This window comes from Salvelinus alpinus, chromosome 1 (genome assembly GCF_045679555.1).
Source record: "Salvelinus alpinus chromosome 1, SLU_Salpinus.1, whole genome shotgun sequence".
In the NCBI taxonomy this organism is placed as follows: Eukaryota; Metazoa; Chordata; class Actinopteri; order Salmoniformes; family Salmonidae; genus Salvelinus; species Salvelinus alpinus.
The window spans coordinates 38,138,722-38,252,872 of NC_092086.1; the positions used below are offsets into that span (position 1 = coordinate 38,138,722).

Genomic DNA, 114,151 nt, shown 5'->3' on the forward strand with positions numbered 1-114,151 from the left:
AGTACATCACTGGGGCCAAGCCTCCTGCCATCCAGGACCTATATTCTAGGCGGTGTCAGAGGAAAGCCCAAAATATTGTCATAGACTCCAGTCAAGAGCACAGTTCTTTTTCAATGCCGTTGTGTGTTAATTTATCATTAAGATGTATCCAAGACAAATGGCTCTCTCAATACAACTGACAGAATGCTGAAGTGCTGGAGATGAAAGTCACACATGAAGTATAAATCAGAGACAAGTCGTTATTTGATTGTGGAGAGCAACAAAGTCCTTGCAATAGCCAATAAAAAAATTGTCATGGCCAAGCGGTGACAACAGATGCAATTTAGAAAGTGAAATTGATTGATTGGATCAACAATCAACCACATGAAATACTTGTTATTGTCACGTTCCTGACCTGTTTTCTGTTGTTTTGTATGTGTGTGATGGTCAGGGCGTGAGTTTTGGGTGGGCATTCTATGTTGTGTGTTTCTATGTTGGTTTAGGGTTGCCTGGTATGGCTCTTAATTAGAGGCAGGTGTTTTGCGTTCCTCTAATTAAGAGTCATATTTAGGTAGGTTGTTTCACTGTGTTCGTTGTGGGTGGTTGTTACCTGTCTCTGTGTTTGTGTTCTGCACCAGATAGGTCTGTATCGGTTTTGCACGTTTGTTATTTTGTAAGTTGTTTGTAGTGTTCACTTGTTCTTATAAATTAAACATGTTGAGCACTGGCTATGCTGCATTTTGGTCCTCTCCTTCACCCCAGGAAGAAAACCTTTACAGTTATATCTACCAGGTAGTTGATTCACAATGGTGCTGTTGATGCTAACAGGCTCAGTTCACTCTTTGCCATTCTACTTTCTGTGGGATCACCTGTGCACTACAGAAGCTCCTCACAGTGTGGGCCCCCGGAGCCTCCAGTCTAAGCAGTGCGACAGGGTGGGCTGTGAAGTATGAGTTCTAGGGGGTGATTCATGAGGTCATCACGGTGCGCATGTGGTGGTGGGGTAGAGGTGGTATTAAAAGCCTATCGGCAGGTGGTGCACCCCACTGATTAAGAGTCATTGAGGAGTCATTGAGGAGCCTGCAGTGGAGCAGTTGAGAAAAGATCACTTGATAACCAGTGACAGGAGCAATTACAAAGCTCCCCCTAACAAATCAAATACATTTATTTTTGTCACGTGCGCCGAATACAACAGGTGTAGACCTTACCGTGAAATGTTTACTTATGAGCTCTTAATCAACAACGCAGAGCTTTAAAGAAGTAAGTAAGACAAATTTGCTAAATTAAAGGAAAAATAACACAATTAAATAACAGTAACAAGGCTATATACAAGGGGTACCGGTACCGAGCCCATGTGTAGGGGTACGGGTTAGTTGAGGTAATTGAGGTAATATGTACAAGTAGGTAGGGGTAAAGTGACTATGCATAGATAATAACAGAGAGTACACAATCACATATGGAGAACAGAGGAGGATCAATTGATCAGCAAGCTTCAACTCTCACAGGTTTAGAGAAAAGGGCGCAAAGACCCATTCCTGCCATCGAGGAGCTAATCAAAGCAAATGATGATGAATGGGGGGAATAAAAGAGCAGTGGTTGATGGATAGAACAGAAGCAGTGTGAGAATGTTAACCTAGAACATTGATGAATGTGTGCATCAACTCTGAGAAGAGCTCAAGTTCTCTTGATGTCTTCTTGTTCCTACAGGTAATTACCTGGTTCGCTAATAGCAGGCAGCTCATCTATGATGATGACTAAAAGTACTTGTAGGCTATATCGTTCTCTACTACAGCTAGTATTGTTAATGTGAATACCAGTGGTAGAAGCACCATGTACTCAAGCCAAAGTGAGCAGTGGTTTTCAGGAGGAAGACAAAGGAGCAGCTTGCCCTTCAGAGTGGGTCTAAACTATTTTGCCCTATCATTATCTTTCTCTACCTCCTCCTTCTTCAACGTGGTCTCAGAGCTTTTCATATTATTCTGTATGTAAATTTGTGACACTCCATTTAGTCTGATATGTTATGTTTCATATGGCATGTATTCATTTGTGGATCGCCCTCATCCATTTCATTTACATTTTAGTCATTTAGTCATATGATATGCAATGAATTGCAATTCGTACAATATGTTACAAATTTGTAAAACGTACAATATGTTACGAATTTCCAAAATGTATTATATATATTCGCAAAGTAGCTCAAATCTAGTAAGCAGTTGCAAAGTTGCTAATTATCTAAAATGAGATTTGAACAGGCAATCTTTGGGTTACTAGATGTTTGCATTATACATCCACCCAACCAACCAACCAACTGACAATCATTTACATTTTTGCCTTAAGTAACCTTCTGTCTAATGTAACCATACCAAACATAACATATTGTACTAATTTACGTTTACTATGTTACGTCTGATCTATGAGACCAGTCTGCCTTCTCTCACTATCTCCCTTGATGCAGCTCCATCCACCCACTTACCTGTCTTTCTCTCCATCTAATAATCAGCACACTCACAAAACTTTCCTTTTAATCTCTTCTTCAGCCAGACTATTGGTATCTTAGCAACGTGACTCATTCCCTTAGAGACTAGCATTGCATGGAGTCTTTAGTTTGTATGTGTGGGACATGTCTGAATGCAGTGGCCACACATGTTTATGTGGTCCTGTATGGCTCAGTTGGTAGAGCATAGCACTTGCAATGCCACGATTGTGTGTTTGATTCCCGGGGCCACCTGTAAAATGCACGCATGACTGTAAGTTTCTTTCGATAAAAGCATCTGATAAATGGCATATATTATTCTGTATCTGCATGTTATACTGTCTCATAAGGCTTATGGGGTTTGTAAGGACATCAGCCTGATCTCATAAACTTAGTAAATGTAAATCCGGGACACTCAAATTAGTATATGTTACATTTGCTATGGTTATATAACAGTGTTGCTTCCGTCCCTCTCCTTGCCCCAACCTGGGCTTGAACCAAGGACCCTCTGAACACTTCGACAGTCACTTACGAAGCATTGTTACCTATCGTTTCACAAAGAAACAACTACTTCAAAGTCTCAGAGCAAGTGACGTCACCGATTGAAACGCTACTAGTGCGCACCGCTAACTAGCTAGCCATTTCACACAGGTTACACTTTTGTAAGACAGAAGGTTACTGAAGGCAAAAATGAAGGTAGGGTGGTTGGCATAGATAATAAACAGAGTAGCAGCAGTGTAAGTGAACAGTGTGAAGGGATGTGAATGTATATGTGTGTGGCGTCAATATGCATGTGTGTGTGTTTTGTGTGTGTCCGTGTGTATGTGCGTGTGTGTGGTTTGAGCCTGTGCAAGAGAGTCAGTGCAAAAAATAAGAATAGATAAGAAGAAAATAAGGGGGTCAATGTAAATAGTCCGGTAGCCATTTGATGAACTGTTCAGCAGTCTTATGGCTTGGGGGTAGAAGCTGTTAAGAAGCCTTTGGGTCCCAGACTTGGTGCTCCGGTACCGCTTGCCGTGTGATAGCAGAGAGAACAATAAATGACTTTGGTGGCTGGAATCTTTGACAATTTTTAGGGCTTTCCTCTGACACCGCCTAGTATAGTGGTCCTGGATGGCAGGAAGCTTGGTCCCAGTGATGTACTGGGCTGTATGCACTACCCTCTGTAGCGCTTTGCGGTCGGATGCCGAGCAGTTGCCATACCAAGTGGTGATGCAACCAGTCAGGATGCTCTCAATGGTTTAGCTGTAGAACTTTTTGAGGATCTGAGGTCCCATGCCAAATCTTTTCAGCCTCCTGAGGGGTATAGGTATTGTCGTGCCCTCTTCACAACTGTCTTGGTGTGTTTGAACCAGATAGGTCCTTAGTGATGTGGGCGCCAAGGAACTTGAAGCTCTCGACCCGCTACACTCCAGCCCTGTCGATGTGAATAGGGGCGTGCTCAGGCCTACTCCGTAAGATATGAATTGAAATTTGTAACATATCATACGAAATGGACGATGGATATCCACAAATTAATACATACCAAACAAAACGTAACATATCATATTAATTGGAGTTTCCCGGATTTACATTTACTATGTTACGTCTACCCCTGAGTCCAGGTTGTGGACATACCCTGACATTATGGCCGGTATGAGAGCCAAGAAGCTTTTATAGACCAACTTTAGATGTCTATAATTTATAATGTTAAAAGATATAGGAGAAATGTCCTCAGAATGTATAGTGATATATTAAGGCACTGTGAATATGCTGTTTTCACAGGTAGATGTTAATGTGGTGGTTGCTTGATCCTTCCAGTGTTAGGAGAGTTGAAATGGAAATACCAGGCCATTAGGTATCATGCGTAGGATGTGGGCCGATACACTCCCCCAAATGTCTGAGGGCCCTCCAAAAGGCATAAAGAGCCTTTGCCTCTGACGTTCCTTTTAAGCCTTCTGTGAGAAATGCCAGGATACAGAACAAGAGAAACCTGAAGGCCTACGCTCTCTGTTCAAAGGCTGTCCAGATCCTGGTGTGTTTTTGCTGTTGCATGTTGCTGAATTTATGATACAGTGTGAAGGATGTTTGCGGTTGTTTATTATGAGTTAGGGGTCCATTGTTTTTGTTAATGGAAGCTAAAGTAAACTTTTCCTGCACTAAACATTAGGACCAAACATGAAAACTTTGGATTTATTAAATCCCTCAGGAAAAGTGGTGCAAAATTCATTAATACATATTAATTTAACAATATTCATTGTTAAAATATTTGTTAAAACTCGCTGAGCTGCTGAAACTACTTCTATAATTTTTCTGGGGATTCTTGGCCAGTATTCAAATAACAACAATAGTGGAGATTTTAATGGATCTCTATTATTACCCCTTGAGTAATACTCCAAGTCAGATGCTATGTGTAGTACTGTGTGTGAGAAGGAAGGCAAAGGTTAATGGTTAGCAACATTGCAGTCAACACCAGACTGCGACACATTCAGAAAGCTGCACTTTACCCACCTGCTTCTTCTGTGCTGAACTTGCAGTTTGCACTTGAATGCTAATGGTAATCGAGGAATTGGATGTGCTCCAATATGTTGGAAGGAAATTACTGACAGCTGCTATGTATTAAGGCCTCCAATGTGTGCTCTGTGTCTCTGCCTACACCTTTGGATGTTGTATTGCAGAGTGCTCCTTCTTCCACTTACTTTTTAAACTTTCTTTGTGTGTGACTCGGATGTACATTATCTCTAGGTCTCAGTGGCGTGCCGTGGGCCTGGGGCCTAGGCCTTCAGTGAGGTACTACACAGTCCCACCCGAATTAATCCACCTCTTATTACCATCATTATGCCATGGCTCTAGACACTATACATTTAGACAGAAACGCAGTATAACCAGGCGTTGCGTCACCTTGAAATTGACAAATTGACATTTTTGGGTAAACAGTGTTTAACAGACAACTCAAGTTTGCAAAGCCAGTGTGGCTCCAAACACCAAATCGATCACTTGCAAATAATAGGCATTCCCAGCAGTACAGTTTGCAGTGCTTCTCGGAGCCTGTGAGCAATTGACAGCGCTCGTAGTTGAAACTTTGAAAGTGGCGAGCGAACGAACCTTTCCCGCCTGTGACAGGCTTTGTGGCGTCGGGCGACCTCTCCTTACAATGTCTAACTTTTCTTGAAAAGTTCGTCTTGAGAATGGCGTTATAATTATATCCTCGACCAAATTGATATCTTCTCCTCCTTCCGCCATTGTGGGTTGAAAAAACAGCTTAGTAGAACGCGAATTAATTTGTTTATCAAATTCAGTTTCCTAGATCTGCATAGACCTGCCCATAGGACCTGCCTCTCAATATTGGTAATCCAATCAAAAGACGTGGACGCACTACGCCTGCTAGCTGGCTCCTGTGTAACACTGGAGCCAGCCAGCAGGCGTATAATAGCCAACTCTAAAGCTGATTGGTTGACACAAAATTTTAATTTCCATTCACTTTAAGCTACAAGCGCCCGCACTGTTGATTCTGAAGGCCTGAGGGCAGATTTTAGACCCCTGGCAACACATGATGGCTGAATATGATTGGATAAAAGATCTAACATAAAGACCAGCCCTCCAAATCTCAACCTGGGGCTGGAAGCAGTGCAACCAAGAGGAAATCTATGAAATGAAGAGTATAACTCTTACTCTGGGGAATAATTTAATACATATTTGTGGGAAAATATATTTAAAAAAATATATATATTCTGATGATGTTTAGGCCAGCAGAGAAGGCCTTGCAGGCCCTGACGGCCCACCACTGCTAGGTCTCCAAACAACTTGAAGAACTCAGATCCTGTCAATATATTTTCTTTGTTCTTCAGTTTTTTTTTAGCTCTTTCCTTTCATCCTGGATCCTGTTCCCTGTGTCTCCGTGTAATGATTCGCTTTTGGAAGGATACAGTTCTGATCTTAAGAAAAGAAAATGTAAGGCCACTTATTCATACTATGACAAATAATGTACCCCGCAAGTAGTTAACTCGGCCCAGAATAAGTTCTGGACCCGGAGGAGTCCAAACTTAATTCTCATTCTGTAGAATGAAGGGATCATCAACCGTACAGACTGTGAGCTCCCACATTTTTTTAAATCTCCGCAATCAGCCATACATCACATTCACATCTCCCACTATTTTTACCATCCAATAGGAGTGATTGTCTGAAATTAGGATGCAACAGAGAGCTTTGATGGGAATCAGAGGAATCAAACTGTGGCCAGTCAAGATGCTCATAATACTCTTCCTTTGACAGTTTGTCGATAAGATAATATACACTGTATGGTAGATAGTGGACAAGCACTGACACTTTGCTTGTGTAAATCAGAGATGGGCATTTTCATTTAAAAAGCCCCATAAGCACTAATGTGAAGTTCATAGTAGCACATAAAATTAGGTGTCATATGAAAGCTAAGAGTCTATATTTTTGAGAAATTAAGGCTCACAGTGCCTTTACAAAGTATTCACACCCCTTGACTTTTTCCACATGTTGATGTGTTACAGCCTGAATTTAAAATGGATTAAATTGAGATTGTTTGTCACTGCCCTACATACAATACCACATAATGTCAAAGTGGAATTATGTTTTTAGAAATGTTTACAAATCAATTAAAAATGAAAAGCTGAAATGTCTTGAGTCAATAAGTATTCAACCCCTTTGTTATGGCAAGCCTAAATAAGTTCAGGAGTAAGAATTTGCTTCACAAGTCACGTAATAAGTTGAATGGAATCACTCTGTGTTCAATAATAGTGTTTAACATTCTTTTTGAATTTTTGATTTATTTATTTCACCTTTATTTAACCAGGTAGGCCAAGTTCTCATTTACAACTGCGACCTGGCCAAGATAAAGCAAAGCAGTGCGACACAAACAACAACACAGAGTTACACACGGAATAAACAAACATACAGTCAATAACACAATAGGGGAAAAAATCTATATACAGTGTGTGCAAATGAGGTAGGATAAGGGAGATAAGGCAATAAATAGGCCATGGTGGCGAAATAATTACAATTTAGCAATTAAACACTGGAGTGATAGATGTGCAGAGGATGAATGTGCAAGTAGAGATACTGGGGTGCAAAAGAGCAATAAATAAATAAATATATAACAATATGGGGATGAGGTAGTTGGATGGGCTATTTACAGATGGGCTATGTACAGAAGCAGTGATCTGTGAGCTGCTCTGACAGCTGATGCTTAAAGTTAGTGAAGGAGATATGAGTCTCCAGCTTCAGTGATTTTTGCAATTTGTTCCAGTCATTGGCAGCAGAGAACTGGAAGGAAAGGCGGCCAAAGGAGGAATTGGCTTTGGGGGTGACCAGAGAAATATACCTGCTGGAGCGCGTTCTACGGGTGGGTGCTGCTATGGTGACCAGTGAGCTGAGATAAGGCGGAGCTTTAACTAGCAAACACTTATAGATGACTGGAGCCAGTGGGTTTGGCAACGAATATGAAGCGAGGGCCAGCCAACGAGAGCATACAGGTCGCAGTGGTGGGTAGTATATGGGGCTTTGGTGACAAAACGGATGGCACTGTGATAGACTGCATCCAATTTGCTGAGTAGAGTGTTGGAGGCTATTTTATAAATGACATCGCCGAAGTCAAGGATCGGTATGATAGTCAGTTTTACGAGGGTATGTTTGGCAGCATGAGTGAAGGATGCTATGTTGCGAAATAGGAAGTTGATTCTAGATTTGATTTTGGATTGGAGATGCTTAATGTGAGTCTGGAAGGAGAGTTTACAGTCTAACCAGACACCTAGGTATGACTACCTCACGTGCATTTAATTTCAAACAGATTAAAATTCTCTCTCTCTCTCTCTCTCTCTCTCTCTCTCTCTCTCTCTCTCTCTCTCTCTCTCTCTCTCTCTCTCTCTCTCTCCAGTTAATGTCACCTTTCCCGGCTCTTCATGACACCTACCCATGAGCCCCCTCTCTTTCCATTTACTGTAACCATCCCTCTCACCACTGAGCAGCAACCGACACTGGAAGTCCATGGACATTGAAAAGTAGTTGAAATTTGGTCGGTCCAGATCTGAACCAATCACTATTTCACAAGTTTTGACAGCACAGTACACTACAGTACAGTAGAGCATAGTAGAGCACATTACACTCTTAGAAAAAAGTTGCTATATAGAACCTAAAAGGGTTCTTTGGCTGTCCCCATAGGAGAACCCTTTGAAGAACCCTTTTTGGTTCCAGGTAGAAGCATTTTGGGTTCCATGGAGAACCCTTTCCAAAGAGGGTTCTCCATGGACATGGACATGGACATGGAAAACCCTCTTTGGAACCCTTTTTTCTAAGAGTGTACAGTACAGTAAAGAAAAGTAGAGTCGAGTATAGTACAGTACAGTAGAGCACACTGAAGTAGAGTAGAGTATAATCTACTGTAATAAACTGTACTGTAATGTACCGTACTATAATGCACTGTACTAAAATGTACTGTACTGTACTAAACCGTATTGAACTACACTCTACTCTACTTTACTCTACTGCTGTGTACAGTACTGCGCTGTGCTGTACTCTACTGTGCGGGACAATTCTATTTGGGGGCAGAGTGCATTAGAATAATAGCCAGTATGTAGAATAATACCCAAACATTCAAAGGAGGATATTACATTTTTCTACCTTTGTGTACAAATTCAGGATACATCACCATGGAGAGAATGAAATCCATAATTATAATATAGTACAGATCAATGACCCATGATGTCAATCTGTTACCATCATTCTGTTATCGGGTGTTAAACCACTTCACTTACTGTAGTTCAATACCATGTACAAGTGACACATTCCGACATCATACTTCTGTGTTCATGTCCCTGGTCTTTTGAATGGGCTCGACGATTATATCATCAAATTCATGAAAACGTGGTCATATAAAATATAGAAAAAATTATATTTGTGTTTATGGATGAAATCTCACTTAATACCATTGTGCTACTTTCTTGCCCGTTGAAAACCATTCAAAAAGCCTACAAAATTCTAAAACTGTGAAGCTACTTGCCCCGTCACTTGCATAGCGTTGAACCAAAATAGATTTTTTCAAACTCAAGGTGTCATAGCTGACACTCCACTCTTTCTGCAGACATGTTTGAATCTTAATTTGGAGTCACAGATTTTATCGTCATTCTGCAACCAAATGACATCTGCACTGTTCTTTGAGTAAATGTGTTTTTGTTACATTTTCTGTGTAAGTTGTTAACAGTAGTCCTTGTGCATGGAGTTTTAACGTTGCAATCAATAGTTTTTGTTTGGCATACTTTAAAGTGAAAAATCTGAGTCTCAGTGTCATTCTGTTACAAGGGAATTGCCTGTATCAGAGTGTTTTGATTGTTATCCTTCACCCACTGAGGGTAGATCAATACCACTATAGTCCCATGCTGCATTGCTCACTGCTCTCACATGGTCGTTGAGGCTAACCCTGGGGTCCATGCCTTCCAATCGTTTCCTCATATAAAACAACTGAAGGTCTGTTGACGAATCAGCGGCATGTCTCTGCCAAATGTGATTTCCGCGTGTCAACCTACGTTTTTATTTGAGGAGAAATACAATGTGTAGTGAGTGTTATAACTATAGCTCTACATGCTGTTTCATTGTGAGACCTGCGGGACAGAGTTAGTCATTGCTGCTTGTAATCTTTGCAGAAATGGCCTTTTGGATAAGCGAGTTTGGAAATAAATGGGATTGAAAATATTTCATTGAAGTACTTCAGCAGTGGATTGAGTTAAGAGCTGGCCTATACTCCCAGGAGTATATAGTAAAGCACAGAAACTCCATCTATGTTATATGACGATTACTATTAGGCTACGTTAAGACATTTTGGTAAAGGTAAATATTATGACTTTGATTGAGATGGATTGTTATCACTTGTTTTGGATAACGAACACAGTCAATCAAACAGACAGCCGTTTCACAGACACAAAATCTTTATTTTTACATTTTACATTTATGTCACTTAGCAGATGGTCTTATCCAGAGCAACTTTTATTTTATTAATCCAATTACATTCAGGGATTGGCTCCTGCGGATGCACAAAACACAGCAACTTCAAGAATGACAATCAAGAAAAGAGCCACCAGGCAGAGTACAAAATCCACACCTCATCTGCCAGAACAGTCCCTTCTCCCACACCTCATCTGCCAGAACAGTCCCTTCTCCCACACCTCATCTGCCAGAACAGTCCCTTCTCCCACACCTCATCTGCCAGAACAGTCCCTTCTCCCACACCTCATCTGCCAGAACAGTCCCTTCTCCCACACCTCATCTGCTAGAACAGTCCCTTCTCCCACACCTCATCTGCCAGAACAGTCCCTTCTCCCACACCTCATCTGCTAGAACAGTCCCTTCTCCCACACCTCATCTGCCAGAACAGTCCCTTCTCCCACACCTCATCTGCCAGAACAGTCCCTTCTCCCACACCTTATCTGCCAGAACAGTCCCTTCTCCCACACCTCATCTGCCAGAACAGTCCCTTCTCCCACACCTCATCTGCCAGAACAGTCCCTTCTCCCACACCTCATCTGCTAGAACAGTCCCTTCTCCCACACCTCATCTGCCAGAACAGTCCCTTCTCCCACACCTCATCTGCCAGAACAGTCCCTTCTCCCACACCTCATCTGCCAGAACAGTCCCTTCTCCCACACCTCATCTGCTAGAACAGTCCCTTCTCCCACACCTCATCTGCCAGAACAGTCCCTTCTCCCACACCTCATCTGCTAGAACAGTCCCTTCTCCCACACCTCATCTGCTCGAACAGTCCCTTCTCCCTCACCTCATCTGCCAGAACAGTCCCTTCTCCCACACCTCATCTGCTAGAACAGTCCCTTCTCCCACACCTCATCTGCCAGAACAGTCCCTTCTCCCACACCTCATCTGCTAGAACAGTCCCTTCTCCCACACCTCATCTGCCAGAGCAGTCCCTTCTCCCACACCTCATCTGCCAGAACAGTCCCTTCTCCCACACCTCATCTGCCAGAACAGTCCCTTCTCCCACACCTCATCTGCCAGAACAGTCCCTTCTCCCACACCTCATCTGCTAGAACAGTCCCTTCTCCCTCACCTCATCTGCCAGAACAGTCCCTTCTCCCACACCTCATCTGCTAGAACAGTCCCTTCTCCCTCACCTCATCTGCCAGAACAGTCCCTTCTCCCTCACCTCATCTGCCAGAACAGTCCCTTCTCCCTCACCTCATCTGCCAGAACAGTCCCTTCTCCCACACCTCATCTACTAGAACAGTCCCTTCTACCTCACCTCATCTGCTAGAACAGTCCCTTCTCCCTCACCTCATCTGCCAGAGCAGTCCCTTCTCCCTCACCTCATCTGCTAGAACAGTCCATTCTCCCTCACCTCATCTGCTAGAACAGTCCCTTCTCCCTCACCTCATCTGCTAGAACAGTCCCTTCTCCCACACCTCATCTGCTAGAACAGTCCCTTCTCCCACAAACCATCACCAAACCATCTACTTGTTATCCCCCAGTTGTCTCTTTGAGCAATGCTTAAACTGTCAGATTGCATTGGCACAATGAGATGCTTGAGACATCATCAAAAAAAGAGGTACAATAACACTGATGGTGTTTTGGCATGGCCCATTGGAACGCAATGGCCACGCCACAGAATTATCCTCTACGGATAGTTAGCTGAGAACATGTCAATGCATGTGTGTTGGCCTTGGATTGAGAGATTTAATCCCAAACCAAATAGCACATCTGGATTAGATAAATACTATGCCTATTCTCTGACTTTCAGGTCTCTGTTGTGTTCTTACCCTTGCGCTACAGGCACTGTTTACATAGTGTTTCCATAGTAGCCACTGCCAAAAAGAGTGAATAATATCAGTGTTATCAGAGTCACCCGCGATTCTGTTTGCTTCTTTGTGTGCCCATATCATACTTAGGTGGGCGTCTGTGGGTGGAGAGAGCGGGCAATGAATCACACAGATTCATAAAGATACCACCCGTCGACCAATCAGGTGGTCAGCTGCTTGCCTCCCCTCCATCTACAATAAGCACTGCGCTGATTTTCACTGAGGAAAGATCACACAAAAAGTGGGAAACAAAAATCACATATGATAGAATAATCCCGTACACAACTCAAGCACGAGTAAACAAGTGTATATTTTACAGGAAAGTGGCAATTATACAACACTTCACACTATGCTGCTTGTCACAAGTCTGCACAGCAGAACTGCAAGCATGGCATTAGTGAAACAATTCACTTTTCATAAGCCTTTAATGATGTTTTCACACCTCTTAATGCAGCTGTGTGAGAGAGTGTGTGTGTGTGTGGGAGTGTGGCAGCGGCGGTGGCAGAGGAAATTGGTTTATCATGGATCAGGTAGCATTGTTCAAGTGAGTTAACTGCTTTCTACAATACACTGCTATTTGTATCATTGAATGCAGTGAAAGGGACACAAGAGTCAACAATGTTGGTGGAGTGTAACAATATACTGAGGCACTTTATGTGTTGGTCAGTGTGGTTTCACCTAATGACTTCCACTCCACTGGGCAAATTGGTTTATGAGGGTTTGTGGCTTTATGATAACTCTGGTGTAACGGTCTAATAATGCATATTCTGTGTGCACCTACAGTACCAGTTTCTTTTTCATGGCTTGGTCTGTGCATGATTTACAGTAGTCTTTTCCCCTGATGAACTAGACCTCTAAAGAGAACATCCACTATTTTTACATTCTGCGCTCCTTTTGTTATCCAAGTAAATATCTATGATAAAACAAATACATTTATTACACATTTAGTCATATGAATCACCTAGGTGTCAGATATTGTAGATACCATCTCCACAATGTCGTGATTTCAGCCATTCATGCTCATATCTTATCTGTCTATATTCTCATATCCTCTGTCTGTTCAACCTCAATGCCTCCAATGTGGCTCCCCTGTCATAGCTGCCAGATAGCATTCAAAAGAAAAGGAAAAAGTCATTCTTAAAAGAAACAATCAGTGTATAGGAACTCTGATGTTCCTTGACCTTTCAAATGGAATACTATATAGGCTGAGTTACAGAAACCAGAGGGTCAAGTGTTGAACAACAACACAACAACAATCAGATATGTGCAACCTTGGTATGCCCTCAAGCAAATTGAACACTCACCAGATATTCCACCTTGATATTCAGTAACATGAGACACTGTCACCAGATATTCCACCTTGATATTCAGTAATACAAGACACTGTCACCAGATATTCCACCTTGATATTCAGTAATACGAGACACTGTCACCAGATATTCCACCTTGATATTCAGTAATACGAGACACTGTCACCAGATATTTCACCTTGATATTCAGTAATACGAGACACTGTCACCAGATATTCTACCTTGATATTCAGTAATACAAGACACTGTCACCAGATATTCCAGCTTGATATTCAGTAATACAAGACATTGTCACCAGATATTCCACGTTGATATTCAGTAACATGAGACACTGTCACCAGATATTCCACCTTGATATTCAGTAACATGAGACACTGTCACCAGATATTCCACCTTGATATTCAGTAACATGAGACACTGTCACCAGATATTCCACATTGATATTCAGTAACATGAGACACTGTCACCAGATATTCCACCTTGATATTCAGTAACATGAGACACTGTCACCAGATATTCCACCTTGATATTCAGTAACATGAGACACTGTCACCAAATATTCCACCTTGATATTCAGTAACATGAGACACTGTCACCAGATATTCCACCTTGATATTCAGTAACATGAGACACTGTCACCAGATATTCCACCTTGATATTCAGTAACATGAGACACTGTCACCAGATATTCCACCTTGATATTCAGTAACATGAGACACTGTCACCAGATATTCCACCTTGATATTCAGTAACATGAGACACTGTCACCAGATATTCCACCTTGATATTCAGTAACATGAGACACTGTCACCGGATGCCAAGTTGCCAACTCTTTCCAGAGCCCTTTTCTTCCCCCATATAGCAGCAGTACAAACACAACCACGGCTCACAACACACAAGCAAAATAAACCCTCAAAATCTACAACCACCGTGTGATTTTATGCCAATCAGGGCACCTGTTTCCTCCTCTGATTGTGCACCCCCCAGTCCTCAACAATCTAAACAAACAAGTGGTACAGTCTTAGAAAAAGAGGTGCTATCTACAGCCAAAGAACCCTTTTTGAACCTTTTTGGAACCCTTGTTCTAAGAGTGTAGGACCATTCTGTTGGCATGGAATAGAAGGTGCCTTCTTTTCCTTCTGTCCTCTGTTCCTCCAGCTAAGGTGTAGCGAGGTGAATGACTAGGATATAAAAGTGACGCTACATTCATCTATATATAATTGATTGTCACATTGTGCAGTAAAAATGTAACACAATCAGATATGTCAGATAAGTTTGGAAAAAGGCACAGACATTATGTACATACAGGGATCATGTGGGAAAACATATAAACACAGATTGAAATTGTACAAATGTCTTCAGAAACAACCTAGTATGTACACCGTTTTACAGGCAGTATCAAGTCATTGTAACACAAATTCCATTGGCTTGATGCAGAGTTCAAACGCTCTCAGCCCATTGATCAGAAATGTAGCAATAAATTATGAAAGGTGCTATGGCCTTGCAGAGTGCTTCTCTTCTCTATATGTGTATAGCGCTGTACATTTAAATAGAGCCACACTTTAGCTCTTTCCATAGACATTACATGAATGCTACAAAATATTAATGCAAGTTCCATCAGGTAACTGACTTCAGAGACAGTTATTTTACATTATAGGTAGCTTATCTCCAGTGAGGTGTTCTTCTCCACTGGCTCCTCTGGCAGTGGTTTGACACTCCCATTTGTGTGTCCATTATGCAGGGATGCTGGAGGCCCCAAGCTTGGGCCTTTCCCACCAATGTCACCAGCTTTGGCTTTCCTTTCTGGGGATGCCACATGCTCAGATGCCCCTGGAGCTGGCGCCTTGGGTGTTAACAGGGCCTGGGAACTCTCAGGATGTTCGTTCCCATTCTGGGCGATCCTACAGATCTCCGTCATCTCTGTGACGTCCTCCCTGTCTTCATCATCATCCTCTTCCTCCTCCTCATCTCGTACGACCCTCCTCAAGCTCTCTCGGGGCTTCAGCACCCTACCTCTCTCCTCCTGCTGCTGCTGGCGCTCTGTCAGGTCGTGGCTCTCCACCTTGCGTGAGGAGCGACACAGGGCCTTGCGGAAGCCCCGCTTAAAGTTTTCTGACAGGAAGCCGTAGACGATGGGGTTGGCGCAGCTGTTGGCGTAACCCATTACCACAACAAAGTAGTAGAGGCCCGGGTACTCTGATGGCAGAGACACCAGCAGGTTGAGAATGTTGAGGGCGTAGAAGGGCAACCAGCAGAAGACAAACACGGCCACCACGATCACCACCATGCGCGTCACCTTGCGCTCGGACTTCCTGCGCTTGGTGGACGTGGCGTGGACCTTCTTGCCAGAGCTGCGGATCTTGAAGACGATGAGCAGGTAGCAGAGGCAGATGATGAGGAGTGGGCAGAAGAAACCCACTGTGGACGTGTAGATGATAAAAGCCGCCCGCCAAATGTCGGCCGGCCGAGGCCAGGAGATATTGCAGGTGCCGCCCGTCTTGTGGACGTTGGCGAAGATTACCACAGGCAGGACCACCAGGAAGGAGATGGCCCACACTGTGCCGTTGACCACCTTGGCGACCTGGGGCCGCCGCCACTTGGAGGAGCGTATGGGATGGACCACTGCCAGGTAGCGGTCAATGCTCATGACGGTCAGGCAAAAGATGGAGGTGAATTGGTTGATGGAGTCCACGGTCATGACCAGGCGGCACATAAAGGAGCCAAAGGGCCAAAACTGGAGGGTGTTCTGGACAGCCAGGAAGGGCAGGCCCAGCATGAAGAGCTCATCAGCAATGGCCAGGTTCAGGATGTAGATGTTAGTCACAGACTCCGTCTTGGAGTAGTGCAGCACAATGTGGATGACCAGGCTGTTCCCGCCAAGGCCGATGACACAGACGATGATGTAGATGAGTGGGATGAGGACCCCTGCTACACTGGGTCCTAATGGCATCTCTGGAATGTTGGTGGAGTTGATACAGTTGAAGAGGGTGTCGTTGAGGAGGGTGTCATTGAGGAGGGTGTCGTTGCATAGTAGCAAAGACAGGGGGAGGTCGGGGTAAGAGCTGGGGACTGTTCTGTTCTCCCACATGTCCTCCGACATCTCTGAGGGGGCGGTGAGCAGAAGTCCAGGCAGGAGAGATGGAGGAGCAGGGGGATGTCTGTCTGTCTCTCTCAACTCCCACCCATCTGTCCTGTGGAGAGACCAGAAAGACTTATTAAACTGAGGAGATCTTTCATATCTCATCTTTTATTGAGAAGCATCTGTAGCTCAATGGAGAGAAGGAGAGACACAAATTAAAAGGGACCTTAAAAGGGATGTGATCGACTTGACATCGGCTTTATGTCTGTTATGCCTCTTATGGGCTCTTTCAGGGCCAAGGCACAATAGTAGCCAGACAATACGTCATTGAGTTTTTTTTTTCAAACGGCTTTAATTGTGTTCTTGCACATCATTCAGGTGAAGCCTTGTTTGGTAAATTCCCAGAAGCATGAGGTACATGAGAGAAGAAGACGTCAGTGTCTGGCTGTGTGAAAAGCTGCTGTTAAAACAAGTCTCAAGACAAATGAAGAGCTGGGGAAAACAATGAGAGTGGAAGATGAAACAAAACAAAAAAGAGCAGGTAGTGGATGTTAAATTAAATGATAAGTATGAAATTATGAAAAAGGACACCCAAATGGGATGTCACTAGGTACGCAGCCCAGCATGAGTCAGACAGGAAATAATTAAGGCCAGACAAGGAGTGAGGGCATGGAGAGAAATCAACCAGATCGCAACACCTGTGTTTGGCTTCTCTTTATGGCTATTGACCCCTCAGACAAATTAAACAGAGTGTGTTCCCACAAACAGCCACTGCTGGGGCTAATCATTGACATTTTATTGGTAACTAGGTACTCTGGTGCACCACAGACCACTGTGTGTAGCTCTTCTGCCAACACATATGCTGTCATCGGTGTGTATGTACTTGTGTGAATGTAAATATGGAGTGTGTGTATATGTGTGCACAGTTAATGTGAGACGGGAGAAAGCTCAGGTAAGCTCAAAGGCTTTGGAGGGCCCTTTTCGTATCTAGCTGTGGAGTCGCAATGCCACGCTGGGTAAATATCCACTACTGATGACGTATAGGGGTTCTGGAACAAATTAACACCTGGCTTTTTCTCTCTCTATCTACCTCCTTCCATCATACTGTGTAGATCCCATGAAAACACAGATAGGAATGACCGTGGATTCATCTCTTTATGCTAAGAAGCTGTAACAGCAATGTATATAGTTTTAAATCACTTGCAAAAATGTGACTTGTTTTTTTAATTAAAAAGAAGATTATGTATTGATTTAACATAACGACCTGGGTCAAGCAGGTCATCCTTTGTCCCTTGGTACTTGGTCCTGTGTCATAGGTACCGTCATTACAAGAGAGGTATTTGGTCAGCAATGGATGTACTGAACTACAAAATGGACACATACACATGAATTCTAGGGACTTCCCACTGGGCAAAAACTGGTTGAATCAAGGTTGTTTCCACGTCATAAAAAATAAATACATGTGATGATGTTGAATCAACGTGGAAAACTGATTGGATTTGCAAAAAGCATCAACGTCAGGGAATTTTGTCTTTTTTTCACCAAACTTTTAATGTAAATCCAACGTCATGGTGCAATTTTTTTTTGATTTCACGTTGACTTCACATTAGTTGACAATTCAACCAAATATACATAAAAAATAGTAGTTGAACGGACATCTGTACCAAGTGGGTTAGAACATGTCATACAGTGGGGCAAAAAAGTATTTAGTCAGCCACCAATTGTGCAAGTTCTCCCACTTAAAAAGATGAGAGAGGCCTGTAACTTTCATCATAGGTACACTTCAACTATGACAGACAAAATGAGAAAAAAAAATCCAGAAAATCACATTGTAGGATTTTTAATGAATTTATTTGCAAATTATGGTGGAAAATAAGTATTTGGTCAATAACAAAAGTTTATCTCAATACTTTGTTATATACCCTTTGTTGGCAATGACAGAGGTCAAACGTTTTCTGTAAGTCTTCACAAGGTTTTCACACACTGTTGCTGGTATTTTGGCCCATTCCTCCATGCAGATCTCCTCTAGAGCAGTGATGTTTTGGGGCTGATGCTGGGCAACACAGACTTTCAACTCCCTCCAAAGATTTTCTATGGGGTTGAGATCTGGAGACTGGCTAGGCCACTCCAGGACCTTGAAATGCTTCTTACGAAGCCACTCCTTCGTTGCCCGGGCGGTGTGTTTGGGATCATTGTCATGCTGAAAGACCCAGCCACGTTTCATCTTCAATGCCCTTGCTGATGGAAGGAGGTTTTCACTCAAAATCTCACGATACATGGCCCCATTCATTCTTTCCTTTACACGGATCAGTCGTCCTGGTCCCTTTGCAGAAAAACAGCCCCAAAGCATGATGTTTCCACCCCCATGCTTCACAGTAGGTATGGTGTTCTTTGGATGCAACTCAGCATTCTTTGTCCTCCAAACACGACGAGTTGAGTTTTTACCAAAAAGTTATATTTTGGTTTCATCTGACCATATGACATTCTCCCAATCTTCTTCTGGATCATCCAAATGCTCTCTAGCAAACTTCAGACGGGCCTGGACATGTACTGGCTTAAGCAGGGGGACACGTCTGGCACTGTAGGATTTGAGTTCCTGGCGGCGTAGTGTGTTACTGATGGTAGGCTTTGTTACTTTGGTCCCAGCTCTCTGCAGGTCATTCACTAGTTCCCCCCGTGTGGTTCTGGGATTTTTGCTCACCGTTCTTGTGATCATTTTGACCCCACGGGGTGAGATCTTGCGTGGAGCCCCAGATCGAGGGAGATTATCAGTGGTCTTGTATGTCTTCCATTTCCTAATAATTGCTCCCACAGTTGATTTCTTCAAACCAAGCTGCTTACCTATTGCAGATTCAGTCTTCCCAGCCTGGTGCAGGTCTACAATTTTGTTTCTGGTGTCCTTTGACAGCTCTTTGGTCTTGGCCATAGTGGAGTTTGGAGTGTGACTGTTTGAGGTTGTGGACAGGTGTCCTTTATACTGATAACAAGTTCAAACAGGTGCCATTAATACAGGTAACGAGTGGAGGACAGAGGAGCCTCTTAAAGAAGAAGTTACAGGTCTGTGAGAACCAGAAATCTTGCTTGTTTGTAGGTGACCAAATACTTATTTTCCACCATAATTTGCAAATAAATTCATTAAAAATCCTACAATGTGATTTTCTGGATTGTTTTTTCTCATTTTGTCTGTCATAGTTGAAGTGTACCTATGATGAAAATTACAGGCCTTTCTCATCTTTTTAAGTGGGAGAACTTGCACAATTGGTGGCTGACTAAATACTTTTTTGCCCCACTGTATCTATCACCACAGTTAAATGTAATACCATTTTGCATATTATCATGGTTTTCAAATCTATTCGTTTCTGTCCCATGAAATATGCATAATAATATTTTCTCTGTTTTCGGAAATGTAATTTAATGAATTTTTTTCAGGAAAATCAAAACTATACTTATAATAGCACAGACGTGAGCTGAGCTCATTGATAGGGTTCATCAAACACTCCGACTGTTTCCTCAGTTCACTAAAAGGTTATCATCACTTCAAAATCTGGAAGCTGAGGTGAAGCAGATTCAAAGCAGGCTTTCCACCTCACTGACGCTCAGGTTCTGATCTGAGCTACATGAAGAAAGACCAACTGTGAAAATGTACTGGCAAAGGAACGTAAGAGATAAACAGATGTTTTAAGGGTTGAAGAGAAATATTATACAGTATATATACTGAGTGTACAAAACATTAGGACAGACTGATCAGGTGAATCCAGGTGAAAGCTGTGATCCCTTATTGTGTCACTTGTTAAATGCTCAACAGTTTCCCGTGTGTATCAAGAATGGTCCACCACATAAAGGACATCCATTCACTTTCGACACCTTGTAGAGTCCATGCCCCGATGAATTGAGGCTGTTCGGAGGGCAAAAGGGGGGATGCAACTCAATATTAGGAAGTTGTTCTTAATGTTTTGTACACTCAGTGTATATTTCTTAAATGTTTCATTTTGACTAAGAGCATTTTCCTCCATCGCACAATTTCTATATTCTAAATTGTTTGATTATTTTCATGCGAGGTGCATACATTTACCATCCTCCAACATTGGTGCTGGTTTCCCCGAGCTGCGGAGACACCAGGGAGAAGGAATGCGTTGGGATTGCTGCCATAAATCAAACAGAACCAAATAAAGGGCACACATGACAGGCTAACAAGATCACGCTCTGAAGTCTTCAGCTCCACATGGAGAAGAGAGGGAAGCCATTGCATTTATCTTTATTCTTGGGTTATGAACATAACATTGTCACTAATGCCTTGATTTCCTTCAGTTATTAACATATTGTTAGTGGAATGGTCTTTGCACGATGGGACGGTTTTTCTCTGAAGGCTCTCTCTTATCTCTAGCATTTCTCTTCTCTGCACAGAGAAGAGCAGCTCAGGACCTGTGGGCCAGCCTTAAAATACATTTTTAAAAGTATTACATTTACAAATTGGGGTTATGAGCTGGTCAGGGTACCATGGGGAAGGCAGGAATATAGTATGAATGCAGAACACACACGTCTTTTAATCAATGTCATTCTCTTTTACTGCCACTCGGGAGCCATTTGTCCAGCGAACAAATATTTCTGAATGAGTCTGGCCAGTCAGTGCAGCAGTGCGGAGCTGCGATGGGAAAAGAGACATAAAAGCTAAGTGAGTACTTCAGAGCTGCATCCACGTAATCAGCCCTCTTAGCCAGATCAATTGTGTTCCATAGCTGGGAAGAACAGAAGACACATGCCTCTTAAAGATGATCACTAATGCACATGATCATACATGGTTTATTGGGTACACCCATCTAGTACTGGGTCTAACCCCCCTTTGCCTCCAGAACAGCCTGAATTATTTGGGGCATGGAAACATTGCTCAATTGATATCGAGGGACCTAACGTGTGCCAGGAAAACATTCCCCATACCACACCACCGCCACCAGCATGTACCGTTGACAACAGGCAGGATGAGGCCATGGACTCATGCTGTTTACACTAAATTCTGGGATTTGTCGGAACAGGCAATGTTTTTCCACTCCTCAATGGTCCAGTGTTTGTGATAGCGTGCCCACTGGAGTCGCTTCGTTTTTACAGTGAGGGAAAAAAGTATTTGATCCCCTGCTGATTTTGTACGTTTGCCCACTGACAAAGAAATGATCAGTCTATAATTTTAATGGTAGGTTTATTTGAACAGTGAGAGACAGAATATCAACAAAAAAATCCAGAAAAACGCATGTCAAAAATGTTATGAATTGATTTGCATTTTAATGAGGGAAATAAGTATTTGACCCCTCTGCAAAACATGACTTAGTACTTGGTGGCAAAACCCTTGTTGGCAATCACAGAGGTCAGACGTTTCTTGTAGTTGGCCACCAGGTTTGCACACATCTCAGGAGGGATTTTGTCCCACTCCTCTTTGCAGATCTTCTTCAAGTCATTAAGGTTTAGGGGCTGACGTTTGGCAACTCGAACCTTCAGCTCCCTCCACAGATTTTCTATGGGATTAAGGTCTGGAGACTGGCTAGGCCACTCCAGGACCTTAATGTGCTTCTTCTTGAGCCACTCCTTTGTTGCCTTGGCCGTGTGTTTTGGGTCATTGTCATGCTGGAATACCCATCCACGACCCATTTTCAATACCCTGGCTGAGGGAAGGAGGTTTTCACCCAAGATTTGACGGTACATGGCCCCGTCCATCGTCCCTTTGATGCGGTGAAGTTGTCCTGTCCCTTTAGCAGAAAAACACCCCCAAAGCATAATGTTTCCACCTCCATGTTTGACGGTGGGGATGGTTTCTTGGGGTCATAGGCAGCATTCCTCCTCCTCCAAACACGGCAAGTTGGGTTGATGCCAAAGAACTCCATTTTGGTCTCATCTGACCACAACACGTTCACCCAGTTGTCCTCTGAATCATTCAGATGTTCATTGGCAAACTTCAGACGGGCATGTATATGTGCTTTCTTGAGCAGGGGGACCTTGCGGGCGCTGCAGGATTTCAGTCCTTCACGGCATAGTGTGTTACCAATTGTTTTCTTGATGACTATGGTCCCAGCTGCCTTGAGATCATTGACAAGATCCTCCTGTGTAGTTCTGGGCTGATTCCTCACCGTTCTCATGATCATTGCAACTCCACGAGGTGAGATCTTGCATGGAGCCCCAGGCTGAGGGAGATTGACAGTTCTTTTGTGTTTCTTCCATTTGCGAATAATCACAGAAACTGTTGTCACCTTCTCACCAAGCTGCTTGGCAATGGTCTTGTAGCCCATTCCAGCCTTGTGTAGGTCTACAATCTTGTCCCTGACATCCTTGGAGAGCTCTTTGGTCTTGGCCATGGTGGAGAGTTTGGAATCTGATTGATTGATTGCTTCTGTGGACAGGTATCTTTTATACAGGTAAGAAACTGAGATTAGGAGCACTCCCTTAAAGAGTGTGCTCCTAGTCTCCGTTCGTTACCTGTATGAAAGACACCTGGGAGCCAGAAATCTTTTTGATTGAGAAGGGGTCAAATACTTATTTCCCTCATTAAAATGCAAATCAATTTATAACATTTTTGACATGCATTTTTCTGGATATTTTTGTTGTTATTCTGTCTCTCACTGTTCAAATAAACCTACCATTAAAATTATAGACTGATAATTTCTTTGTCAGTGGGCAAACGTACAAAATCAGCAGGGGATCAAATACTTTTTTCCCTCACTGTAGCTGATAGGTGTGGAACCCGGTGTGGTTGTCTGCTGCAATAGCCCATCCGTGACAAGGATGGACAAAATGTGCATTTCGAGATACACAGCACTGTTGTACTGCACCGTTATTTGCCAGTTTGTGGCCCGTCTGTTAGCTTGCCATTCTCCTTTGACCTCTCATCAATGTGCTGTTTTTGCCCACAGGACTGCCGCTGACTTGATGTTTTTTGTGTGTCGCACCATTCTCTGTAAACCATAGACACTCTCGTGCGTGAAAGCCCAGGAGGGCGGCTGCTTCTGAGATACTGGATTTGGCGCGCCTGGCACCGACGATCATACTTTAATTAACATTTTTATTTCACCTTTATTTAACCAGGTAGGCCAGTTGAGAACAAGTTCTCATTTACAACTGCGACCTGGCCAAGATAAAGCAAAGTAGTGAGACACAAACAATAACACGGAGTTACACATGGAATAAACAAACATACAGTCAATAACACAATAGAAAAGTATGTATGCAGTGTGTGCAAATGAGGTAAGATGAGCGAGGTAAGGCAATAAATAGGCCATAGTGGCAAAATAATTACAATTTAGCAAATAAACACTGGAGTGATAGATGTGCAGAGGATGAATGGGCAAGTAGAGATACTGGGGAAAGGAGAAAAAAAAAGAAATAACAGTATGGGGATGAGGTAGTTGGATGGGCTATTTACAGATGGGCTATGTACAGGTGCAGTGATCTGTGAGCTGCTCTGACAGCTGGTGCTTAAAGTTAGAGAGGGAGATATGAGTCTCTAGCTTCAGTGATTTTTGCAATTCGTTCCAACCATTGGCAGCAGAGAACTGGAAGGAAAGGCGGCCAAAAGAGGAATTGGCTTTGTGACCAGTGAAATATACCTGCTGGAGCGCGTGCTATGGGTGGGTGCTGCTATGGTGACCAGTGAGCTGAGATAAGGCGGGGCTTTACCTAGCAAGGACTTATAGATGACCTGGAGCCAGTGGGTTTGGCGACGAATATGAAGCGAGGGCCAGCCAACGAGAGCATACAGGTCGCAGTGGTGGGTAGTATATAGTGCTTTGGTGACAAAACGGATGGCACTGTGATAGACTGCATCCAATTTGCTGAGTAGAGTGTTGGATGCTATTTTGTAAATTACATCGCCAAAGTCAAGGATCGGTAGGATAGTCCGTTTTACGAGGGTATGTTTGGCAGCAGAGTGAAGGGTGCTTTGTTGCGAAATAAGAAGCCGATTCTAGATTTGATTTTGGATTGGAGATGCTTAATGTGAGTCTGGAAGGAGAGTTTACAATATAACCAGACACCTATGTATTTGTAGTTGTCCACATATTCTAAGTCAGAACCGTCCAGAGTAGTGATGCTGGAAGGGCAGGCAGGTGCGGGCAGCAATCGGTTGAAGAGCATGCATTTAGTTTTACTTGCATTTAAGAGCAGTTGGAGGCCACGGAAGGAGAGTTGTATGGCATTGAAGCTCGTCTGGAGGTTAGTTCACACAGTGTCCAAAGAAGGGCCAGATGTATACAGAATGGTGTTGTCTGCGTAGAGGTGGATCAGAGAATCACCAGCAGCAAGAGCGACATCATTGATGTATACAGAGAATTGAACCCTGTGGCACCCCCATAGAGACTGCCAGAGGTCCGGACAACAGGCCCTCCGATTTGACACACTGAACTCTGTCTGAGAAGTAGTTGGTGAACCAGGCGAGGCAGTCATTTGAGAAACCAAGGCTGTTGAGTCTGCCTATAAGAATGTGGTGATTGACAGAGTCGACAGCCTTGGCCAGGTTGATGAATACAGCTGCACAGTATTGTCTCTTATCGATGGCGGTTATAATATTGTTTAGGACCTTGAGCGTGGCTGAGGTGCACCCATGACCAGCTCGGAAACCAGATTTTATAGCCAGAGACGGTACGGTGGGATTCGAAATGGTCGGTGATCTGTTTGTTAATTTGGCTTTCGAAGACCATAGAAAGGCATGGTAGGATAGATATAGGTCTGTCACAGTTTGGGTCTAGAGTGTTTGACCGCGGCAGCTTTCCAATCTTTGGGGATCTCAGACGATACGAAAGAGAGGTTGAACAGGCTGGTAATAGGGGTTGCAACAATTGCAGCAGATACTTTTAGAAAGAGAGGGTCCAGATTGTCTAGCCCGGCTGATTTGTAGGGGTCCATGTTTTGCAGATTTTTCAGAACATCAGCTATCTGGATTTGGGTGAAGGGAAAATGGGGGAGGCTTGGGCAAGTTGCTATGGGGTGGGCAGGGCTGTTGACCGGGGTAGGGATAGCCAGGTGGAAAGCATGGCCAGCCGTAGAAAAATGCTTATTGAAATTCTTAATTATAGTGGATTTATCAGTGGTGACAGTGTTTCCTATCCTCAGTGCAGTGGGTAGCTGGGAGGAGGTGCTCTTCTTCTCCATGGACTTTACAGTGTCCCAGAACTTTTTGGAGTTTGTGGTACAGGATGCAAATTTCTGTTTGAAAAAGCTAGCCTTTGCTTGCCTAACTGCCTGTGTATATTGGTTCCTAAGTTAAGAATGGAAATTTCAGGGTTTTGGTGGCTTTCCTAAGCCAGCATTCAGACATGGCTAGGACATCCGGGTTGGCAGAGTGTGCTAAAGCAGTGAATAAAGGCTTCTAATGTTAACATGCATGAAACCAAGGCTTTTACGGTTACAGAAGTCAACAAATGAGGGCGCCTGGGTAATGGGAGTGGAGCTAGGCACTGCAGGGCCTGGATTAACCTCTACATCACCAGAGGATCAGAGGAGGAGTAGGATAAGGGTACGGCTAAAGGCTATAAAAACTGGTAGTCTAGTGCATTCAGAACAGAGAGTAAAAGGAGCAGGTTTCTGGGCACGGAAGAATAGATTCAAGGGATAATGTACAGACAGTATGGTAGGATGTGAATACAGTGGAGGTAAACCTAGGCATTGAGTGACGATGAGAGAGGTATTGTCTCTAGAGACACCATTTAAACCAGGTGAGGTCATCGTGTGTGTGGGAGGTGGAACAAAAGGGTTAGCTAAGGCATACTGAGCAGGGCTGGAGGCTCGACAGTAAAATAAGACAATAATCACTAACCAAAACAGCAAGGGACAAGGCATATTGACATTAGGGAGAGGCATGCGTAACCGAGTGGTCATGGGGTCTAGTGAGTAGCTAGGCGGGCTGGAGACACGGCGATTCAGACAGCTAGCGGGCCGGGGCTAGCAGGCTAGCAGAAGGGCCTTAACGGGATCGATATGACAACAGCCAGTCGAAGTGCAGGGCGCCAAATTCAAAAAACAGAAATCTCATAATTAAAATTCCTCAGACATTCATGTGTCTTATATCATTTTAAAGGTAATATTGTTGTTAATCCCACCAAAGTGTCCGATTTCAAATAGGCTTTTCAGCGAAAGCACTACAAACGATTATGTTAGGTCACCACAAAACCACAATAACCACAGCCATTTTATCCAGCTAAAGATAGCTTTCACAAAAACCAGAATAGAGATAAAATTAATCACTAACCTTCGATTATTTTCATCAGATGACACTCATAGGACTTCATGTTACACAATACATGCATGTTTTGTTTGATTAAGTTCATATTTATATAAAAAAATCTGAGTTTACATTGAGGCGTTAGATTCACTAGTGGCAAAAACATCAAGTGACTTTGCATAGCCACATCGTTTCAACAGAAATACTCATCATAAATATAGATGATAATACAAGTTATACACATGGAATTATAGATATACCTCTCCTTAATGCAACCGCTGTGTCAGATTTCAAAAAAACTTTACGGAAAAATAAACCATGCAATAATCTGAGACGGAGCCAAATTAGCCGCCATGTTGGACTCAACAGAAACCAGAAAATACATGATAAATGTTTCCTTACCTTTGATGAATTCGTCAGAATGCAGTCCTAGGTATCCCAGGTCCACAATAAATGCTTGATTTGTTTGTTAATGTCCGTTATTTATGTCAAATTAGCTACTTTCGAATTGTTTACCAAACATCCTAACCAAAGTCTCAAAGCGCGACCACTATAACGTGACGAAATGTCCAAATGTTCCGTTACAGCCAGTAGAAACATGTCAAACGATGTACTGAATCAATCTTTGAATAACGTTCCAACCGGAGAATTACATCGACTTCAATTGAGAGATGGAACGGAGCTGCCTCTCACGTGAACGCGCGTGTTGAATGCATGGTCACCTCATGACAGTGATTACTAATTTCTGTCTCCTTCGACCCCCCTTCACATTAGAGTCATCAGACTTAGTTCTATTGACTGTTGACATCTAGTGGAAGCCGTAGGAAGTGAAACCCCATCCATATCTCTCTGTATTTTCAATGAGAGCTTGGTTGAAAATATGGCACCCCCAGAAAAAATCCAAACAGGAAGTGGAACTTCTCAGGTTTTTGCCTGCCATATGAGTTCTGTTAATATCACAGACATAATTCAAACAGTTTTAGAAACTTTAGAGTGTTTTCTATCCAATACTAATAATAATATGCATATATTAGTAACTGGGACTGAGGAGCAGGCCGTTTACTCTGGGCACCTTTCATCCACGCTACTCAATACTGCCCCTACAGCCATAAGAAGTTAACCTTTTATGGCTGCAATCCCGTTAAGGGGACGTCGCGACAGAAGAGTCAGTTGAAGCTCCCTCGGGCGGTTATGTCGGCAGACCAGTCATGATGGATTGGCAGGGCTCCGTGTAGTAAAAGGGTCCAAATAGGTATTGTAGCCCAAGAAAAAATAGGTATTGTAGCCCAAGAAAATTGGCTGATGGACCTCTTCAGCTAGCCGGGAGATGGGCCTAGCCGGGAGATGGGCCTAGCAAGTCTAGGCTAATTGGTGCTTGCTTCGGGACAGAGACGTTAGCCAGGAGTAGCAACTCGGATAGCAGCTAGCTAGCTGTGATGATCCAGGTGAAAAGGTTCAGAGCTTGTGTTTGGAATCTGGAGATGTGGGGAAAAGGGTTCAGTATGCTCTGAGTTGAATCGCTCTGTGCAGACTGGCAGGAGCTGTGCAGACTAGCTTAAGGTTAGCTGATGACCGCTAGCAGTGGCTAGCTGACTACTAGTTAGTAGCTAGTTAGCTGGCTAGCTTCTGTTGGGGGTTATGGTTCTAAAGTAAAGAAAATAGCTGATCCATACCACATTGGGTGAGGCGGGTTGCAGCAATCCAATGTTGGAGTTGAGGTTAAAAAATCTTTAAAAAATATATACTAAATATATGCGAAGAAAATGCGAAGGAAAAAGATATATACACATGACACGACAGGACGAAGACGAAGACGCCTGACTGCTACGCCATCTTGGAATGATACCACGCTCAAAGTTGCTTAGATCACTAGTTTTTCCCATTCTAACGTTCAGTAGAACAGTAACTGAATGCCTCGATGCCTGTCTGCATGGTTTATATAGCAAGCCATGGCCACGTGACTCACTGTCTGTAGGAGCAAACCATTTTAGTGAATGGGGTGGTGTACCTAATAAACTGGCAACTGAGTGTATTTTTTAAAATGTTTCCATAGGTGCTTTCATTTCACTGTCATGAGGATATGTTGCTATGGCAAGGTTATTGAGGGACAGGGAGTGCTCTCGTTTTCTTGGGCATGATATAAATGGGACGACAATAACAACAAAAAACAACAGCAATCCAATGTTTTTTGACAACTGCCACCCAGTCCTGCTCTTGGCTTCGTCATGCTCTTTGATACAGGTGTCACACTGTATGAATTTATGATTGGATCAGAATCTCCGTTATAATCATTGGCCAGTATGGAGATTTAGGTTAAACCACAAGTCCAAATCCTTATCCCCATCCATGGCTAATTTAGGAATGGGACAATTTTAGCTAGCTAGTTAGCCACCGGAGGACAACAACACAATGAGATGCAACAATTCAAGTTGTTTCTGTTAATGATGTATTGCTCTCGATGTGGTTTGAGTGAAGCCAAATCCAAATTGGCTTCTCTTGACACTTTGTTTTGGTGCGCCAGGACCATTCACAGTTGCACTCACTCAGTTTAGCTCAACACTGATTGGCTATTATTTTATACTTTTTTTTATCAAGGGAGGCCAAATTCTGTCTTCCTTTGCATTCAACGCTACGGGAGGCAACAATGTCATACACTTTTTGACCAGACAGAATCGGATAGATGGCCTACACATACAGAGACAGAGGGGCACTGTTTCGCTTGCTAAGATGCTTTCTCCGGTGAAAGATATTCAGCCTCTTGCGAATTGAATGAAAATTCTGAAACACAGAGAGACGAAAGATAAGTTATTTTATGTTTTTTTCTAGGTACATTTTTTAGGGAAGCCACTGGTAAGGTCCTTCAGTCGAGTAGTGAATTTCAATCACAGATTCTACCACAAAGACCAGGAAGGTTTTCCAATGCTTCACAAAGAAGGACACCTATTGATAGATTGGGGGGGGGGGGGGGCAGATATTGAATATCCCTTTGCGCATGGTGAAGTTATTAGTTACGCTTTGGATAGTGTATCAATACACCCAGTCATTTCCTAACTCAGTTGCCGGAGAGGAAGGAAACCACCCAGGGATTTCACCATGAGTCCAATGGTGACTTTAAAACAGGTACAGAGTTTAATGGCTGTGATAGAAGAAAACTGAGGATGGATGAACAACATTGTAGTTAATCCACAATACTAACCTAACTGACAGAGTGAAAAGAAGAAAGCCGGTACAGAATTTAAAAAATATATATATATACATCCTGTTTGCAACAAGGCGCTAAAGTAATACTGCAAAACATGTGGCAAAGCAATTCCCTTTTTGTCCTGAGTACAAAGTGTTATGTTTAGGGCAAATCCAATACAACACATTACACATTACATCACTCTCCATAGTATAGTGGTGGCTGCACCATGTTATGGGTATGCTTGTTCAGTCTGCTTTCCACGTCTGCTTTCCACCAGATACTGGGAGATTAATTTACCTTTCAGCATGACAATAACCTATAACAAAAGGCCAAATCTACCCTGTAGTTGCTTACCAAGAAGACAGTGAATGTTCCTGAGTTACAGATTTGACCTAAATCTACTTGAAAATCTACGGCAAGACCTGAAAATGGTTGTCTGGCAACAATCAACAACCAATTTGACAGATCTTGAAGAATTTTGAAAAGAATAATAGGCAAATGTTTCACAATCAAGGTGTGGAAAGCTCTTAGAGACTTACCCAGAAAGACTCACAGCTGTAATCACTGCCAAAGGTGCTTCTATAAAGTATTGACTCAGAGGTGTGAATACTCAAGTAAATGAGATATGTCTGTATTTCATTTTCAATAAATTTGCTAATATTTCAAAAAACATCTTTTCACTTTGTCTTTATGGTGTATTGTGTGTAGATGGGTGAGAAAAAATATAAATTTAGTCAATTTTGAATTCAGGCTGTAACACATATAAATGTGGAATAAGTCAAGGGGTATGAATCGTTTCTGAAGGCACTGTATATCATGAATGGGATATTTAGGAATTCTTAATGAGTACATTTATAAATGTGAGTAGGTCTACATTCACTTACTAATACCTCAGATTACGATTATTGTAGTTGCTTAGAAACCATTTATTAATTATTAATCAACTAGTACCTGACGCTCCACCAATGGCTAAAAAGAACCTAAAACAAGCAACGGTAAAAGAAGAAGTACACAATTAAAGGACGTATAAGACATTTTTGAAGTATCTCCAGAATACATTTTAATGCATGAACTTGCTTGAATAATTTCAGTTACGTATTTCATAAGCTTCATAACTGCAGTCATTAACAAAGGCCTGATAAATCACAAGTGATCATCAACTTGGGTAACTTGCAGTTGAACCAGAAGCACAGTGTTATATGGCTGCTGAACACTAGACTAGCCGGGCTATTTCTTAGAATCTCAGATAAAATGGTGATAATAGCTGTCCATGGGAATGAAGACTCTCAGCTGTTATTTGGTCCCACTAATTGGATGACTAGATGTAGAACACCCTCCTTTGCTACCTGGGAGGTATAATCACTGCTTCCTTGAACTGTTATTTTCTGTTATTTTTACCTGCTGGCATTTGCAGATAACGCTTTTTGCAAGCTGTGACCCTCTAGGGAACACAAAAAATCTCTGAAAAAAAGAGAAGGGCCATTCAGTTTTTAATTAAGTATCAGTTCCATTTTTTACCCAATCTAATCTTGCCCTTCAAACGGAAAGCAATCTCAAAGATTCTTGCCTCATAAATATCAATCTTGTTTTTCCATGTCGTGCCACTGTCAGAGTCAATAAAAGCTGATGATTTAGAGGCCACATTGTTTGAGGAAATAAGGGAACTGAACACAATAATGTATCTATCAGTACAGAAAGACTTCAGTGTCCCTGAAATTTAGCATACAGCTAAACATTTTCACCAATCAGAAAGCATTCAAGCACAAATTGGCCAAAAGATTCTCCTGACAGATAGGTGATCACAGCACACTAACTAATCCAACTAGCACTTGCATCACTCCTAACATATAGTACTAGGTTTACGTTTTGGCACTTAATCTGTTTTTACTGTAAAATATATTACATAAAAGACGAATAAATAAATTATCCCACTTGTGAGGTAAAACATAGCTGTTGTGACAAGTTGTCTAGATAATTGTTGGCAAAGATAACCTGTAAACCAAACACAGCCCTAGCAGACAGGCCTCTTGATAAAAGCCTTGTTTTACCTGTATGGGCCAATCAGTTAATTAGTCGGTATGGGAAACACTACTTAGATAGCCAATAAATCCATTCCTTCAGACATGGTAAACTCCGCCCACAACACCCCTCACGTAGCCTGGTTTTCCAGTCTGTTTGTGCTTGAGCCAACTCCTCTCTTGTTGTCATGCCAAACGTTAGGTGGCTACAGCACAAAGAGCATGGGACCAGGCTACCTCACACATTCTAATGAAATAATGATCAGATATGCTAAACAACATGCAAAACTAAAGCAACCTAACAGAAATCTAAACTAAACATTCATGGAGCCCTCAAATCAGTTGGCATGTGTCCTACAGATTCAGTGCCATGTTAGTAACTGAATAATATGCAGCCAAAGGTATGGGTCAAAGTCAAGGACCATCATACAGTTGTAGGATCTTCATTTGATCACCTTGTTGCAGGAGAACTGCAATGCAGGAAATGTTTTACTTGTAGTGTATTTGAAGTTTAAAAATACTTTTGCATTTTGTTATTTCCACTTTGAAACTTCAAACTTGATTTTCCTTATGACAAATGTATCAATCAACCCATATAAAAATGTCCATTAACTATAATCCACATGATAATCCACATTTCTTTTTGCTGCAGGATTACTTTCCTGTTGTAGCAAACTGGCTCAAATGAAGATCCTACATCTGTACATAACCACCATGTATGGCTTGGACACACCATTCGAATCAGTTTCCTTCAGTGTTGAATGCAAACAGGACCACGTGAGAACCAAGGTCAATGTCATTGCCATGCAAAGATGTTTATATACCTTATCTGCTTCCATATTTCCGCCTTCATCTAAAAATCCCATCCCAACAGTCACAGAACTAAGACACTGCTCTACTGACAACTCATAATATACACTCTTTGAAAAAAAGATGCTATCTAGAACCTCAAAGGGTTCTTCGGCTGTCCCCATAAGAGAATCCTTTGACGAACCCTTTTTGGTTCCAGGTACAACCCTTTGGGTTACATGTAGAACACTCTCCATGGAAACCTAAAGAGTTCTACCTTGAACAAAAAACAGTTCTACCTGGAACTGAAAATGGTTCTCCTATGGGGACAGCCAAGGAACCCCTTTGGAACCCTTTTCTAACAGTGTAGTCTCAAGATAATGTCTTAATAAAAGCCATTCATTGTTTTCTAATTACAACAAACATCATGAGACCATCTACAGAAGTTCCTAGCATTGTGTGTTTGTTCTGTATGGACCGTAATTGCCACATAACCACACATACTGAGTGTGCATGTGTGTGGGAGGTGCTAGATTCAATGAGTGTGTGTGTGTGTGTGTGTGTGTGTGCGTGCGTGTGTGTGTGTGTGTGTGTGTGTGTGTGTGTGTGTGTGTGTGTGTGTGTGTGTGTGTGTGTGTGTGTGTGTGTGTGTGTGTGTGTGTGTGTGTGTGTGTGTGTGTGTGTGTGTGTGTGTGTGTGTGTGTGTGTGTGTGTGTGTGTGTGGGAAAGCTGCTGGGATCCCAGATTTTCCATCTGAGCGAGGTCCTACCCACATATTCAAATCTGCCAAGAGGCCTTGAATAAATTAAAGAGTGATGATCCAGCATGTCTATAAATTAATTTTGGATGATTTATTAATGTTATTATTTTTAACCTAATCCTGTGGGTGTTGTTCTACGGGGTATAGCTCTTCAGGGCTTGCTAACTCACATACTGTCCCTCCAGAGCTACGGACAGACAGATGGAACTCATCATGCTCATTGGTGAGTCTGCTCTCCTATGATCTTTAACTTTAACTGAGCTGTAGTTTTTTTAAATTTTGATCGCCCCCGGGCCCTCTGTCCCAGATTTTCTACTGTGTGCTAAAAACATCCTCAGATTGCCTCAACTCTGCGCTCTGTCCATCTGCTCGTCCATCAATCTCCAGCAGACATCAGCCCCCAGCTTTTTTCTTATCAAAACTAAAGAAGTAAAAAATAAATATAATTTTTTGTCTTTTTCGGCTGGTGGGAGGAGGTGAGCAGGGGGGTGAGGGGTGTTTGGAGTGGGCATGGTCTGGAAGAACACCTTGCCTCTGTATTTTACACCTAGGGAATGTTGGCGAGACACTGTGATGAACAGCACGCGTCTAGCAACCCAAAGGGTGCGAGTTCGAATCTCATCACGGACAACTTCAGCATTTTAGCTAATTTGCAACTTTTCAACTACTTACTACTTTTGATTTACTTTGCAACTACTTAGCATGTTAGCTAACCCTTACCCTAACCGTAACCCTTTTAGCTAACCCTTCTACCTAACCTTAACCCTTTTAGCTAACCCTTCTACCTAACCCTAAGCTTAATTCTTTAACCTAACTCCTAAACTTAACCCTAACCTTAACCATAACTCCTAAACTAGCTAATGTTAGCGAGCTAGCTATTGTTAGCAACCTAGCTAGAATTTTTAACAGATCATATGTTATGCAAATTTTTAACATATTGTACGTTTGGCAAATTCATAACTTATGGTACGTTTCCAAATTTGTAACATATAATATAAATCCTATTTCATAACATATCATATGAAATGGGTGATGGAAATCCACAAATGAATACATACCATACAAAACGTATCATATCATACTAAATGATGTGTCTTGGGTTTACAAACAGAATAATACGAAATGCTCTGAGACCAGGTTGCGTTCAAAGGCACTTAAATCTTTCGTCTTGGCCATTCACCCTTGGAATGGCACAAATACACAATCCATGTCTCAATTGTCGCAAGGCTTAAAAATCCTTCTTTAACCTGTCTCCTACCCTTCATCTACACTGATTGAAGTGGATTTAACAAGTGACATTAATAAGGGATCATAGCTTTCACCTGGATTCACCTGGTAATTCTATGTCATGGAAAGAGCAAGTGTTCTAAATGTTTTGTATACTCAGTGTATATTGCTCTAGTAATAGACTAAACAAAAACCATTAAAAAAAAAATTCTTACCTTTCACTTTTGCAAACACGTTTTTTCGGTAAGTATCCACAGCTGGGTGATTAAATAATGGTGAAGTAGTGCTTTCTCTTGAGAAATTACCCCAAAATTGTTACTTGCAAATAATAGGGTACACAATTGTTCTTTCTTTAGTGTGTCCGATATAAAATAAATCAATTAAAACGGAATGAACTTTCTTTTACGAGCACTTCCACCTGACTGTTCACAGTCCGAGAGGCAGCCTGCACTGAAAGCCACCAACATTACATTTGGCCACTCGTTGCACCATCACTCGCTTGTAACTAGGTAACGGGTCTTCTGCTCGCAGGCGCCCCAGAGAGAAAAGTAGGAGGTGTTGAAATAAATGACTGTGTGTTTGTGTGTGAGAGAGAGAGAGAGAGAGAGAGAGAGAGAGAGAGAGAGAGAGAGAGAGAGAGAGAGAGAGAGAGAGAGAGAGAGAGAGAGAGAGAGAGAGAGAGAGAGAGAGAGAGAGAGAGAGAGAGAGAGAGAGAGAGAGAGAGAGAGAGAGAGAGAGAGAGAGAGAGAGAGAGAGAGATGGGGGGTTTAGGGGATTCTACTCTTTGAATTACATCTAGAGTCACTTGGACATTGCACTCCACCAGTCTCTGCCCACGTAATCTGTAGCCTGGTGTATGCCCTCTTGATAATAACTGAAGTATGCTGATCTTTTTCCCAAGGGAGTTCAGGATAAATGTTCCAGCACATTAATCAGTCACATACGTTTATAGCATGAGAACATCTGATAAGTACTGGTTTATAATGGCACAATAGAACCTATTGGACCAAAAATATCTTCCTCCTATACAGAGAATATGTTTGACAAGACCACCAGTTAAAACAGAGGCGCTAATGCTGGCAGTTAGAAACAAATTTATATTTTGCTTTTCTCCTGTTAGTTTGCTGTCATACGGACAATTCCAGTGCTCTCTCTCAAGCAAATCACTCTATCCTCACCAGGAATCCACTCAGCTGCTGTACATTTCTGTGAAGAGCCACTATAATGGAAGTCAGAAACCAGGAACATTTGGCCGAGACTGCAGGCTTAAGAATAGCTCCATCGGCAGAGAGCCCAGTGGGCCTGTCTAAATTGTGTTTTTTTGCACAAAATGGTCATTACTTGGTCATTATGGGGGCCTCAAGGGAAAAGAAAATGGTCTGGTGTGGGGGCCTCATAGAACAAAACAAGCCAATGTGTAATAAATGTCTGGGACGATTTCTGTTCCCAGTCCGTCCCTGTCCATCGGCCATTAAGAGTGGTCAGTCAGCTAATTGGGGGATTCCCTCCCTGATGCATATCCCCAGTGGCAGCAGACCTCTGTACATTACAGAGATATTGCGACCTGTGGTGGTTAATTTCTGTATTACCAAATCAGGAGAGAGACAAACTTCACACACCAGTCAGAGTTATACTTAAACTACATCTTCAATAATAATAAGCTTTGCAATAGCATTTGACTTTCAACAATTCACTATTTCTAATGAACCGTTGAGAGTGACTACAGAAAATTACAAAGATCTTTTATAGCCAAGATACACCCCTCTCAACTTACATGACGAACCACAGATCTTAGGAACTGTACACAAAGATTAAGATTTGTATGAAAGATATCTATAAAACATAGCAGACAGTTACTGCTGTGTCAACAGTTTTCATTGTAAAGACCAGTGTCTGGCCCTCTTACTCCAAAAGGGAACCGTCTCTCCCTGGCACGGCATAGAACAGAACCATTAGCTCATGTTCTCTGGAATGCTCTTTAGGTTTTATCACCCAAAAACATCGTAAATCTCTGTCAGTGCTATCTCATAGAGGCCCATCCTCAGAGGAACACACACACACACAATAGTTAACAGAATACTCTATTCTGTTGAATTAAACAACCATTATAATATAATACAAGCATTATAACATAATCTTGCAATTTTCCACGACAGACCTCCCCCACAATGCCTGAAAGGTCATCCATCTCTCTCCTGCCTCCATTATTAGAAAAAAATCTGGTAGTAAATGATAAACCAGCAGTCCCCTCTAGCCCATTGGAGTAGCTAAGCAGGTGAATTAAAAACCGAAGCAACCAAACCAACGTTACTGCACACGTCACCACTTCCTGTGTTCCCCATCTCTTCTCCCAGAGCCCAAATGTCTGCTGAGTACACTGCATTCTCAGTTACACATCATGTGTCCTAATTAGATTTTTTTTACTCAAAAGAGTGATTGACATTCTGTGCATGAGGAGATGATCCAAAGCAAGCTGCTCAGTGTTCTCAGGACCATGGAAGTTGTGGTTGAGTGGGAGGTGTTGTGTAAGAAATGGCTCAATTGTTATTCTGCCTGCGATGGCATTGACAAATAAGGTATAAAATGGAGTAGTGAGCTGTGTGTAGGAGTGTGTACTTTATAGAAACAGAATTCTAGACCCAGGAGGACTTCTTGTCCGTTTTCTATCTTTTTCCTCTTCCTTTCAGCTGAAGAGACGCAATCGCTGGCTCACCTCAAAACACTAGGCAGCCTTGAATGACACACACAGACACAAACATATGCACATACATACGCACACACTATCACGCTCTACCTCATTTTCTCGAGGCAATCATAACATTGTGCAAAAAGCTTGCTGAGTAATGCAGATTTCTTTTTTAAATTTGTCTCTCAATGTTCTCCCCCTTTAGTTGGAAGCCTACGTTTATTTTGTTTATTTATTTATTTATTTTTATTTCACCTTTATTTAACCAGGTAGGCCAGTTGAGAACAAGTTCTCATTTACAACTGCGACCTGGACAAGATAAAGCAAAGCAGTACGACACAAACAACAACACAGAGTTACAAATGGAATAAACAAATGTACAGTCAATAACACAATAGAAAAAAAAGTCTATATAAAGTGTGTGCAAATGGCGTGAGGAGGTAAGGCAATAAATAGGCCATAGTAGCAAAGTAATTACAATTTAGCAAATTACACTGGAATGATAGATGTGCAGATGTGCAAAAGAGCAAAAAAGTAAATAAAAACATTATGGGGATGAGGTAGGTAGATTGGATGGGCTGTTTACAGATGGGCTGTGTACAGCTGCAGCGATTGGTTAGCTGCTCAGATAGCTGATGTTTAAAGTTAGAGAGGGAGATATAAGTCTCCAACTTCAGCGATTTTTGCAATTCGTTCCAGTCATTGGCAGCAGAGAACTGGAAGGAAAGGCGTCCAAAGGAGGTGTCGGCTTTGGGGATGACCAGAAAGATATACCTGCTGGAGCGCGTGCTACGGGTGGGTGTTGTTATCGTGACCAGTGAGCTGAGATAAGGCGAAGCTTTACCTAGCAAAGACTTGTAGATGACCTGGAGCCAATATGAGTCTGGAAGGAGAGTTTACAGTCTATCCAGACACCTAGGTATTTGTAGTTGTCCACATATTCTAAGTCAGAACCATCCAGAGTAGTAATGCTAGTCGGGCGGGCGGGTGCGGGCAGCGATCGGTTGAAAAGCATGCATTTAGTTTAACTAGTGTTTAAGAGCAGTTGGAGGCCACGGAAGGAGTGTTGTATGGCATTGAAGCACGTTTAGAGGTTAGTTAACACAGTGTCCAAAGAAGGGCCAGATGTATACAGAATGGTGTCGCCTGCGTAGAGGTGGATCAGAGAGTCACCCGCAGCAAGAGCGACATCGTTGATATATACAGAGAAAAGAGTCGGCCCGATAATTGAACCCTGTGGCACCCCCATAGAGACTGCCAGAGGTCCGGACAACCGATTTGACATACTGAACTCTATCTGAGAAGTAGTTGGTGAACCAGGCGAGACCACTCTGTCAATTAGTTGATTGACAGAGTCGAAAGCCTTGGTCAGGTCGATGAAGACGGCTGCACAGTACTGACTTTTATCGATGGAGGTTATGATATCGTTTAATACCTTGAGCGTGGCTGAGGTGCACCCGTGACCAGCTCGGAAACCGGATTGCACAGCGGAGACGGTACGGTGGGATTCGAAATGGTCAAGTTTATTAACTTGGCTTTCGAAGACTTTAGAAAGGCAGGGCAGGATGGATATAGGTCTAAAACAGTTTGGGTCTAGAGTGTCACCCCCTTTGAAGAGGGGGATGACCGCGGCAGCTTTCCAATCTTTAGGGATCTCGGACTATATGAAAGAGACTGGTAAAAGAGGTTGCAACAATGGCGGCGGATAATTTTAGAAAGAGAGGGTCCAGATTGTCTAGCCCAGCTGATTTGTACGGGTCCAGGTTTTGCAGCTCTTTCAGAACATCTGCTATCTGGATTTGGGTGAAGCAGACGCTGGGGTGGCTTGGGCAAGTAGCTGCGGAGGGTGCGGAGCTGTTGGCCGGGGTTGGGGTAGCCAGGAGGAAAGCATGGCCAGCCGTAGAGAAATGCTTATTGAAATTCTTGATTTTCATGTATTTATCGGTGGTGACAGTGTTTCCTATCCTCAGTGCAGTGGGCAGCTGGGAGGAGGTGCTCTTATTCTCCATGGACTTTACAGTGTCCCAAACTTTTTGGAGTTAGAGCTACAGGACGCAAATTTCTGTTTGAAAAAGCTAGCCTTTGCTTTCCTGACTGACTGTGTGTATTGGTTCCTGACTTCCCTGAAAAGTTGCATATCGCGTGGACTATTCAATGCAAGTGCAGTTCGCCACAGGATGTTATTGTGCTGGTCGAGGGCAGTCAGGTCTGGAGTGAACCAAGGGCTATATCGGTTCTTAGTTCTACATTTTTTGAAAGGGGCATGCTTATTTAAGGTGGTGAGGAAATTACTTTTAAAGAACGACCAGGTATCCTCTACTGACGGGATGAGGTCAAAATCCTTCCAGGATACCCGGGCCAGGTCGATTAGAAAGGCCTGCTCGCAGAAGTGTTTTAGGGAGCGTTTGACCGTGATGAGGGGTGGTCGTTTGACCGCAGACCCATAGCGGATGCAGGCAATGAGGCAGTGATCGCTGAGATCTTGATTGAAAACAGCAGAGGTGTGTTTGGAGGGCAAGTTGGTCAGGATAATATCTATGAGGGTGCCCATGTTTACGGATTTGCTACTAAAAAACATGAAACATACTGTATGTGTATGGTACTTTTTCCAAGAAGATTTCTAGTTAAGTGCTCTCACCTCATTTCTTTTTATAATTTGTTTTATTGAACTTTTAGGGGTGGTTCACCATTGAGACCAGGATCTCATTCTCAAGGGAGCCCTGTGAACATGAACACACAATTCAATACAACATAAAGCAAAATAACATCAACACAATACAATACATACAGTACAACAAGATTAATCAAAACAAGCACAACTATCACATATCTCCCTCAAAATGTATCTAAACTGTCCAATGGTGACCAGCGAGTCCAGCTTCAAGTTAGCCTGAAAGCAATGCCCCGCTCTCATCATTGAAATGAAATGTACCTCTCGTTATCTCATCCTCAAACAGCCTTGCTTAGTCTTTTATCCAAAACTCATCTAAATCTATAAAGAAAAGACTACAAACAGTTTGTATCTATGTGTGTATTCATGTTTGGTGGTGGGTTGTTCTGAATGCTTGGCAATGCTCTCTTTCATCCTTCAAATGAGAGTGAGATGCAGATGCCCACACTCCTCTTAATGAGAGAGACTAGCCTCCTCTCATTCTCTCAACTACTTCTGCTATTCAAGCAATTACTATTTCCAATATGACATAGCAGCATCTTCAGTGGAGTGCCAGAGAGGATCATGTGGCCCTGCACCAGCTGGCCACAGGGTCAGTACCAGAGCCCAGCAACAGAAGGACAGAAAGGGAGATTGAGGGCTGGAAGTATGGATCTCGTCATTTAATAAGCCTCTTCTGGTTAAACTAATGCTGGAAACACACATAATCTGCTTAGACCCATGCCCCTATGTTAATACCACAAACACATATTTTAGTCAGAGATTGAGCCGTATTGGAGGGAAGAGTTGCCTACATACTAGGTTTCTGTTGTGGTTATGTAATAATGACGTCTTCGAGGAAAGGTTGTACAAGGTCATCCTGGGTCAGGAAAAGAAGGAGGGAAAATGAATTAACGAATATCCTCATTCTCTCCCCCTCAGCCTTTTAGGAAAGAGAGAGATTCCACACACTAGAGTTTGGAGGCTTCAATAGAACAAGGATGAAAGAAGAAGATTTGGGTACTGTCGTGCCGAAAAAGTGCCACAGTTGAAGAGTGAATCTCAAACCATTTCTCAAATAGAGATTGAAATAATGATTTGATTGTGTATTATACCACTAGTGTAATGATGAGATAATATATTATATGAATTATTCAGTATGAAACATAGTGTCTATGCTGTTAAGAGATATGGACTAACACTATTTTTGTTACTACCTTTGATTCTGCCTATTGTATTTCGAATAGAGCATGTTGCCAGCAGCATACCACTCTGCATACCACTGCTGGCTTGCTTCTGAAGCTAAGCAGGGTTGGTCCTGGTCAGTCCCTGGATGGGAGACCGGGTGCTGCTGGAAGTGGTGTTGGAGGGCCAGTAGGAGGCACTCTTTCCTCTGGTCTAAACAAAGATCACAATGCCCCAGGGCAGTGATTGGGGACACTGCTCTGTGTAGGGTGCCGTCTTTCGGATGGGACGTTAAATGGGTGTCCTGACTCTCTGAGGTCATTAAAGATCCCATGGCACTTATCGTAAGAGTAGGGGTGTTAACCCCGGTGTCCTGGCTAAATTCCCAATCTGGCCCTCAACCATCACGGTCACCTAATAATCCCCAGTTTACAATTGGCTCATTCATCCCCCTCCTCTCCCCTGTAACTATTCCCCAGGTCGTTGCTGCAAATGAGAACGTGTTCTCAGTCAACTTACCTGGTAAAATAACGGTAAAATAAAAATAAATAAATAAATGTTGTTTCAGTATTCAGTACAGGATATGTGCCAGAGGAAACTGCAGGGAGACAGGGATAGGTAGCATTGAGACCCCCATGTTGCGAGACCAGGCCAGGAGGCATCATGTACAGTTTTTGTGGAAGAGTGTCTGTCAAATGTTGCCATAGCAATGATTCAAAAGCTGTCATGTGGGAAATCAGTATGTTACTATGTTGAATGTGTGAGATGACCTTCACACATTGTCCCCTCAGACAACTGGAAACACAACAACGAAATGACAGTGAATGAAGCTACAGTACAGTACATTCAACCATTTTGTATGGGTGAATATTATGTTCTGTTTCCCCAAGGTATTTTACATAACCAGCAGTCTTCAACATTATGAGTCCTCTGATAGGCTAATCTGAATTCTGTTCAGGAGGAAAGATACAGCATATCGGACAGTTTTGGATCTGATCCAAAACTCCTCTGGCCAGAGTACTGCCCTCCAGGACACCTACAGCACCCAATGTCACAGGAAGGCCAAAAAGATCATCAAGGACACCGACCACCCAAGCCACGTCCTGTTCACCCCGCTACCATCCAGAATGCGAGGTCAGTACAGGTGCGTCAAAGCTGGGCCCGAGAGACTGAAAAACAGCTTCTATCTCAAGGCCATCAGACTGTTAAATAGCCATCCCTAGCCGGCTGCCACTCGGTTACTCAACCCTGCACCTTAGAGGCTGCTGCTCTATATTCTGTACATAGACATGGAATCACTGGCCACTTTAATAATGGAACACTAGTCACTTTAATAATGTTTACATACTGCTTTACTCATCTCATATGTATATACTGTATTCTATTCTACTGTATTTTAGTCAATGCCACTCCGACATTGCTCGTCCTATTTATATATTTTTACTTTTAGATTTGTGTGAATTGTTGTGAATTGTTGATACCACTGCACTGTTGGAGCTAGGAACACAAGTATTTCACTACACCCACAATAACATCTGCTTCAATGTATCTTCATCTAACTCCAGGGCTCAATCAAACACGTCCTGATGTGGCTGAGAGCTGGAGCTGTGAACTTAGTGACAGCAGCGTTTACTTCCGCTTAACACCCTTTGATGTCCATGGGAGGGTGTCTGATTGAAGTTTCTTTACCAGGCAGTCACACAGAGACACACATGTGGCAGATCAGAGCTGGTCTCACAAGGACCTAGAGGCTGAGCTGTGTCTTCACAGTTACAATAACAACATTTGATTTGAAACTTAATCACCATCCAAATCAGCTTATCTGGTCTACATCTTTGGCTAAAAGCAACACAGTCACAGCAGGCTTTCGAGTAGTGATTCAATGACAGCCTTTATCATTAGGACTCCACACAGAGCTCATGTTTGAATACTGAAACAACTGTTCCAGCAGCATCCAGTCACACACTGTATTGTAACCTAATGTGCTGTACCTGAGGAGAGAACAGCCAAAGCACCCGTACATAACATGGGTGTTTGAATAAACCCTTAACTGTATGTGTGAAAATGATGAATTGCCAAAGCCATTTCCTATTTTGTATCAAACTTTTGATTGTGAGATGCCTGTTTGCTCAGAGTGTAGTTGCCAGAAGGATGGATCAAAGGATTCAGCAGACATGCCTGTCATGAGTCAGAGGAATACACCTCTCCATCCTGCCTCTCTGCAACTCCTCTATTCCCCTACAGGCAACATGAGAGAGTGATGCCTGCGGTTGGAATCAATACACGAGGCTACTAGAGAAAATACGAGTTTATTTTAAGACAGAGTGTATTTCTGTGGTAGTACATGTCGGTTTCTGACACATCACAGTTCTATGCTGTAGCCCTGGAGGGGAGATGATGTCTAGGTAGCTGTTGTAAAAATAGGCCCCAGTAGAACTTGTATACTGGTATACACACTCCCCTCCATATATATTTGGACAGTTAAACATTTTTATTTGGCTCTATACTCCAGGATTTTGGATTTGAGATTAAATGTTTCATATGAGGCGAAAGTACAGCATGTCACCTTTTATTTGAGGGTATACTCATACATATTCCTATCTGTTCTACCGTTTAGAAATGAAAACACTATATGTATCTAGTCCCCCCCATGAGAATAAGTCAGTAGTATTTGGACAAATTCACTTATAGTGTATTCAAATAGTCCAAAGTTTAGTATTTGGTCCCATATTCCTTGCTTTGGTCCCATAGAGTATTCCTTGATTAGATGTTTCTGAACACTTCTAAATTAATCCTGATAATGCCATGATTAAGACAAATCATGAATGACTCATAAATAATGCCATTTTTTTTGGGGGGGGGGGGGGAAGTATGATCTTTGTGCCCCATATCATTATTCAAGATTAATTAATGATTAGCAATAATCTTGGTAGCATCCACATGAAACATATTGGCACAAGACACAGTTCCAAAACATAATCAGAAACACAACCAAAACTAACCACAAAAGCACCCAACAATTTATTACTTTTTAAACTTTTTACCCCTTTTCCTCCCCAATTTCATGATATCCAATTGTTAGTTACAGTCTTATCACATAACCGCAACTCACGTACGGAGCCATGCATCCTCCGAAACACAACCCTGCCAAGCTGCACTGCTTCTTGACACACTGCTTGCTTAACCTGGAAGCCAGCCGTACCAATGTGTCGGAGGAAACACCGTACAACTGGTGACCGTGTCAGTGTGCATGCGCCCGACCCACCACAGAAGTCGCTAGAGCACAATGGGACAAGGACATCCCGTCCGGCCAAACCCTGCCCTAACCCGGACGACGCTGGGCCAATTGTGCGCCACCTCATGGGTCTCCCGGTCGCAGCTGGCTGCCACACAGCCCGGGATCAAACCCGGGTCTGTAGTGACGCCTCAAGCACTGTGATGTAGTGCCTTTGAGTGCAGTGCCACTCGGGAGGCCAGCACCCAACATATTTGAAAAGTCACAAGCTTGATGTAGTCATTGTGTGTAAGGAAAATGCTAAACTTTTGACTTAAGTCCAAATACTTCTGATTTCTTCAAATTGGGGGACGAGAAACATAAAGTGCTTTCATTTCCAAATGGCAAAACAGGTAATGTATGTATGAAAATACCCTCAAATAAAAGCTGACATGCTGTACTTATCACTGAGTATACAAAACATTTTTGACATAGAATTACCAGGTGAAAGCTATGATCCCTTATTAATATCACTTGTTAAATCCACTTCAAACAGTGTAGATGAAGGGGAGGAGACAGGTTAAATAAGGATTTTTAAGCCTTGAGACAATTGAGACATGGATTGTACATGTGTGCCATTCAGAGGGTGAATGGGCAAGACAAAAAATGTTAGCGCCTTTGAACGGGGTATGGTAGCAGGTGCCAGGCGCACCGGTTTGTGTCAAGAACTGCAACGCTGCTGGGTTTTTTACGCTCAACAGTTTCTCATGTGCATCAAGAATGGTCCACCACCCAAAGGATATGCAGCCAACTTGACAAAACTGTGGGAAGCATTGGAGTCAACATGGGCCAGCATCCCTGTGGTACGCTTCCGATACTTTGTGGAGTCCATGCCCCAGCGAATTGAGGCTGTTCTAAGGGCAAGGGGACACACAAACACACACACACTCATATGTTTTTTTTGTGTTAAATTAAATTGTAATAGAGAGAAATGTAATATGGTACCTTAGGAATATAGTAGAATACTGTATAATGTCAAAATATGAAAAATAAATTTTATAGAGTAAACAACATGATAATTTTAGAAAGTTTCTTACATTAGGATGGTGCAATACATTTCTGACTATACACACTAATGTTTGGTCTATGTATTTTTCAGTGTCTTTCTTGTACATTAAGGACCAGTCACTGCATTAACAAACCATATAGAAGAAGTGTATAAGAAAATGAGTCAGAAACCAAAACCAAATACCAATATATGAATCTAAAACACTTATCCATGTGTACATATCCAGGATTTGTCTTGAAAATATTAAGGACATTTATATTGATGCAGCAGAAAGTCTGATGGTTGTTTTCAGACCTGAACAGTGGTCTAACATTGAGAAGAATCGTAGATCCAGCTATATGCCTCAATCCCCAATCAGTGGGAAAGGTCGGCACCATCTGTAATGGTACAATCCGACGGTCCAACTATCTTCCATTTATTTGGGATTGAGGCATACACTATATACTGTAATTATAGCTGGTTATACAATACAGATGGCAAGACTCAACACTACATATGTTGACTCATCTGAACATTAGACCACTTTGTAAAACTGCCAAACTTTGTATTTAACTAAAATCAACATTTGCTGTTGTGTGATTCCTGAGCTCTTCCCTCTTGGTCTATCCACAGGTCTGAGATCAGATGAGTAGACAGGGTCGTTTCTTCACCTTGGTGGGCTGGGGGCACAGCACCGCTCGGATGGCCTCGTCAAAGACCGTCTTCAGCCCCCGCTGGGTCAGGGCAGAGCATTCCAGGTACTTCACCGAGTCTACCCAGAAAACACACAAAAGATGTATGAGGGACATGAAGAGGATAGACTGTTTATCTGGCATAATGCACGGCTGGCGGGCGATGACTCCAAGAATGTGAAGCTTGGGCGACATGAAATCTCAACAACTATGCAGTATAAGGACTAAGAGCAGAATACAAAGTGTTCCATGATACTGTACAGCTCTGTGAACAACAATCATTAAAATGACAGATAATCAATCAATCGCTGATTCAGTCATATCCAATCACAAACCCAGAGTGACCACTGTATACCAATCATGGTAGATCTCTGATGCACGATCACTAATTCAGGATCCCAGAGACCCACATACCTATCTCTTTGGCTAGTGCTAAGCCTTGTGGGTAGGTGATGGGCGCTAGCTTCTTCTCCTTCAGCTTCTCAATGGTTTCCTTCTCGTCCCTCAGATCCAGCTTGGTGCCCACGAGGATGATGGGTGTGGAGGGGCAGTGGTGTCGTACCTCAGGGTACCACTAGTGGGAGCAAGCACACACAGAGTAGGTCAACATGGCCGCAGCAAAAGATACTGAATTACTTTTCACTTCCTTTTCTGTGATACAGCTCATCGTTAATTCTACCAAAGATGATCTATATTCTGACAAGATACTGGACTGACCGCTTTAAAAATGTGAATAAATGTCCGCAAAGCGGACTGCAGACAGGAGGAGGCGGGGTCAGGCGGGAACATTCTAACCAACAGGCATAACTCAGAAATAAAATAATTTTCCTCAAAGTTGCAGGAATGCCACGTGTGTCCACTTATATCAGAACATTCGTAACAACCTAAACATTACAAAACGTCTATTAGATCAAATAAGCCTCCCGTAGCAAATTAGAATTAAAAAAAATTAGTTGACGAAATTCGACACCCATTAAAAAAATCCCTACTTGTGGACAGATTTTGTGGACAGATTTTGGGGCAGAGTCAAGCCTCTCGCTCCATCTCTTCCCCTCTGGTTCTACTACTGTATTATGGAGTAGCCAGTTAATGCAGAGGTTGATTCCTGGTATAGCTCCTCACACATAAAATCTAGGATACTCTGTCTATTACTATTATTATTACTACTATCATTACCGTCATTATTATTACACACTATTCAAATAAATGGCTGCTCTCTTGTTTCTATCAGTCACTCAATGAAAAAGGAAGTTCCTTCTTCCACATTGAGTGACTGATAGAAACAAGAGAGCAGTGTATGCTTTTGCAGAATAGGAAATGAATGCTTATGAATGACGTTAGTGAGTCACCTTCGCTTATTTTAGTGTGCCTCTGTTCATTTGGAGGCATTTCATCAGCTTCTCTGCTTAACACCTGGTTAACAGCTCTACGTATGTTTATACGTCAGTAATTATTGGCATCTCTAATACAATATAGGACCCATCCTGCAAGCCATCATTAGCTGTTACAGCAGAGTGGAGGGAATGTCAAGGTTGAAAATGTTTCCTTTTTATAGAGCATGAATGTATAGTAATGAGAACAGTGACAGTGAAGCACGCACATACTGTATGCACACACACATTTCAGGTATTTCACTGAGTCTACCGAGAAAACACACACACACACACACACACACACACACTACATTCTGTGAAAAATGCATCAAGGATTCTCGGTACCATTGCACCAAGGTTTTCTGCCTCTCGTGTCTGTCTCTCTTTCATTGCAGGGTAGCCATTATTTAGTCATCGTCTATGGGGACAAAGCGCCGTCTCCTCTGCACTCTTTGGCCTTCCTGCCATCAAACCTAGAATGCCACACAAAGGACTAGGGTAGATCTCACAGAGTCTCAGCTCCTTAGGAGGACTCATTGGAGAAGAGCAGCTTTACAATAAAAGGCTTTCACTATTCAGGAACTAAGAGGTTACCTCTGCCCTGACCCTACAGACTCTGTGGAAGAGAGATGAAAGGATGCTTCTCTATATACCAGGACAGGTAAGAGATGTCACTTTAACAAATAAAACTTCCCAGCTTCCTACTAAGAAAGGTGATGGTGCCATGAGTTAAATCATCCCTAACTTCCATCGAGGCTGACTGGATTAAATGGAAACACATTCATTTAGTGGTGTAGCAATTCTGTGTTTTCGAAAATGGCACCTTTAGTTTACTAGTGTCTCTCTGAAACTGAGTGAGGGAATTAGGTTCTGCTAGGTTAAGATATGAGTTGGCCAATACAGTGTTATGATAATGGAAGACATAAACCACAACACTTGCCTTGAGAAGCTTGGAGAGAAATTCAAACTCCAACCATTTACCCAGCGATGGCTAATTGATTCTTGATCTCCTGCTGATCCAAAATGGTGATAGCAGTAGGAGGTGTACCGTGGCAATAATCAGAGATAACACGGGTCAATTGAATCTCCTTTTGACAGGAAAATACCAGAGTGACATGGGTGGGTTGTGTGAGCAACATGCTACATGGCTGTGACTCTGGCTGTGACTCTTCCCCCACACAGTCTGTAGCTTACCTTCCATGTTAAATAGATCCTAATGTCACCTGAAAGCCTGGTAATCTACTAAAGCTCCATTTGCATACATGGTCAATGTTACCATGGAGACTCATTGGGAACATGCCATGAAAAAACAGACTGAGAAAGATGGAGAGAGGAAAAAACGACTGCTCTTGATATAATGCTGTCCTCTCCAACACTGACAGTTCCCAAACTAATCAGCTCAATTCAAACGGTTGACATTGAAGTCAGAGGAGTCAGACACTTAGCTGTCATTTTTTACATTTTATTTAACCTTTATTTAACTAAGAAAGTCAGTTAAAACCTCTCTGGGATAGCGGGACGGTAGCGTCCCACTTGGCCAATAGCCAGGGAAAATGTAGAGCGCCAAATTCAAAAAAATTATATAAAATCAAACTTTCATTAAATCACACATGTAAGATACCAAATTAAAGCTACACTCGTTGTGAACCCTGCCTAAATCCAGCCAACAGATTTCAAAAAGGCTTTTCGGCGAAAGCAATAAGATGCTATTATCTGATGATAGCACAATGTCAACAAAGAGAGAGTAGCATATTTCAACCCTGCAGGCGCAACTCAAAACGCAGATATAAAATATAAAACATGCATTACCTTTGATGAGATTCTTTTGTTGGCACTCCAATATGTCCCATAAATATCACAAATGGTCCTTTTGTTCGATTAATTCTGTCCATATATATCCAAATTGTCCATTTATTTGGCGTGGTTGATCCAGAAAAAAACAGCTTCCAATTTGCGCAAAGTCACTACAAAATATCTAAAAAATTACCTCTAAACTTTGCCAAAACATTTCAAAGTACTTTTGTAATACAACTTAAGGTATTTGTAAATGTTAATAATCGATCAAATTGAAGACGGGTCTATCTGTTTTCAATACAGGAGATAAACAAACTAACACTACTTTCTTTAGTCTTGCGCACCTCTCAAACAGTACACATGACGTTACTCTACTTTTTGTTGGCCTTCTTCTTCATTGCACAAATGAATAACCTCAACCTATTTCCTAAGACTGGTGACATCCAGTGGAAGCAGTAGGAACTGAGAACAGAGTGATTAGAAATCTGGCTTCCCAATGAAAACTCATTGAACAGACAGTGACTTAAAAAAAAAAAAGAATTATGGTTAGTCCTCGGGGTTTTGCCTGCTACATAAGTTCTGTTATACTTACAGATATGATTCAAACCGTTTTAGAAACTTCTGAGTGTTTTCTATCCAAATATAATAATATGCATATCTTATATTCTGGGGATGAGTAGAAGGAAGTTGAAATTGGGCACGCTATTTTTACAAAAGTGAAAACTCTGCCCCCTATCCTAGAGAAGTTTTAAGAACAAATTCTTATTTACAATGATAGCCTACCAAAAGGCAAAAGGCCTCCTGCGGGGACGGCGGCCTGGGATTAAAAATAAAAATAAATACAATATAAATATAGGACAAAACACACATCACAACAAGAGAGACAACACAACACTACATAAAGAGAGACTTAAGACAACAACATAGCAAGGCAGCAACACATGACAACACAGCATGGTAGCAACACAACATAACAACAACATGGTAGCAACACAAAATGGTAGCAGCACAAAACATGGTACAAACATTATTGGGCACAGACAACAGCACAAAGGGCAAGAAGGTAGAGACAACAATACATCACACAAAGCAGTCATAACTGTCAGTAAGAGTGTCCATGATTGAGTCTTTGAATGAAGAGATTGAGATAAAACTGTCCAGTTTGAGTGTTTGTTGCAGCTCGTTCCAGTCGCTAGCTGCAGCAAACTAAAAATAGGAGCGATCCAGGGATGTGTGTGCTTTGGGGACCTTTAACAGAATGTGAATGGCAGAACGGGTGCTGTATGTGGAGGATGAGGGCTGCAGTAGATATCTCAGATAGGGGGGAGTGAGGCCTAAGAGGGTTTTATAAATAAGCATCAACCAATGGGTCTTGCGACGGGTATACAGAGATGACCCGTTTACAGAGTATAGAGTGTCCTATAAGGAGCATTGGTGGCAAATCTGATGGCCGAATGGTAAAGAACACCTAGCCGCTCGAGAGCACCCTTACCTGCCAATCTATAAATTACGTCTCTGTAATCTAGCTTGGGTAGGATGGTCATCTGAATCAGGGTTAGTTTGGCACCTGGGGTGAAAGAGGAGCGATTACGATAGAGCAAACCAAGTCTAGATTTAACTTTAGCCTGCAGCTTTGATATGTGCTGAGAGAAGGACAGTGCACCGTCTAGCCATACTCCCAAGTACTTGTATGAGGCTCTAAACCCTCAGAGGTAGTAATAACATCTGTGGGAGGAGGGGCATTCTTCTTACCAAAACATATGGCCTTTGTTTTGGAGGTGTTCAGAACAAGGTTAAGGGCAGAGAAAGCTTTGTTGTAGAGCATTTAACACAACATCCGGGGAGGGGCCAGCTTAGTATAAGACTGTATCGTCTGCATATAAATGGATGAGAGAGCTTCCTACTGCCTGAGCTATGTTTTGATGTAAATTGAGAAGAGCGTGGGGCCTAAGATCAAGTGGCTGAGATAGCACATTTTCTGACTTTATACACTGCACTCTTTGAGAGAGGTAATTAGCAAACCAGCCCAAAGACCCCTCAGAGACACCAATACCCAATACCCCTTAGCCGGCCCACAAGAATGGAATGGTCTACCGTATCAAAAGCTTTGGCCATGTCAATAAAAATAGCAGCACAATATTGCTTAGAATCAAGGCCAATGGTGAAATCATTGAGGACCTTTAAGGTTGCAATGACACATCCCTAACCTGAGCGGAAACCAGATTGCATACCCGAGAGAATACTATAGACATCAAGAAAGCCAGTCAGTTGATTATTGACAAGTTTTTCCAAAAGTGTTGGAAAAACTTGTCAATAATCAACTGACTGGCTTTCTAAACAGGGCAAATAGAAACAGGCCTATATTGGTTAGGATCAGCTTGATCTTCCCCTTTAAATAAAGGACGAACCATGGTAGCCTTCCAAGCAATGAGAACCTCCCCAGAAAGGAGAGACAGGTTAAAAAGGCCAGAGATAGGCTTGGCGATGATAGAGGCAGCAACCTTAAAGAAGAAAGGGTCTAAAGCATCTAACTCTGTCAAGTTTAAGGAGCTCCTTTAGCTCCTCGGACTCAGTAACCGCCTGCAGGGAGAAACTTTGTAGCGGGGCAGGGGAAAAAGAGGGAGAAGCATCGGGGATAGTCGCATTAGAAGGGGTGGGAGATGAGGAAATGTGGGACGGGCAAGGAGGCATGTCTGAGTCAAATAGGAATCCTGACTTAATGAAGTGGTGATTAAAGAGCTCAGCCATGTGCTTCTTGTCAGTAACAACCACATCATCAACATTAAGTGACATGGGCAGCTGTGAGGGGGAGGGTTTATTCTCCAGGTCTTTAACCGTTTTCCAGAACTTCTTGACAAAGCCTATGGCTGAGGCAATGGTATGAGAAGAAGCAACAATAAAAGTGTTTGAAAAGGGTAACGTTTGGCAGGCTTTTTTGGTGATATTATAGCTCTTTGATGTGAATTCAACTTCAATAGTAGTGTGTCAGTTTAAAACCCATGACGTCTGAAGAGATGGAGATGGAGTAGGTAGAGGTCTCATCGTGCATTAGCCGAGTTAAGTGCACATGGGACATCCATGTTTGACTCCGTTAAAGAAGAGATGATTACTTCTCTCTGACCTGAATGAATATGATTTCTATTGATGAACACATTTCTATATCCTATCCAAATGGAGTGAGGTTCATTGGAATCCAATGGGATGCAACGTGCTACCTGAATAGATGTGCTGTTCTAGTCCTTGGATTTGAAATATTTTATTTATGACTGTCTGACTGAAGCGACTAAACCATGGCCTCCGCAACAATAGGTAGAGCTGAAAGCAGCAGAACACAAAACAACTATTGATAATACCATTACGCAGACAGTTAAAATAGAAAAATATTAGTTGTCCATTGGACTATATCCTATTACTGTACCGTAAATGCCAGAATCTGCAATATGTTTGTTTTATTATACGGTACACTTCGATTTTCTATTGAAAGCAGGTAAACCAGAGTAGCCTATCCTTTTTAAATTGATTGATGTCTCTATGTGTTTAGACTCACTTCATTATCTTAATCTTGACAGGCATTTTATAGATTAACTGGCATACTACTGTTATTCTGCTCTGTTTTCCATCACCCCCCTCTGTATTACTGACAGATGATGACCCATCTATATTCACAGAAAGGTAAGCACATCTAAACACCCCTGTGCTTTAGGAGTGATCAACAGTATTGACACGTTAATCTCTCCGTATAGTAATCTATAATGTATGCTACATACTGCAGCTCAATCAATGCCAATCAACACCTACATTATGAGAACAATGTCATCCGCTATCCCTGCATTAGGTACAGAGGAAAACTCCGGCGGCGGATCAAATAGAATATGTGTGTATTGCATACTATACAGTGGGGCAAAAAATGAAATGAAATGAGATGAAACGTGGCTGGGTCTTTCAGCATGACAATGATCCCAAACACACCGCCCGGGCAACGAAGGAGTGGCTTCGTAAGAAGCATTTCAAGGTCCTGGAGTGGCCTAGCTAGTCTCCAGATCTCAACCCCATAGAAAAACTTTGGAGGGAGTTGAAAGTCCGTGTTGCCAAGCAACAGCCCCAAAACATCACTGCTCTAGAGGAGATCTGCAAGGAGGAATGGGCCAAAATACCAGCAACAGTGTGTGAAAACCTTGTGAAGACTTACAGAAAACATTTGACCTCTGTCATTGCCAACAAAGGGTATAGATCTCAAAGTATTGAGATAAACTTTTGTTATTGACCAAATACTTATTTTCCACCATAAATTCATTAAAAATCCTACAATGTGATTTTCTGGATTTTTTTCTCATTTTGTCTGTCATAGTTGAAGTGTACCTATGATGAAAATTACAGGCCTCTCTCATCTTTTTAAGTGGGAGAACTTGCACAATTGGTGGCTGACTAAATACTTTTTTTTGCCCCACTGTATGTACCTATACAATGTAGCACAACAGCCATGAAGATCACACAGCATCCACTCACCTTGGCTCTGACGTTCTCAAACGATGCTGGGCTCACCAGAGAGAAACAGATGAGGAACACATCCTAGGGGACAAACATAGTGTCTGATCAATGGTAGTATTAAAGGTGTAGGGAGATATTGATGTTGTAAACAGATTAGATCTAGTGATTCATATAGTGTATATGGTCATTGGTCAGTGAAGGTGTAGGGAGTAATACATGTGGTTGTACTGAAGGGTAGAAAGGTGTATCAGAGTAGTAGAAGACGTGGGGTACGAAATTATTGACACTTTTGATAAATATGAGCGATAAGGACTATATAAAATGTAGTACGCAAATACTGAACTATATTGTGTGCTCCAAACAATGTGGAAATTATATTATTTTATGCTAATACAATTGCTCAAAGAGATTTAGTTTAACAAGTAATATTATGTTTTTCTCAAAAAAGTAGTGGTCAAATTTATTGACACCCCTAAAGATTCTTATAAATAAAGTAGTCAACAGCTTACATCCTGAATGAATCGTGAATAATGATGAATGAGAAAGTTACAGAGGGTCAAAGATCATACCCCCAAGACATGCTAACCTCTCACCATTACCAATAACAGGGGAGGTTAGCATGTTTTGGGGCTATGATTTTTGACCCTCTGTAACCTTCTCATTCATCACGATTCATTCAGGATTATTCGTAATCATGGCAGCATCCATTATTAATTGGACAGTATACAGTCATTACTGCTCATCTTTATGAAGGGTGTCAATAATTCCGGACCCCACTGTATATAATTTGTAATAGAGATTCTGTATGTGTGTGTGTTACCGTCTGAGGATAGGACAGAGGTCTGAGTCTGTCATAGTCCTCCTGTCCTGCTGTATCCCACAGTCCCAGGTTCACTGGCTTACTGTCCACCATCACATTGGCTGAGTAGTTATCAAACCTGCAAGACAAATAAGTCCATTACATCTAGAACATATTACAGTGAAAAACCTTACACAGAATATACAGTATACAGTTTATTAGGTACACCACCCCATTCACGAAAATGGATCGCTCCTACAGACAGTGAGTCACATGGTCGTGGCTTGCTATATAAAGCAGGCAGACAGACATCAAGACAACTTGAATCCATGGACCCATCCTGCCTGGTGTTAACGGTACTGGTGTGAGGAATGTTTTCCTGGCACACGTTAGGTCCCTTGACACCAATTGAGCAACAATTGAACGCCATGCCCAAAAGAATTCAGGCTGTTCTTAAGGTAAAGTGGGGTCCGACCCGGTACTAGATAGTGTACCTAATAAACGGGCCACTGAGTGTATAAAAACTGCATACCATAGGTGTTTGTGAAAGTAAAGTCAATATCTAGCATACCAATCCCTAGAATTAATGTGAATATAACATTATTTCCTATTTCTGGTTATTGGTTGCATTATGTAGGCCTTTGGTTGTATGATGTTTGTCCATTCAGCCCACACATTTGTCACTGTACCAGCCATATCATGTCCACTGTGTCTGTCTGTGGTCCAGTACTTACACTGTGGGGATGTACTCTCCAGGGAAGGCGTTGGTTGTGTAGCTGATGAGCAGGCATGTCTTTCCCACAGCACTGAAACAGACATTGAGCAATCAGTTGTGTGCCAACACATACACACACATTTTCTTGCTGCAATAGCACATTGACACACTCTCATGCGCACACACACACACACACACACACACACACACACACACACACACACACACACACACACACACACACACACACACACACACACACACACACACACACACACACACACACACACACACACACACACTGAGAGAACCTATAGTCATTACAGGGTAGCTGCCAGCTGTCAGAGTAACTCCCTTCTCTTACAAAAAAAACACATGTCAAATTCGCAGTTTCACATGTGAAATACTGTAGCTGTTTTCATATTGAGGTAAAATTTCACAAGTGAAACCATATTCATTTTCTATTACAGTTTTTTCCAACTGCTTACACACAAAATCTTTTCATGTCACACGATTTTTGAAACCTCTCAATCAAAGTGCAAAACTACTCACCAAATATCCAAAACCATAAGCTATTTCTCAGCCTTTGACTCAATTGCATAAAACACTTTTTTCAAAACACTACACACAATTCTCTACCTAAAACACAAAAATCTAACAGGAAGTGACTTGCTCTCCTTTTCCAAACACAACCAATCAAAATGCTACACTTATTCACCAGGTCACACACACACTCCTCACATGTGCAAACACTAATAGCTTAACTGATCACTAACCAATCACTGCTTTACTGTAGTATAGGCCTATAAATAGGTCAAAGGTCAGATTACCTGTTTTGAACAATGGATGCCAACAATGGACAGAGAGCAAGAGGAGTAGGAGGGAGAGGAAGAGGAAGAAGAGGACGAGGGCAAAGAAGAGAAGGAAGGAGAGCCATCTCTAATGAGATTGGGGCAACACTTGTTGATCATGTGATCAACCACGGTTTGACCATGAGAGAGGCTGGACTGAGAGTCCAAGTCCAGCCCAACTTGAGTCGATTTACAGTGGCGTCCATAATTCGAACCTTCAGAAATGAGAACAGGTATGCAACTATCTAATGACTATTTTAGCATTACAGTAATGTACTGTAAAATACGTACGACTGCATAGTATTGCATAAACATTTGTAACTCTAAGCCATCCATTTACTGCACTGCATAGAATGAATGAGGTTGGTTATCATGCTGTACTACATTTTTTTGTACATTGTTTACAGTTCATATGCTGAACACATACTGTGTTTGAATTCTGTACAGAGTGGAAAGGCAAAGACATCATGAAGGACGATGTACATTGTTTACAGATGTACAAGAGACTGTAATTATAAATATGGTTTTGGCCAACAATGAAATTAGGATTTGAGAGATAAAAGAGCATATCTTGAATAATGACACCATATTTAACAACATCAATGCTGTAAGCCTGTCGACCATACAACGCATCCTCCAACGGCACCGAGTGACGATGAAACAACTTTACAAGGTGCCATTTGAGAGAAACTCTGACAGAGTCAAGAATATGCGACATGACTTTGTAGAGGTATGTATGCAACACTACTTCCAGTACTTCAGACATACCATATTTACTCATCTGTATATCCTTTTGTCTGTTACAGAGAGTATTGGAGCTGGATGCCCATGTAATTCGCCATGAATTTATTTATTTGGATGAGGTTGGCTTCAACCTCACCAAAACCAGGCGCCGCGGAATAAATGTAATAGGACAGAGGGCAATTACCAATGTCCCTGGACAGTGTGGGGGTAATATAACTATGTGTGCTGCCATCACTCAAAACGGGGTCCTCCATCACAATGCCACACCGGCCATATGCTCACTTTTCTGGATGCAATTTACACAATGCTTGTCCCTGATCCAGATCAGGAGCCTGCTAGATTTGTGGTTTTATGGGACAATGTTAGTTTTCACCGGGCTGTTCTGGTCCAAAACTGGTTTGCCACCCATCCACAATTTGTAGTTTTGTACCTACCCCCATATTCACCTTTTCTAAATCCCATAGAGGAATTCTTCTCAGCCTGGCGCTGGAAAGTGTATGATCGCCAACCCTATGCCCGCATGCCGCTCTTCCAGGCAATGGAGGACGCATGTGGGGACATAGAGGTTGCCTCTGTCCAAGGTTGGATACGCCATGCTAGGAGATACTTCCCTCGATGTTTGGCAAGAGAAAGCGTATCTTGTGATGTGGACAAAGTATTGTGGCCAGACCCAGGCCGGAGAAGAGATGAAGCGTAGCTTAGCACTGGTAACTGCCCCCCCCCCCCCCCCCAATTCCTGGACTGCCCCCCCGGGACCCCACACACACAATTGTGTTCTTTACTGTATTCTAAAGAATATACTTGTGGTTTACATATGTTTATGGTTTTGTTGTATGCTACTGTATACAACAGTAATGTTTGGCCTAATAAATATTTTCTGTTTCTACATTGCATTGGTGTTTACAGTGTACTTGTTACCCCTCTCAGCAGATTACTTTCACTGTAGAACATTGTATTGAAATGTAGATATAAGCCTATGAAAGACCAAAGAGCTTTAGATTTAGAACAACAGTGTTTACATGGTATATCCAAAAATGTACTATTATGAAAGCAGTGTTTGCCATTTGATGCAAATGCTTCATTCTGACATGTGTTTATGGCATTTTGAATGCCCTGTTACATTTTGAAGGAGATGTGAGGCATTTTGCATTTTGTGTGTGCAGTTTTGGAAATTGTGTGTAGAGTTTTGAAAAAAGGAGACAGTTTTGAAAACGTGTGTAAGCAGTTGGAAAAAACTGTAAGTTAGAATTGCATTTTCACATGAGAAAATCACATTTGGAGTTTCATATGTAAAAAAACCCCACATGAAAGTAAAAATAAAATTTTTACTCCAATGTTTGTTAACAAAGTTCATGTAAACAAACACTGTATAGCCTAAAAATATGGTTAAAACTTTCATTTTGATAACATGGACGGTCAGTCCTTGCATCCATAGTGTAGTCTATGGATTTGAAAGTGGTTGCGTTTCTCCAGCCCCATCCCTCAGCGTTTTACTGAAACTGTGGTGGGGAGGACACCTGTTAATGTTTCAATTAAGGATTGTCGCTTTAAACTCCTTTAGTTAAGATTAATAGTGTTACTACATGGTGCCATTCTCTAGTGAGTGAGTTACTTTTGTCCCATTAATATCAAGCAAAACTTCTGAAGTCAAGAACAAAATTCTTAGTATTGCAAACAAAAATAATGATATTGAAAGCAAAACATAAATCCAAAAGTATTGATAGCAAAACAAAATATTGCAAGGGAAAAAAATGTCAAAGCGAGGGCAAATTAATTGTAAATGGATGCAATTAAATTAAACAATTCTACCTATTTTTGGTTATGTTACCCTGGCCTTTGCTTTCGCTGCCTTTTTCCAGTGGTGGAAAAAGTACTCAATTCTCATACTTGAGTAAAAGTAAAGATACCTGAATATAAAATTACTCAAGTAAAAGTCACCCAGTAAAATACTACTTGAGTAAAAGTCTAAAAGTATTTGGTTTTAAATATACTTAAGTATCAAAAGTAAAAGTATGAATAATTTTTAAAAGTACTTATATTAAGCAAACCAGATGGCACAATTTTTTTCATATTTTTCATTTATGGATAGCCAGGGACACACTCCAACACTAAGACATCATTTAAAAACAAAGCATTTGTGTTTAGTGAGTCCGCCAGATCAGAGGCAGTAGGGATGAGCAGGGATGGTCTCTTGATAAGTGTGCGAATTGAACCGTTTTCTGTCCTGCTAAGCATTCAGAATGTAACAAGTACTTTTGGGTGTCAGGGAAAATGTATGGAGTAAAAAGTACATAATCTTCTTTAGGAATGTAGTGAAGTAAAAGTAAATGTTGTCAAAAATATAAATAGTAAAGTAAAGTACAGATACCCAAAAACACTACTTAAGTAGTACTTCATGTATTTTTACTTAAGTACTTTACGCCACTGCTTCTTCCAGTTGCAAGTTTTGGCACATTCATTCCAGCAGGATAGCACCCTGCATCCCACTGTTGGTTTGCTAAGCAGGGTCGGTCCTGGTCCGTCCATGGATGGGAGACCAGACGCAGATGGAAGTGGTGAAAAATGTTTTCTTTTTTTTGTAAGGGTTAGCTGCCTTAATATGGTAAGAAACGTAAAATTGCAGATTACGTAAATTCTTAAAATGTTTCTTGTTTGGAAAGCTTCCACCATATTTTCGCCTGAATCCCATCATTAAATTCAGCTTGGTGTCTATCATGGTCCACTCTCACTCATGATAAAATGGTACAACAGCACGCCAACTAATTTTGGGGATTTTCCCTGTGCAAAGATGATGCCAATATACTGTCCTTATTGCTTGCTACAGTATGATGAATGGCCATAGACATTCTAACTATGTACAATGTGCTGAATGAACAGCATGATGGTGCCTGGCTTCTTTCAAACTTGCCTACATTATGAGAAGCAGTAATCCACTTTCTCTAGCTTCTTGTCAGTGTTCTAAAACACCTCTGACAGGCAGCAGCTAAAAACACAGTCAAGGTTTTGTCAGTAAAATTCCAATAAGAAGCACGCACCTGCATGTACAGACAGGAGGGAAGGAATGCTAGTCTGAGGAGTGCTCCCAGAGTTACATTTTTAGGGCAAGGTTAGAAAGTGACACCCCGGGCTATACGTAGGCAGGCTACCATCAGCTTCTTCTACAGATTGGCTCCACCTTGAACATCATTAGGTTAGCATTCAAGGTTGGGTAGAAGAAACCTGATAGATGCCATTGAAAAGAACTGGAGAAACATTCATAGTTTATACCCTTGTGGAAGACATGATTAGTAATAACTTACTGTATATTATATTAGGTGGCAAGAAGCAGTTCTGTCCACACTAACTGAAGTCAAGAGAGAGAGAGAAAGAGAGAGGTGACATGAGAGAGAGAGAGAGAGGTGATATGAGAGTAAGATACAGGGTAGTGTGATAGTGTCTGTTTCCCTCTCTCAGTGGTGAGTTAGTGTGTCATTGAGCAGTCTCTATCTCTGGTACCCTCTGACTCACACACACATGCTGTTGACTGTGGTCTAAGTGTAGGGGCCCCGTGCTTCCTACTCTCCACCTGCTCCTCCTGCATGAGGCTCCCTCTCTCTTCTTACCCCCACACACAGATGGACAAGGGAAAGGGGTGGATGGAACCCCTAAATCCAATGATGGCATTGTGATAACTTACTACATGAACCTGATGGAACCATGTGAAATGCTATATTCTATGGTGCATCTGAAAGGTACTCCTTTTAACAGTGCAATTACTTTTCAACTCAAAGTTCTACAACGGAACAAAAGACTAAAAAGTGCCAATCATGCTACAGTAGTTAAAAGTTACAGCACATTAATGCTTTTCAATGATACTTCGTGGTGGGAATCCAACATATACAGCATCTGACTTCAAAGACCAACCTAATTACCAACGGCTGGGCAGAGTTCATTTTTAATGCTCTCACTTCTCACTCAGTCAGAAGGCCTAAAACAAAAAACAACCGAGGAGAATATAGATGTCAAAATCACACTTACACCTACGTAAATGCCACCCTCCAGAATGAAGTTGTTGGCCTATTTGTGTCCTATTTTGTTTCTGTCACCTCTGCCTTGATGTAGCCTACAGGAATAAACATATCTATGTTCCCCACGTATACATACTGTATGACTGCATTCAAACAAGTAAGCCGTCACAGTTTCAAAGCTATTCAAGTCTCCTGATCTACAGGGGTTCTCCACATAAGGGGACCGGGGTGTCAGAGTTGGCAGGAGGCAGGGCGGTGACACTGAGTGACAGTCAGGACGATAGGGGCATAAACCTCTTATGAAGTGTACCTTTGTGAAGTATTTCTATTTTTCTGTCATTCATATTCTCTCTCTCTCTCCTCTCTCTCGCTCTCCTCTTCTCTTCTCTTTCTCTTCTCTTCTCTTTCTCTCCAGTTAATGTCACCTCTACCAGCTCTTACTGACACTGACCCATGGGCCCCCTCTCTTTCCATTTACTGTAACCAGCATCCTCACCCACTGAGCACTAACTGACACTGGACGTCGATGAACGTTGAAAAGTTGCTTCATTTTGTTAGTCCGACCTGGCCTTAATTTTAACATCCACAGACGTCTGGACCGGCCTTCATTCGGCCCAAACATAGACATGCATGACTGGTTCAAAAGTTTGGACAGCACAGTACAGTACAGTATAGTACAGTACAGTACCGTACAGTACAGTGAGGTAAAGAATAGTTCAGTATAGTTCAGTACAGTAAAGAATAGTTGAGTATAATTCAGTACAGTACAGTAAAGAATAGTTGAGTATAGTTCAGTACAATACAGTACAGTAAATAATAGTTCAGTATAGGTCAGTACAGTACAGTACAGTCAATAAAAGTTGAGTATAGGACAGTACAGTACAGTAAATAATAGTTGAGTATAGGACAGTACAGTACAGTAAATAATAGTTGCGTATAGTTCAGTATAGTACAGTAAATAATAGTTGAGTATAGGTCAGTACAGTACAGTAAATAATAGTTGAATATAGTTCAGTACATTACAGTACAGTAAATAATAGTTGAGTATAGGTCAGTACAGTACAGTACAGTACATAATAGTTGAGTATAGGTCAGTACAGTACAGTAAATAATAGTTGAATATAGTTCAGTACATTACAGTACAGTAAATAATAGTTGAGTATAGGTCAGTACAGTACAGTAAATAATAGTTGAGTATAGGTCAGTACAGTACAGTAAATAATAGTTGAGTATAGGTCAGTACAGTACAGTAAATAATAGTTGAGTATAGGACAGTACAGTACAGTAAATAATAGTTGAGTATAGGTCAGTACAGTACAGTACAGTAAATAATAGTTGAGTATAGGTCAGTACAGTACAGTACAGTAAATAATAGTTGAGTATAGGACAGTACAGTACGGTAAATAATAGTTGCATATAGTTCAGTACAGTACAGTGTAGTAGAATAGAGTGGAGTAGAGTTCAGTACAGTACACAGTAGAACACACTAGAGTTGAGTACACTATAATGTACTGTACAGTACTATACTCTACTACACTGTACTGTACTGAACTCTACTGTACTCTACTGAGCTCTACTGTGTAGAGCTGGGAATTGCCAGGGACCTCGCGATACAATATTATCACGATACTTAGGTGCCGATACATTATGTACTGCAATTTTCACGATTCTCACGATTCTATATGTATTGCAATTCAATACTGTGATTTTATTGCGATTTCATGGTCAAAACATATTGCTCACCATATGTCTGCTGCAGAAGGTCATGAGAGAGCCATGAGAAGGCAAGTTTTTTATCATTCATGGAAATAAAAGTGCTGAAAACAAATTGGCTCCCTATTTTTAAAAAACACTGGAGTTTTGTTGCAGGTACAGCCAACTAGCCCAAAAATAATATTGCGATATTGTCAAAACGAGTACACTCAAAAATAATATCCCAATATGTATCTGTATCGATTTTCCCCCCATCACAACTACTGTGCTGTACTTTAATGTCCAAACTTGTGAAACATAGGATTCTATAATTGGTTCAGATTTGGTCCGGTCCAGAGCAACAGAATGTAGTTTTGTTTGGTGGCGGAGCTCATAAACAAAACAGCCAGTGTGTAGAATGATACCCAAATATGCATATTTCTACTTGTGTACCTATTTAGGATACATCACCATGAAGAGAATGACATTCATATCCATAATTATGCATTTCTGTGTAGTACAGATCAGGGACCCATGATGAAATTCCATTCTGCTACTGGGTGTAAATCCACTTCACTTACTATTCTAAAGCTTCCTGTTGAAGTTTCCTGTTGAATACAGGCCATTTGCTGTATAACTGCACTTTGTCGAAATACAAAGAACAAGCAAAAATGTGTCTTTGGATCGACCATGTATGAGAATGGTGTTGTGGGTGTTAAAGGTGACTGTGTTATAGGTGGCAGCTGTGTTTTTGTTCCTTTATTAACCATGAGACTGTGCAGAGTGCACCACAGACTAAAGAGGAACTTAAAAACTAAAACTGGAGGATAAAAGCAGCATAACAGAACTTCTCTTTTACAAAACGAGAAGAGGTTTAACGAACGGAGAACAGGAAAAGACTGCATTGACCTCACTGGCTGCTGTCTGTCTGTGTCTTTGTAAATGTTCTCTTTAATTGAGGCCCTCATTATCACCAAATACTCTCCATCTCCTCTCTCCTACAGACATTACACCCATGGATCCCAATCTCCAGATAGCATCTCAGCATCCATTTTGTCTTATTCAACTTGTCACCAATCTTGCACACACTCCAAAAGGGTTTTTCGGCTGTCCCCATAGGAGAACCCTGTTGGGTTCCACATAGAACCCTCTGTGGAAAGGGTTTTTACATGGAACCCAAAAGGGTTCTAACAGTAACCAAAAGGGTTATTCAAAGGGTTCTCCTATGGGGACAGCCGTATAACCGTTTTAGGTTCTAGATGGCACCTTTTTTTCTAAGCGTGTAGGCACTTCCTTCCTGTCTTCTGAATTCGGTGTGTATTGCTACACTGTCTCTTCCTTATTGATTTAAGGGCTGTTGAACAATGTCATTATCAAGTCATCATACATTCCTCAACCTGATGTTAAAACTGCACATGCAAATTAGGAATTTAAAGTGTTAATTGTGTGGCCTGTTTTACAGATAGAGGTTTGCTCTACTGGGAAGTTCCTGCCTTGAGGGCGTCATTATGTTGTTGTATTGACTCTGTGGTAAAGACCTATTGAGCTTCTGAACATCAAGGTTAATACTGTACACAAAAGGCTGTTACTTAAAAGTATTATTTATTTGTCTAGCTATTAGAACAAGATTAGAACAAGGTTATATTGTTCTGTGGCACCTTTTACAATTTTGCCCCCCTCAAGTCTATCAAGCTGACAGACAACAGCTATGAGGAAGGTATGAACAATGCAAACTATATACAATAACCTCATCATTAAAAGTATGACAACCAAATTGAAATAAAAAGTACATACATTCCAATTACTGCCGCTCCCATATGCAATATGAAACGAATTCATTCAATTCATTCATAAAAAACAGAAGTTGTCTCTTGACACAAGAATGTGTAGTACAATACACAGAGAAAAATTCATCTCCCAATTAATAGACAATTGAAAGAAGGCTAAATAGAGTTTTTGTCCACTTTTTAACACACCCAAATCCAAGTACCCTACCAGTTGTTGAACTGCGCGCACACATAACTTAAAGAACTTACCCATCTCCAACCACCACACACTTGATGGCTTGCATTTTCCAGGGGCTGATTTAACAACTTGTGAGTTTACACTTAGTAGGCAAGACAACAATGTAGAATCAGGTACAGCACAGGAAATACGTTTGCCTATCTTATCTTGCCCACCGCCTCGACTCTCGCGTTTACTCATGCGCAGCGCATTTGAATGCGGCGAAGTTTATCATTGGGTCTACTGAAGCACATCTCTCATAGCAGGAAGTTGGCCTATGTGAAACTGTGATATTAATGTCCTTCAAATTTGATTAACAAAATGCTCAGTGAAGCTTTCAGAAGCTGACATTATGACTCACACTGATATTTAAGCATATCTAGGCTATTACTTTATTGTCCCAGCGCAAACACACTTTTTTTCACCTAGGCTATGACAGTGTTATGCACTTCCGTTTTATTTTCACTAGATGGTGCCCTATATCAAGAAACTGGGAGCAGCGTTTGACAAGTATAATATACTCACACTAGTTATATAAACTGGGCTGACAACTAGCCTTTACTCACAGAAATTCTATGTTTTATTGTTGCAGAAATCTGCAAATGAACATGAAAAATCTGAAAAGGCTTATTTTAGGCCTAGCTAAGAAGTAGTCAGTGAATTATATAATTTCAAAAAGTAGTGGATTTATAAAAAACACTTTTGATGCCTAGGGGTGCATTCGTAAAATGTGCTCTTGCTATCTATTCCGATTTCAGATCACTCTCGTCTGAGTGTGCAGTAGTGCAGAGTAACTGATGAATTTACGAACATGCAACACCCGTTTAATATGACCGGTGTCGGTAAACGTCGGCAAAAAAAAAAACGTTATTAAATTGTTGCCATCAGCACAGTTACAGTCACGAACGCTCTAGAAAACATGAAAACAGCATAACCAGCTCTGCTAGGGTGAGTAAAATGGTCAGATTGAGGTGTTCTCTCGTTCATGTCTGGAAGTAGCTAGCAAGTTAGCCAACTTTAGCCTATTAGCTTGGGTGCTTGACTGCCATTGTGAGGTCAGAACGCTCGGATCAACCCTACTCCTTGGCCAGAGCGTCCAGTGTGCGCTTTGAACGCTATTTACACTGACTGCTGAATAATTATCGATATTGTGCATTAGATCTATCTCGAACTGGTATCACCAGTCAACACACACACACACACACACACACACACACACACACACACACACACACACACACACACACACACACACACACACACACACACACACCTTCTTTACTTGTACAGTATATGTATATTGTACAGTATATCAGTAACAGCACTGACTTTAGGTGGTCAGTTCATTATGTTTTGAGGATGCTATTGACACTGTAGCGTATGCCCTTCTTGCAGTAGGCTACATTACTTCAACACTGACACATGCTTCCTGTACAGCCACAGTCTCTCTCCAACACCTTCAACATGGGCAGCCAAAGAAAAGACAGCTTCCTCTGGGGAAAATGTAAGGTTTTTACGTTTTACAGTCCATTTTGCAATGTAACAACATCCCTAATTAGGCTATAGTATCTGGGGACTAACACCATGAACAATACATGAGTGTCTTTATGTAAGATGATGAAGTGTTGAAGTGTCGGTAGACAATGGGGGTTTGAGTTGTTGCTGTGAATATCTTATTTGAGAAATGAAAATGAAATACACTAATAAGAAAGTGTACTGATATAGTACCTGTCTTCACAATAGATATTCACTACCGTCTACAGTGACTATTGTGCTTTCAGTCTGTTTACCTGGACCTATATACACTGTGGTATAAAGTCAGCAGTGTTCAACGTATTCAAATGGTTTGTTTTGATCACTTTTACCACAGTGATGAATGTTATTCACTTTATTATAGCATCACCTGACTTTATAGAGGAATGTTGTTGTCATATAGCCTTTATATACCTCAAGTTCTCATTACTGACTATCAAGTAACGTTCAGAGGTGTTGCTCACAGTATAGTGTTCAACAATCTAATTGCCAAGATAGATGGAGTTTGGTGATGTTGTATTATCTAGTTAAGGTTGTACTGTCTAGTTAATGTTGTATTGTCTAGTTATAATGTTGTATTGTGTAATTATAATGTTGTATTGTCTAGTTATATTGTTGTATTGTCAAGTTATAATGTTGTATTGTGTAGTTATATTGTTTTATTGTGTAGTTATAATTTTGTGTTGTCTAGTTATAATGTTGTGTTGTCTAAATATATTGTTGTATTGTCTAGTTATAATGTTGTATTGTCTAGTTATAATGTTGTATTGTCTAGTTATATTGTTTTATTGTGTAATTATAATGTTGTTTTGTCTAGTTATAATGTTGTATTGTTTAGTTATAATGTTGTGTTGTCTACTTATAATGTTGTATTGTCTAGTTATAATGTTGTATTGTCTAGTTATAATGTTGTATTGTCTAGTTATATTGTTTTATTGTGTAATTATAATGTTGTTTTGTCTAGTTATAATGTTGTATTGTTTAGTTATAATGTTGTATTGTCTAGTTATAATGTTGTGTTGTCTAGTTATAATGTTGTGTTGTCTAGTTATAATGTTGTATTGTCTAGTTATAATGTTGTGTTGTCTAGTTATAATGTTGTATTGTCTAGTTATAATGTTGTATTGTCTAATTATATTGTTGTATTGTCTAGTTATAATGTTGTGGTGTCTAGTTATAATGTTGTGTTGTCTGGTTATAATGTTGTGTTGTCTAGTTATAATGTTGTGTTGTCTAGTTATAATGTTGTATTGTCTAGTTATACTGTTGTGTTGTCTCGTTATAATGCTGTATTGTCTAGTTATAATGTTGTATTGTCTAATTATATTGTTGTATTGTCTAGTTATAATGTTGTATTGTCTAGTTATAATGTTGTATTGTCTAGTTATATTGTTTTATTGTGTAATTATAATGTTGTTTTGTCTAGTTATAATGTTGTATTGTTTAGTTATAATGTTGTGTTGTCTACTTATAATGTTGTATTGTCTAGTTATAATGTTGTATTGTCTAGTTATAATGTTGTATTGTCTAGTTATAATGTTGTATTGTCTAGTTATATTGTTTTATTGTGTAATTATAATGTTGTTTTGTCTAGTTATAATGTTGTATTGTTTAGTTATAATGTTGTGTTGTCTACTTATAATGTTGTATTGTCTAGTTATAATGTTGTGTTGTCTAGTTATAATGTTGTGTTGTCTAGTTATAATGTTGTATTGTCTAGTTATAATGTTGTGTTGTCTAGTTATAATGTTGTATTGTCTAGTTATAATGCTGTATTGTCTAATTATATTGTTGTATTGTCTAGTTATAATGTTGTGTTGTCTAGTTATAATGTTGTGTTGTCTAGTTATAATGTTGTATTGTCTAGTTATAATGTTGTTTTGTCTAGTTATAATGTTGTGTTGTCTAGTTATAATGTTGTATTGTCTAGTTATAATGTTGTGTTGTCTCGTTATAATGCTGTATTGTCTAGTTATAATGTTGTATTGTCTAATTATATTGTTGTATTGTCTAGTTATAATGTTGTATTGTCTAGTTATAATGTTGTATTGTCTAGTTATATTGTTTTATTGTGTAATTATAATGTTGTTTTGTCTAGTTATAATGTTGTATTGTTTAGTTATAATGTTGTGTTGTCTACTTATAATGTTGTATTGTCTAGTTATAATGTTGTATTGTCTAGTTATAATGTTGTATTGTCTAGTTATAATGTTGTATTGTCTAGTTATATTGTTTTATTGTGTAATTATAATGTTGTTTTGTCTAGTTATAATGTTGTATTGTTTAGTTATAATGTTGTGTTGTCTACTTATAATGTTGTATTGTCTAGTTATAATGTTGTGTTGTCTAGTTATAATGTTGTGTTGTCTAGTTATAATGTTGTATTGTCTAGTTATAATGTTGTGTTGTCTAGTTATAATGTTGTATTGTCTAGTTATAATGCTGTATTGTCTAATTATATTGTTGTATTGTCTAGTTATAATGTTGTGTTGTCTAGTTATAATGTTGTGTTGTCTAGTTAAAATGTTGTATTGTCTAGTTATAATGTTGTGTTGTCTAGTTATAATGTTGTGTTGTCTAGTTATAATGTTGTGTTGTCTAGTTATAATGTTGTATTGTCTAGTTATAATGTAGTGTTGTCTAGTTATAATGTTGTGTTGTCTAGTTATAATGTTGTATTGTCTAGTTATAATGTTGTGTTGTCTCGTTATAATGCTGTATTGTCTAGTTATAATGTTGTATTGTCTAATTATATTGTTGTATTGTCTAGTTATAATGTTGTATTGTCTAGTTATAATGTTGTATTGTCTAGTTATATTGTTTTATTGTGTAATTATAATGTTGTTTTGTCTAGTTATAATGTTGTATTGTCTAACTATAATGTTGTGTTGTATAGTTATAATGTTGTATTGTCTAGTTATAATGTTGTGTTGTCTAATTATAATGTTGTGTTGTCTAGTTATAATGTTGTATTGTCTAGTTATAATGTTGTGTTGTCTAGTTATAATGTTGTGTTGTCTAGTTATAATGTAGTGTTGTCTAGTTATAATGTTGTGTTGTCTAGTTATAATGTTGTGTTGTCTAGTTATAATGTTGTGTTGTCTAGTTATAATGTTGTATTGTCTAGTTATAATGTTGTATTGTCTAGTTATAATGTTGTGTTGTCTAGTTATAATGTTGTGTTGTCTAGTTATAATGTTGTAATGTCTAGTTATAATGTTGTGTTGTCTAGTTATAATGTTGTATTGTCTAGTTATAATGTTGTGTTGTCTAGTTATAATGTTGTGTTGTCTAGTTATAATGTTGTGTTGTCTAGTTATAATGTTGTATTGTCTAGTTATAATGTTGTGTTGTCTAGTTATAATGTTGTGTTGTCTAGTTATAATGTTGTGTTGTCTAGTTATAATGTTGTATTGTCTAGTTATAATGTTGTATTGTCTAGTTATAATGTTGTATTGTCTAGTTATAATGTTGTATTGTCTAGTTATATTGTTTTATTGTGTAATTATAATGTTGTGTTGTATAGTTATAATGTTGTGTTGTCTAGTTATAATGTTGTGTTGTCTAGTTATAATGTTGTGTTGTCTAGTTATAATGTTGTGTTGTCTAGTTATAATGTTGTGTTGTCTAGTTATAATGTTGTGTTGTCTAGTTATAATGCTGTGTTGTCTAGTTATAATGTTGTATTGTCTAGTTATAATGTAGTGTTGTCTAGTTATAATGTTGTGTTGTCTAGTTATAATGTTGTGTTGTCTAGTTATAATGTTGTGTTGTCTAATTATAATGTTGTGTTGTCTAGTTATAATGTTGTATTGTCTAGTTATAATGTTGTGTTGTGTAGTTATAATGTTGTGTTGTCTAGTTATAATGTTGTGTTGTCTAGTTATAATGTTGTGTTGTCTAGTTATAATGTTGTGTTGTCTAGTTATAATGTTGTGTTGTCTAGTTATAATGTTGTGTTGTCTAGTTATAATGTTGTATTGTCTCGTTATAATGCTGTATTGTCTAGTTATAATGTTGTGTTGTCTAGTTATAATGTTGTGTTGTCTAATTATAATGTTGTATTGTCTAGTTATAATGTAGTGTTGTCTAGTTATAATGTTGTGTTGTCTAGTTATAATGTTGTGTTGTCTAGTTATAATGTTGTATTGTCTAGTTATATTGTTTTATTGTGTAATTATAATGTTGTTTTGTCTAGTTATAATGTTGTGTTGTCTAGTTATAATGTTGTGTTGTCTAGTTATAATGTTGTGTTGTCTAGTTATAATGTTGTGTTGTCTAGTTATAATGTAGTGTTGTCTAGTTATAATGTTGTGTTGTCTAGTTATAATATTGTGTTGTCTAGTTATAATGTTGTGTTGTCTAGTTATAATGTTGTATTGTCTAGTTATAATGTTGTATTGTCTAGTTATAATGTTGTGTTGTCTAGTTATAATGTTGTGTTGTCTAGTTATAATGTTGTATTGTCTAGTTATAATGTTGTGTTGTCTAGTTATAATGTTGTATTGTCTAGTTATAATGTTGTGTTGTCTAGTTATAATGTTGTGTTGTCTAGTTATAATGTTGTGTTGTCTAGTTATAATGTTGTATTGTCTAGTTATAATTTTGTGTTGTCTAGTTATAATGTTGTGTTGTCTAGTTATAATGTTGTGTTGTCTAGTTATAATGTTGTATTGTCTAGTTATAATGTTGTATTGTCTAGTTATAATGTTGTATTGTCTAGTTATAATGTTGTATTGTCTAGTTATATTGTTTTATTGTGTAATTATAATGTTGTGTTGTATAGTTATAATGTTGTGTTGTCTAGTTATAATGTTGTGTTGTCTAGTTATAATGTTGTGTTGTCTAGTTATAATGTTGTGTTGTCTAGTTATAATGCTGTGTTGTCTAGTTATAATGTTGTATTGTCTAGTTATAATGTAGTGTTGTCTAGTTATAATGTTGTGTTGTCTAGTTATAATGTTGTGTTGTCTAGTTATAATGTTGTGTTGTCTAATTATAATGTTGTGTTGTCTAGTTATAATATTGTATTGTCTAGTTATAATGTTGTGTTGTCTAGTTATAATGTTGTGTTGTCTAGTTATAATGTTGTGTTGTCTAGTTATAATGTTGTGTTGTCTAGTTATAATGTTGTGTTGTCTAGTTATAATGTTGTGTTGTCTAATTATAATGTTGTGTTGTCTAGTTATAATGTTGTATTGTCTAGTTATAATGTTGTATTGTCTAGTTATAATGTTGTTTTGTCTAGTTATAATGTGGTATTGTCTAGTTATAATGTTGTGTTGTCTAGTTATAATGTTGTATTGTCTAGTTATAATGTTGTGTTGTCTAGTTATAATGTTGTGTTGTCTAGTTATAATTTTGTGTTGTCTAGTTATAATGTTGTATTGTCTAGTTATAATGTAGTGTTGTCTAGTTATAATGTTGTGTTGTCTAGTTATAATGTTGTGTTGTCTAGTTATAATGTTGTGTTGTCTAGTTATAATGTTGTGTTGTCTAGTTATAATGTTGTGTTGTCTAGTTATAATGTTGTATTGTCTCGTTATAATGCTGTATTGTCTAGTTATAATGTTGTGTTGTCTAGTTATAATGTTGTGTTGTCTAATTATAATGTTGTATTGTCTAGTTATAATGTAGTGTTGTCTAGTTATAATGTTGTGTTGTCTAGTTATAATGTTGTGTTGTCTAGTTATAATGTTGTATTGTCTAGTTATAATGTTGTGTTGTCTAGTTATAATGTTGTGTTGTCTAGTTATAATGTTGTGTTGTCTAGTTATAATGCTGTGTTGTCTAGTTATAATGTTGTATTGTCTAGTTATAATGTAGTGTTGTCTAGTTATAATGTTGTGTTGTCTAGTTATAATGTTGTATTGTCTAGTTATAATGTTGTATTGTCTAGTTATAATGTTGTGTTGTCTAGTTATAATGTTGTGTTGTCTAGTTATAATGTTGTAATGTCTAGTTATAATGTTGTAATGTCTAGTTATAATGTTGTGTTGTCTAGTTATAATGTTGTATTGTCTAGTTATAATGTTGTGTTGTCTAGTTATAATGTTGTGTTGTCTAGTTATAATGTTGTGTTGTCTAGTTCTAATGTTGTATTGTCTAGTTATAATGTTGTGTTGTCTAGTTATAATGTTGTGTTGTCTAGTTATAATGTTGTGTTGTCTAGTTATAATGTTGTGTTGTCTAGTTATAACCTGAGAAGGGAGTAATGAATAACCCATCTAAACACCGTGAGAAGCTGTTATGAGGACAAGACTAGAGCAGATCACTTACTAATGGACATTACTGGGGCTCATTCTATAAAAAGCTGAAGTTCAGCAGTTATATTTAGCTAGTGCTGAGAAGTGCAGTATGTTAAGTTACTGTATGCTAGGGTTGGTTTGAGGGTGGTTGTCAATGCACATTTCTGACACCTTTGATATTTTCAGTGTATACAGGAAGATGTCTCAATTAGGTCTCAGGGGTTTTGTCCGACTGCTTCATTTATGCATTGGATGATAATGATGGTTTCATCTGTATGTTTGTGTTTGTGTGTATAATCAATTCTACAGCTTCCACAATGCTTAGCTCAATGGAGAGGCAGGAGATAGACACCAGGAAGTTTCATAAGAGTGACCTATTAGATGACATTCAGGTATAGTAAATCATGCTCTCAACCAGGGCTCTTTTTGTACAGTCAAAATGCTTTATGAAACTGCATTTTGCCAGAATAAAACTAACTGTATTGTGACATTACCTACAGCAGTTATTACATTCACAAAAGTCTCCTTCAAAAGTTATAACATCTCAGAAACATACAGTTTTATGAGTAGACTGACCCTGTACCTCTGTATGTGCCAAGGGCTTGAGTCAGCTATGGCTAAAATACCACATATTATCATCTCATCCCTTTGACATCATTTCCCCTTGTTTAGAAGCTGAGGTTGGAGATTAACAGCGTCATGACGGAAATCCACAACATTGAGGCGGACGAGGAGAAGTAAGTTAGAGCTTGCACAATGGCTCATTCGGATAGGTTACCATTAACCAGTAGGCCTCTTCCTCTGTGGGAGAGGAACACTTTGCAGTGTGGTAGCTTCTTTTAAATCTATCACAGTCCAAACACCAGATCAACAATACTCCCTGACATCCATCTTGACAAAGAGGCTCCTCTCACATCTCTGACGTCCTATCCCTCCCTAACTCAGACTAAGAAAGGTATGGAGGCATAGCTGCAGGTAGTAGAGGTGCACCCCCCCCCCCCCCCCCCCCCACTGTGGTCACCTCTTCGTCCTCACAAGTGGGCTCTGGGGGTGTTGTCTTCAAGAACAAGAACAGATTCTGCCCCCCATCTGTAAGGCCCCTCTGTATATGTGTGCTTCCTGTTTCTTCACTAGCAGCTACAGGAATGTGGTAAAACTCTTATATGTCAGCAGCATGAAACACAGACATATTCCAGGCAGGACAACCCCAGCTTCCTTTAATTGTCTCACTCTCACTGTGTGGCATCTCTTATGCAGTGGACACATACTGTAGCTAGTATAACGCTCCTGGGTAAAAGTGGTGTAATTAACCTTTGTCAATATTTATTCTGTTTTGTCTTTGTCTCTCTTCAGCAAAAATGTTGTGAGAAACAAGAGGTTCTTAAGTGGGAAAAAGAAATTCAACATGGATCCTAAAAAGGTGAGCTCATGTCACAGACTGTAATTAGAGCCCTTAGTTTTTCCTGGTGAGGTTCTCTGGTAAGACAAAGTCATAACATTACTCAATATGGAATACACTAAACACAAATACATACGGATCAGATATGTACTGAAATGTGAAGTGCTTCAATTATAACATTTAAGTAGTAAAGATCTGTATAGTTATCACATCTCTACTGATGGAGGCTTGCCACAGCTAGAAGTTTGAATAGTTAACTGCAAGATGACAGAACAAATAATCTGACACAAACAAATGAATGCTGAGCGAGTGACGTGACTTATGTGCAGAAGTGCAACTGTGTGGAGGCAGAGACAGGGGGAGAGAAAATGAGAGAGAACCACATCCTGTTCCGTGAAGAGGAGCGGAGGTGCACGCTCCTGCTCAAACCACAAACACCCTTCCTTTCCTCTCATCTGAAGAGAGGTCAAAGCCATAATATAAAGTCCCCCTGGCCTGTATGACCACCCTGGAGAAAAGCCTGGCCTGTATGACCACCCTGGAGAAAAGCCTGGCCTGTATGTCCACCCTGGAGAAAAGCCTGGCCTGTATGTCCACCCTGGAGAAAAGCCTGGCCTGTATGACCACCCTGGAGAAAAGCCTGGCCTATATGTCCACCCTGGAGAAAAGCCTGGCCTGTATGACCACCCTGGAGAAAAGCCTGGCCTGTATGACCACCCTGGAGATAAGCCTGGCCTGTATGTCCACCCTGGAGAAAAGCCTGGCCTGTATGACCACCCTGGAGAAAAGCCTGTGTTTGGGTGTGTGCAGAGGCTAGAGATCCAATCAAGCGGATCATTGGTTTCTTTAGCTGGAGGCTCTGCATTGTTTAGATATAAGAAGATATATTGCTTCTGGTGGCTCTCTCAGAATGGCAGACAATGCATACAGAATATTTCATATGTCCATGACCACTACTGCACATCACAGTGCTTTGGACCTCATTATGATTTCTGCTATTTTTTTTATTTTATTACACATACAAGTATGCGATAATGCATTCATATCTTCCAAGTTCAAACATGTTCATTGACTTGTCATGGCCTCTTCCCCCAGGGTATTCAGTACCTGGTTGACAATGACCTGTTGGAGTGGACAGCAGAGGCAGTGGCTGAGTTCCTATACAAAGAGGAAGGACTGAACAAGACAGCCATTGGGAACTTTTTAGGAGAGAGGTACACAATGCTTCTGAACATGACCAGGATAATGATGGCTTTGTTGATGGGGATAATGATGACTGTCATAACCACTCATTATCTCAATAATCTCCATATCACTGATTTGACTCTTGTTTGTGTTCATGCAGGGAGGAAATGCACCTTCAAACTCTGAAAGCCTTTGTAGAACTACACGAGTTCTCCGACCTGAATCTGGTGCAGGCACTGAGGTTAGTGCTGCACTACACTGGTGTATCTCTTACACTCTACATGAATATATTCTCATTATTATATTCATTTCCACAGTAAATCCTGTCTGATCCCTGTCTGTTCCCTGGCTCATCCCTGTAGGCAGTTCCTGTGGAGTTTCCGTCTCCCTGGAGAAGCCCAGAAGATTGATAGGATGATGGAGGCATTCGCTACACGCTACTGTGACTGTAATGCAGGGGTCTTCCAGTCAACAGGTACTGTACAGTACTGTAGTGCACAGGAACCAGCCTCCTCTACCATGCTGCTGACTCCCTACACTGACAGATCAGCAAGACAGATGGGGAGGGGGTTGAGGAGTACATTTTGAGGCATATTCAAATCATTTCACAAAGGTGATGTTGATTAAGGATGCAAATACATATCATTGACCCAACAGTAATGAAATGTGTGGGTGTTTCAAACAGACACCTGCTACATCCTGTCCTTTGCCGTCATCATGCTGAACACTAGTCTCCATAACCCTAACGTGAAGGACAAGCCCACTCTGGAGCGCTTCTTCAGTATGAACAGAGGCATCAACAACGGGGGTGACCTGCCCAACGACCTGCTCATGGTGAGTCCTCAGGGGTCAGAGGTCAGGAGTTAACTCCACTCTCAGAATGTGACCCCTATTTGGTTGTTGTTGTCTGTAGCTGTAGTTAACTCTCATCTACTACCTCATTAAATCCAGAAACTCTATGAGAGCATTCGGAACGAGCCGTTCAAAATTCCAGAGGATGATGGGAACGACCTCACACACACCTTCTTCAACCCGGACAGAGAGGGTTGGCTGCTCAAAATGGGTGAGATGATTAGCAATATCATTACCTGAGAGAATTGTCTTATAATTGTGCCATTACCAAGCATTAAAAATAAGCTTACCACAGAATGATCTGATTTCCTTTATGGAGCGTGTTGGATGGAGAATTTTATGATTAAACGTTTTATTTGTGTAACGAAATGTAAACTTTTCCTCTCTGCAGGAGGAAGGGTGAAAACATGGAAGAGGCGGTGGTTTATTTTGACAGACAGCTGTCTGTACTACTTTGAGTATACCACAGTGAGTATGCTATACCCCCAACTTTGTCACAGGGTTTGCCAGTAATGGAATTTAGGATAAAAGATGGTAGTAGTTACTGCTAAGTGATAGTCCTTGACCAAAGCATCTCTCTCTCCTCCTCCCTCAGGATAAAGACCCCATAGGGATCATTCCCCTTGAGAACCTCTGTGTAAGAGAGATAGAAGACTCTATCAAACAGGTACAGTGTATTGCACTGACTGCATATTTCTTTTTACGGTTGATGGCAGTGCCACCTGTTCTATGGTGTTTCAGTCTCATAGTCTGTGCAGAAGTCACATTTACAGAAGCTACTCTCTTAGCTGTCATGGCACAGTATGACTCATAGCCTCCGTATGAGAAAGGAAGGTTTTAACTGGAAGATTAGGAGTAATTAGACCAATATACTATGGGATCATTTCCTTTTTTGAAAAAAGTTATTACCAGTCATTTGGCTTGGGTATGTGTTTTGTGAACATTTGTATGCATGTGTGTGCTTCTTTGTGAGCAGTATTGTCTAGAGATCTACAACCCCAGAGGGCAGAAGATCAAGGCGTGCAAGACAGAGAACGGAGGCAGGGTGGTGGAGGGGAAACACCAGTCCTACAGGATGAGTGCAGCCACAGCAGATGAGAGAGATGACTGGATAGGCTCCATCAGGTCAGACACCTCAACCCAGGCTTAACACATACCTGTACTACACGCCATACACTTCACAAATGACATCACAAAGGACAGTTGTGTCCTGGCACCAGGACACAACTGGCAATCAATAGGATAAAGTGAACTTGATGATGATGATCATTTGGACACTTGTTTTATTTTTCTCTCCGTCTTTCCCTCAGAGCAAGTATCACCAAGGATCCCTTCTACGACCTGGTGTCATTGCGCAAGAGGAAAGTCATCAACAACAACAATGCTTCACAGGACTGAGACATCGGACATGATATAAAGCATCATGGGAATTGAGCCCGGTAATGATCTGTAGAGGTAACCTCTCCGTAACAGACAGTTTTTTTAAATGCTTGGAAATGATGGACTGGTTCAAGTAAATAGACATGGCGCTTAACATTACAATGCTGTACAGTACAGCATTAGTGCAATACTGTAACTCAGAATGAAAAAAGATAATTGTGACCTGTGTGTGGTTTAAAGCTGTCAAACCAGAATCTCCCCATACCTCATACTGTAGGTCTAATTTTATGGTTGAAGTTAGAGTCACTCAGTCTGTTCAATTACTAATAGAAAGTGATTTCTGTCAATATTTCTTAGAAATAAGAATTTAAAAGTACGTGAGAGAGTTGCAAACCAAAATAAGTGTGTAGCACTGTAATAATAATAATAATGCATCATTCTATAAGGACAGATTTGAACATGTAATGTATAATGCAAAGTTACTCAAATGTAGTTGTATATAGTTCTAGTTGATTCTGTACCATAAGCATAGAACAAAGGAAATATCAGGTAAGTATTATGGAAATGCACCACCTTTTCACCTTGCACCAGGCTCAGCGATTTCAGTTCCTAGTAAGCCTCTGTACTACTAGCCTTTTCCTCTCCCAAGCCTATAGAATTCCTGTTACGTGGACACAAAACTTCAACACTGATTCAGTGTTGCCACATTCTGTCATTGTCTTAGAGGCATTGTATAAATATTTTTTGAAATATGTATGGATTTATTTTTCAACTCATAACGTACATATTTTGTAAATACTGTATTATAATAGAAAGTTATTTTGCACATTGCCTTTAAAGTACAGACAGTGATAATACACATGTCTGTATACATGCCTTAATAATGTTTAATAAACAATATATACAAATTTTATTATAAATATGTGTGTACTTCTTTCACAACAGATGACAGATAGTAGCAGATTATAATTACATCAAACGGGCCTAAAAAGCGGGACTGAAGACCTTTCTCTTCAGGAAGGCTTTATGTTGATAGCGGTGCTCATTGGTTTCATTGTCCCTTTGTGTCAGTTTCCCTGTCCATTTTATATTTATTCTGTATAATGAAATGTGCTTTACAAATGTAATACACCTTCTTCTTCTTCTTCTTCTTCTTCTTCTTCTTATCATAAATATCTTAGATATATACTGAACAAAAATATAAACGCAACATATAAAGTGTTGGTCCCATGTTTCATGAGCTGAAATAAAAGATTGCAGAAAAGTTCAAAATGTTCTACATTTTTATTTTTACAAATTTGTTTACATCCCTGTTAGTGGGCGTTTCTTCTTTGCCAAGATAATCCATCCATCTGACAGGTGGGGCATATCAAGAAGCTGATTAAACAGCATGATCATTACACAGGTGAACTTTGTGCTGGGGACAATAAGAGGCCACTCTAAAATTTGTTACACAACACAAAGCCACAGATGTTTCAAGTTTTGAGGGAGCGTGCAATTGGCATGCTGACTGCAGGAATGTCTACCAGAGCTTTTGCCAGAGAATTGAATGCTTGTTTCTCTACCATAAGCCGCCTCCAATGTCGTTTTAGAGATTTTGGCAGTACGTCCAACCGGCCCCACAACCACATGTGGGGCCACAACCACACGTGTAACCACGCCAGACCAGGACCTCCACATCCGGCTTCTTCACCTGCGGGATCGTCTGAGACCAGCTACCTGGACAGCTGATGAAACTATGGGTTTGCACAACCAAATAATTTCTGCACAAACTGTCAGAAACCATCTTAGGGAAGCTCATCTGCGTGCTCGTCGTCCTCACCAGGGTTTTGACCTGACTGCAGTTTGGCATCTTAACCAACTTCAGTGGTAAATGCTCACCTTCGATGGCCACTGGCACGATGGAGAAGTGTGTTCTTCACGGATAAATCCCGGTTTCAACTGTACTGGGCAGATGGCAGACAGTGTGTATGGCGTCGTGTGGGTACAGTGCCCCATGGTGGCAGTGGGTTTATGGTATGGGCAGGCATAAGCTACAGACAACGAACACGATTGCATTTTTATCAATGTCAATTTGAATGCACAGAGATACCATGATGAGATCCTGAGGCTCATTGTCGTGACATTCATCCACCGCCATCACCTCATGTTTCAGCAGGATAATGCACGGCCACATGTTGCAAGGATCTGTACACAACTCCTGGAAGCTGAAAATGTCCCTGTTCTTCCATGACCTGCATACTAACCAGACATGTCACCCATTGAGTATGAGTTTGGGATGCTCTGGATTGACGTGTCCAACAGCGTGATCCAGTTCCCATTAATATCCAGCAATTTCGCACAACAGAGGAGTGGGACAACATTCCACAGGCCACAATCAACAGCTTTAAAATCTCTATGCGAAGGAGTCGTGCTGCATGAGGCAAATGGTGGTCACACCAGATTTGATGGTTTTCTGATACACACCCTTACCTTTTCTTAAAGGTATCTGTGACCGACAGATGCGTATCTGCATTCCCATGTGAAATCCATAGATTAGGGCTTAATGAATTTATTTAAATTGACTGATTTACTTTTATGAACTGTAACTCAGTAAAATCTTTGAAATTGTTGCATGTTTCGTTTATATTTTTGTTCAGTGTAAAATCTAACTAAGTACAGTTTTAAACTATTTTTATTATTTAGTGATACACATTTAATCAATCTGATATTGTTCAACACAAATAAGGAAAAACACAAAGATATTATCGAAGAAAACACTATTTGAACTTCTAAAATGTCCAGTAGATGGTGCCAGATTATAATCTGTTGTTGGTTTTCAGTTTTCAATACTTATTAGGTGTCAGAGTTTAATAACCACTCATCAATATGCTTTATGTCTCCCATGATATGGGAAAATATATTTTAGCAACCCAAATGCACAGCTCCTAATGAAGAAACATTGAATCATGTCATGTGGTCATCCTGAGGTACTGTGTATTGAGGTGCTGCGTTTTTTTAGCATCATGTGATGACAGATGCATCATACCGGCTGTATTTCTCTATTTTGAAAGTTATACATCTTTAAAACTTTTTGGGACATTTTGGACTATATCAGCAATGGACTAATGAACCAAATACCAAAATATTGTTTTGGGGTGGGGTTTTCCTTTAAGTGCTGTATTTCTACTGTGAAATGAGGCCTGCACCTGTGGTATGAAAAAAACAAGCATCCTTCCTGTGCACATCAGTTCCTGTGTGTGTGTCTGTCATAGGGCTGTGGTTCTGCTCTGAGGTTACTATAGCCCTTATGCAGATATGAGAGACAAAACATACAGGGATAAGAGTTGATGCAGGGAGTGATACACTAACACTCCCCACGTGTGACAGCAATATCCATGAAGAGGGCTACTGTAATATACACAGTATGTATATGTTGTAAGTCCTCTCTCACTCACAGTTAAATATACAGTACTGTATGTCCACACACAATATACAGTACACTGTTTGAGTGAAGGTACAGTAAGCATAGGCTACAATCTTATGAAACCTTTCCCTAAAGCTTTACAGGCAAGAGTGAACCAAAGAAATGTCTATATGCTTTTTGTAAAAGTGAATTCTCGCATAAATGTCTCTTCAAACAAGGGTGGGAATAAAAACACTGATGCACCCAGAGAAAAACAAAAACAAAACAGCTATCAATTGTACTTATTATACCGGCAGCCAAAACATTTGTATACCACCCAAACCATATCTACAACAAGCGGAGCTTATGCATATTCATCCAATTCTTCGACAAATCTACAGATAAGATAGTGATAGGAAATGTATTCTAAAGGTTGCGCAAGAAAAATATGATCATGTCCAAAAACAAAAAATCACATGACTGTGGAGAAGAGAACTTGATTTAGCAATGTCCTCTGTAAATGATTGCAAAACAAAATACAAAAGTTATTTTTAATATTATGATTTCATATAAAACAACAGTCACACATCAGAGATAGGAAGTCAGTCAATTACATGAAGTATGTGTGGTCTCATACATCTTTGGCATTTTTATATACAAGACTTCACACTATAATTTCAATAAGAAAATGTCCTTTGCTCTTTGTAATTGCTATGCATAAAAAAGAAGCAAAATACATCTTAGTCCCTATTGCTTCTTTTTTATTAAGATGACAAATATAGCCATGGACCACTGACATGGGTATAATGTCACATAGGTTTAGAGACAATGTATTGTTGCATGTTAACAGCAGAAGCGCGTGATCTGTGTCTGATCTGTTAAAACAACATCCATTATTCAGACACTACACACTCCAGTGGAGATAAGGGCCAGTCCATGAACAATTTAACAAAGTGCCCTTGGTAAGGTGATACCTTGTGTGAGAGAAGAGAGCTGATCACTTTTCCTTCTCCATAGTAACCTGAAGGATAGACACATTCAGAATACATCTATACCTGGGATAGATGTGTTTTTAACGCCATCCATTTATTTAGGTTTAAAAGCTGCCGTTTCAATGACAGTGATACAGGGAAGCAATCATACATAGATTTTTCCGTTTTTAAAAGCAGAGGAAAAGCTTAAATTCTTGCATATTTTATGGGGTATAATATAAGGGGGATTGCTAAAATGAGGTTGTGAATCAAGATTTGTTTTTAAAATGACAAAATAGCTTATGTACATTGGTAGTTCTGTGCAATGTTTCATTTTTTATTTCTTATGACATGTGAGCAGTAACATAAGATCAGTTTTCAAGCATCGAATGACTGACCGATCAAGTCTGTATTGGCATTTCCCTGACACAGGTGGTGAATGCCATCTGAGACGGGCAGGACTCAGGAGACACTCGCTGGTATGTGGCATCAAATCACTCCTGCTAAACAACAACATGAGGCTCATATTAAAGGAACAGCGGGTCTGGCATTGAAGACTCTCACTACTCTAACTGATAAGGCAGTGGCGGTCCACACAGTCTCACACCAAGTCTCACTAAGGAACATTACAGTAGTTCATAGAATGAGCAGCACATGTAATTACTATACTCCTGCCATGGCATGTCATTACTACACTCCTGCTATGATATGCAATTACTATACTCCTGCCATGACATGGAATTACTGTACTCCTGTCATGACATCTAATCACCATACTCCTGCCATGACATGTACTCACTATACTCCTGCCATGGCATCTCATTACTATACTCCTGCCATGACATTTATTCACTATACTCCTGCCATGACATGTAATCACCATACTCCTGCCATGACATGTCATTACTCTACTCCTGCCATGACATTTAATCACTATACTCCTGCCATGGCATGTCATTACTACACTCCTGCCATGATATGCAATTACTATACTCCTGCCATGACTTTACTATACTCCTGCCATGACATTTAATCACTATACGCCTGCCATGACATGCAATCACTATACTCCTGCCATGACATGTAATCACTATACTCCTGCCATGCCATGTCATTACTATACTCCTGCCATGACATGTAATCACTATACTCCTGCCGTGACATCTAATCACCATACTCCTGCAATGATATGTAATCACTATACTCCTGCCATGGCATGTCATTACTCTACTCCTGCCATGACATTTAATCACTATACTCCTGCCATGACATGTAATCACTATACTCCTGCCATGGCATGTCATTACTATACTCCTGCCATGACATTTAATCACTATACTCCTGCCATGACATGTAATCACTATACTCCTGCCATGACATGTCATTACTATACTCCTGCCATGACATGTCATTACTATACTCCTGCCATGACATGCAATTACTATACTCCTGCCATGGCATGCAATTACTATACCCCTGCCATGACATTACTATACTCCTGCCATGACATGTCATTACTATACTCCTGCCATGACATGCAATTACTATACCCCTGCCATGACATGTCATGACTATACTCCTGTCATGACATGTCATTACTATACTCCTGCCATGACATGTACTCACTATACTCCTGCCATGACATGTCATTACTATACTCCTGCCATGACATGTAATCACTATACTCCTGCCATGGCATGTCATTACTATACTCCTGCCATGACATGCAATTACTATACTCCTGCCATGACATGTCATTACTATACTCCTGCCATGACATGTCATTACTATACTCCTGGCATGACATGTAATCACTATACTCCTGCCATGACATGTAATCACTATACTCCTGCCATGACATGTCATTACTATACTCCTGCCATGACATGTCATTACTATACTCCTGCCATGACATGCAATTACTATACTCCTGCCATGGCATGCAATTACTATACCCCTGCCATGACATTACTATACTCCTGCCATGACATTTAATCACTATACGCCTGCCATGACATGCAATCACTATACTCCTGCTATGACATGTAATCACTATACTCCTGCCATGCCATGTCATTACTATACTCCTGCCATGACATGTAATCACTATACTCCTGCCATGACATCTAATCACCATACTCCTGCAATGATATGTAATCACTATACTCCTGCCATGACATGTCATTGCTATACTCCTGTCATGACATTTAATCACTATACTCCTGCCATGACATGTCATTACTCTACTCCTGCCATGACATTTAATATCTATACTCCTGCCATGGCATGTCATTACTATACTCCTGCCATGACATGTAATCACTATACTCCTGCCATGGCATGAAGTCACTATACTCCTGCCATGGCATGACATCACTATACTCCTGCCATGACATGTCATTACTATACTCCTGCCATGACATTTAATCACTATACTCCTGCCATGACATGTAATCACTATACTCCTGCCATGGCATGTCATTACTATACTCCTGCCATGACATTTAATCACTATACTCCTGCCATGACATGTAATCACTATACTCCTGCCATGACATGTCATTACTATACTCCTTCCATGACATGTCATTACTATACTCATGCCATGACATGTAATCAATATACTCCTGCCATGACATGTAATCACTATACTCCTGACATGGCATGTCATTACTATACTCCTGCCATGACATGCAATTACTATACTCCTGCCATGGCATGCAATTACTATACCCCTGCCATGACATTACTATACTCCTGCCATGACATGTCATTACTATACTCCTGCCATGACATGCAATTACTATACCCCTGCCATGACATGTCATTACTATACTCCTGTCATGACATGTCATTACTATACTCCTGCCATGACATGTACTCACTATACTCCTGCCATGACATGTCATTACTATACTCCTGCCATGACATGTAATCACTATACTCCTGCCATGGCATGTCATTACTATACTCCTGCCATGACATGCAATTACTATACTCCTGCCATGGCATGCAATTACTATACCCCTGCCACGACATTACTATACTCCTGCCATGCCATGTCATTACTCTACTCCTGCCATGACATGCAATTACTATACCCCTGCCATAACATGTCATTACTATACTCCTGCCATGACATGTCATTACTATACTCCTGCCATGACATGTCATTACTATACTCCTGGCATGACATGTAATCACTATACTCCTGCCATGACATGTCATTACTATACTCCTGCCATGACATGTAATCACTATACTCCTGCCATGGCATGAAGTCACTATACTCCTGACATGGCATGACATCACTATACTCCTGCCATGGCATGTCATTACTATACTCCTGCCATGACATGTCATTACTATACTCCTGCCATGACATGTAATCACTATACTCCTGCCATGACATGTCATTACTATACTCCTGCCACGACATGTAGTCACTATACTCCTGCCATGGCATGACATCACTATACTCCTGCCATGACATGCCATTACTATACTCCTGCCATGCCATGTCATTACTATACTCCTGCCATGACATGTAATCACTATACTCCTGCCATGGCATGAAGTCACTATACTCCTGCCATGGCATGACATCACTATACTCCTGCCACGCCATGTCATTACTATACTCCTGCCATGGCATGCCATTACTATACTCCTGCCATGGAATGTCATTACTATACTCCATCTAATACTGCATCTGATACTGGCAATTACTTCAAATGTCCTCTGTCTCTGTCTCTCCCAGCTGATCCTGTCCTCCCTCTCTTCATCTCAGGACTGAATGCAGTTCCTCTTGGAAGGCTTCTGGTGTCCCTTTCCTAGAGGGAAAGGAGAAAAGAATGGATGAGCCAACAAACAACAACTCCAAATGAAAACCACAAATGGTAGAATATAACAACATACCGTCATCCTCTCCTTTGTTGAGGGTCATTAGAGACATACTTCTTTGAGGCAGTTTTGAAGGCTTTTTGTTCTTAAATTTCAACAGGGACGGTTTCTCTACAATCTCAAATGAGTCCTCAGTGGCAGTGCTATTCGGCTCTGAGACTTTGCGGGTAGAGGAGGGGTTTTGGCGGGTCGGGGAGGGGTTTGGGCGGGTAGGGGAGGGTAGTGAGTGGGTAGGGGAGTGGTTTGGGCGGGTAGGGGAGGGTGTTGAGTGGGTAGGGGAGGGGTTTGGGTTGCGAGGGGAGGGGGTTGGGTGGGTAAGGGAGGGGGTTGGGTGGGTAGGGGAGGGGTTTGGGCGTGTAGGGGAGGGGGTTCGGTGGGTAAGGGAGGGGGTTGGGTGGGTAGGGGAGGGAGTTGGGCAGCTAGGGGAGGGGTTTGGGCGGGTGGAAGAGGGGTTTGAAGGAGTGGCCCCATCCTCCTCTATAGTCTCACTGTTGTGATTGGATCCTCTGCCTTTCAGGAAGAGCCTGAAAGAACTGCGTTGTTTCTTTCCACCTAAGGCCTGGCGCTTCTGCAAACCTCCCTTCCCATCCTCCTCATCCTCCACAGGAGAACTGGGGGACTTCGCAGTGACCTTGTCAAGTTCCACACTACTGCCCCCTTTGGCATGGAGTAGCGTCGACAGTCCGTTCCGTTCGAGTCCACCGCCCAGTGAGTCTCTGAGTGTGGAGAGGTCCTGTAAGGACCCAGTGAGCCCGAGACTGTTCCCCACCACCAGAGAATACTTAGGGTTGTGGTATTTATGTGCAGGCACCCTCTGGTCAGCCTGCCCCCGAGAGTCCCCTAGAGACACCTGGAAACGGGAGGTGGACATCAATAGGGGCTTGGGGACCACCACCTTCCGTACCGGCGCAGGCATGGGAGGCTTGGTAATGTGGAACTCCTTGTAAAGGTCCACATTCTCAGATACAGCATACATTTCCCTGAAGTCATTGTCGAAGAAGTCCACCACCTGCCCAGACATTACTGTGATGGTGTTCCTGTCCATCCTAGAGGAGCTCCATGTGAAGCTGGAGATGACAGAACAAGAGAGTGAGACACAGACTCAAAGCTCAAAGAGTAGGTCAAATCATGTTTGCTCTGGCTGAATGAATGTGAGTGGAAGTGTATGACTGAGAAAATGACTGACCTGTAAGAGCCAAACATAACCTTTTCTCCGTCCACCAGCATGTATTTGGAGCACAGAGAGCCGGGCAGCCTGCCAAATGACAGGGCCAGCCCAGAACCTTTCACCGTTCGCACACGCAGGTTCTGAAAGAGTCACACAGATACTGAGTTAGACAGGTGCCCTTATTACAGTATAAACCATGAGTCAGTGACTATCAGACTTCCAAGTACTGAACAGTATCATATCAAACACTAAGGGAAATTGTGCTGTTACCACCCACGACCAAAGTAAACTTTCATGGTAAGCAAATCCGAAACTGGTGATGCAAGGGTTGAGTTAAACCCCTTGAGTATACAGTCGAGGCAGGTCTATTTACTGAGCAAGGAATGGGAGTGAGTTGGAGAGAGTGAAAAAGACTGTCCGAGACATAAACACAGAAACAGACACGTCAGAAGGATGCTACCCTATGCTGTTAACACTTGTTTGGTCAAGGATCAAGTTCCACAGGACTGGATTGTTTTCGGCTCAATGAACAGCAGTGTCTATGAAACAACAATGACAGAGTCTCAACACTGGAAGGGCCTTTCAGAGGCTTATCAACTGACACCACACACACACACACACACTAGGTTATCCAGCATTCCATATAAAATAGGCTAGATCTACTGCACAAGCTTCTGTCTACATAGATCAACATCTACAGATGTAGGATCTTAATTTGATCACCATGTTACAGGAGAATTTTTTTAACTTGTGGTGTATTTGAGGTTTAAAGAGGCTTCTGAAGTTTGTAATTTCCACTTTGAAATGTCAGACTTGATTTTCCCTTTTGAAAAATGTATCAATCCCTACAAAAATGCCCATGAATTATAATCCACATAATAATTCCCATCTCCTGTTGCTGCAGGATTATTTTCCTGCTGTAGCAAACTGGCTCAAATTAAGATCCTACACCAGTATAGACAGTGTGCCAATATGGATGATAATAAAAGAATAGGCCAGAGGAGTATTCTGCTTTTTACTGCCAAGAAGTTGTGGCTGCACTTTCCGTTTACATGACACTCTGCTATTTACCTGGTAATGACATGGTAATACCATCGCTAACTATTACTTGTTCCTGTTTGTTTGTTGCCTACTGCCTGCCAAAGCATCCCTGTCTTACCCGTAGATGCAGAGCAGTGATCTGTAAACGAGTGCACATATCCAGGAAGTGGAGCATACCACGAGCCTCCAGTATGATGTACACAGCCACCACTCGTCTCTGTGCTGCGTCCAATAGGTCCTGAAGGATCTGCAGGTCTGTAAGGTGGTCCATGACCACAGCTACTACCTGAGGATCACACATCGGAACGTTAGAGGAAGAACAGAGGGGGATGATATCTCTGAATCAAATCAAATTGTATTTGTCACATGCACCGAATACAACAGGTGTAGACCTTACCGTGAAATGCTTACTTGCAAACCCTTAACCAACAATTCAGTTCAAGAAATAGAGATAAGAAAATATTTACTAAATAAACTAAAGTGAGATTTTTTTTTATAGTAATCTAAAAGTAACACAAAACAATTACATAACAACAACAAAGCCATATACATGGGGTGGATTTGAAGGACTCAAAGCAGGAGATTTGTGGTTCAATTGTTCATGTAAGATTAGAATCTCCCTAATTAACTGGAAAAACGAGTTGAGCCGAAATGTCAAGATTAATTTTCTTATGACAAATTTTCCACTTCAATCCAAACAGAAGTATGTCATAATATTTGAGAGGCTTGAGAAGGTGACTGATAAATCTGCTTAATAATACCAGACTAGTTGATATTTACAAAGATCAAGCTAGAGAGGACAGAGGAAAGGCAAAAGTATAAATTCAATAAATAACCCCGACACCTCACACACACGTGCGCACACACGATCATATATACACACACACACACACACACAGACACACAACCACACACACACAGACACACAACCACACACACAGACACACAACCACACACACAGACACACAACCACAAACACACAGTTATTGAAATGTAAATCCTATAATCCTTCAATGGCATTTGTTTAGGTAAAAACAGAGCTGGTTGTCTTTCAGGAGCACAGACTTTGCATGTGAAGAAATGTGAGCACTGGTGCATTACTATGACCTAGTCCTGTACCACACTAGGATAGGGCAGTGTAATGCTCTCTGCCTCATGCTGACAGTGGTAAAGGAGTGATGATGACAAAGTATTGGACAGTGAAGGCCTTGTTATAGTAAGGCTAGAGTCACTTCCTGGCTCGTCCTTTATTTTTATTTTTTTGTATCTTTATTTTAACAGGCAGGTCAATTAAGAACAAATTCGTATTTACAATGAGGGCCTGTCATGATTTCAGTTTGTTTAGTTCATTGACATACCTAGTCATATGCACACAGAACAGCTGGTCACGGGCTTGTCTTCCCTGTCAGTAGATCATTAACCTGTCTCAAGGAGTGAACAATGACCGCTCATTTGCATTGTTCTCAGTGAAATACCATCTTTTGGTATTTTTTCATTAGTCCACTGTTGAAACAGTCCCACAATATTGTGCATCATCATGATGATGTGGAAAATAACACTTTGCTTCTTGAAAGTTCAATATCTTGAAAACTTGACTGCTGACAAGCAAAACATTTTGGGACTGTGTCAACAGTGGACTAATGAAGAGCCAGACACCGGATATGGACAAGAATCAACTTTGCATGTACGAGGATAAAAAATATTAATATTGAGATTGCATGAATTGGAGATAAAATGTGAATGTAAAGTGAGTATGCGTTATTCCATTGTTCCAGAGAAGTTAACTGTAACCTGGTCAAACACTCCAGTCTCTTATCTGGATTTGGGATACTTATACCCACAGTGTTTAAGCTCAAGTTTGCATGCTTATCTCCTTTCCCTATAGCCGTGTCCTCCTGTGCCAAGCTTAACCCCAGAGTTATGCGTGTTCTTCCTCCTGACATTTAGTCCCAGGCAGCATGACTGACAGGTTACCCAGCCATTTAGAGGGGGAGGGACTCTTGATTGAGTGAGTTGAATTACAGTGGATGTGGGAGGAGAAAGCCTCGTGTGGACGTGTTTTTAAACACTGACGTGAGGCTGGGGAAACGCTTTTGAATGACTTGTTACAGGTTCTGATGTGAAACTGTCTGACATTTAGAACTGTGAAATGTTTGGCCTTTCCAGCTCCTCCACATGTGGCTTCGCTTGTTACAACATCCCTATCTACTGCATGTGTTCCATCCAGTTAGAGATCTACTGTGAACATTCATTTCAAAACTTCTGTTAACTGTTGATAATTCCTTGTAGAACGTAATGACGTGATGAAGGGGAAAATGAAGATGATTGAGATTACCACATCAGTGTTCTATATCTATGATAATAACAGCATAACATAAATCAATAGTCAATAATCAACAATGGTCAATTATGTCATCGTTTCATTTCATAATAAAATCTAAATAGAAGTAGATGTTTTACATTGTTGCTAATCGCATTGGTTCATTTTACAGTACGACTCCTCAAGTAAGACTCCTCAGATGAGCAAGGACCTGGCTGTCCTAAGCCTTAAGGACACACATCTCTTGTTGAATTCACATGACTGCCAAAGTCAAGGGGTGTGAATACTTTCTGAGGGCACTGTAGGTCAATGAAGAACAATTAGACACGTTCCCCTTCTGTTTTACTTTTATTTAACTAGACAAGTCAGTTAAGAACCAGTTCTTATTAACAATGACGGCCTAGGAACAGTGGGTTAACTGCCTTGTTCAGGGGCAGAACGACAGATTTTTACCTTGTGAGCTCGGGATTCGATCTAGCAACCTTTCGGTTACTGGTCCAATGCTCTAAGCACTAGGCTACCTGAGAAGTAGGTAATAAAACCTCATGTCAAAAAAGGAGTTTGTTGTCACAAGGCCTATGTAGTGACTGTAGTAACTACACTGACACATTCAGATCTGATAAATAGGTCACTAGAACTGACACTAACTATTCTATGTAGTGTTGAGAAGTTTACATTAAATTAACAGTCAAGATGAAGAACACAAATGCATGATTCAGGGTCATGCTGACTCAGGATTCAAAGTAATTTGTAAACTGTTCTGAGCTACAAAGAATGAGGGAGAACAATGTGAGGGCCTCACTCAATAATTTAGGGCAAAGAAGAAATTATGTAAACTACGTTATTCACGTGTAATATGCCGTTATCAATTTATATTAGAACTGGAATTACCTTGTTAGATTCTTGAATGAGTCTCCTGACAACCTCTTTTATATGGGGCCCCTTGTTTTTGGGTGGGTGCGTGTGCACGGATACTCGCGTAACACCTTTATAAAAACTAGTGCTGCCTGGCCAGCCGATGTCAAGCGGCGGGACATCCGTGTCCGACATCTGAGGCCAGTATGTGGAGTGGACCCCCGAGTCTGCATTGGACTCCTGAGCCTTTTCGTATTCGCCCTTCTCGGACTCACTATCCGAATCATATTCATCAAAAGTTTTTCGAATCCATTTAATCTCGTGAGCGGATAGAAAGTCTCTGACGTTGTCCTCTTTCAGTCGCATCTTGAACGCGCCATCACCGTTCTTCAATAGTTGCTCGAGCGCGGCTCGCTGCTCCTCGCAGTAGTAGAACTCTGCTTTGGATTCGGGTATCTTTTCGTTGACATGATCTTCGTCCATGCACAGAAGCTGAGACTCGGCCATAGCAGCGGTATCCGGAATTTTCCCAACCGTTAATTGTTCCTTCCCCCGCACTTCTCCGTGGCATACACCTTTACCTGTAGGTGTTGGGCGCGTACACAGGTGACGTTCAAGAGGTAGGGGGAGGAGTTCTAAACTGTTATAATCTAGTTCAAATGTCAAGTTTTATTGTCACGTGCACAAGAACAGTTAAATGTCTTTCTTGCAAACTCTTTCCCAACAATGCAGTAATCAATATAAGTAGTAGGCTTACTATAAAACAAGGAAAAATAATCACAAAATAGCAGACGGCAACCATACAGTACGGCGCCATCTTTGTGTGGTTGAGGTAATTCTTGCATGGAAAATTTGATTATTTTTAATTTTCATAAATGCCAACCAAGAATTGAGTGGTGTCACGTAAAGCACATTGATACTGTAGTGTATAGGCTTGTAGGTTTAACATAGAACTCAATACAGATAAATTAGCCTACATGATGTTGTAATGTCTAGCCAACTAAAATTAAATGACTCAAAGCAAAAACTAAAACAGTTCAATTCCAAATGTATTTATCAGACCCTGTGCTTCGGATACTTTTATTGGATACTCTGGTTCTGTGACATACATTAAAAAAAAACATTTGGTCACAGGTCAGCAGTGTTGGGGAAGCTACTCTGAAAATATACAGTACCAGTCAAAAGTTTGGACACACCTACTGTCACGTTCTGACCTTAGTTCCTTTGTTTTGTCTTTTGTTTTAGTTGGTCAGGGCGTGAATTGGGTGGGTAATCTATGTTTTCTATTTCTGTGTTGGTTTTCTGTGTTTGGCCTGATATGGTTCTCAATCAGAGGCAGCTGTCAATCGTTGTCCCTGATTGGGAACCATATTTAGGTAGCCTGTTTTGTCTTTTGGTTTGTGGGTGTTTGTCTTCCGTGTCAGTGTTTGTCGCCACACGGTACTGTTTCGTTTGTTCACATCGTTTATTGTGTTGTTTAGTGTTCTGAGTTTAATTAAAAACATCATCATGAACACTTACCACGCTGCGCTTTGGTCCTCCTCTCTTTCTCCCGAAGACGATCGTTACACCTACTCATTGCAGGGTTTTTATTTATTTCTACTAATTTCTACATTGTAGAATAAGAGTTAAGACATCAAAACTATGAAATAACACAAAGGGAATCATGTAGTAACCAAAAAAGTGTTAAACTAATAAAAATATATTTTATATTTGAGATTCTTCAAAGTAGCCACCCTTTGCCTTGATGACAGGTTTGCACACTTGGCATTCTCTCAACCAGCTTCATGAGGTAGTCACCTGTAATGCATTTCACTTAACAGGTGTCCCTTGTAAAAAGTTAATTTGTGGAATTTCTTTCCTTCTCAATGTGTTTGAGCCAATCAGTTTTGTTGTGACAAGGTAGGGGTGGTATACAGAAGATAGCCTTATTTGGTAAAAGACCAAGTCCATATTATGGCATGAACAGCTCAAATAAGCAAAGATAAATGACAGTCCATCATTACTTTGACATGAAGGTCAGTCAATCCGGAAAATGTCAAGAACTTTTAACATTTCAGAGTGAAGGAAAAGCAGCCAACAAGTGCTCGGTGTCACGACTTCCGCCGAAGTTGGTCCCTCTCCTTGTTCGGTCGGCGGTCGAAGTCACCGACCTTCTAGCCATCGCTGATCCTCTTTTCATTTTCCTTTGGTTTTGTCTTGTCTTCCATCACACCTGATTCCAATCCCATCATTACATGTTATGTATTTTACCCCTCATGTCCTTGTCGGTGATTGTTTATTGTAAGTGCTTGTGCACGTCTGTCCTGGTGTGCGTTGGGTTATGTACCCATTTATTTTATTATTCTGTTTTGTTAATAAACTGCGCTGTTGGAAACACAGTTATTTCTCTCCTGCATCTGACTTCTCTGCCACCAGTTCGCACCCCTTACACTCAGCATATGTGGGAACTCCTTCAAGACTGTTGGAAAAGCATTCCAGGTGAAGCTGGTTGAGAGAATGCCAAGAGTGTGCAAAGCTGTCATCTAGGCAAAGGGTGGCTACTTTGAAGAATCTAAAATACTTTTTTTTGCATACTACATGATTCCATATGTGTTATTTCATAGTTTTGATGTCTTCATTAATTTTCTACAATGTAGAAAATAGTACAAAATAAAGAAAAACCCTTGAATGAGTAGGTGTGTCCAAACTTTTGACTGGTACTGTAGGCTAGTTTACCAAGCCACCAATTACTTCACTCTGGAAGAAGTTAAGCTACACTAATGCTTCCCTTAAGGAAAATATAGTTTACTTAACTAAAGTTACTTTGAAACGTAGTTTACTACATCCAAACTTGTTTGTGAAAAATTATCATATGTAAATCTGAAATGTCATAGACTACAAATTGCAAGACTAAATTCAAATCTAGGTAGTCTTTTCAGTAGTTAATTCCTTTTTTTTTGCAATGTAATGCTGTAGTAATTGGATTAGGCAAATCTGATGCTGAAAAATAATGGAAACGATTGCCTACTTCACACATATTTTACTTTATTTGAAATAAAATTAGTGTGTATTTCCAGTAGCTACTACAACGTTAATGTCACGTTCTGACCATAGTTCTTGTGTGTTTTACTTGTTTTAGTGTTGGTCAGGACGTGAGCTGGGTGGGCATTCTATGTTGTGTGTCTAGTTTGTCTGTTTCTATGTTTGGCCTAATATGGTTCTCAATCAGAGGCAGGTGTTTTGTGTTGTCTCTGATTGGGAATCATATTTAGGTGGCTTGTTTTGTGTTGGGGTTTGTGGGTGGTTGTTTCCTGTCTTTGTGTTCATTGCACCAGAGAGGACTGTTTCGGTTTGCCACGTTTGTTATTTTTGTATTTGTAAGTGTTCGCTGTTTTCGTCTATTAAACATGTTGAGCACTGGCTACGCTACGTGTTGGTCCGATCCCTGCTACACCTCCTCTTCTCGTGAAGAGGAGGAAGGCTGCCGTTACAGTTACATTGCAAAAATATATATAACTACTGAAAACACTACCTAGATTGAATTTAGTTCAACTACCACTGAGCTACTGCAAAATGTAGTTAAATTACTAGTTGAATTACATGTAGTTCACTATTACCCAACACTGCAGGTCAGGAATATAGTTCTCAGTGTCAGATCATTAGAGAAATTTAAAAAAAATACTGTCCCAACTACATGTCATTTTGTCCTAAAAACATTTCAATTAAATTCTGAAGAATTCCATGAATTCCTATGGAAGACTGCTTTTGAGGAGTGACAATATGGCTGACCGGTGGCTTCAAAGCATCTCATTGGCCAATACATAGCATCAGCAAGCCAGGGTTTATATACATCATTGTTTTAATTTAGACAGATGACAAGCATACCCAAACTGACATTGTAAATTTGGTAGTTCACTAACAAGACATAATTTGCTATGGAGACCTCACAATTAAAAGCAAGCATTACAAACAATACAAAAAGGTAGCAATACAAAAAGTGTAGTACCATACAGTAAATGTGTGGCAGCATAGCTCCCAGTTTTCAACCTCCAATGGATATCACACTGTAGTTGGGTTGTGGAAGTTCCTTTATAAACAGGGGCGGACTTAGTGAGCAGCATACCACCCTGCATACCACTGCTGGCTTGCTTCTGAAGCTAAGCAGGGTTGGTCCTGGTCAGTCCCTGGATGGGAGACCAGGTGCTGCTGGAAGTGGTGTTGGAGGGCCAGTAGGAGGCACTCTTTCCTCTGGTCTAAACAAAGATCCCAATGCCCCAGGGCAGTGATTGGGGACACTGCTCTGTGTAGGGTGCCGTCTTTCGGATGGGACGTTAAACGGGTGTCCTGACTCTCTGAGGTCATTAAAGATCCCATGGCACTTATTGTAAGAGTAGGGGTGTTAACCCCGGTGTCCTGGCTAAATTCCCAATCTGGCCCTCAACCATCACGGTCACCTAATAATCCCCAGTTTACAATTGGCTCATTCATCCCCCTCCTCTCCCCTGTAACTATTCCCCAGGTCGTTGCTGCAAATGAGAACGTGTTCTCAGTCAACTTACCTGGTAAAATAACGGTAAAAAAAATGTGGACAACATTTTGTTATGGGTTTTATAGTAAAGACCTCATTTAACTGTAAAAAGAAATGACCTTTTAATGTGCCATTTTTGTTTAACCTGTAACCTTTATTTAACTAGGCAAGTCAGTTAAGAACAAATTGTTATTTACAATGACGGCCTACCAAAAGGCAAAAGGCCTCCTGCGGGGACGGGGGCTGGGATTAAAATGAACACAACAAGTCATGATGTTTTCATCTGATTGTCAAACAATCACTTCTTAAAGTAGCATCCAAACAATTTCCTTCAATTTGCAAGTGACAAACTATCTCACTGGAGATTATCCGATTATCCACCGGACGTGCTACCTGTCCCAGACCTGCTGTTTTCAACTCTCTAGAGACCGCAGGAGCGATAGAGATACTCTTAATGAGTATCTATGAAAAGCCAACTGACATTTACTCCTGATTATTATTTGACCATGCTGGTCATTTATGAACATTTTAACATCTTGGCCATGTTCTGTTATAATCTCCACCCGGCACAGCCAGAAGAGGACTGGCCACCCCTCATAGCCTGGTTCCTCTCTCGGTTTCTTCCTAGGTTTTGGCCTTTCTAGGGAGTTTTTCCTAGCCGCCGTGCTTCTACACCTGCATTGCTTGCTGTTTGGGGTTTTAGGCTGAGTTTCTGTACAGCACTTCGAGATATTAGCTGATGTACGAAGGGCTATATAAAATAAACTTGATTTGATTTGATCCTAGTGATCCAAACAACGCCCCTCTGTCTTTCTATATGGTTCCAATGTATCTGATTCTGTCTGGCCAAACAGCGTATGACATGCCATACTCTGTTTGGCCAGATTGCATCAGATACATTGTCTACACATACATGTCTTCTGCCTCGATGACAATGTCAGTATTACAAGCAGCACTTGTCTTTTGACTAAAGAAATGCATTAACTTACAACATTTTTCTGTTAAATCTTCTTTCTTTCTTTTTATTTTCACTGGTTGCGTTAATTGCACATTTCTCTGCCCTGCTGTGCAAGCACCTCATTGATACAGCTTAATTACAATGAAAGTCAAATGTGAAGTCATATCGCGTGAAACAATGCATGGGAACTCTGTCAAGGTGGAATAGTCCATTATTATAAACCATTTGTGGGGTGTCATGCAGAGACATTATTGGGGGAAAAAAGAAGATTGCTGGTATTTTATTGTTATGCCCAGCTCACAAGGCACCTTGATGATGTCAGGCCTGAGGCAATTGCCTCTTCTGCCTAATGGTAAGTCCGCCACTGCTTATAAATCAATGTCATTTAGGCATGTCAATTGTATCATGCTGAGCACCAGCTTTAAAATAAAAATAAATGTGTGAGCATATGTTATCAGAAATCATATGTGAACCAATTTCTTTTTAGTCCTACAGTTTGGGCTGCTGAAGTTTCTGTGTGTGACTCTTATCATCACAGTCCATATGATTGGAGAAGTCCAAAGAGCGACTTCTCTCTCTCTAAGCTTTCCTCATAATGGTGTGGTATAGTTGGCAGGGAACAGACCACTTTTACCCCGCAATCTTCCTTCCCACCACGATGGATCAGAGTGATCCAAAATGTCAATGACATCACCTGCACGGAAGCCTAGCTCGTCCCCTTCCTCCGCTGTGAAGTCGTACACTGCTTTCACCTGTATGACTGCCCTCTGGTACACACACACACACACACACACACACACACACACACACACACACACACACACACACACACACACACACACACACACACACACACACACACACACACACACACACACACACACACACACACACACACACACACACACCTGTGTTAGGTAATAGTTGGCCATAGGAACCAGTAATTTCAGAGGACATCAAGGATGAGCCCCCATATACTGACTATAGTAGGCTTACTGTACCTGTGGATGAGGTGTGGTTTCAGATGTCCTTTGGGGGGCTGGGAGAGAGGTTAGGGGGGTGTTTCTACCAGGGGTGCCTATGGTGTGAGCCCTCTCCTCCATCCCAGGTCTCTTACTCTGGGGGAAGAGAGGAGAGAGGTTGAACTCAGGTCAGACTCTAACCTTTAAACCAACCTACAGTATGTTTCAGAATCACAGTAAAACATTACAAACCCAATGAAATCAAATAAAAGCAATGACATGGTTTTACATGACCATGGTACATAGCAGCTTCTGAAAAACTGACATGATTCAAAAGACTGCATTGTAGGTAGTGTAGGTTTGTACTTTGGGGTGAGTACTGTAGGGTGAGTGGTGTTTACCTGCTGACTGTGAGGAAGGTCTGAGGCCCTGCGGTGTGACGTGGCTGCAGTAGGGGCCCCATAGCTCCTCTCCTCAGGTAGACTCCCCCTCTTCAACTGACAACAGAAGGATGTGGACAGGAAAGGGTTAATAAAGGCCCAGTGCAGTCAACATGTAGTTTTTATATCATATTGTACAACAGCTGATGAAACTAACAAAAATATTTGATCAGTGTTATTTCCTGATAGTTGCTGGTTGAAAGTACAATCTACACAGGACCTTCTGTGTAGAGGTTTTATTTTCCATGGTGACATCACCATGCGGTACTTTGGTTAATAGACCAATACCATTGGTTAACTCACCATTCTGGTGCAATAGCACACTGATTTCAGTTCCTGTATCTGTGCTTGAGAGTATATAAGATACAGAAGAGTGGGAAGTCAAGAAAGGGAAGGAAGCCTTCACTAAAGAGTTGATTGAACTGAGATAATATACGGCTGAAATACCGGTTGGGGTGCGGATGGGCTCTGGTCATCCCGGCTACCGTCTCTGAGGTAGATGTCCCGTTGCTTGGAGATGGAGGTGTTCTTGTAGAAGTCCACCAGCTTGTTGAGGGAAGTGAACTTCTCTGACCAAAGGAAGTAGTGGCCTTTGCTGTCCTTCATCACTTTGAAATGCTGCACGTCAAACTCATGTCTGAGGGGAAAGTATGGTTTTATATATCAGTGAAGCATGTCACAACACAACATCTGGCCTCTTAGTCACATACAGTACAATGCAGTTTTAGGGTCAATTCCAATTAAATTCCAGTCAATTCAGGAATGTCAATGGTGTGCATACTGGGAGCGGAGTCAAGTGCAGGATAGCAGAGAGTTGTGAACAGGCGGACACTTTATTGAGGCAGGAGAAACCAACAGACGGACGCCACTGCGTCGTCCAGCCAATGCAAAAATGCAAATCCGCAAACAGTCACAATAATATGGTATAAACACAATGACATACCTCGTGAAATAAAACACGGAATAAACGCATACCAGTAAAGTTCGTCAACATAGACACGTAACACAAAACAAACTCACACAAAGACATGAGGGTGAACAGAGAAATAAATACATGTAGTGTGATTGGGGAATGAAAACCAGGTGTGCAGGGAACAAGACAAAACAAATGGATAAATGAAAAATGGAGCGGCGATGGCTAGAAAGCCGGTGACGTCGACCGCCGAATGCCGCCCGAACAAGGAGAGGGGCCGACTTCGGCTGAAGTCGTGACAAGAAAGTACACTGACATTCCAATTCCAATTATTTTCAATGCTTTTCAATGAGGAAGATTTGGAATTTGGTTTAGTGTCTGAATTAATTGGAATTGAAATGGAATTTACCCCAACCCTGGTTGACACTGCCTGGGACTATTTTTATATGAAATTTGTGTCGATTTGTGATAAGCATGCCCCTGTGAAGAAATTTAGAATCAGTGGAAGGGACCATCCCTGGTTTTCAGATAACTTGGCAGAATTCATTAGAAAGATAAATATTTCTTGGGCTCAAGCTAGACATACAAGTGCTCCTGTTGACTGGGCCTCCTTCAGAGCGCTAAGAAACAAATACACAGGATTGATCAGGAAGTCCAAATCAGATTACTATTTAAATGCAGTCACAGAGAACCTAAACAACCCTACCAAGTTCTGGAAGCTAATCAAATCAGTGTCAGGTTCTAATGTATCCTCTGGCCTTCCTTTCCATTTAATGATGGATTCTAATGAAGTGAAGGATAAAGCCCATATTGTAGGGTTTTTAACAAGCACTTCATATCTGCTGGTTCAGTTTTTGATAATGGTGGGGCCCAGGCCTCTAATGTAAGCTCTGTTACTGTCAACTATGATATAGGCCCTCATGTGAACCATTTGATCTTTGAGCCTGTTTCTTATACTGAGGTCTATAAAGCACTAAAGGCTATAGACACTAAAAAGTCTGCAGGTCCAGACAACCTGGACCCCTACCTCTTAAAGATAGCAGCTGGTATTATTACTGAACCTGTGGCTCACATTTTCAACTTGAGTCTCTTGACCAATTACATACCCAGCATTTGGAAATCAGCTCATGTCCTCCCGCTGCTAACAGGTGGAGATCCCTCAGATGCTAAAAACTATCGTCCTATCTCTAAACTCCCTATCCTGGCCAAAGTCTATGAATCCCTAGTGAACTCACAGTTTAAAAAACGTGTTCATTGAAAGGAACATACTGAGCGGGGTTCAGTCTGGCTTTAGATCGGGGCACAGCACCACGACTGCAGCTATGGCAGTGGCAAACGACATCATTAATGGACTTGATAAAAAGCAACATTGTGCTGCTCTGTTTGTGGATTTATCAAAGGCCTTTGATTCAGTTGACCATGAATTGTTGCTAGCTAGATTCAGAAACATTGGTCTCAGTGACGGGGCAGTAAATTGGTTTAGGAGCTATCTTTCTGACAGAACACAATGTGTATATATACTGACAATCACAAGTCTAGCTTTCTAGAGATTAATAGAGGTGTGCCCCAGGGTTCCATTTTTAGCTCCTGTGTTGTTCTCAATTGTTATTTATGATTTGGGAAATGGGATACAACCAGCAAAGTTACATCTATATGCAGATAATACAGTCATATATTCATGTGCTCCTTCTCTGGTTCAGGCTGTTGAAGAGCTCCAGACTGCTTTTCAGTCACTGCAGGCTTCCCTTTATGGTCTCAAACTGGTCTTGAATGTACAAAAAACTAAATTCATCACCTTTACCAGAGCTAGAACTCTGCCAGAGAACGTTAGCATTGTCACATCTGGTGGCTTATTTATTGAAAAAGTGTCATCCTACAAATACCTAGGTATTTGGTTGGATGACAAGTTGTCCTTTAAAGTTCATGAGGATAATCTTATGACAAAGCTTAAATTGAAATTGGGTTTTTATTTTCGTAATAAGGCTGGCTTCCCGCTTATGGCTAGAAAGAAGCTTGTTCAAGCCACTTTTCTCTCTGTCATTGATTATGGTGACTTGTTGTATATGCATGCAACCTCCTCCGTCTTACAGAGACTGGACTCTGTTTATCATGCATCCTTGCGCTTTAGTACAAATGCCAAGTCACTCACCCACCATTGGTAGGTTGGACCTCACTTTATATGCGCAGAAAGATACATTTGTATGTGTTCATCTACAAAGCCCTTTTGGGTAAACTCCCTCTTTACCTCTGTAGTCTGGTCTCCTTCACCACCAGCAGTTACCATACCCGGTCTGCTAGGTGGTTGCTACTTAAAGTCCCGAGGACATTCACAGTATTAGGCAAGACTGCCTTCTCTTTTTGTGCACTAGACGCATGGAATAGTCTACAATCCATGTTTCATCTAAATATGTTAGTTAGTGCCACTGAATTAATTTAAAATCTTGATGGGAGACTTTTTTAGGCTGGATCATGTTGTTGTATTGTTGTATGTTTTAATTATGTAATGTATTGAATGTTGCTGCCTTCTTGGCCAGGTCTCCCTTGAAAAAGAGACTCTGGGTCTCAATGGGCTTATCCTGGTTAAATAAAGGTTAAATAAAAATAAATAAACAATGATAGGATGTGATGAGTTATGATTCAAACAATTTCATTGTGTTCTGTTCTATTCCATAAATCCAAAGTCAACTGTTTCTCTGGTGCAGTACTTTCATTGTCCCCTGCTGGCTTATGTTAGATATTGCAAGGAAAAGCTGTACCAGTAATATCAAGTATAGCCGACAGAAACGGAACTCTTCCCTGGCTCATAGACATTTCATGAGAAATGGAGGGAGATTGTGAAAATGTTCACAGATGAGTTTTGCAGGTTAACATGTTAGCACATTTTCATGCGGTGTAAACTCTAACCCCCCTAGGTACTGTTTTGTGATCAGTGAGCTCCCTGTAATACCCTGGCCTGAGCCTACACCCACCCACCTGACAGAGATGGAGAATTCTCCAGGGGAGCTCTGACTGCCACGGATCAGGAATCCCCCCACCTCCCTAGACATCAGGAGCTCCTCAGCAGAGCTGCGGCTTGCCGTCTCCTTGAACCAGCTGGACAGAGAGAGATACAGTATACAGATGTGGCTATACTGTACTTACTGTAAGCATACAAACTCATGTTGTATGTGTGTGTTCAAATTCATTTTATGGATAAGAATGAGTAACTTTATTTCACCTTGGGGTTTGTCTCTCAATGTAGTTTTGGGGCACAAAGCCTTCCTGTCCATGCAGCTCTGCCTTAAACCACTCATCTTGACTACCTAGAATCTGATTAGGGAACAGAGATAAACAAAAACAACAGAACTCACTGTTTAGGTTTAATATTACAGCAGAATACAACAGTAGAACTTTGTGTGTAGAATTTAGGAATTAGATTAGTGGAATGTGTCTTTAAAGTCAAGGCCCACACTCAGTTGTACTACTGTCATTCTTTAGTCTTACTATGGCACGCTATTCTGAATTGTAATGTGTCTCCTCCCATTCTCTCTCAGGTCATACTCACTTTCAGGATGTCTCCCTTTCGGAAGCTCAGCTCATCCTCAGCCGTAGCATTAAACTCGTACTTTCCCCTGGCTTCCATGGCGAGAGGTGGAAGGGTCAAAGAGTTGGAATAGGGAGGCAGAAGGACTGCAGTCGGTCTATGGAATGAGATGAGTCAGGGAGAGTTGTGGGCTGGTAGTTTCAAAGTAAGCAAACTATACAGTGCAGTCAAAAATGTTATTTCCTGTGTTTTAGATATATTTCGACACTAAGGTTGGAATAATACTGTGAAATTGTGAAAATGATGATAATGCCATTTTAGTGTACAGGCTGTTTAAAAAGACCACCTGAAATATCATCCTGTTTTGGCGGGATGGAGTTTTGGCAGTAAATTAGTTAATAGACCAATATGAAAGAGAGTTCCAAACTCCGGGCGGGACTGATTTCTTCATTCCGACCGCACCCGCAGCTTTTGATACCGCACCCGCCCCCTCCCGCTGGCTCTCTGTCCGACTCCCACCCGCTACTGCAAGAACGTGTCCCGAACCCAACCGCAGTCCCTCAATGTTACTTCAGGAGTATGTGACGCAACTCACGTGACGCAACTCACTTGCCAGCCATGGTCCTAGCAATTGTGTGCCCTATATAGGCAATATCAAAATGAGCAAAAAATAACCTGAGAAATCAGTTAAATTACCAGAGATTCTCACGTGGCCCATTATATTAGGCTATCGGTGTTACTGGGCTATATCAGCCAATAGGCTAGACGTTGTTTGAAGAGAGCAGAGTTGGAGAGAGAGCAGACACTTTCACTTTCTCTTGAGAAACGTTTTATAGCTTACCTTTTAGGAGTGGGACAATTTTCAGACAGAGATAAAAAATAAAAGGTGATCAATATGTATTTCTAGGCAATGTAAACTATAGCCTAATCATATTTAGGAAGTTAATTTCATTGGAAAGATAACTGCCCCCTGCTTCTCCGCCCATGCGTAGTCTATAGCTTACTATTTTAATTGAGACTACACACACACCTGATCATAGCCACAGGAAGTATTGGTGCTGAGAGTGCTGCAGCACCCCCTAAAAAGAGTAATTATAAAAAAATGCAAAAACAATGTTTTACTAGTCCTGTATGAAAGACCGATATAGCTGTCCGTAGCATTTTCCAAAAAATATTCTCATCCCCAAAATTGTCTGTCTGATCGCCAGCTTCCACCTGCAGCATGAACAATTCTAATCGCGCCTCAATGATCTCTGTCAGACCCGCAGCCTTCTACCTCTTTGCCAATAACAGCTATAGTTTTCAGGTTTCTCCTCCTTACTCAGACTACTCCCAGAGAGTCCTAGCTTACTTCTAGCTAAGAAGCTATTTTTGTTTCTTTTTTACCATTTTAATTTAAAAAATCCCAGTAAGGTACTTCATTGTTAATCAGATATTATTTGATATTGAGATGTAAATGGCTGCATTAGACCTTTAAGTCCTTAGCTCCTATAAGGAACATAGGCCTACAAATAACTGCACTGTTTAAACAGCTTACTGTATACTTGTATTTTAGGTCGACATTGCCAGTAATTTAACTCTGGTGGGGTAATTCTGCTGAGGTGGTGCAGTGGTGGTTTGCAAAATACAATTGTTACCAGCCTAGACTAGACTATGCTGTACATTCTGTAATCTGTGAATATTGCACCTGAGGCTGTAACAGCCATTGCATGGGGGAAATACATTCAGTGGAATAAAAAGTGGGGGGAAAAATTGAAATGGAGGAGATGACATAAGAGGAGTTGTGCAATAAGAACACAGATTTAGTTTCAAAACCCTTTGGTTCGGTTGTATACTTCTGAACACAAGCCTAAGTATAACTTTAGATAAATATATCCCATTCCTAGCTATGAAGTTTAGATATGGAAAATGAGAAATAAAGAAATGGGGAAACTGGAAAATAATTTTGAAATGGAAGCAAAACAGAGAAAAGTTGTCTGAGCCAGGCACTTCCCCTTACCTTCTGTCACGAAGCTGAGGAGAGAACAATTCTTGTTTCGGTAGTTTGTAGCATTCACCATGTGTTAATGTTTACCTACGGGACACATAAACAGACATGAGCATGGAGGAACAGGCAGAAGAGCGAGTCAGAGAAGGACAAACAACATCAGGAGCTGTCCATTTCCCCTTTCAATTAAGTAAAAAAAAAAACAGCGTAATTTTTAGAGATTGAAATCTCATGATGGTAATTATCTTTGATGTTCAATTTGCTGCTCTCCCACGTGTGTGTGGTTGAAGGGGGGTCTGCAGTGCATGCTCCAAAATCACATACATTATCCATCCCCAGAACCATAGATACACATGATTACATACAATTTCATAAATCTATCCCAGCCCTACCTCTCTACCTATTCAGCCATCAGACACCGGAGGGAGCCAATAACAGCGCTGTAGTATCAGCTTCTATTGCTCACCACGGCTCCAATCCTGTACCCTGATTAAAACTCCTACTCTGCAGTAAAATACCCCTTCTGTTCCCCCTCTCTGTCTTATTCAGAGCGGATATGAGTGAGGGTAGATAGATGATAATGAGAATCATTCACAGAGCTCTACTAAGCCGGATGGAAGGCCGCATAAACAACATGAGGACAACTGAAGATTCAATTCAATTACACGAAGAAAATCGTTTCAAACTATGTGCGTTTCTGTCAGACCCAGATGTATCTCTTTCTCTCTTTTTCTTTACCAGACAGGAACTATTCATTAAACCAGAGGAGGAAACTCTCCTCTGTCTCTCTCTCTCTCTAAAGTCAACACAACATATTCACTTATTGACAGTAATAGCTCACATATCAGTTTAATAGAATTGTTTTATTTAAAGGTAACCTTTAACTAGGCAAGCCAGTTAAGAACAAATTATTATTTACAATGACGGCCTACTCCGGACGACGCTGTACCAATTTCACGCCGCCCTATGGGACTCCCAATCACTGTCAGATGTGATACAGCCTGGATTCAAACCAGGTACTATAGTGACACCTCTTGCACTGAGATGCAGTGCCTCAGACCTCTGTGCCACTCGGTAGCCCACATATGATAACAAGAGTCTTATTTCTTGGAGGTTTGGATGAACAAGGAGAAGGTCAAGGGATATCACCACACATTCCATTGACATAAACTCAACAAATAGTTTAATCTAAATGATTCCCACTTCAGTTGAACCATGTGTGTACACAGAAGTGCACTCAATCTGTGTTATCTAACTCCTTCGCTCCATAAAACCATGTGTGTACACAGAAGTGCACTCAATCTGTGTTATCTAACTCCTTCGCTCTATAAAACCATGTGTGTACACAGAAGTGCACTCAATCTGTGTTATCTAACTCCTTCGCTCCATAAAACCATGTGTGTACACAGAAGTGCACTCAATCTGTGTTATCTAACTCCTTCGCTCCATAAAACCATGTGTGTACACAGAAGTGCACTCAATCTGTGTTATCTAACTCCTTCGCTCCATAAAACCATGTGTGTACACAGAAGTGCACTCAATCTGTGTTATCTAACTCCTTCGCTCCATAAAACCATGTGCCGTAAACACAGTAAAACATGCATGCAGCCAAACAGGCACTTCAGTTTTAAATCACTTGCCTCACCGAATGGCTCTGTTTCACTAATGAATGGAACTAATGAAGTGAACCTCCTGTTTCCATTGCAGATTAGCCCTCATAAACATTATCAATATAACTCTTACTTTTGATTTTAGATAAAACATATCCCAGCAGCTTGCTGAAAAGGCATGTACATAAACTGCATACATCCAACAAATCTCAAAATACTGTCAACTGCACTGACGAGAGAGATATAGTAAGGTAAGACACTACACTGACGAGAGAGATACAGTAAGGTAAGACACTACACTGACAAGAGAGATACAGTAAGGTAAAACACTACACTGACAAGAGAGATATAGTAAGGTAAGACACTACACTGACGAGAGAGATACAGTAAGATAAGACACTACGCTGACCACCACTAAACCCCTTACCCCACCCCAATGAGCATAAACCACTGATAAAATCTTTGTAAAAAACACTGGTCAAATACATCCCACAAACTACTTAATCATTCTGCTGTCAGGACAATTCTGCTATTAGACAGCCGTGAACACACACACACACACACACACACACACACACACACACACACACACACACACACAGACAGAACCTCGTTGTCGTCACTCTAAAGCCCTCGAATGCAACTCTGGACCTCAAAGCCAGTTCCACTGCATTTGTTCATTGTTCCCCTCTAATTATGGACTGATTTAGACCTGGGACACCAGGTGTGTGTAATTAATTATCAGGAAGAACAGAAAACCAGCAGGCTACGGACCTCACAGGGTAAGAGTTGAGTGCTCTAGAGCAGGTATTTGTACGCGCAATGCCGTCGGGGGTACGCCAAATACAAATGTGATTCACATTTCTTTTAAATAATCATAATATTTGTTTTTCTTCACATTTTCAAACAGTCCATTTATATTTTCCAACGGGGCTATACATTTGGGTGAGTTTTTTAAATCACCTGAGTAGCCTTGTTTCACTGCTAAAAATAAAATCAAACCATCTAGTGTCCAGCGAAATAACAACACAATGTCAAATACAGGTAGCCTAGTCAAATAATGAACATCCAATCACATTAACTGTTACTCTCTCGCGGGAATTCCACTAACGGTCCGTATGTAGCCTAACGTAGCTGCTGCTCATGTTGGTATCTGTACTTATGGTGCAAAAGCCATGACAGGGAGACATAGTGGAGTGGTAACGTGCATGCAAGCAGTTGCTCCAGATGCCACTTGGGTACACTGCAGCATCCACCGAGAGGCTCTTGCTGCCAAGGGAATGCCTGACAGCTTGAAAGACGTTTTGGACACTACAGTGAAAATGGTTAACTTTGTTAAAGCAAGGCCCCTGAACTCTTGTGTATTTTTTGCACTTAGCAATGATATGGGCAGCGACCATGTAACGCTTTTACAATATGCAGAAGTGCGCTGGTAATCAAGGGGCAAAGTATTGACACGTTTTTTTAAATTGAGAGACGAGCTTAAAGTTTTCATTACTGACCATAATTTTCACTTGTCTAACCGCTTGCATGATGACGAGTTTCTCACATGACTGGCCTATCTGGGTGATGTTTTTTCTCACCTGAATGATCTGAATCTAGGATTACAGGAACACTCTGCAACTATATTCAATGCGCAGGACAAAATTGAGGCTATGATTAAGAAGTTAGAGCTCTTCTCTGTCTGCATTAAGGACAACACAGGTCTTTCCATCATTGTAAGATTTTTTGTGTGCAAATGAACTCAAGCTTACGGACAATGTCAAATGTGATATAGCGGAGCACCTGAGTGAGTTGGGTGCGCAATTATGCAGGTACGTACCTTCCCAAAACAGATGACACAAACAACTGGATTCGTTATCCCTTTCATGCCCAACCTCCAGTCCACTTACCGATATCTGAACAAGAGAGCCTCATCGAAATTGCAACAAGCGGTTCTGTGAACATTTTATTTAATCAGAAGCCACTGCCAGATTTCTGGATTGGGCTGCGCTCAGAGTATCCTGCCTTGACAAATCACGCTGTTAAGACACTGATGCCCTTTGCAACCACGTACCTATGTGAGAGTGGATTCTCAGCCCTCACTAGCATGAAAACTAAATACAGGCACAGACTGTGTGTGGGAAATTATTTAAGGCTGAGACTCTCTCCAATACAACCCACCATTGCAGAGTTATGTGCATCCTTTTAAGCACACCCTTCTCATTAACCTGTGGCGAGTTATTCACAATTTTCAATGAACAAATAAGGTTTTATAGGTAAGATGGTTAAATAAAGAGCAAAATTATTAATTATTATTATATTATTATTTGTGCCCAGGTCCTATAAGAGCTCTTTGTCACTTCCCACGAGCCGGGTTGTGACAAAAACTCACACTCATTCTTATGTTTAATAAATGTATCGTATAGTGTGTGTGTGGCAGGCTTACAATGATGGCAAAAAAACAACATTGTAGAGTACGCTGACCCTGGTGCTAGAGGGGGTACTGAAGGTTGAATGTTTGAAGGGGTACGGGACTATAAAAGTTTGGGAATCACTGCTCTAGAGGATGGAAGTCTCAAACATGTAAAACTGTAACAAAACAGTAGCCAAGTCCCCTGGGAAGAGACAGTGCAGAGCAGAGGGGATCTACTCTAGTAACATGTCACCAGTAAGGTGAGCCAGGGGCATGTTGGCAGTGTGCCAACGTCCCTAGAGCTCCCCTGGTACAGTGACCTGGGTGAAGGGGATATTTGCAGTGGTTTCGACTCTCACTGCCCACATGAATTTTAGCTGGATTTTTTCTTAGCACTTTTGTGCCTCCTCAACAGCCCAGTAGGTTGTTATATAGTCTTGTGGAGCCAAACATTCCACCATTAGTCAAGGAAATAGGATTATGATGTCTTAAACAGATATATTTATTAAATAACGGACATTGTAGAAGTGGTAAGATCTATTACGGAGTAGCGTGCATCATTTTCTTTGTTGGAAATGTTAGAAATGGAAAGTTTTATAATTAAGGATTTACATTATGCAAAGCCTAACTATGTGAAGGCACTAAACATTTCTCTACACTTCACAAATCAGAGATTAGTGAGGAATGTGCAGAATGTGTTTTGAGAGTAACTATGACATCCAACTACCCAGCACTGAGGAGAACAGCACGAGACAATACTGTATATACATTTATAAATATCCATCCATTCTCAATTATGGGAAATCCAAATTCAACAAGTTCTATATATTTTAGTAAACAACAATTTACTGCCATGTAAAGCATTGAAAGATCCAGTGATACTGTACTGTTTGTAATCTATTTGACACACCATAGTAGCTCACACTATGTCAATTAGACTGACATGGCTAGCCTACTATGATTGAATCGAGGACCTTGTTTCAGCAAATAAACAACCCCCCAAAAATGTTAACTTATAAAGCTTGCTCAATAGTGCACCTGTCCTCTTCAGTGGCTTTCGATTTGAACTGAGTTTCATATCAAATGAAAACACATTATGAACATACTTCCTCATCACATAAATACAACTATTGTTGAACTTATCTCCTACTACTCATACATTACCACATCCCAGAGGAGAAGCTATTTGACCTTGTAGAGCACTGAGCACACAAACCAATGAGGAAAAAACGTTCACGCAAAAAGCTATTTCAAAATACCTTTCACATCACCATGGCGTGGGCAGGGGGACTATCTGTAAAGTTCGTTTACAAATAATTTAACAATAATGAAAATGTTTCAACTGTTAGGTCAAAGATAATATCCTTGTTGTTATACATTTATAATAGCATTGCATAATATGGTAACAAGTTGTCTCATAGCCTACTTATGTGCTCCAGAACTATATTGCATATCCTTTTCACCAATGTCTGTGGACAACTGTTGGTTACTGGGGACAGTTATTGCTTGTATCAAACAGCTAGTTAAAGTACACTATGTGGCACTTCTTTCAATTGTCCGGTTAGTTGCCATAGAATCAGAATCTAAAAGATTTCCAACAACTTATAGGGAGAGAGAGACAGTTCTCTAACCACTAAAGAGCAACGATTCACAATTCAGATGAGAGGAAGCTGACTAATTATTATAATTAATTACATTACAGAAAAAGTGGAGTGGGTATGACTGTAACAGCTGTTCCTAAGATTAGAGAGAGAGACTTCGATGACTATAAACCAGTCGCTGAAGTTGAATGGATTGCTCTGCAAGCAGTGTCTTTCTTCAAGCCAGCATGACATTATAAATGTTAAATGTAATTATAAGAGGTTTGGTCATTTTGGTGACATGATTTGGCTACCCATATAACGGTGGGTATATTACATTTACATTTACATTGATGGTTGCATCACGTATGTAAGAATAATCAAGCATTCTTCAAATGGGTAAACTATATATTGCAATATGATATTTACCTTTATCTCATGTAAAGAGCCACGCGTTGACAGTCACAAGAGGTTGGGAAATTTACGCAGCCAGCCAGGGCTTTGCCAACTAGATCATAATTTCAGTAAACATTTCGCAAGTTCGCATCAAAAGGAAAACGTCATATTCGTAAAATCATAAAGGTTAAATAAAACAAATCCGTTAAAGACTGTTTACTCCCGCGTCCTTTCATTGAAGTATAACAACGCTGAGACTTTCGAGTTCCCTCCCCAACACGCACAATAGCTGAATGTCCCACCGGGGAGATGAACCAGTTACTTGCACTTGGTCAGAGACCGCCTCTTTTCAAAAGGAACTTTTGGACTTTACCTCAAAAATGCTGATGAATAAAACAGATAATTTTCATAATGTGACAATAAATAATAAAGGCTTATGCACTTGGTTGGAGACCGCCCCTTTTCAAAAGGAACTTTTGGACTTTACCACAAACATTCTGAGGCAATGCATCTCAGTGCAAGAGGCGTCCCTACAGTCCCTGGTTCGAATCCAGGCTGTATCACATCCGGCCGTGATTGGGAAGTCCCATAGGGCTGCGCACAATTGGCCCAGCGTCGTCCTGGTTTGGCCGGGGTAGGCCGTCATTGTAAATAAGAATGTGTTCTTAACTGACTTGCCTAGTTAAATAAAGGTTAAATAAAATAAAAATACATTTAAATGAATAATGTGACAATATGTAATAAAGGCTTATTGCATGAGGTAAAACATTATGATAAACACACGCAAACACACGCGCAAACACACACACAGAATAGACTTCATTCCTGTGATCTTCCATGTGTCTTTCAGATAGGCAAATTAATGCTCCTTGGCATCATCTTGAACATGTCCAAATGTTTCACATTCTTTCGGGTGGCATGCATGAAGATCTCATTGGAAATGGGCTTCCCACGATAAAACACTTGACACTCCTCAAACAAACTAAACTGAAGTTATCGAGCTCTATTTCAGTAACCTACGATATTTCTATGACAGGTCGTATAGGCTAATTCTTGTCTATATCAACACATATCAAAACATATCAATGTAGGCTTTCAAACCAATATAAGTTATATAATTCAGCCTGCATTATACAGTTAATGGAAACTGATGGCTTTGGAATTTGGTTATATAAAGTTATCTACAGTCCTCATATTTCTCTGTTTGGTGTGTTTTTTCTTGGCTATACATTCATAACACATGCTGCTGACCATCATTATAGAGAGCAAGCAGGGAGTTTACTGCATGCAAAGAGGCTGAGGGATATATAGTGTAGCTCTGCCACAGGTGGCAGGTGGTACCTTAATTGGGGAGGATGGGCTCTTAATAATGGCTGGAACGGAATAAATGGAATAGTATAAAACACATGCTTTCTGTTCTCCCCTTAGCAGCCTCTTGTGCAAGTCTTCACATGTTGCTAACTAAAGCTGCAGTCTGTGACAGGAAGTCAAACCCATAGAGATTACAGCGTGGTTTCGCTCTCTTCTTTTCTGGTTCAATATTATTTCTTGCTGACTCTAAAGCTTGGTCCACTTGATGTTCTAGATGTAAATGACAAGTTATTTTTCACAGAGTAGAAATGACTATTCAAACTCCTCTTTTATTTTTTTCACACTAGTTGTAGTAAAGATGTAATAAAGATCACCAGATTACGTCAGCATCGTTGGCAATGAAATTCCACAAAACATTGTTCAGCTGTGACAGCAGCAGAGGAAGGAATGTGAATGGACAGCAGAGTAAACATGAAATTCAGTTGACATGGGGAAGTAATGTGTAAGCCCCCAGGGTTCAGTCTATAGCTGCACCTGCAGGCCCTCAGCTTAGCACGATTCAACCCTCAGAACCAGAGCAGCAACAGGGGAAAAGTTTTGGACTAAGTAGTATAGATGATCTTTCTCTTTCAAACATCTGGCTTGTACTGTAAGTTTATGATAAACTGCACAACCTCTTTTTATAGTGACTACGGTGTATTGCACTGGAAGTGTGAAAATCTATAGTGACAGCCTGCCATGTAACTGTAGTTTACAATTTACAGTTTGCAATGTTACAGTGTTACGGCAGCACCTATTACAATGTCAACGCAACATAATGAAGTGTTAGAGAGAAAGAGGTGTGTCAGCATCATTTATTGCTAGGCAGGCAGGGTATAAAAGTCCTATTTTAATCGGACATATTTCTATTCACTTTTGCTAATGTTAAGAATATAATCAAATGTGAAACAATACTCAACAACACAAATAGTTAATAAAAATAAACAACATAATCAAGGATTTAGTGTTTATCAATGTCCTTCCAGGCCTACAGTAGATTTATGGAGAAGGGAATACTCTCCCATTTATTTACATAGCTTTTGGTTTATATTTAAGCAATAAGGCCAGAGGGGGTGTTGTATATGGCCAATATACCACGGCTAAGGGCTGTTCTTAAGCACGACGCAATGCAGAGTGCCTGGATACAGTCCTTAGCTATGGTATATTGGCCATATACCACAAACCCCCGAGGTGCCTTATTGCTATTATAAACTGGTTACCAACGTAATTAGAGCAGTAAAAATAAATGTTTTGCCATACCCGTGATATACTACGGTTGTCAGCCAATCAGCATTCAGGGCTCGAACCACCCAGTTTATAATAATTTTTTTGTATCACTCTGCAGTAGCAACATAATTACACTATCATCCCTGCAGGTTCGTCCAAAGATTCTATGATGAGCAATATATCAATTATATGGGAAATGTAATTTTTTCTTAAAAAAAACGTTTATTTTTGTACTGAAAATACATTTTCCTTCTTGAACAAAATCTACAGGCTTCTACGGAAATGCCAAACTCATTTTATGAAAAGGGAACAAAAAGGAACAAAAAAGGGAACAAAAAAATTATTTAAAATACGAGCATACTTTAAATGAATGCTTAGCTTGCTTTTACTATTTTAAAGCTTTAAAGGCCAAACAGTGTTGAGTCTATTGCAAAATTCCTATTAAAGCTGCCTCTTTGTAAGAACCTTCCATCATCACGCTCACATACTTTCAGTGGTGTGAAGTACTTAAGTAAAAATACTTTAATGTACTACTTAAGTGTTTTTTTTGTATCTTTACTTTTACTCAAGTATGCAATTGGGTACTCTTTCCATCACTGAATACTTTACATGAGTGGATATATCCTTTATGGATCATGACCCAAGAAAAGAGTAATTGAATATTTGACTGATTCATTATGAAAAAAGTTGCATATCAGTTATAAAGAAGAGGTGGTGGTTAGGGGGAGGTGAGCTCCCTGTCCAATGAGTCGGATTAATCACAATCAGTCAAATATTCAATAACGCTTTTCTTAGCTAGTGATCCATAAAGGATATATCCACCTACGTACAGTATGTGAGCGTGGAAGGTTGGAAGGTTCTTACAAGGAGGAAGATTTAATTGGGATTTTGCAATAGACTCAACACTGTTTGGCCTGAATCCCCAGCCTAACTATGTCAGCAAACCAGCCAAACCTCCTCATCTACAGCAGCAGGTTCCACACTCACTCACATCCGTTTGTGACCAACCAGCGGCGTAGAGTGTGTGTGCATGCGTGCATGTGCATGTGTGATTGTGTGTGTGTGACACCAGTGTCAGACACTTTCTGGTCATGAAAATATTTTAGCCACTAGATGGAGCCCTTAGCATAGAGCAAGATTGCAAAGAAGAGCATCTGAGTTGATGCGGTACATGTACAGCAGAGGAGGCTGGTGGGCTGAGCTATAGGAGGACGGGCTCATTGTACTGGCTGGAATGGAATATTTGGAACAGGTCAAACATGTGGTTTACATATGTTTGATGTGTTTGATACTTTCCATAT

At 40.8% G+C, this 114,151-nt stretch overlaps 5 protein-coding genes across 9 annotated transcripts; 1 reads left to right on the forward strand and 4 right to left on the reverse strand.

Annotated features, from left to right (window-relative positions):
* Nucleotides 1-12,547: 12,547 nt before the first annotated feature.
* LOC139575226 (somatostatin receptor type 5-like) lies at nt 12,548-35,311 on the reverse strand. The gene is made up of 2 exons (XM_071400206.1): nt 35,033-35,311; nt 12,548-16,756 (listed from the first exon to the last, which is right to left on the reverse strand). Exon 2 carries the CDS (start codon nt 16,663-16,665, stop codon nt 15,217-15,219), a length of 1,449 nt encoding a protein of 482 aa, XP_071256307.1. The 5' UTR covers nt 16,666-16,756; nt 35,033-35,311; the 3' UTR covers nt 12,548-15,216.
* Nucleotides 35,312-43,628: 8,317 nt separating this feature from the next.
* On the reverse strand, nt 43,629-64,979 carry LOC139531224 (ras-related C3 botulinum toxin substrate 2). Of its 2 annotated transcripts, none has more exons than XM_071327802.1 (6): nt 64,792-64,979; nt 55,481-55,552; nt 54,768-54,885; nt 53,966-54,028; nt 46,707-46,866; nt 43,629-46,372 (listed from the first exon to the last, which is right to left on the reverse strand). In XM_071327802.1, the coding sequence occupies exons 1-6, from the start codon at nt 64,824-64,826 to the stop codon at nt 46,242-46,244; spliced, it is 579 nt and encodes a 192-aa protein (XP_071183903.1). In that variant the 5' UTR covers nt 64,827-64,979; the 3' UTR covers nt 43,629-46,241. The 2 variants fall into 2 exon arrangements, with proteins under 2 accessions (XP_071183903.1, XP_071183928.1); XM_071327827.1 differs by having other exon boundaries at nt 45,588-46,372; nt 46,703-46,866.
* A 491-nt stretch (nt 64,980-65,470) lies between these two features.
* LOC139575238 (cytohesin-3-like) lies at nt 65,471-78,276 on the forward strand. Of its 3 annotated transcripts, none has more exons than XM_071400222.1 (14): nt 65,471-65,707; nt 66,155-66,263; nt 72,850-72,932; nt 73,213-73,277; nt 73,894-73,960; nt 75,035-75,153; nt 75,285-75,365; nt 75,487-75,599; nt 75,810-75,958; nt 76,076-76,187; nt 76,368-76,444; nt 76,572-76,643; nt 76,953-77,101; nt 77,287-78,276. In XM_071400222.1, exons 2-14 carry the CDS (start codon nt 66,182-66,184, stop codon nt 77,372-77,374), a joined length of 1,257 nt encoding a protein of 418 aa, XP_071256323.1. In that variant the 5' UTR covers nt 65,471-65,707; nt 66,155-66,181; the 3' UTR covers nt 77,375-78,276. The 3 variants fall into 3 exon arrangements, with proteins under 3 accessions (XP_071256323.1, XP_071256318.1, XP_071256313.1); XM_071400217.1 differs by having other exon boundaries at nt 65,547-65,707; nt 66,197-66,263; XM_071400212.1 differs by lacking the exon at nt 65,471-65,707 and having other exon boundaries at nt 66,110-66,263.
* Nucleotides 78,277-81,278: 3,002 nt separating this feature from the next.
* Nucleotides 81,279-94,673, reverse strand: LOC139575265 (protein FAM83F-like). Of its 2 annotated transcripts, XR_011674936.1 has the most exons (6): nt 91,036-94,673; nt 87,943-88,110; nt 86,802-86,923; nt 85,631-86,682; nt 85,442-85,545; nt 81,279-82,212 (listed from the first exon to the last, which is right to left on the reverse strand). XR_011674936.1 is itself a non-coding variant. In XM_071400229.1 (5 exons), the coding sequence occupies exons 1-5, from the start codon at nt 91,504-91,506 to the stop codon at nt 85,499-85,501; spliced, it is 1,860 nt and encodes a 619-aa protein (XP_071256330.1). In that variant the 5' UTR covers nt 91,507-94,673; the 3' UTR covers nt 81,279-85,498. The 2 variants fall into 2 exon arrangements, 1 of the variants encoding a protein (XP_071256330.1); XM_071400229.1 differs by having other exon boundaries at nt 81,279-85,545.
* A 149-nt stretch (nt 94,674-94,822) lies between these two features.
* On the reverse strand, nt 94,823-110,589 carry LOC139575279 (GRB2-related adapter protein 2-like). Its single transcript, XM_071400239.1, has 9 exons — nt 110,307-110,589; nt 104,305-104,379; nt 102,327-102,462; nt 102,000-102,091; nt 101,756-101,875; nt 98,317-98,506; nt 97,831-97,926; nt 97,469-97,585; nt 94,823-97,234 (listed from the first exon to the last, which is right to left on the reverse strand). The coding sequence occupies exons 3-9, from the start codon at nt 102,402-102,404 to the stop codon at nt 97,058-97,060; spliced, it is 870 nt and encodes a 289-aa protein (XP_071256340.1). The 5' UTR covers nt 102,405-102,462; nt 104,305-104,379; nt 110,307-110,589; the 3' UTR covers nt 94,823-97,057.
* Between the last annotated feature and the right edge of the window lie 3,562 nt (nt 110,590-114,151).

Excerpts from the sequence above, each read along its gene's own strand:
- LOC139575226 (XM_071400206.1), bottom strand. The coding sequence starts at position 16,665 with ATGTCGGAGGACATGTGGGAGAACAGAACAGTCCCCAGCTCTTACCCC.
- LOC139531224 (XM_071327802.1), bottom strand. The coding sequence starts at position 64,826 with ATGCAAGCCATCAAGTGTGTGGTGGTTGGAGATGG. Across the intron at positions 55,553-64,791 it reads TGTGTGGTGGTTGGAGATGG|TGCTGTGGGAAAGACATGCC; the intron begins GTAAGTTCTTTA and ends TGTCTGTTTCAG. Across the intron at positions 46,373-46,706 it reads AGCACTAGCCAAAGAGATAG|ACTCGGTGAAGTACCTGGAA; the intron begins GTATGTGGGTCT and ends TTTTCTGGGTAG.
- LOC139575238 (XM_071400222.1), top strand. The coding sequence starts at position 66,182 with ATGCTTCCTGTACAGCCACAGTCTCTCTCCAACACCTTCAACATGGGC. Across the intron at positions 73,961-75,034 it reads TCAACATGGATCCTAAAAAG|GGTATTCAGTACCTGGTTGA; the intron begins GTGAGCTCATGT and ends CTCTTCCCCCAG. Across the intron at positions 75,600-75,809 it reads AGGGGTCTTCCAGTCAACAG|ACACCTGCTACATCCTGTCC; the intron begins GTACTGTACAGT and ends TGTTTCAAACAG.
- LOC139575265 (XM_071400229.1), bottom strand. The coding sequence starts at position 91,506 with ATGGCCGAGTCTCAGCTTCTGTGCATGGACGAAGATCATGTCAACGAA. Across the intron at positions 88,111-91,035 it reads TCATTCAAGAATCTAACAAG|GTAGTAGCTGTGGTCATGGA; the intron begins GTAATTCCAGTT and ends TGTGATCCTCAG. Across the intron at positions 86,924-87,942 it reads TCACTGCTCTGCATCTACGG|AACCTGCGTGTGCGAACGGT; the intron begins GTAAGACAGGGA and ends TGACTCTTTCAG.
- LOC139575279 (XM_071400239.1), bottom strand. The coding sequence starts at position 102,404 with ATGGAAGCCAGGGGAAAGTACGAGTTTAATGCTACGGCTGAGGATGAG. Across the intron at positions 101,876-101,999 it reads ATTGAGAGACAAACCCCAAG|CTGGTTCAAGGAGACGGCAA; the intron begins GTGAAATAAAGT and ends CTCTCTGTCCAG. Across the intron at positions 97,586-97,830 it reads ACCTTCCTCACAGTCAGCAG|AGTAAGAGACCTGGGATGGA; the intron begins GTAAACACCACT and ends CTCTTCCCCCAG.